The following is a 144,179-nucleotide window of genomic DNA, read 5'->3' as shown; positions in this document are numbered from 1 at the left end:
CTTGTGCAAGCACCAACCCTAAATGAATGTTTCTCCTGTAAGTTCAGTCCTGCCTGACTTGTAGTCTAAAACATTTCAAAATTATGATTGTTGGACAACTGCAACAACTCACAGTGAAGAAACAGCTGAGTAAAGCAAGTCTATAACAATCATGTCAACGTACCTTAACTGTCTAGTAAAGGAGGTGGTTACAATGAGATATTGAAGGAAAACTATCTACTTCAAACTTAAATAAGTAGAGAGTTGAAAAGAAAATCAGGTGAAGTGAATCTCCTTCATTGACAGAAAGATTAGCCTGGAAATAAACTCCGAAGTATTAATTTATTCCTTCCTTCCGAAAGGATCCACTTTAAAAACCTATATCCTACTCTAAAAGTAATGAAGAGGAAAATCCACTTCACTCTTCTGCCATTAAGGAAACGGTTAATGGGTTCAGCAAAAGGTGGCAGCCTGAGTCCTGAGGAGTTCCGTTTACTTTGTTAGTGACTGACATGACCCTCTCAATTTGTTGGATGAATTGTTTTTTTGGAGATAAAATACTTTTCTTTCCACTCTTTCAAATGTTGCTTCAGGAGTACAGATTACCCAAAAAATGTGCTGGATGCATCAGAAATTGCAGCCCCAGGAAAACAGCCCTTGATAGAGCAGATTTTCTCTCTTACTGTTAAGTTTCCCACGCTTCTCAGCCAGATTCTGCTGGCCACGGCTCAGAGCCTGACTCTCGCTGTGAAAGTACGGGAAGCTGGTTCATCTTTACAGCTGACAGACCCTGGGTGTTTGAGCTGCAAGCACTGCAGTGGACATCGGAGGACAGAGACGTGATGCAGGACAGCCCTCCATAGTGGCGGGTGCTGTAAATTCTCTAATCTCCGGGCACGTTGGCCACTCCACAACCTGTAACACGTTCATCTCCGTAATGCCTATGTGAGGAAAGGAAAAACCTCACTGTCCAGATGGGGAACAAACACAAGGTCACAATCGAGAAGGCAGAAAAGGAATATGACCTTGTGGCTTCCGAGTCTCAGACCATATCCCGCTCCCTCTTTTGCACATCACTTTGCTCCTCCTCCTCCATCCACAAAAAAAGACAATGCAACTCAAAGGCTTCTGTTCAGCAGGTTTTGTCTGCAGGAGTCTTTCTGCTATGGCAACCAGAGGTAATACACAATATACTGTGTTATCTGTTTATTCAGCTCACACTGGCTCTGGAATCTGTTATAACCTCATGGAAGAAACATGTCTTTTTAGGGCACTTACAGACATACGTGCAGCAGGCACAGAGAAATGCTTGGGTGCCTACCAGCCAGGAGATCGGGGGGTGTGATCAGGGGTTCTCCCTCTCTTTCTAAGCCAGGAACTCATGCTTAGTTTTAGGTCTTCACTTTTCTACTTGCAAATTACAACTCTGCCTATTCAGTGGAACCTTGTGAAATTTATTACTTAGCTAATAACTTGCAAATTATTCTGGGCATTTCTAATGTTATCTGTATAAGGCAGAACTGCCTGGAGGCCTTATTGTGAATTAGGATCCCATTGTGTACAGAAAACACAAGACCCTATAAATGGCAGTACAATGGAACAAACACTGGCACATCTGCAGATGCAGCAGGGGATACCATTTTAACCTCACTTTTGTCTTAACTCTCCGACACTGCATTCAAAATATTCTGCAAAATCCCATTTCCTGTCCCGACCCCATGGCAAGGGGAACACGGAAACCAGGGAGAGCAGGAAATTCCACTCAAACTCCAGCTGCAATCATTTCTGTGAACAGGAGGGACAAAATGGGCAGAGATTGCAGTAGATAAATCTCATGTGCCCAAAGAGGCAACCAGTGAACAATTAGGTCTGGGATAGGGTGCCGGTCACACACGGAAGTAGCAGTAGACAGCCCTAATCCTTGCCTTATAGACTGTACATCAGTATTAATTAAGAATTGACTTTACATAAAAAAGACTAATACTGCTAAAGGTGTCTGGTTGAATTTCTAATTCCCAATGAGAGCTGTATAGAACTTCACCCCAGCTTTTAGGAGGTGGGAGGAGAGACTGGAATTCATTCAAAGGCTTTTTTAATCATTACTGTAGATCTTACTGTTATAGTTACCAGAATGAAGTTAAGAACGCAACCCACATACACTTCTTGAACAAAGAAAAGGAAGTATCACGATTTTGCTTAACGTCTTCGCTGGGCCTCTCTTGGACCATGAAGCTGTCCTGAAATACTTAGCCTTCTTCAAAAGCAGGAAAAGTAAGCCCAAGAGCTTGAAATCAGCGCCAGCAGCAGAAGAGGTGTATCTTCTGATCTCATCAGAAGCCTGATTTAACTTGGTGGATTGCTCTCTGATATTTTAAACCTAGACTTACAAATATTTAACTTTTGGTGAGCATGCTTGTGCAAGGCAGAAAGAAAATTGCTTAACCCTTGAAGGGATGCCTCCATACGAGTTTGCCATATTTTAAATAGGTCCCTTATTTAAGTCAACACATGGGAACCGGTGCAAACAAAACACATAGGCAGGTCTGAGAAGGAGGAACCACCCTGACTACACTGGAGATGACAGAGACCCTCTTCCCAACTCTTCCAAGGCTGCTCCTTTGCAAACTGAAGGTAATGGAATCACCACCACTACATGGTCTATTTGTCTGGAGGAAAGCAACCTTTTCCATTTGGTTGGGGATGTTGCCAGGTCTTTCTCTGCCCTTTCCATTTGCCATCTTCCCAAGGGACCTTCCAAAACAATACAAAAAAAGGAGTCAACATCCCTCTGACAACTTGTCTCCTGCTACTATGCCAATAAAAATGATCTTCCTTACACCACACTTCTCTGAACCTGACATCTGTCCTAAATCTCAAGTCATACATACCATTCTTCCATTAACGTGAGTCATCTTACAGACGTCCTTCTGCTACTCTTAGAGCCATGTCAGAAAGAATCATTGACTTATTGTCAGCAGATTCAGCCTACCATGTTAATGGTGTCTGCAGAGCCCTCTTCTCTGATCCTCTTGTTCTTACATCCCCAAAAATGCTGGAAAATACTTGCTGAGCTATAGGATGTCAGAAGCAAGGAAAGAATTGCCTGTCCTGTTCTGCTTCTCTGCCTGGAGTATAAAGGGTAATTTGCCAAATTATGGAGTTCTCTACCTTGAAGCAGAGCAGATAAATAGCTGCTTCTCAGGAACACACAAAGCTCCAAGCTGCCTATATGAAAGAGATGGTGCTAGTGATGCTCTTGAGAATTTCAGGGAACATAACTGACTTCCTCTACAGAAATTATGGGTGTTATATAAAGGAATCTTGCCTGATCTATTTTGCACAGGACACTGTGCACTACCTGGTTCCAGATGCTTAAGGGTAAAATACTGCAAGTGTCCACTGTCAGAGTGGACACTTGCAGAAGAATAGAAAAGACAATGAATGTCTTATGCCTTGAATCATGTGCTATTTACATTCCTTCCGTTTTTAAAGCAGAGACCAAATGGGGAAGAGGCTTCCTTTAAGGGGCAGGGGCCACAGCAAGTCCTGCTAGTTGTTTTCATTATTCCACCAACTCGGTGTCCTGAAAGATTTATTAACTCGTTCTCTTTATTGGTCTTCTATTTCTATTTTTAAGTCTCTGATGTTGCCTCTATTCTCATGCACTTCACAATGGCCTTTCTGCAAAGTCAGTGGAGATTAGTCTCAGCCTTCATCTTTTCCGCAAATGGGAAACCTAAATGTTTGCAGAGCGCAGGGGTGTCTGTGGTTGTGGTAAGATCCAGGAAGTCAAGCCACTGAGCCAAATCTTTGCCTGCTGTAAATCAACATTGTGACTTTTCCTAATTTCTGATGGGAATAAGGAAATCCTTACAAATTCAGACTGAAGGTTCATTTTCAGCAGGGAGCTAATTCTTTGAGGGAGGTGCACAAAACCTTCCAAAGTCTGATTTTCCTCTTAGACTAGTTCTCCTCTGAAATCTTTAATGCTTAGAGACTGCTTTGAATTTTATGGTTTGAGACTTAACACCTTAATGATCTGACTGGGATTTCCTTTCTTTAACTGCAATGGAGCAAGGTCTCCAGAAAAAATGGCTTCCCGGTGCAGCAGGCAAGGAGATGCACACGTAGGGTACTGCTCATGTAGATATCGCCCTTAGCCCCAGGGCAAAGCCAAGCCAGGCCACAGGCAGAGGGGCCTCTTTTCAGTGAGTGCCCCTTTTTCTCCCAATTCACAGTGTGTGACGGCATCAGGTGCCAGCCCTAGATTTAGTGCTCCCTCCAGCTAATCCAAGTTTTGAGTTTGTATTACACTCTCTCCTACAGCCTGTTTTCTCTGAAGAGCACCTCTAAGTTGTGCTACATGGAAGCGACTTCCCTGCTGGTGAAAGCCAGAGTAGAAATTGTGGTGTGCTGTGACCACAGAAGGGAGACTGCATGGATTCCTGGTTTGCAGAACCTCATAGGTCCTCATCTCTCTCAATTTTCCCTGCTGAGCTACGCTCATTTCCACTTTCTTTTGCTGCAGGTAATTGCTCTGGAGACACAAAATGCAACTTCTGTAAGAGCTGGAAGTTACTCAGGAAAACATTTATGCCCGCAATTCTTTTCATCCAGAGCAATCTAAACATGCTTTCTTCCCTCCCAACATCAGTGTTTTCTTTGCAGAGTGCATGGGGTAATGGGTGTAATTTCTTGGGGCAATGGAGTGCACTCACATAGTGAACACACACTGTAAATGCACCCAGTAATCCCAGTGCATTGATGGAGGGGGCTGCAGGACGCCCTCTGCCAGCTCCAGCTCTGTCTTGACATGCACAGCATGAAAATCAGCTACCTGGGATCTCAGGGCAGCACTCAGATGTGGCAAAAGAAGATCTCCCTACTTGAGAAAAGCTGAAGATGGGTTGCAGGAAGGAGGTCAGCTCTGTGACAGCTGGGGAAGGACAAAAAAGAATAATATTCCTAGCACTTCTCTGCTCACTACAGCTCACCTTTGCTTAGCACGCAACAATCCCTTACAGTCCCATCCCATATGCAAGAGCATTTGGTTGGGGCAATCACTGTGTTTAATTGCACGTGCACGCGCACACACACACACACACGGGGCTCAGTGCTTTGGGACATGCCCACACCCCGTCATCAGCCAGGTGGGGGAATAACATGTCAGTGAGGTTCAGATGAACCAGTTCATTCCATCCCACCATGACGGTGGACAGCAGGCTGCCATGAAACAGTCCCATCTCTTAGACAGACAACCACCTTGGCTATAATTAAAGCTAATTATTCAAAGGCACCCTGTTCACGTAGCACTGCTCAGAAGCTCCCTGCATGAGCATGTAGGCAGCAGGGCTGTTTTTCTTCATAAAAACTTATGAGGAACGCTGCGCAGATTAACAGCTTTAATGACAAAAATTACCGCTTACAACACTGACTTCAAATCAAAGAACAATATCTGCAGACAGATATTTTCATGGTTTTCATAACAATTCATTATAGGTGGCACCAAGGGATTACATTTTTATTTCCCTTGTGTCATTTCTCTCAGACTCAGGTTCATTTCTCTTAATGAGGCAGCGGAAGATAAAGGGCAGTGAAGGCTCCTCCAATGCCTCTGCAGAGTGTGAGGAGTTTAGGGGCAGAGTGATAACTGATCCTCTAAAGGAAGAGGGAGGGGTTCGAAGGGGAGGGAGAGAGGGAGAGTGATGGGGTGGGATGCTCTCTGCCATAATGAACTAAAATTAAGACATAAATTCTCCTACCTTTGTTCCGACCAGATCTAACAGAAGGGATTCAGCTTTTTAATGAAGAATGGATCAGTAGCAAAATTATTAGCTAATTAATTGTAAAGGGAAGGGAAAGAAAAAGGAAAAAAAAAAACCTTTGTCTGAAAGGACAGGACCGAAAGTTCTTCTCATAGGCTCTCAGAATAGGAAGGAAGACCCTGAACCTGGAAGCTTTTACTCAGACAGCGAGGCCCCTCTTCACACGTAGTTTGGGATGGCAAGGCAAAGGTCCAAGCAAGAAGGAATAAGAACTACGCAGAGCTCAAAATGGGATCCAGAATTCCCCTGGTAGTACCAGGCTTGTTAGGGCTGAGAAGAGGTTCCCAGAGGAACTGGATGGAAACTCTCCTGTGAAACAGTTGTCTGTTGGAAAATAACGTGGAGACAGCACAAAAGGGTTCCTGGGAGTGGGGGACTCCTGGCACAGCCTCAGGAGACCAGGCAGCTGTTTTGTTTCTAAAACCAAAAACATCAACCCAAATGCTTCAAAGTCTTCTGAGAAAAAAACAAACTGAGAACTGGCATTTCCAATCCATGGAAAGCCTTCTCATTCCTGAGTTTTGTTCCAGCATTTGTTCCAACAATTTTGGTTTCCCATGAGTGGGGCAATCTGCATTTCAGCAAGCTCTGCCCATCACTTAGGGCCTCAGGGCTCCTGGTATTTGTGGCTCAAAGAAACAAAAAAGGGGAATTCAGGGTTTCCTCTATTTGGGGGACCACATTGTCAGAAAAGATTCTATTTGGAGCTTCCCAAAGTGGAACAAAACTGAAATTGGGGCTATCAAAAAACCTCCAATAAAGGGAATTGCTTTCTTTGGGTTAATTCTAATTCAGATCCTTCTTCTGTCCGCTGTAAGTAGTGCTTTCCTGAAAACCAGCATTTTTAGCCTTGCTAGAGTTGGGCAAAAGCCTGGGAGCCTGGATGGGTAAATGTATCTGACAAGTCAGAGAGACAGGAGACAAAGGGGCTAGACAGGGGAAAGGAGAAACCGAGGATAAATGAGATACAGTTAGTGGCATTCATGTGTGTTTGGCCGTGGTAAAGGCAATCTTGAGAAAGAAGTATTTCTATCACAGCCCCTCTCCCTCTACTTATTCATGGCTCCCAACTTTTCACCCTCTAAATGAAAAAGGAACAGCCATCATCTTGGGGTGGGTAGGCTAGACTGAAATAGAACCTCACGTTATGGAGTAAATATCTATGGAGTATTTAACTCATACTCTTTCTGCCTCCTTCAAATGATGAGGAATCCCTCCTGCCTTGGCAGGGCCCCGAGTCACACTAAAAGGTGTTTCACACCTGCCTTCCTGCTCTGCACCGGCACCAGGGAGCACAGGCTTGCAGATTGAGAGACGTGGGGCTAAGGACTTCCAAGGTCCCTTCCTGTCCTGTCTACAATGAGTCAGGCTCCAAGAAAGTACAAAGCTGACCTTCCAAAAACATTTAAAAATTAATATATATATGTATTTTATATATATATATCTCAAGAGGGTAATTCTTTGCCTTCTGCTTCCCATATTTTTCAGTCTTTTCACTTGAAATCAACAGGGCTTGAATCGTGTCTCTCGTTTAATGAAGGCTGAGCTTCTTGTGGACTCACATGACAGCAGGAGGTGCTGCTCGCTGAAAAGCCCAGAATGGTGGGAGACTTTGATAATATCACGAGAGTTGGTAACACGGGCAGAAGACTTTGAATAAAGCGGTCTGACCTCCTTGGCCCAAGTGCTTTCACAGCCAAGCAAAACAATTTCTCTGGATTCTAATGAATAGACTTCTGTCATTGTTCATCATAATAATGCCCCGATCCTGGCAAGATTACCTAGATGCTACCATAATCCTGCTAATAAGTGATGATTATAAAACACACGCTTGAGGAAAAGGAAAGGTAGGATTTGGATCTTTTGCCCCAGTCTCTTCCCAAAGGAAAGCAGGATAATAAGTGACTTCTGACTGTGATATATGACAAAGAGCCTTACCACATCAGAGTCTGCTACAGCAAAATTCAGCCAGCTCACTCAGTTTTGTCCATAAAAATACTGCTCTATTCAGTGTGAGAGGCCTGATCAATGGGGGGGGGACCATACTGAAGACATCTAGCAAGATTTTTTTTTTCTTTCTGGGGGAAACAGCTGGAGACAGAAAAAAATTTAAATGTTTATTGTCAAACAAGTATTTTTTCAAGCAGCAAAACTTCCTCATAGTACTATGGAAATATATGGACTCTCCTATTATGTGTGACTTCCTACCCATTTTCAGCTAGTGACTTCTGTTTTCTGCCAGAGTCCAGTACCAAATATTTTACCCACAGGCAAAACCAAGTTGCTTAAGACAGCAAAGTGTGACTGAGAAAAATTTAAAAAAATGTGGGCTAATTCTGACATTTTTTTGTTGGAATGGAGCATGTGTAATGTCCCTCTTGTCCCACTCCAACTAAGCTGCTGTCTCTTGACTACGGAAGGTACTGCAGCCTACTTAGCACAGGGCAAGTGGTCAGAGTGTGTGTTTAAAGCATGAGCATGGGTTTCTTTGCTTCAGAAATTGGTCCGTCATAGCCGATGGGAGATGCGGCAGAGCAGAGTTTCTCATGCTTCCTTTACTTCTTGTTTAAGCGTAACTACTGTTTCCAATGCTAACATAAAAGGACTGCTTCGTTCAGAAGCACGAACAATGCATTAGGCAGGTAAAATTCTTGTTGCATTCTGTAGCCTTAAAGGCAGGGGATGAGATATTGGTATATGCAATGAATAAAGCAGAGTTAAGACCATCTGACGGGGAGACCTCCGTGGGTACAGCGTAACGAGATCTGGGCAAATTCCAGCACAGGAAACATTTAGGTACTCATGCAAGAAATGTGTTTCTACTGCACACGTTATTATTCATTCTTGCTAACAATACATGTGTCACCTCATTGGCACACCAGAAGTAGCTGGTGTGCAAGCCTGCATGAATTCAGAAAGCCCAATATATATTCTGAAAAAAAACATCGCTTTTACAATAAAGTTATCAGCAGCTCAGCTACCACCTGAGCTAAAAAAACCTTCGTCTTAAGATGAGAGCCTTTCTCTTCCCACTGGATTAGATTTCAGTGGGAGCTAGGCCAGGAAATTGCTTTTATTTATATTCTCCACCCCTGGCAAAGTCAATGGCCTCATTAATTCGCTGATGGGCCAGCACCACGATGGAAACTAGAGATGCAGCAGGGAAGATTGCCAGAGGAATTGCCGCTTTTCTTCTCTCCCCAGCCTTCACCTTGCTTCCACCCTAATCTCACCTTCAGATCCCTCCTGCCAGCCCTCAGAGCTCTTGCCACCATCTCCTCCTTTCCACCTGGAACTCCACCCTGTTTGGAGATAGAAGGAAGAACGTAGCCCCGAATTCCATAGACACGTCGCATCTGCCGGGATGAATTGGAAAAGGCTGAAACTAGCACATTGCCTCTGGGATCAGGCCCAAATAAACCTTCACTTTTTTAAACATGCAATAAAATTGTAACACAGTCTGTAGAAAATTAATTGTGACACTGACTACAGAACATTGTCTCCCTTTCAGACCACAGCTTAGATTCTTGCTGAAGCCCTGTTGGAGGGGCTTTTACCTCTCACTTCTTTTCAACACATTTTTTCATGTTACACTGGTTTTGACCAAGGGCTTTAATACTATGACTGGTTTTGCTTTGACTTTTATTTTCCATATAATCTGTCTTGCAGTAGAGGGACCATTAACCAGTCAAACAATGTTCAATCCCAATAATATTATTGCTTAAAGGGAGCACGGCAAGAATTTCTACTAACTAGTGGGCAGTAAATTTACTCTTCTAATAGATTTATCCTTTATTAGGTATTTATTTCAGGAGGTTAAACCATAATTAGATTGCATTAGGAAGCTGAAAAAGAAAGGAATGGAGATTCCAGCCTGGGAATTTGTTTTATTTGCTCCTTGGATGTCCAAGGAAATTCTCAGCACAATCTGTATTCCTCCAGATAGGGGGTTGCACAACTAAACAGCTCCAATGTTTCTGCCAGGAGTTTGCATTTGTCTTTCCTGTACAAAAGTTATTGCCAAGCTGTAATCTTTCCCTGAAATACAGTGTGTGGAGCCAACGCTGAACCCAATTTACTGTGGCAGATGAATATAGCCAAGGTGGTGGTCTGAATGTTTGGCCTAAAGGCACAATCCAATTTTCAACTGTTTCAAAGCTATTATGTCAAAGGCTGTTTGCATAAACATAACAATAGCAGAGATCCCGGGCAGAGGGAGGCAGGAGAGGGAAAGCCTGCCCTCTCGTGTCTTCTGCCTGCAGCTGCTCGGCACCAGATTTACAGCCACACCGAATTTGGTGCGTGGTTACGATGAAGAGTCAGAACTGTCAGAGAGGAGCAGGTGCGTGCATGCATTGCTGTACCCAGAGCCCACCTCTGTGTCCATGCGTGCAGGCGTGAGTGCGTGCATGCGCAGAAATAGGTGCCCCTTGGCTACGTGGACGCGTACGCCAACGCGCACACACCATTTTCGCTGCAGGCACACACATGCACACGCACAGACATTTTTTCACATGCACACGTGTCTACACTGCCGAGATGCTGATTAAAAAAAAAAAAAGAAAAAAAAAAGTAGATTCTGCCAATGATGGAAACGGGAGAATGTTAATGACTTTTTAAACTTTTCTCAAGCTTGAGAAACAGATGTGATTATTCAATTCATTACAAGAAAAATGTCTTGCAGCAGCATGCATGTGATGAGCTGACTGATGATGTGGGAACCTATGAGAAAGCTGTTTCCCTTATTAGAACTGGAGGATTGTCAAGTCGATGTTCTATTTCTCTTTCCCGTTATGTACACACATACATGCTTTTTTAAATAATAGAAATCTGGACTCAACCTTTAAACCCATAAGGAACAAAAGCAAAATAGCAGACCCAAAGAGTCCGTAACCTGCATGGTTTTACGCATGGACTGGAACTTTCCCCAGACCTGCCATGTTCAGACAGTGTTTGGACTCGGGCCAAATATATCGACTGGACCCAGTACCGAGGTTCATCTCTAATTTAAAAGATGGGAAGAGGATACACTTATCAGTTTTCTGGAGGGTAGCTGAAGCAGGAAAATCATTAAATGACAGAAGCTGCCAAAAATAAACATCCTCTGCTTAAAAAAAATCTCCTTATATAGAACCGTCAATGCACAGGGCTTATTAAGACATCTGGCAAATTATTTTTTCTGATGGAGAGAATTCTCAAGGCCTCAAACCTAGAACAATAGAGGATTTCACAGCAAAACAGATTTGCAGCATTAACGTCACACATCCCACGGCCATTTCTAAGAGCCTGAGTTCACTGGGGTCCAGCAGTTAAGATGGGGTTGAAGCCGGTATCAAGGGACACAACCCCACAACCACCGGAGAACAAAGTCCTTCTCATCCAGTATCTGATCTCCAGTCAAAGCCAGCATTAGACAACACTAAAGAATATGATAGCGTGAAGCTAGATGTGTGTGACAGATACTGAATAACCGGGTTCCAAAATTGAAATTCTTTCTAAACTTCGATGTCTAGAGTCTTACACCAAGAAACATAAGATTTTACATTGTTCCAAATTTCCATTTTTGCATTGACTACTGTTAGAAGGACACATGTTATCTAGAGCTGTGAACGGACGTCTCTATCACCTTTTTACAACATGGCCTAGAAGTCAACTCTATTTTTGGCAGGTTAACAAAGTATATCTCACAGAAGTGAACTCTTTACTATCAAAATAACGGCAACTTATCATTATTATAACTCTTTCGAACAGCCCAGTGATCATACAAATACAACAAAAAACTACACAAAACCATCTATCCAGTCAAAAATAATAGATAGTGACTGCAGAACATGAAGGGCCTGCCAGGGTTAGAGTGGGTGTTAGAGCACGGTACGTAATCAGCTAACAGAAGGCAGACCGTGCCCTAGGAAGCCAGTTGCCTCAAAAAGATGAATCCGATCAAAGCAAAGCAACAGACAGACAAGTAAGTGTTATGTTACAAATAAGAAAATAGTTTTTTTTCTCTGTAAGTAAAAGCACATAATATATTTCCTTCCAGAACCGAGGTAGGTTTCATAAATCCTGTCTTGCGCTTAAGAGGCACACAGGCTTACTGAGATCAACAAAATACCGGTACAATACAGCAAGGTGTCCCCAGGGTTTTCCTTGGCTGTGAAATGGGACAACGACAACTGAGATAATTACATTTTTCCTAGGACATCGTGATCATTAATTAGTTACGGAAGGAGCGCAGCATACAGAAATTAAGAAGCAGATATTTTTATGTGATTGAAAAATATTTTTATATCTATGTAAACACTGCGTGACATTCAGAAGTGAGAGCAACGACTTTTTCAGCGGTGCCCTGAAGAGTCTCCTCAAAGAGAGCTTCTCAGCCCGCCTACACGGCCCTCCTAACACCTTCCACACGCATGTAAACTCACCGACTACAGCTGCTGTGCCCCGCGTATGTAAAACCAAGCATGAGCGCAGGCCTTTGGGAGCTAGGGGTGGTAAGAATCATAGGACAGGCGCCAAAAAGGAAAACGTGACACTGCTTTTGCCCAACTCAGTAGCAAAACTAAGTCTCCCAACTCCCAGCCTGGTGCTTCACCCACAAAAGCATCTGCTTTTTTTGGGAAGGGCTGCTGGAGCAGAAGGAACTGGGATACACTGAAGCAGCAGCGGGAACGGCTGAAAGAGACAGCTGAGAAATGGTTTAATGAAGACCAGCTTTGTTAGATATTTTTCTGCATCTTGTTATTTTAAAGATGTATTCCTGTTTACATTGTTTCAGTTGCTGCTTCGTCCTTGGCTTTCCTGGGCCCACTGTTAGATCCTCTTGCGGAGATCAGGATGTTTGGAATTGCTGTTTTGCTGCTGTGACTCGGATGTTAGAAACCGCTTACACATAAACAAAGCCTACAACCTTCGGAGGCACTCCCCCGAAGAGAGAGGGCTGTGACAGCCCGAGAAAGACATCCAAAGCAGGCTCTCAGCTCCACCACGACGCACTGGGTGCACGGACTTCAAACAGGGCATGTGCGTATCCCCAGAGCCGCTCTCTGAATGGATGTGAGGGTTTTTTGCAGACAGAAGTTTCGGTGCTTTGCTGAGTAAGGAAAGCTCATGTGTAAGCATTTTGCTGAATTGCAGATCGACTCGATGCAAAGAAACAAGAAGAGACTGACCTCAGGAGGGAAAATGCAAGAAGTTGTATGTTGTAAGGCTGACACGTTGTATTAGAGTCCCACATGACTGAGACCCTACAGACAGGCTCCCGCTCTCACGCAAGTCCCTGGGATGGTAGTTCAGCTCAGGGGGACAACTCCAGCAAAGGCAGAACCGAAAGGATGTGGGTAAAGCCACAGACCCAGGATTGGTTCTGTGTCATCAATAGTTCTGCTAGAATTTGCTTCACACTCGCTGCCAAGTCACTTCACTCTACATTTTTAACACCCCTCTGTTTTTAAGGGCCCGATTCCTAGCTTTCTGAAGCATGTCTAGACTGGAGGAACCAAGAATATCCTTGAGCTCCTTTATCCATGTGGGCCCGGCTCCAATCTCACTCCCATGCCCTGATTTTCAAGAGCCTGGGTCAAGCAGGAGTTAAGACACAAAGCGACAGGCTCCTGACCTAAACAGTGGAGGAAGGAGCCCCCCAAAAGAGCGGCCAGCACCAGGAGGTCAGTTTAACAGTCACAGAAACTCTGGAATGAAGAAACGGGGAAATTAGTAGAAACTCGAGAATCCTGCAATTCTGATTTAAACCACTGTAAAATGAGGATAACATCTGCCAATGAGGTGCAGACACTACAGCATCCTGTGTGAAGCCAGCAAAGTCCTAGCTTTGTCTCACGCTGGTATTGCAAAGCTTCCTTACCATTTGTGCAATGTTTGGAGAGCCTCGGCTGAAAGATGATATTGGACAGCAAAGCAGCATTGTTCATTAGTGTTAGAATTAAGTCTGCGTGCTGACAGCAAAGTAGATGGAATGAAAAATGTCAAAAGCTCAAAAAAACTGCAGACTTCAAGATGCATAAAGGGAACAGCCTGCTTTTCCCCTTCCCCCTTCTTCCCATCACGCTCAGATGTAATAACTTTCCCTAGTTCCGTGGCTCTCACATAGCTAATGCTGTGTTTGGTTGCTGGAGTCTTTACAGATGCAATGCATTAGCAAAGCCTGCCAGTCGGCATCCTGTTTTTCCAATCACTCTTCTGAAACTCCTCCACTTTTCTCAGAGGTTTTATCAGAAAGATGTTCCTCTGAAACATTTCAGCGAGGGGATCTGACAGCTCTTCAAACACCAGCTGAAATTCATTTGTTTTCCACTGCTTCCTGTTTTTACAAGTTCATTAGTGTTTCACCAAGATAGACTAAAGATTAGAAACTTTCACCAGCCATGCTGGATCCCTGACATATAAAGTCATGGGAGACTGTCTAAACCTCCACATTACATATACAAACACAAAAATACATGGCCTGCATGCATGTATGTGCATACTGTATATATAGGTCTAAACATACATACAAACGAGCATATAGCAAAAATGTGTTTGTGAGACCTGGGTATTTAAAAGTGCCTTAGACCGTCTCCGCGTATATCGAGGACTGCGTGTGTAGCCGTGACGTGCATACATACACACATCAACATGCGCACATAGGAAAAGCAAAGGCCCCATTGTGGGCAGCCTGACACTGAGCCATTTTTTTAAAATGGAATTTCTGAGGCCAACAAAGTAAATAAGCGCCTAAAGTATCTCAGCTGCGGTCCATAGGTCAGGGCTGCTCTCAGGACAAGCGGGAGGCAGAGAGCATGTACAGATACATTCCTGAGGACTCACGGGGGCTGAGTGTTGGAACTCAGTGAAGAAGGCACTGTGTGTGCTCAAGCATCCAGGCTTTTAGCATTATCTGTCTGGTACATTAATATGCTAATTGTAAGAGAAGAAATGTGGAACTAATTCCATGTATCGTTCATGTAAGAGCATCTAGGTAGCAGTGAGACAGGGTTGTATCAAAACAGACGTAATCACATTACTTTTGATGTATTTTAGACCAGGAGTACACAGTATGTTCTCCTATTTAAATAGGTTAACAGGCTGTTTAGTTACAATAGCAGCAAGAAAATTGAAATCTATTTCTTATTTTCACACAGAAGCTGCTTTCTCTTGTATCCTGAAATGCAGCCGGACAGCTTCTTATAAATTGCAGTTGTGAAGAAAACAGCAAAGAGCAAGAGAGACAATTTTCAGATTAGTAAATCTGTTTATTTCCAAAGTCATAAAACACCTTTATGTTGTTAATAATGATGATTTAACAGTTGGCACTTAAACTGTCCATCTTCTGTTCGGGTTGGTTTTTTTTCTGTTACTACTTTGTCAAAATCTCCTATAATTGATCAATTCAGAAATTATGAGAAAAAAAAAGGCAAAGGAAAGCGTGTCTGCTTTGGTCTAATGATTTTAAACAAGCCTGATGTGTCAGCCAACAGAAAGTGCTGTTGATATAATCATGAAAGGCATTGCGTAACTTACTGTACTTTTATATTAAACTAAATTTGTATGATCTCGAAGCTGGAGCTTTCTAGTTAATTGCTACGAAAATGTCAAATAACGTCACATTTTTTAAGTGGTTTCTGGAGCTGGTGGTGATTTACAACCAAATGTTTATGATTGATAGACTCAAAAAGCCTTCTTTTTGTTTGCTTTTGTTGCAGATCAGCTTCTGTGATTTCAGGGCTCCATCACGTGAATAAGACCAGCCTCGCTTTAAAAATGGTTCCCTGGTTGACCGAAATATCAAATTCCTTTAAAATTGTCCTGGGCCCTTAACACCACAGAGCCATTATTAACTTATTGCCAGAGACTATAAAACAGAATATTATTGCTTGGTTACACATTGTATTTGTTATTTTGTCTTCTGTTTTTAAGGGAAGTAAAGCAACTGCTCCAAATCTGCTCACTTTGGAACCATCTGCCATTTCATGCTATTATTAAAAGTATTAATTACTTTCAATGACTAATGAATACTCTATTATTATTTAGTTCAAACTTCACTACAGTGTTTGGTGTCTCTTCATGTTTTCTCTGAAGTCTTTTGGCCTGCCAAACAGAGCTGGAAACATAATCAGGTGTTTTCATGCTATTTTCATTACTGCTCTCTCCCTGGCTGAACCAGCGCTGCTGCAAGAGGATTTTATTTGATGTGTTTCACCTTCACCTTCAAGGTTTTGCTGAGACCACCACAAAAGAACGCTAGAGGGAAAAGTATTAAGTAAACTAGCAGAGGTTTCCTAGGCTGTGGGAAGGAGAAGGCCTACTGTCAGTTCAAACAACGGGCAAAGGTGCAGATCATCACCAAGTTTACGATAGAAGATAACCACCTCCATCATGCATCAGTGTGAAGTATTTTTCACCCTGACGTCACTGAAAATTTTATCCTAACAGCATGGCCACATAGCAAACAGTCTGTAAGATCTTTGGGACAACACAAGCCATGCAAAGGTATTGATGTTTTTGTTGGTGATCTGCTCTGTGAGAAAAATGCAAGTGTCCAGGCTGCAAAGGAAATAGCAAACATAACCCTCCTACCTGTTGTCTTTGTTTAGTTCCAGCCAAACCACTTCATTATTCATGACCTACATAATACAAGTAGGATGTTAGATTTTATAGAGACAACAGGTGGAGAAGAAAGCAATACCAGAGGAAGACAAGTTCACTCTTTACCCCTTCTTGGCTTTTTAGGAAGTTCCTTACAGAAACAGTGGGTTCCCCATTAACACAAAGGATAGGATGTGCTGCCTTTTGCAGAATATACCAGCATGGTTACTAAGAGAAAAAAAAATAGCCCTCAGCATTGAAGTAGGAGATCAAAATCTGTTCTCAAGTCAGGTTGTTATGACAAAACTCTACCTGTCGGTTTCATCTGTTCATTAGCTGTTGTAAATGAGCAATGTATCGTATTTACCTGAAGATAATCTTTGTCAGTCTCCCAGGCTCTTAAGAAGTGTCACCTTGGGGCTGGTATCCTTAAATCTGAGTAAAACCAATAGAAACATGGGGGAAGGAAAATGGTAGAACTAGAAATGATAGCAAAGTTAGCATGTTTGGAAATGATTTCTACTGTTTCCCTTTGAAAATCCCCAGATATTTAATGTGGAGTGTTATGAGTGTATAAATTACCTTTTGGAAGGAGTAAGTTTTAATGATGTGCTTGACAGAGGGGAAGCACAGGGGCACAGGAGAAGCCATCTGGGAGCAGAGCACAGCATGTCTTCAAAGAAAAAAAGCCAAGAGCTGAGAGTAGGAAAATTCATCAGGCAACTTGGCCAAGGCAGCGGAAGGCAGTGGAAAGAGATGAGAGAATGGAGACAAGCTTCAGTAGATCTTCCTTCCTCATTGTTTTTCTGTTGCTACTGACCCCTCCACCTCTCTCTCCAAGCCGCCAAGGCAAGGTGAGACCGTCTGGTGTCTGCAGCCCAATTTCCCCCCCCCTCTCTCAACACCATCTGGGAATCCACGCTCCTAATGGTGTTTCCAGATGTTTGTGTCATTCTGGGGTTTGTGTCATTCTGGATCTGCTCTTTCAGTTCTGATCTCCGTGTCTCTGCCATGGCATTGCACGTGCATCAAAACTTCACAGCGCACAGCAGAAAGCACAAGAATCTTATCTAGATAAAGGCATGCTGCAGGTAGGGATGACTGAGCCTCCATTACTGGTGTTCACACAAGTAGAACTATCTCACATACAGCCACAGATGTGCTAAACTATCTATCTATGGAGCATATCTCCCCATTTCCTGACAGCCTTGAATACTGGTCAACTTTCAATGCACACCTCAATTATCACTACTGGGATGAACATTGCTCAGAACAGTTTTCCAATAAATAGAGATAAATCATCATGTGAGATACCAGGAGAAAAAACTACAACTGCCATGCTGTAGTCAGCAAAGTTATACCACATAACGGTACTGCAGGGATCCTCCCTGAGTTTGTGCTTGCACTGCTTAAGCCAGAGCTTCTCCAAGACAGACCATGGCCCTGACATGGTTATAATTAAAATTTACTGGGTTTAAAAACAGAACGATTACAGATTTGTTTCCTCAGACTTATAAAAATTTTCTGCAAGTGTCATTCAGGTGCTTGTTCCCATCAAGACCTTAACAGGCTCGCTTTGCTCAGCAGCCATTTGGTGCCTTCACCCTTCCTTTTTTCAAGGCACTGCCAAACTACTTTGGCAAGAGGTTTGCAGTGGACACTGCCTACGAGGCAGGGGTTTTTTGAACCATAGGAGACTGCCCTAGGAACACTGAAATATATCACTGTCTGTTTTACTAAAAGAGAATACTGTATCATCTACTTTATTCTGGCCTTTTAAAAGAGGAAAAAATACAATCTGGTTCTCTGCAGCTACTCTAAGCGAGTGTCAAAACACGGTAGCCATTTCACATTGCCATTCCTGAACCACAAGTACTTTTTCTGTAGTTTAAATTAATCCACTTGTAAAGTGGATCAACCCAAGTTGCACAAAGGTGGTTTAGCACAGAGGAACATCTGCTCTGAGAGTTAACACAGAACAGTTACAGTGCCTAAAAACATACCCCTAAACTTATTCTGTACTAACTTCCTGCTCAGATAAGCCCTAAGAGTTGAACTTTTTCTCCTGATTTTCCCTGTGAAGTTATGTGAAAGCCAGGGTGGTGGGAGCATGTGCCTTGGAGAACAGGGGTCAGAACTAGAGAATCTGTTCAATTGTTTTCTCACTGAAACGAGAAAAAAAAAGTTCCCTTAAACTCTCAGCCAAGGAGGAAAGTAACTTGGCAAACAGACTTCTTCTGAGTTCTTTTACTGGAAAGATTTATATTTTGTTCACCACAAATATACAGAGCAGACGTATACCACACTGTGTATTTGCCTGTGCTCCTTGTAGCAGAAGTTTTTGGCAGTCTTTTCTAGGCTAAGGTTCAGAAAAATCACACTACTGGGGGCAACCTGGCCATTGTAAAAGCCAAACCCAGCTTTTAATTAGATCAGTTATAGATGCAGGCAGTTGTGACTTTATGCCAGAAGGTACTACTGATCACCAAATCTAGTCTCCTGCACAAGACAGGCCATAGGGCTTCTCTAAATTAAATTCCACATGAAGTCCAATAGCCGCAGTTGAATGCAAGTATCTTTTAAAAAGATCTCCAATTACAACAGAAAAGTTTCAAGTAATGGAGAACATATCACAACACCGGAATACCATACGTCCAGGATTTCTTGGACAACCTCCCTGCATGTGTGCTGTTTACACCCCATACAGTAAGTCAGGAACTTTCGGAAAGCTCCGAGCCTGTTGCTCCCCTGCAGGAGCTACTGCAGCCCATGCCTCTTAAGAGGTCAACCTGCCTTTGGATGAGCAGCCCTACCTAGAAGCCCTAGACAAATGCAGCTACTCCTCAGATCAAAAAGAATTAGGGTAACATCCCTTCCTCTGCTCTGCAGAGGACCCTCAGCAGTACAAAGGAGAACAAAAGTGTGAAGTATCCTAATCACAGCCCTAGTGCTTCTAAAAGGAAATTATCCTATCTGTTAAAAGCATCTTAGAGGCACCTTGAGGAGAGGAAAGTAAAAGCAGAAAGAAAAAGAAAACCCTCACCATGGTAAAAGCGTTCAGACAAAGCCCCTAACCTCTGTCCTTCTGTTTTTTTAAGCTGTGTCACTCACAAAGGGTCTCCTCTGCATTGGGCAGATAAGGCCCTACAGCTGCCCCATCCCCACTCAGCTGTGAGCAGATTGTCTACCCAAAGGTATAGTGTTAACCCTTTCTCTGCTGACCTATTAGGCTAATTTATTCTTTTGGGTTTGGGGCACATAGAAGCTGCCATGAAGACTTGCAAGGAGTCAGCTGAAAGCAGGATGAAAATCACTGTTTCTTGAGGCTATGCGGCTGGTGGCAATAAATTTTGCGAGTTAAGGTGCATTTGTGCGTGCTGTGGATTACTGAAAGGAGGGAACTTCAACTGCATGACCATGATTTAATTTGTTTTGCACTAAGTCATGCCAAATTTTAGTGCCTCCCCTGAGACTTCATGTTCTGCCTTGAGAGGAAGGACCTAACTATTGTTGAACTTCACCTGCTTCACATAGTTACTCAAAAGTTTGACGGGGTAACAATCACCAGGCTTTCCAAAATGCCTAGTGATTATGAGGAATTTTATTCTGAGGGCTCAGACCACCTAGTGAGTTTTCAAGCAGAGTCCAGCATCCACTTTCTGAAATGCAGGCATTTTTCAAGAATTTCCAGCTGGATGAGGAAGTCACTTTGGATGTTTCTCCCTAAGTGTCTGTCTTCAAGATATTTAGTTCAAGGAGGAGTGGTTCCCAGTCACTTGGTATTGGCATAAAGCTACCCTCTGTGGGAATCATTCTCAGCTTTTGGTGAGGGCAGAATGAAGGCAGTTTGATTTTGAAAAGGTGCATTTGCTGAACATATACATTGGCTCCTGTGATAAAGTAATAGCAACACAATTGTACAACCCCTTTTCCCTTCATATTCTGGCTGCACCCAGCCCAGCAAAGCCTTGTTAGTACTGGATTTTTAGAGTAACCAACTACTGATGGTTACAATGCTGCAAGTGTTTTAGCTTGCATAAAACAGCAGCGTACCTAATTTAATTACAAAAACCAGATAATTGCATGGCCCTACCATACACAATGACTATGCCTTGGCCTAATGCACTAAGAATGTCTCTTAAAACCATTGCTAGGTAGAAATCACATTATATACATTAGGGTGAAAATGTATTAGGAATAGGATAGGAGAGCACGTATTTTTTTCTCTCCTTTTATCCTGTGTTTAGAAACAGAATTTTACAGGCCAACCAGCCAGCTGGTGCAACATCCATTATTTACTCCTGTTGGACTGGGAATCTCCACAAGACCCAGCCCCAGTGACCTGACACTGGCAGCATAGAGAGTGGAGGCAAGGAAGATGCTCCCCAATGTCCCCAGCAGGCTGTTCCTGCTGTCTCAGCCAGATGAAGAGCACTGCATGCTGCTTTGTTCGGAAACTAAGAAAAAAGAAAGTCTATTTATTTATCCAGCAGCATCTTAGAAGATGCATTCCCTGCTCAGCGAGCCTGATTTTCCATTGCTGTCCTGTAAAATATAGGTTCTTACACCCATGTTGCACCTTTTTTGTGGTTTAAATGCTGTTATAGTGCATATAGTTATATAAAGCCATAGTGCATATAGGGTTTTTTATATATATATATATATGGGTATATATAGTTTTACATATACATATGGCTATATATATAGTTTTATATATATATATATGAGGCTATATATAGTTATATACAGCCATAGTACAGAAACTGCACCTTGATGTATAGCAATTGTGTGAGTTGCAAGAGAGCACCTCTGGCCACAGGAGCTCAAGAACCCAAACATGCTGCCCAAATTCTTCCTCTGACTTCTTGTTCCAAGCTGACCCCATCCATACAAGGTCCAAACTACTGCTAGTTACAACCACACTTAGGTTTTTTCGTTTCTGAAATGCAGAGTTTTTATTTAGCAGGAGGGTTAGCCTGAGAAGAAAGAGAAATTCAGCTTCTGGTCACAACCCTTTCCTCCACCCTGTGGTCCTCAGACCTGGGTGGGTCCTAAGGGATCCTCAAAAGTTAGCAACCAAAATTTCACTGTCCATATGCTAAATTCAAAATGTAGTTGTTTGCGCTTCCGAAAATATTGGGAAGTTCACGATTACAAAAACATTTACAATTATTTGCTGCTTTTCGGCAAAGACAGTAAGAAGTAGAAAGCATAAGCCACAGACATATACCTCCAACATATAACCTGTTAACAAACACGTTATACATCCAATGAGCTCCACAGTAAATATTCTCTTTTTTTTTTTTTTACCCTATATATTTTGCCTCCCAGCCCCCACCCCACAAAGGTTTTCTTGCAGGATGTGTCACTTGTGACCAGCTTTGGGTGTTTAAAACATTTATAGGGGGAGAAAGACAGATTGATGCCTTTAGTGCAGCCTGCACTCATCAGGTCTAAAGACAGGTCAGGGAGATGACAGGAATACTAAGCTTAAGGTGACGGGCTTGGCGCCATGCTACATTTAAGCCGAGACTGAGAGTCCAGAATTCCTGGACATCATAAAGAATCTATTATCATTGTGGTCACTTTCAGCAACGCTGGTTTCATTACCATCTGTCTTCATCCACCAATGCTTAGGGAATAAATATTAAATATGGAACTTTTCCTGGATTCAAGTCACAGAAGGCAGAAGGCGAAGCTGTTCTCTAGTAATATGATCTTGGACCACCTTCGAGTACGTGGAGGAAGATAAAGAAATCAGATAAGATCATTAGCTCTGTCGAGTTGAAAATAAGGGTTCAGTTTTCAGTTGAGCAATAATTCTCTTTTCAAGGTGGGCAATATTTAAGCAATCATCCCTAGAAAATTGGTCATTACCACTGGCTAATAACCGATTTGTTAGTTAATAGCCCAAGGTGAAACCAAGGGCACTAAATGCTCTGGCAAACCACCACTGACTACAGTATTAACAGATTTCAAGGGCATCATTGCTATTATAAACCATGTTCATTGATTTATAACAACACTAATATGTTTTATAAAAGAGCGGTGCAGTGTTCTGGAAAAATTAATCATTTCTTGCTAACCCACAGCTGACTGTCCACTGCTCTCTGTCCTGCAGTGAACTGGATACCATCACGTTTTGTTCTGTTTAGACTGAGGAGCACAAGAAATGGACTGGGGGAAGCTGGGGAAAGGAAGGAGTCTTTTGCAGAGTAAGGAGCTTATATCCGTGGCAATGGATCTCATTGCCAGCTTATCTCCTGGCAATGAGATAGATGGCTGTCCAGTCTCCACCATCCACAATTGTGTGTTTTTTCCGTGGTCTTCCTGGTACCACATTCACACCCATTTCTTCCAGACTACCCCAAGATCCATTTAGAGATGGGGTCTGCTTCTGAAAGCTTTCACAGTTATCCCCAAAAAACAAGACAGATAAGATGCTCAGACACACGTTCATGCCACAAATTACTGCGTTCCGCTGAACTACAAGCTCAGCACGCACAAGTTCACAGCCAACATAGTCTGTGACATAATTTGATCCCACTTGACCTCAGGGAAAGGCACTGACACTAAACTGCACTACTTCGCTGCTGGAGCATGCTAGAAGTGCATGTGTGGATGTTACTGGAGCTCAGCTGATGGGTTATACCTTGTTAAGTCACCGTTACTCCGGCACATCACTGAAGCCAGAGATTCTGAGAGTGAAGGCGGTAGCTATCACAAAGCTAATTAGATCAGAGCAAAGCCCAAGCACGCCCACCAGCAACACGGGGCTAAAAGGCTGGAAAAAACTGCAGCTTCCACTTATCTGTGTTGCAGTTCCCCTCAGCAGTACCCTTCCCTATTTCACCCCAGAGGACCGTGAGTGACATATAGTACATATTATTTACTATCCCTGTCATCAGCTGAAAGGAACTACAGACCTGTGCAAACATCCTGCCTGGGGACAATCCACTAAGCCTGTGTGCACTTGACTCTTGTGCGCAAGGTGAGGAATTCCAAGAAAAACACTTTGCAGGATTTTTACCTCTGGATTAGTGTTACCGCCTGGCATGCTGGTAATTCCAAGTGCTGTTGCAGGCCTGGTTGAGGCTTGATGGGATTCACTCAGAAAGAACAGCATTAAAAAAACCAGAAAACTTTCTGTTAATCCTTCCCTTTTGGCAAAAAGCAGGATTTTCCTAATTGCTGTAATGCTTGAACTGAAATTAATCAGCTAACATAAGAAAACTTCAGGCAGGGCTATTCCTCATTAAGAAAGCTACTGAGAGTTCATTCAACCCTTCTGTCAGTAAATCTGTTCTTTCTGCCAACAATGCCCATCAAGCCTGAAGGAGCCTCCATGTTTTCAAGGGCAGGACATGGCAGTTCATGCAAGCTTTCCCAAGCTGTAGCATGAAAGCCTCAAAGAGAAAAACTTGCAGGAGAATAAGTTCAGCTTCCAGATGGCCAGGAAAATTCCTGTGATCTCTAGTCAAGTGGCAGTCTTTAAGTAGTTAAACTACTTGAAGCTTCGTTAGAACCAAAGCTGAAATGCCTAGCTCCTCAGGTCACTTAGATACTCTTCATCTAATATTTCAGTGGGAATTTGGTGCCTAAATACCGTTGAGTTCTGGAGCAAAATCTTCAAGCGGAGAAGGACTTTACAGTCCCTGCCTGTTGTTTCCCAAAGCAAATTTGAATCTGAACCAAGCTCTGCCAAAAGAGACAGATAGATGAGCTAGAGCTACTATATGTACATACCTGCCTGTATATAGATTAATCATAATAAGGATCCGGTGTGGACATTTCAACCCAGTAATTTTAATGGAAATGAGGCTCTAAATCTGTATTATCGCACCAAGAAAAATGGAGCTATTTTCACATCTCAGTTGCCTAATGGACTAGACACCCATTTTCCTTTGTCTTGGGGAATGAGCTGTAAGTGACAGGCTCTCCCCTGGTTGTTAAGGATGCTTTCTTCTATTGCCTGGCCCACGACAGCCTGCTAGGTACAGCTGCTAGAAGAAGTATCACTTTACCCCCCAAAGCAGTTTGTGCCCACGTTGGTGCATGCGTGTGCAGTCTGTCCGCACAAACGCGCACCTCGGAGGCCAACCCCTTCTGCTTCTGAAACGAAAACATCTGGAAAGGTCTGGAAACTTCTGAAACGAAAACATCTAAATGCAGACGCAAACATTTACATCATGCAATAGTTAAGGACCCCGTGACTTTCTCAGAGGTGAGTTTTTTCACACAGAAAACCTGTTGATCTCATAGTAAGGACCGAGCAGAAACCGAGTCAGAGTTTTGGGATCTGCCCCAGTTTCACCAGCCATTGGAAATGTGTTTCCATGTATTACACAGGCTCGGTTTATGATACGTTCTGAAGCTGGCCCTGCCCAACAGACCCAATAAAGATTGTCGACTGCAATAAAACTTCTTTGACAAGTTAGGAAGAACAATTGGAAACATAAATTCATGCTGTGGATCCAGCACCTCGGCAAACATTTACTGCTTTTTTTTTTTCTTTCCCACAGAATGTTTTTTAAAAAAAAAAGAAAGAAAGAAAAATGACAAAGAATTAGCTGTACGTTTGTGGTTTATTGGTTTTCCTAGAATTTATTGCGATGCCAGAAATTAATTTATGAATAATAGCAAGCATGGGATCACAACGAACTTCATGCGAAGAAAAAAAACACCTAAAGAATGTTCTAGTTGGCAAGAAAAAGCCCCTGCGTCAATTTGAATGCCAAAAAAGGAGGGTAAATCTCACATACCAGCTTTGGAAATCATTAGGGGTTTGTAAATTATGAGACAATGTTACATTGTCTTCCCAAACATTTTTTCCCATTTACTTCTCTGTGTGCCTAAGCTCACAGTGTCCTGGAATTTTATTGCTTTATGGCCACCGATATGCAGAGATTTAGGAAAATGTCACTTTTTTTTTTTTTCCAACAGTTGTTCTTTCTTTTCCTTTGAATGGAGATTGCTATGTATTACTCATTCCCGTGTCTCTTTGACAAGGATCATTACTTATGTTTATCATAAAAAGATGCTCTGTATTACTGTCATATGGTTTCAGGATTTGTTATTATAATATTGCAGAGTCCGGAAATGGCACAAAACAAAGGCCAGTTTTATTTGGCATATTTGGGATAGTCTTTCACTGCCAAGCTCCTCCTTAGTTGCTTCAATACAAGCATCTCTAAGTCTAAAATAGAAGAACTCATTTTGCATAGGGAAACAAAATTGGGCCAATTCTCAACTAGGAAAAACAGGTAAAAATTCACAGAAAGCACATACGGGAGGTTACATTTGATAATAGCACAGTTCACATTAGCACTATATGGCCAAATACATCTAGCTCTCCAGGACTTATAGCTAGTTAAATCCCACAGGTGCCAGGAGGCACGTTTCTCCAGCATGAAGCCCCACCTTAGGACTGGTATCCTTAGCAGAGCTCAGCAGAGAGCCAAGCAGCTGGAGGGCACTGCTCTAACCAGTCAGAAGAACATAGAGATAAATTAGCAACACCACAGGGAACGGGACTGGAAGTCATGTGCACGAGAGGACTTTGCAGCTACATGGACTATCCTCCATCCCCCAACCACAAGTACGCCATCCACTACGAAACCCTAAAGGAAGAGGGGATATAGTCTCCTTAACTTTTCCTTCAACCTAGCAAATTCCTCCCAGGGAAAAATTCTCCCATCAACGTGTAGTTAGAGAAGGACTGGAAGCTGCCAGTCTGTTGAAGAACATTGTACTCGAGAAACATTTGGGAAAGATACAAGAATTTGCCAAGTGCTGATGTCTAAATTCTAAGGAAATGGTGAAGGAAAGGCTGGCTGGCAAGACAGATTCCACCATTTGTTCCTTCATTGCAATGAATCGACTCCAATTTCACCCAGTCAGGACTCAATACTGGCACAGACACTGGACTGACACGAGACCTTTTTGTACAGCAGATTATCTATCCATTACATGAATGTAATAACGCTTACCTGCCTCACAGGCATGTTATGACTGTTAGTCAGCCATGGAGATCTTCACTATCCCAGATCAATGTTATAATCCATTTGTTAAAATGGAGCCTTCTCAAGCATTTCCAGGTGTGGGCACAGGTTAGTAAATGCAATACGAACATCACTTTAAAGACAGTCATGGTCCTAATCACTAGGAAAAACTCTAGTAGTAACATCTCGACCACTTAGATGTCAATATAATAAACACTTACAGCTCTTGGAGAAAATGTAAAATGTTCAGAACATAAAAATGTGACAAGGAAAATCAACATTTTGAAGCTGTGTTTCATTCTGAATTTGGAAGAAAACCAAAACCCTCCAAACTTTCTGTTGAAATACTCTTCATTTATGCTGCACAAAAATGTTTTCTGTCAGAAAGGTTAAAATGTTTTCACACTGTATTTTCTTTTAATTTCATTCACATATTATAAGAAATTATATTGAAATTGAAATGAAACATTTTGACCCTCTTGGAATTAAAGGTTCTTTTCTTATCAAAGTGAAGCATTTCAGTCTTATCAAAATGAAGCATTTCAAATGCTTCAAATGAAAATTCAAATTCAAATGAAGTCTTATCAAAGTGAATTTTGAAGTGTCTTCCCATGAAAATGCTGATGAAACTGGTACATTTGTGAAAATATTTCAGTTTTGTTAAATGGACATTTTCCATTGAACTAATTCTAGTGTACTTGCCACAAATAAATATTTTGCAAAGCAAAACAGACATTTTGGAGTTCTTCTGTTTTTATAAAAGTACCCAGTGCCTCTGATAATGCTTCATTTGAGACATGCCTGATTATATTCAGAAAAAGAACAAAATTTCTACTAGACAGTAAAACAGAAAAGTAGTGAGATTTTGCAGAAATCTATCAGCAACCTCCAAACAACAGCCATGCAAAACCCATCTTGCCAGATGCCCTTACTGCAAAGCCAGTTTAAAGAGGGCACCCGTCCACAAGAGATTCTAGATTTCTTCTGCAAAATCTTCCAAATATGGCCAGATATTGACTTTGCATGCACAAGACCAGATGAAAAACCAGCTAGATTTCAAGCTCCACAAGGGCTGTGCTAGAGAGATTTCAGCTCATGAATCAAAATTAGGTTTCACAGGCTTGTAGTCACTGAATCCTGCAGCAGCTCTGCGGATGGCTGCTCTGAAAGCCAGGGGTGCTAATGAACAGAGAGCACAGTTAAGACTTCCTGCATTGGAAGTAAATGACAGAGGTGGTTTATCTTATTGTTTCCAATGGGTGCATTTGACAGGAGTTCAACTGGAGCAGAGAAGGAAAAGAAAAAAAGAAAAATGTTAGGTCTGGACCAAAATAATAATGACTGAGAATCACAGTGCTTTCCTTTCAAGTATCTCCAAAGAAACTGTCATCTTAAACAGGGATACGTCTTATCAGAAATGGTATGACAGCTATATAGGTGGCTGTAGTTATAGATGCTAGCTATAGGGTCACTGGAGTATAAAAAACACATTGAGAGCATGTTTTCATTATACATTTGCTTTTGTCTTCCTTTGTCAGGTTAGTGTTGCATTTGCTCTGTTGTGTAGTAGCCCTGACTTTTATTGATTTGTGTTTTTATCCTGTAAACGCTCCTGGTCAGGGGCTGTCATCGTTGCTTGGCATGACTACATTCTGTATAGTACTTAGCATGAAATATATCAATAAAAATGGTGAAGCCCCCAGAGGATACAGCCGTGGAGTGCTGAGCATGTCCCTGACACATCTCACCTCAGGATCCACAAAATAAGGACTTGTTACGGAATTCAAAAAGAACATTTTTCTGCGTACTCCTTTCTGAATGTCTCTGCTCATCTGCAGCGTGGACAGGCACGGGCATTTGGGAAGAGGGAGTCAGACCCCACGTAATTATATCAGCTTTTTTTTAATCTTCAACACTAAGAAGTTTTTTAAAGAGACAGAGACAGAGACAGAGATAGACAGAGATAGCATTCTCCTGGAGAAACTGGCTGCTCATGGCCTGGACAGGTGTACTCTTCGCTGGGTAAAAAACTGGCTGGATGGCCGTGCCCAGAGAGTGGTGGTAAATGGAGTTAAATCCAGTTGGTGTCCGGTCACAAGTGGTGTCCCCCAGGGCTCGGTGCTGGGGCCGGTTCTCTTTAATATCTTTATCAATGATCTGGATGAAGGAATCGAATGCACCCTCAGTAAGTTCGCAGATGACACTAAGCTGGGCGGGCGTGTTGATCTGCTTGAGGGTAGGTTGGCTCTGCAGAGGGATCTGGACAGGCTGGACCGATGGGCTGAGACCAATGGTATGAGGTTCAACAAGGCCAAGTGCCGGGTCCTGCACTTGGGACCCAACAATCCCATGCAGCGCTACAGGACTGGGGCAGAGTGGCTCGAAAGCTGCCCGGCAGAAAAGGACCTGGGGGTGTTGGTGGACAGCCGGCTGAATATGAGCCAGCAGTGTGCCCAGGTGGCCAAGAAGGCCAACAGCATCCTAGCCTGTATCAGGAATAGTGTGGTGAGCCGGACTAGGGAAGTGATCATCCCCCTGTACTCGGCACTGGTGAGGCCCCACCTCGAGTACTGCGTTCAGTTTTGGGCCCCTCGCTACAAGAGGGACACTGAGGTGTTGGAGCATGTCCAGAGAAGGGCTACAAAGCTGGTGAGGGGTCTGGAGGACAAACTTTATGAAGAACGACTGAGGGAGCTGGGGTTGTTTAGCCTGGAGAAGAGGAGGCTGAGGGGAGACCTTATCACCCTCTACAACTACCTGAAAGGAGGTTGTAGAGAGCTGGGGGCTGACCTCTTCTCCCTGGTGACAAGTGATAGGACGAGAGGAAACGGGTTCAAGTTATGTCAGGGGAGGTTTAGATTGGATATTAGGAAACATTTTTTCACTGAAAGGGTTATTAAACATTGGAATAGGCTGCCCAGGGAGGTGGTGGATTCACCATCCCTGGAGGTGTTTAAAAAAAAGGGTAGATGGGGCACTTAGGGACATGGTTTAGAAGTGGCTCTTGTCAGGGTAGGCTAAAGGTTGGACTCGATGATCTTAAAGGTCCCTTCCAACCTCAGCAATTCTATGATTCTATGATTCTATAGAGATAGATAGAGATAGAGATAGAGATAGAGATAGAGATAGAGATGATAGAGATAGAGATAGGGATGAGATAGAGATGATTGATAGAGAGAGATAGAGACACAGAAACAGAGAGGTTTCTAAAATCCCAGGACCCCAGAGATTAATTTTTAAGAAAAAAGACCCATTAGCACAAGACTGCTACTAACATAATGGAAGCCAGCAATGATCTGTTCGGGGCTTCCCTTATGAAACCTCCTTAGAGAAACTTTTCATCTTTACTACTTCCTCATGACCCAGTTCAGGATTTTCACTGTTATTCTCTGGGGGCCTTTACGCCACTGCTGCTTGTCTAATTCAGGTCCTGAGTCAGCAAGATACTTACATCTCTGCCTGGTAGCCCCACTAGCTGTACTGGGATTACTCCCATGTTTAAAAGTAATATCTTGCCAAATTGAAATAACATGCCCTACTTAAAATCACATAAACCAGAATCTACTGGGCCCAGACCCCAAAACCATCAGGTGTCTCTATGTAACTACTACCTGAGAGAACTCATATGATCAGCCAGAACCCAAGAATCTTGTATCACTAGCTGGATGCAAGAAATGAAATGTATATATTTAAGTCTATCGCTTTTCACTTTCAGGTCCTTGGGGTACAGAAGATGACAACATTTCTCTGCCAAAAAGAAGAAAAGGTCTTAACTGCTTTTAATTTAAGAGATTTCCATCCACTTATTTGTTAGAGTGATGGAAGGGTAATGGAGCAATCCTGTTTTACCCAGATGAATTTCCCATGACAAATGATATTGGCTCATCATCTGTGGTCATGATTGAATTCCAGTATTTTCCTTGCTCTAAAGCATGGATAGGGCTGTAAAGCGCTCTTGTTTTCCTTGGGACATTTGTTTCCAATTTTGCAAACACTGAGAATGTGGTTATTTTTGTAGTGCTGTTATGAAAGACTGGCATTTTCTTCTTCATGTTGGAGTTAATTATAAATCATTGGAGTTGCACTGCCCACAACAAAGTTCTCAGACCCAGAAACTGAATCATTGCTGATCACTGCTCTCCCACCCCTGCTCTCTCTCTCACTGTCAGTTACTCTTTGAGGAAGGGAGGGGGCGTTATTTTAAGATGTTTTTATTGGCTTCGGAATATAAAGTGTCAGTTCCAAGGTTTTTTTGTTCCCAGAGCAAGATAAACTCCTTTGGGCCATACATCATGGGGCTTTCGCATAACTTGACAGGACCTCACATTTAAATGCCTTTGCAATACCATATCTGATGACTTATGGGAGGACTGTAGTTTTTCAGGGGATGTATCATCAAAAGCCCCTTTCAGTAGCATTGGGTTAAGTCCCAGGTTTGCTTCTTTAACACTTTCAATAGCAACTTTTCTTCCTTAAAAAAAAACGAGGGGAAAAACCCGTACACACAAGCACACTCATACACACACACGTACAAGTAATATCATAAGGGGCTGACTGTGTATGGTTCTAGGTTGGGGGTTGGTTTGTTTGGGGTGGGGGCTTATTGTTGTGTTGTTGCTTAAAATGGACAGGTTAGCTCTTTTGGGAATTTTACTGCCGGTTTAGGCTCAAGCAAGTTCTTTAAAGAAGATTAAGTCTGAAAATTCAGGTCAGAGGATCACATCAAGTTCTGTTAAAGGAAATTTGTTAAAGCTCCCCTCCCACTAACCTACTTAGTGTCAGGTCTGATTTTAAAGTAGGGCACTTATAAGTGTAAAGAGTTTAATCAGGTTTCCTTTTTTTATTAGAAAAGACGAAAATCCAGCTTCTCTTTAAAATAAACTGCTCTATTTTTATTTGAGTCCTGGTAAAGGCATTTGTGTTTGTTCCTAAGCGTGAATGCATTTACAGGAGCTGGTTGCTGCAGACTTGTGAAAGGGGATTGTCTCTGGAAACAAAATAATCATATTTAACCTAATTGGGCCCTTGTTTAGCAAAGCACTTAAGCACAAGTATAAATCTAATCTTACTCAAGACAAGACTTACACAAGCACTTCAACCTGAAGTGCTTAATTTCCAGTGGAGTCAATGGAGCATTCTAAAATCATGACTCAGGTCCCAGAATCATCAGACTGGCATGACACTGGGGGAAAAAAAAGCATACCTAGATGTTATTTTTCCCTATCATTATGGTGGCTAGGAAGTTTCTTAAAAATAAAGCTCCTTCCTTCAATCTTAAGAGCACGCTTAACTTCAAGATTATTTTTTTCCTGAATTAGAGATCTGAAGCACTATGTCAATGCGTTGCAGTACAATCTCCCCTCAAAGGCAGATCTTTCTGAGGCCTGAGAAATATACATGTCATCAGAAGATGAATGCGGTGGCATAAAGAGATGTTTGCAGAAGACTTCACTGGAGGTGGGGTCAGAGACCAGAACCATTACATGGAGGTTACTGTTTAGCACAATCCCCAATGGTGACAGTGAAAAAAACACAACCTCTCGTGTTTAGACTGATGTGGATAGTGGCTGGGAATAATTTACAAATCCTGTCACTACCTCCTTTGAAATAAAAGGGAATCGATGTTGAATGCAAATACCAGTGCAAAATGCACAGCTATAAACGGTGCGTTAAGTTCCCTTTTATTTAAATGAACAGCTTTGTGTTTGTAGAGAGGAAAGACTGAAAAGACACATCTATTTTGCAGTTTCAGGTATACCGGTACTAAAAAATACCTTCTGGGAAATGAGCCTGTCAGCTTGCATATATTGTATATTCAGTGTTAAATTACTTCCTGGCATAATATGTGGAATTCTATTGCTGGCCATACAGCTGCATGCTCATTTACACCAGTGGGCACACTGGCCTTAATTCTACTATTCAGCAGGCTCAGTTATTCCTATTTAAAAAGCTCAAACTCATGACAATAAACCCGTGGTTGCCGTAGTTATGTCTTTTACTCACTTTTCCATAAGCCTAAGACATTTACTGTTTCAGGCGACACCAATACGCTATGTGCATATGGGGTAAATCAGCTTGATTCCAGTGAAGACAAAACGGCAATGGCAAGTCCCTCTAGCTGAGAATCTGGCCCATAGTGCCTGCTAACTTCTCTATAGAGGCTAATGGGGAAAATGCCTGTCATTTTGCGGCTTCTTTCTTTCCACAAACACATTTAAGACAAGTTTGGTCAATTATCCCCATGTCTCCTATATCCATTTAGTGTAATTCCTATTAAGTGCAGTTCCACCTACAGCACTAATGGGAGAAATACTGATCAACCACAGGTCCCTCTTTGCTATATTTAGCTAACGTAAACGCTTGTGATTCCAGTGCATTGCCAGGGGAATGAGATCGTTATAGACTATAGCATTTCCATTTGACTTCCCAGGAGGATAGACCAGCATGGGTGAAATCCAGAAACCTACTTCAACAGAAGTACAAATAATAATAGGTGTAAGTGACTGTAGGCTCTGCAGTCACAACATCCTGGAAGCCAGGCAGCTGAGCTGAAATAACACTAAATCAGGCATCAAGAAAGCTCAGTTCAACTTCTGTCACTATCCTGTTGTGTGACCCTGCGCAAGCCACTTCATCACTTTTAGGCTTTCTACCTTATTTCTTCCCCTCTTTGTTTTCTCTCTTTGCAGCAAGAACCACCGCCAGCCTGGAGCGTGCTTTCACTGCATAGTCTTAGTTCTCATCTTAGCTTCACCTCAGCTTTGCCTGGGAGGAAGTGGGTTCCAGGTTGCTTGTCTGCTGCCCCTGCACACGGTGGCCTAGCAGAGAGGCTATGGAGGTTCTCCGGTAAATGGGGTGCTGTTTGCCCTCACGGACACGTACTGCCCTATCTGCAGGCTCTGCCTGTGCACCCGGGAAAATATGGTCCTCTCACACAGTGCTCTGGGTCCTCAGTCTTTTGGTAGCCACTAGTGCCTGGTATTCCCTGCGGTTCTCTGGGCTGAGACACCTTGGGATTACTTCTCTGATGCTGGCAGGAGAACTATGGTGGCAAACTGAGAGACTGGTTCTGAGGAAGAATCAACTCACAAATGAGTTTTCTCCTCCCTCGAATGAGCTCTGGCGTGGCCAAAAGCACAGCTTGTGTTTTGACCCTTACATGTTTGAGCAGACACGGGTTCAAGTCGCAGACAAGAACCTGCCTGAAGGCTCTGCAGTGCAGAGACGTATGATATGGCTGCACCCCACACTCCCACCACAATCAAAAGCAAACTGCTTTTGCATTAAGTCTGCCAAGTGGCAGGGTTCTGTCGCAAGTGCAAATAAATAAGAATACTAACTCAAACAACAGTCAGTTAAATGTGTGCTTACAGCTAGGGATATTTAAAAAGCTTTGTGGAGGTCAGCAGTCAGGCACATATGCACATCCGGCTCCAAAAATGGGGTTTTATTGGGCAGGAAAAGGATGTAACAGATAAGCATGTAAAATCAAGCCAGCGGGCAGGAGTGAAGGAGATAAGGAATCAGACCTCTAGAAGGAATGCAATGAAACTGTGCTTTCAAAATTTGTTCCCGTATCTACAGACCAGTGGATGCCCTGGGCAGTCTGTTCACACGCAGACACCAGGAACCTGCATGCTCGTTCTACTGCAGAGCCCAGACCAGGGGAACAGACGTGTGTGACAACAAAAAATATCAACGTAGGTGCATTTTCTGTTTCCTTCCCACAGTGAGCACAGGTAGTGTGATCCTCAGGAATCATGTACATACACAGTCACACAACCTTAGGTATATATTCTCCTTCACTCTTACCCTCCCACATAGCAATTAGCCCTGCTAATACATGCTCATACACTCCTGGACATCTTCATAACATTTCCTAATTCACAGACAGTGAGTATGGGGCTAGACCAGAAATCATCAGATGGAGGAAGCTGGACAACTTTGGACAATGTGTTGCTGCTGCTTGATCTCTCTCAAGTTAGATCTTCTGCCAAGCAACTAAAGAACAGGATCATTAACAGGCAGCGTAGAGGGTGGGCAAGACAACCATGGAATCATAAACAACTTGTAAGAGGAGCAAAGCAGTTAACGAAGCTCAGTTCCCTCCAGTCTTTGTGTTCCACATCTGCTAAGCCCTTGCTATGATGCTCTCCCTCCTGTCCCACACAGTAACTTCCACAGTTGCCTCCTCCATCCCCTGATAGTTGAGCATGAGGCAGCATGAGCTGTGGGTGTTTCATGGCTCCATTTGTGCCCAGAGGTTGGCCATTACATATGATGGCTGGCCAGCTGCCTCTCTGAATGAGTAAGATGAGCTATAACTGCATTTCTCAGTGGGGGCACTAATTTGGGTCTTTCTTCTCTACTCAGCTGCTGATTTTCACGAAGCTCTAGGAATTTAGTATCTATGAATTCAAACATGCTTGAAATTGGCCAACTGGCTCCAAAACTCTTGGGGAGGGGAGGGTAGACAAGCAGAATGGCTGTACGAGCACCATTTCCCCAGGAAATCAGTCTCAGATGAGGGCTGGAAATGACCTCGAGAGATCATCTAGACTATCTGCCTGCCCCAAGGCAGGAGCAGCTCTGCCTACATCAGTCTTGACAGATGTTTGTCTGCCTTGTATCAGGCATTGAACACTGGCTTGGGAACATGCCCAGGAGACGAGAAAACTGGCTATCTTCAAACTACCTGGCAAGCTCCTCCATGAGTTTGATGCCACATTTCTCAGCACCTGGAAACCTGAGAACATCTGCTTTCTACACGGGGAGAGCAGAGCTGTTACATCAACTCCTAGCATCCATATTTTAATCTTATGCGGCTGACTACACTGATATCAGCACAGCTTAGGAAGAGTATAAGTGACTTCACACCCCCTGCAAACATCCCCCAGTTCCTGCCCATGTGGGTGTTCTTCCTTACACCAACTGCCAGTGAACCCTAATGCATTCTAGCAAGGGGGTTCATTGTAGGGGAATGTCCCTTCTCCTCCCCACACTGCTAGGGTGGCTGTAGTCTAATGCATCTTCTTGCTCCATTTCATCCGCACACTCTGGCCCCAAATCAGTTCCACACACCACAAGGCTAATTCCTGTAATGGCCATAAAAGTGTCTCTTAAGACGCTCCACCTTTCTCCTGCCAGAACAGTAGGAGATGAGAGTTATAGCTGAAGGAAAGGAGGTTTGGCTGGGCTGTCCCCGGGCTGATGTCGGGTTTTCAGCACACCCAAGACAGACCACACACGAGGCAGCTCTGACCTGCCAGACGAAGTGGCATCAGGATTAATGTGAGGAGGAGCTTCAAATCCTCCTTTTCCAGATTACTGATTTGCCTTTTATATTTTCTATTCTTTTGCGCCCTGAATTACAGCTCAGTCCATTTCAGTGCTTGACAATTAAAAAGAGAGGAGTTCAGCCAGGACAGAGTAGTGACCTCTCTTTTTTCACGGGCTGCTGTGCGACTGCAGGTCCAAATCCAAATCACATGCTGGGTTAGTTAGGAATCCATTTCAATCCCAAAGTCCTCATTATACACATGGGTCACTCTGTCGTCAAAAAGTGACCTGCATAACATGAGTAACTCAGTGCGTGTCAGAAATATTCCTGACCTTATTAAAGAATCTCCGTGCTCGGAAAAGAGGTTTTCACTCATCAATCACCGTTTTATTCACGCACGGTAACAGCCTCATTAAATCATATGAGAGTTGCAGGAGATTTTATATGCTAATTTAATACCAATGTAACCAATTACACAAACTTCACATAATATTTTTAAATAATCAAGTGGGCATTCAATTAGCATGCAGCAACCATTTATTAAAATCTCAATTAATTCCTTGTTTAAGACTTGTGCAGTGATCAAACTGTGAAAATCCTAAATAAACCCACCAGGAGAAGCCATGGCCCCGAGACAGCAGCACTGCCCAACACATTAGCAGCAGAGATGCCACCGTTCTGCAGGAGCTCTCTGACACTGCCTCTGCCCCAACACAATGAACGCTCGGCATGCCCCTGGCACTGAATGTCATGCCCCATTTGATGGAGAATCAAGTAGCAGCCTCAAAGAGTACAAAAGCTTTGGCTCAGATTCCACTTCAGCTGTCTCAGATCAGACTCGTAGGGTCTAGACACACAGCCGCAAGCAGTTTAGTAAGTTGCCAATGATCAGCACAGCCACAGTAATCAACTGTGTTGGCATCAGCGATGAAGTAAGACGTGCCTCACAAGCAGAGTCAGCTGATAGGCAGTAACTTGTTACCACGGTCAGTCAGTTGCTTGACCAGGCGCTTTGAAGCGTGTCTCTGAGGAGTACTCCAGCCCTGGGCTGGAAGTTCCTGGGGCCATTTACGGCATTCCTGCCTCTTGCACTGTGCCCCTGTTGGAAGCCTCTGCCCTCAAGCAGGAGCAAAAAGAATGAGGTTTGGCCTTTGTAAAGATCTGATTTGCATCTGGGAGGGCCGCTGCCAGCCTGTGTCTGAGCAGGCATGAATCCCTCAGACCCAACCGCTCGCAGGGCTGTGTGGCCATGGGAAACTCCATTTGTCTGTGCCAGTGATCAAGCACCACAAATGCACAGTCTCTAAACGTTACAAAGATTCCTGTGGTACCTCAACAACAGCTGGTCATCTTTGTCATCACTGTCATCGTAATGCTTTCAGCTCCTACACAAAGGGCATCGCAAACATTCAACAACCTTCCAAGAGCACAAAACCGCATGTTTGTCCTCTCAGCTGAGATGAGGTATTTATGCATTTCCTTATGAAAGACAATTACGTGCGCTTCCAGCCTAGCAGTTGAAAAATCTGCTTTATATACACAAAATGTTTCCGTGCACTCAGAGCTCCTTTCTCACCTGTGAAAACAGAGCATGGGTCGCATGTGCAAACAGTTGTACTTACAAGTGGCACAGCTGTGTTCTGAGAAGCCGGGTGGAAAATTTAGCCCATAGCAATTTTGCATTTTTCACAGGGTTTATTATGAGCTCTCTGACAGTTTTAACCTATGCTCTCTTGGGATCGTGTCACAGTTGGTTTTCATTTAATGGTGTTAATCAAGAAGTAACTGTGAAACTGATGTTTGTCACTGCTGCAGCTAGAAGACCGTTCACCTGGCAGCAAAAAGAAGCTCATATTTGGAGGAAAAGGAAAAAACTATTACCCAAAGGGTTTGCCCTTTTTTCATGTTGGGGCCTCCTCCTTTCTCCCACAGCAAATCCTTTGGCAGTATTAAGTGCAATAAAAGAAAGCAGCATACAGAGGAAATGATTGCTCCATTGAGCCTTCCAGAGAAGCAAACCGTGATCTTTTCTGCTCAGCTTCTTAAATGCTTTAGTGCAATTGTTCCACTAGATGTCAGGGCCGAGCACGGAGCGACGAGACAAGACCCAGCTCCGTGTTCAGCTGCTCTTGTAAAACAACTGCTATTCTTTGTCACCACACCACTTGCAGGCTGGCCCGTGTGGCCTTGAGGGTCAGTTTGGAAGGCAAATTGTTCTGCGTGCTGCTGCAGAAAGGCGCAGGAAACAGGAGGGGGCCCTTCACAGTTGGTGTCCTGCCTTCCTTAATCTGCAGAGGAGATTTGCATGCTTGATTGGCTTAGTGGAGGAAAACAGAGTTAAAAGTGAGACTGGAACGTGCCGATGTATTATTCCATTCCATGATATGCAACCTGCGAATGTTTCCAAGGGTCCCTCAGAGGTTACTAAGGGTGAAGCTCTGCAGCAGCTTAATGCAGACCTAGAGGAGGAGGGAGGAAAAGCTCCTAGGAAAAGCATACTTGGCATGGTGGAGCATAAGGATGGTTCATCCTACTCACTCTGCCATACAGAGCAGCCTGTGACCTGTCAGGTATGGGAAGGTAAGTGTTGTGTATCAGATCTCCAGATGGGGAATGGACAGAACGCTCAGCTGTGGTGCAGAAAAATACCCCTGACAGGGATTCTAGGGTGCATAAACTTCACCTCCCCTCTCCTGACCCTGAGCTGCCATTCACATCCTCAGCTTCTTGCCATGACCACCAAGGTGTGAAGCTGAGAACCTACATGACAAGACACTGGCCTGCCTGTGGGAGAGCATAGTGGGGGATTCAGTCATGTGAATCCAGAGCGCAAGGCATGAGACTTTGGGAGATCTGCACTGGGGAGTGGTGGCTCAGGGAGTCAGAGGTGTAGGGAAGAAAGGTTGTCTGTGTGTCAGACCCTGAGCGCTGAAGCTCCAAGGTGTGGGACAGGATATCTAAAGAATGAACTGCAAGAAAGATACATACCACTTTCGCTAGAGCTGCCTGCACCCATCTCATGGTGCCTTTAACATCATGTTAGCCTTTAACAGCTTCCCCTGGCTGGACTGGGAGTTACTGGCCTCCCAGCTGGAATCAGTGAAGAGCTCACACAAGTTCGTTTCTCCTGCTAATGAGAGGGCACACTGGGCCCCCATTTTCATCAGAGATACTTGCCTACAATGTCTTGGATCAGGCCTGGGGGTAGGTGTGTCTGCTTGAATACATGAGCTTCTCTTTAAGAGAAAGGCAGAGCCACCCTGACTGGTTAGGCTTGCTTTTCTCTGGATTTCTGACAAATGCTTTGTATTCAAAAGGTCAGGCTAGCAATGGCACCTCCTGCCCTGGAGCAAAGAGTCATTCCTCACTGTTTCGCTCTGCTCACGCCTGGCTGCCCAAGCTTGCTCCATCTCCCTGCATCTGACATCCAAACTCCTCTCAGTGCAGGGGAGATGTAGCCAAGTCCTGGCATCAGCTGTCAGCTCAAATAGGGAGGAACAGCACAGTGACATCAAAAATGTGTTGATAGGTATCAGCCCTTTACCCAAGTCCTGCCTGTAACTCCCATGCAAGGGAGTGAGTTTTTCCCTTTCAGCAAGGGCCTTATTCTTTTGCTGCAGCAGTAGTCTCTCAGTCCTCGTTTTGGAGGGCAAACAGGAAGGCTGTATTACTTTCCTTTACAAATCTCATAGTAAACAACTGCAGTTCTTGCAAAAGATACTTGTCATCTTTTGCATACTTTTTATGACAGAAGCAAGCAAAGATGTAGTACTTAGAATGTGGGTATACTCCTAAAAAGAGACACTCCCTCCCCTGCAGCAGTCTCTTCTCATGGGCTGCATTTCATGCCAGGAAGCACCCACCATGATTTAATTCTTTTCACTTCCAAGAGAAAATAATTTACCCCAGTGACCAGTTTTGATGATTCTTCCATTAGTAGGTGTGAATGCGCGTCTAGCAACCTTCTTCTCTGTGTACTGGCAACCCTGGGGAGTCTGCGATGACTCTCAACAGAAGGAAATGTATTGTCAGCTGCCAGACCAGAGAGCAGAAGTATCCCAGACGATAAAGATAGGTATTTAAACAAACAAGCAAATACAAGTGTGTTTGCAAATGTACTGGGTAAGTAAAACAGGAAAGTCCTAGGGTCAGATGTATTCCTCCTGCTGACGGTCTCGTACCCTCTTTGTCAAGGTCTAACCTAGTAGATATTGAACTCTTGTGCACAGTCTATTTCCTTCTTGGCATAGGAAAAGGTGCTTTTTGGGCTCCCTCCTGCATGACCCAGTTCAACTCACTGACGTGGCAGAAAACGAATGCTATAAAACAAGAAGAATCATTAATTTCTGCTAAGTTGCACTCTGAACCAATAGCGAGTGTGGAGGGAATGCACAACTAGAAGCTGTGCCAGTCCCAGCATAGACCAGCTTAGGCTATTGTGAAACCATGCCCCAAGTGATCCTTACTTTTCCAAAAGACCTGTCTCCAGACAGAGAGAGGAAGGCAAGACTAGACCTCTTGGCATTGTGCTGATTTAGATCAGTTCAAGGGAACTGTGAAACCACTCTTCAAGTATAACTACTTTTCTGTGGTATTCAGAATCCTTCCTAAAGATCAGGGGTGGTTGGTTAAAGAGGTATACACACGCACAAGCCAACCACACTGGGAGCTGGGAAGCGCGCTGTGTCCAAGCAGAGCTTTTAGCACAAGGAAGGCCTTCTCTATGAACCACAATTATTCTAGACAAAGAAATGAAGGGGGTTAACCCAGACTTCAAGGAAGAGGAACAAAGCTGTTCACCCTTTCTCCAGAGGATTAAAGCTGATTGCTTAACAGGAATCCAACTTTGGCAGTTTATTTTTCAAAATAGTTGGCAGCTAGAGTTCTTACACAACAGGGTTTGAGACACAGACTTGTTGAAAGAGGGAACCTTGCACCAAACTCTTCAAATGAAACCTTCAGTATCTTTCAGCATTGGCAAGATTTAACACAAAACATCTTATGCCTTTTAACAGTATTTTTTTAAACATTTTTTGTAAAAATAAATTAAAAAATCTCCTGGTCTCTACAACAGTACTTACTATACAGGTGTTGAGGAAACAAAATAAGAATAATGCTTTCATCAGCATTCTGGTTAAAAATTTGAAAAATAATATTTGTGGAGGTGTATAAGAAACAAAAAGAATCTGTTCAAACTTGTCAAAGTCTTCAAAAGTTATATTTTTTCCATGGAAATATTTTTATGAGATGATATAATATAATGTACAGTAAGCCTTTCAGAATTTGGGGTCAGATTCTACTCTCACCTGTACCAGCATAAATAAGGAGTAACAGCTGTTACATAGGTATGTATGAAAAACCACCTGGCCATCATCCTTTCATTAATTACAGACATTTTGTCTGCTACTGAAACAAAACAGTGTAAGTATCACTGTTGTCACCAATTAATCTTATTTAATATTATAATTAGGCTGTGATTTTTTTCACATTATTATTTTATGTTTCATTGTAGGTTTATAATCAGTGAGATCTTATTTATAGTTTCCAATAACTTATGCTAAAATTTAACCCAGTACTTACAGATTTCAGCTGTAATATCCATCTGAATACCAAAGACAGTTATAAGGGCCAATACTATTACAGTGTATAGAAAATGAATCTGGAATGATGAGATCCTTCAGATAAATTACCACACGGCATTTTAAAATTACCATCATTTTTCTTTTTTTTGATCATCTTAATTGTTTTGTCATTTCCATTGGGTAAAAAGGGATATAGAAAATTTGGCTTGTGGGATTACATGAATTTGCCCCAGAAAACCTCTAGAAACTCAGAGTTTATTAATCCTCTCACCTTTTCTCATCACAGTAACTCTATCACTGCAAACATCTAGGGCCACTCTAATTCTTATTAGTGATATACCTGTAAAACAAGAGATAGCAATGGCACTCCCACATAACCACTATTTGAAAGGTTAATCTAAATTCCTTTCGTTTTCACTAACACATTAACTTTCTAAATCTAGAAGATAAATAAATAAGAACAGGGTGTAGGAGCATACAAAACAGTGCTATATTGCTAGCAATTGGCAATACAAAATTGACCTGATCTGCCTCTCAGAGACTAAAATTTAGCCACTGGCAGAAGTCCTATGCAGACATTTTATTACAGGCAAAACTATCACTCTTGTCTGTTATCAAAGATAATAGTGTCGTATGTAGTGTCAGATAACAGTCACTTTTGTAAAATAGAAAAGATGCATAAGTTTCTCTTCAAAGAATTCAAGTTATGGTCATGGTGATGATGGATGAAATCAGCACTTTTCTATCATTCCTAGGAATTTTCATGGAGTTACATTACACAGAAGTACTCCACCATGTGTCTGGCTCAGTGAAGAGTAAACATTCCCATTTCTTCTATTCGTCTCAGACTCTGAGGTCCATGTGAGATCAGACCATCCTACTGCTTCGCCTGGCTCGGGCTTGCCAGAGTTGACTAAAGGCTGTGGGCTTTGAATAAGCTGAGTACATGTGCATAATACATGCTTTTTGTAAAAAGATGCACTGTGAGCATCATCTTAACTCATTAGTAGTAACCTCACTAGGTTTTGGTAAAGCCAATCTGTGAAACTTACAAATGTACAGGATTGAAAAATCATAATTATTGACATTCTTCATCAGTAACAGTAACTGAACAACAAACTCAGCAGGCCTCCCTTAAATGGTTTAATGGCTTATTATACCTCCAGGCTGCCAATCTATCCCTTTCCCTCCATACTTCGGTCACTTTTATGTTTGTAGTCCACATAATAATGCATTGCATATTTTTTTCTTTTTACAGTGTCTTTCTTTTAACAAGCTACAGAGCCAGCAGGAACATGCTGTAAATGAGATACGGCATCGCAGTGTGGCCATCCTAGGAATATATACTCAATAAATACGCAAATCAGTTCAAGTACATCTCTCCTCAGGTGGGAAAAGGTGTAGGAATATGGTCAAGCATCACTTTAAATTATCTTCTCAGTGGAAAACAGTAACACTGTAACAAACCAAAGAAAAGGGGAAGAAAGTAACTAAAATTAACTTTTTTTTTTTCTTAAAAAGGGGAATTTCTTATGCCTTTGGTCACAATCAGCGTACAAGAACCTCCCCTTCAAAATACCACAGACTGGGGCTGATTCAGAGTGAATTACATACACAACAAGCACAACGAACATGTCCTATCTTCACAAAGCATGTAAAGCCAGAACAGCCGCACGGACCTCGGGACTGCCCAGCGTGACTGAAGTAAGTCTCTCGCTCAGTGGGACTGCAGGGGAGCAAATACTGGAAACTTTTGATGATGTCCATTTTTCCATTAACAGGTCATATTCTTATATCTCCTGTTGGCTACAGCCATAAATGAATGGCAGCATTTGTGCCCCAGAATTTAATGGACACCTCAGATGAACTTAGAAGAAAACCAGTAATATGATTCCGACAGCAGAATACTTGCTAATACTGCTATAGAGTCAGCGGGGCTGATCCTGCTTTCAGTTACATCACTGTAAATCCAGAGAAACCTCCATTCAGATAAATGGAATTATTTGCTTAGGGTAAATGAGCCAGCTTTTGACAAATCATCCACCAAGCTGCCACTTTATTCTCCTTGATATTTAAATAAATACATAATAAGTAGGCAACATCAACGCATGGGAACTGAGGGCAGTGTGTCAGACAACTGAGTCAGTCTCCTCCTTGCCATACAGAGAGAGACGGAAGCCACTGGCGGGGACCAAGCTGCAAGGAGACACGCCAGGTCGTTGTGGCTCTGCTCCTAATCTGCTGTATAATTTTAGATGCAGTTTTTCCCATCCCTGTGCCTCCATCTCCCCTTTTATCATGCCCAGGTAGACTGTCAATTATTTGGCATAACAACATTAGGGACTCAGTTTTGACTCTGACTCGCCAAACTTTAATCTAATAAGAATCTAAGAAATAAGGCCCCATTTTAAAGGCGAGACAGGGTTGTATTCCTGAAAATCTCTCAGCTGTGACACACACTTTGGAGCACATCATTTTCAGCAATTAACACCACAGATACACCAAGTCTCTAAGCCAGCATAAACCAGCACCGCTGCTAAAGGAAATGGCCCTTCCTTCCCCTCACCCCCAGACCACATTCCTCCTCGCTCCCTCTGCTACTCCCTGCCTTGCGCCAACACAAGTGTTCTTGTGGCCCTGCAATGAACCAGATCAGGGAACTCATCCAGGTTGAAACTAACCTGGGGAAAAGGAAATTGTTTAGTTTTAACCTGGCAAAGTTCCCTGGCCTGGTTCACTGCACAACCATGTGTGTGCTGGTGCCAGCATGGGGAAAGGAGCAGCCCTGGGCCAGGAAGGAGGAGGCAGAGGAATGGGAATGGTGGACCTCCCTCTGAAAGAGGTTGTTGCAGTGCTGGCTTATGCCAGCTTCAAGTGTTTGTAGAAATGTGGCACATATTTAAAATCTCTTTCTTCAAGGAATATTTGTCTTCAGAGGATTAATGCTTCCCAGGATAGTCCAGCTTGGGCCATCTGTGGAGCATTGCTTCTCCCTCTCTCCTCCCAGCCCAATATACTGGCATGGAATTAAAGCCCTGGGAAACATGAAAGCGACAGGCCTGGGGATTTTGTGACAAATGCAAAAATGCTCATATTTGTCAAACCATTAGCAAAGGGGCACAGCTGTTGTGAGGGTCTTGACCCCATGCCAAGTACGCTCAAGCCTGCTGAAGGTTGCATGCCCGAATCATACTCACTCTTGCAACTCCCATCGAGATCCCTTCTGCATATCTGACAGGTGCCCAGACGAGCGCAGTTGACTCCAAGATGTTCAGAGGAAGATTACTGCAAATTACCTGAGCCACAGATATGTGCTAAAATGCAGTACTCTTTGCATGTGGCTACAGCACTTCCAAGGACAGTCAGGCTCCGGTGCTGTAGCTGCATTTGCCCAACATGGAGCCTGAGTGCAGAAGTCCTAAAAGATGTGAGCCAGCTCCTGCAGGTCAAAGTAAGGTGGCTTTGTGCTGCATGGCTAGAGGCTGCTGTGCTGGAAAGCCTAACATGGGAACAGTGGAGGAACTCTGGATAGCAACAGCCCAGACCATGCCTGGGCTCAGCAGTGACCCTGGAACTGGAGGCAGTAGCTGTAGTCCCAAATTTGGAAGAAGGCAACATGAAGCCACAGCCTTCACTTCTCAGGGCTGGGAATGAGGGAAGAAGGGAAAAAAGAGCAACCTTAAAAGTGTGGAGCAAGAAAAGAGAAGGCAGAAGTTGGTAAATCCAGGGGTAAGGAGCAGATACAACAGGTACCTCTGTAACAGCGTTCAGGGTACCATGTATTTGGTAGCTTGTTTCACTAACCCCCTTTACCCTAGGAGAGCTAGGTAAAACACAAAGCAGACAGCTAGGGTTTGTGTCTGATAGTCTGGGCTGAGTCTACTAGAGACAAGGGCAAGGCTGTTAGGAATCAGCCAGGGTTTCTGGCTTTGCACTGGGCTGATTGGTGCTCAGCTCTCACAGCACAGAGCTCCAGACACTCTGTTAATAGCTAAGCCCAAAGCACTTCATTTTGACTAATCGTCCAAAGTTCAGGGCTGATCCCAAAGTCCTTGGTCAGCAAATCTGGCTAGAAATGTCACGCGATTTGGCCTCCACCAGATTCCCAGAAATCTGTGGGCTGGAAATGCCATGAGGATTAGGCAAAAATTAAACCTTTCTCTTAGTTTATCTAGATATTTGTCCCTGCTCAGCAGAGCAAATATGTTTACTTTCCATATTTGCCCATCAGTTTAAGGCTTTTTTGTTACTGATGCCAATTTTTGGCTACTTTAAAGCCTGACAAATCTTTCCTCTCTTCTGTACCATGTTATATTTGCTGGGAGCAATCCCTTTCCACCCTCATTCTTTGAAGAGCAACATTCACTGTGTGCATTTAGGAGGAGTGGCTCCAAGGCTACAGCAAACCACACAGAGCAATGTTTGAGAATGAAGCTGCCCGCTAAAAATAATCAGTTCTAATTCTGGCTGGTTTCCATGTCAGTCTCTGATGTTTGGTCAGACTGTGCCACTTTCACTCATTCTCAAAAGATGTAAATTTTTCTTATCTCTAGGATTTGTACTTCCGTAGTACTCTGTTGGGTGGGATGAGCATTAAACACTTTGTTTGCACAGTGTGCATAGAGTGAGAGACACTTTCACAAGTTCTACTCTAACCAGCCCTGGTGACACAGACAGGGGAGTGAAGCAGAAACTGAGGAAGGTTATGTTATGACTTAAGCCAGGGAGAGATGTCCTCTTCTCCATGTAGTTGTGATGGTGTGAGACCCTGTCCCCAGCTGTGCGACCCTGACCTGCCTACAAGAGTTTACCACCTTTCCCTCTTTAGACATGCTGATGGAGCAGGCTCATGTGAGTGTGCTGTAGTTTGCTTCCTGCAGAATCATTTGGATCAGTTCATCCATCCATCCACCTGGTGTTGCTTGAATTCAGGATCACTCATGGGATGTTTCATTGGCAGAATGGCTGGGGCAGTAACCTCTGGCAAGGTAGATGACGATGATCTCCTGGGAAAAGCAACATCTTCTACCAGCACAGCTGGATTTGTCCCCAGCTGTGTAAACTTTGACTAGCTAAATCCAGCTAGTCTAAAATAGATTTTCAAATCAATCCCAGGCCCCTCAGCTCAAGTTGAGTGAAGTACCGTCTATGTCACCCAGCCCTTCAGCTGCTGGGAAGAGCTCCAGCAGCTAAAAACTACTGAACATGCAACAGGGGAGGAGGGGGTATCAGGCCTTGTAAAGCTTCCAGTCTCAGTGCTCCCTTCTCCAAACAGAACTAACACCTCTCTTGGAGCAACTTGAGTAAAAAGCATTAAAACTCTTGCAGTGCTTTAAGAGAGCTGACATGATCAAGAAATGGTGAGTAAAGTTGATAAATACAGATGCCCACGCACAGATCAAAGACAAAGCAGAACTCTCAAGCAGCATAAACAAGTAATGTTATTAAACTCTCCCTCGGCCTCTCCAGCAGTGGCTCCTTTAAGATGTCTGCATAAGTAAACTACTCTTTACAGCTACAGGTAAGCAAGTTTATAAAATAATGAGCATGTCAAATGAATGCCAGATTTTCCCCCCATATACAGTAACTAATGTCTTTGCAGTTGTTGGTCAATGTGTTGTGATACGCAGTTCAAACAGTAGAGCCAAGAAAGAGAAATATTTCACGGAGATACTACTAGCTACACATACATGTACATGCCCACATTCACACACAGACACAGATCCTGCTCTGGGACTGGATGAGCAAATGAACACTTTTGAAGGACATTTTACAAAAAAAAAAAAAAAAAAAAAGAAGAAAAATTCAGAACAGAGAAAACACAGGGAAATAAAACAGTACGGGCAGGTTTCCCCAGCTGTGAGCTAGCCTCTTCTCACTAATTAAAGGAGGAAGTGGATGAAAAGAAAGGAAAGGAAAATAATTTAGGAAATATCCCAAGTCTGAAGTTTAAGAGTTATATTCAGAGGGAGGGTTATAAACCCCTTGTGAGGCAGAAGAGTTAGTTCTGTAGCCTGCCAATCAAGACAGCCAAAAGCCAGGTAGAGTGAAAATTGTTGCTGTGATCATTATCAGGAGGAGAGGAGAACCTGTGCCTCCTCTGTCTTGTGAATACACACCAGTCAGTCTTGATGGAGTCACCAGGAAGACGTCCATTCTTTTCAAGGGAAGCTGAATCAGACTAACACTGAAAAAAATACATGCAGAGACTGGAAGGAACATGAACCACCCCAAGTAAAACTCATCTGGAATACACGCAGGGACAGCTGAAATTCCAGAGCCTTTTGTTGGAAAATGTCTACTGAAGGAGTAGGGGGCATTTAATGGGAGCTGGCTTTTTCATGGCATTATTCACCCATTATTATGCTAAGGATGATTTCCTTTTATTCAGAAAATGAGAAAGGATCTAAGAAAAGTGTTGATGAGAAGAAAAAAAAACGTAATTGAAATATTTTCCACTGGAAATAAAGGAACTGAGCCATTTGCCTGCTGGCAGTGTGTTCACTCATCCCACTCTAACTAACCCTCCACATCCCACCTGATGCCTCTTCCCCTCTACTGGAGACTGACCTCCCAGAGTTGCAGCGCAACGCAAACCCCTGCGTGAGATCACAGGGAGAACAACCCAGCCTTCCCAGTTTGCCCCAGCTCTGCAGGTATTTTGGCACAATTTCACTGACACAGGCCTTTTCACTTGTAGGGGAACTCAGAACTGGAAAAACTTGAGATATTTGAGGTCAGAACCAAGCATGTCAGCGAAGCTGAGCTGAAAGGAATCTTGCACAATGTCTGTGTACTCCATGCCAGGAAGCAGTTAGTCCTAATACCCCTCCAGTTCATTAGCATCAAATAGACTTAGAAGGAAAAAAAAAAAAAAAGGAAAAGAAATAAGCTGGCTGCCCTTATTCCTACAGATCAATTGGCTTCTGTAGATACATATCCCCTCTCCTCCCTGTAATGGTGTATCCCCCTTGCACCTAAACACCATTGCCTCTGGCAAGGGTGTCTTTCACATGAGGGATTACACTGCCTAATTGCTGTGAGCTATGGAAACCTAGAATTCTGCTGGGTCTGCAGAGCTCCTTTAACATTCATCCCATCATCCTCTCAAGTGCAGCTGGCGTGTTTCTCAAGAGCCAGACTGGGCTGATCCCATTCTCTGGAAAAGGACACACATTGTTGCTCAGCAATGGGTGTGCTGGGAAGAAATTCTAGCTGTGGCAAGATTTCAGCAGGCAGTTGCAGTCCGCAGTAAAACTGAATTCAGTTGGCAAGAGCCAAGCCTTCTGTGGGTTCCTAGTGACTATTTAGACAATTACGGTCCCCAGTGCTGACTGCACCTAAGCACTTGCCCATTTTCACAGGACATTTCATCTCTTTCTTTGCCTTGAGGTCTCTGAGTGGGCATTACGGCCACATTCAGCGTGGACTCTTTTCTTTCTGATTCAAAAAACTATACTGAACCTCAAGTGATACCAACCTGTACGGCAGGCTGGCTGTGTTCAGCTCTGTGCACGTGCAGATGCTGAAATAAATGGTAAGAGTTCTTGCCAGGAGATCAAGACATCCCCGCTATGGGACGTCTTCTCTGGTGTGATATACTGGAAAACTGCATTTTAAGTGCCAGGCTGGCATACAGTCATATACTAGCTTGTTATAATCACTCTCTATATGAAATGCAAGCAGTGACATAGTAAAAAGCAGCATTTGCTAAATTACTGTCAAACACTATGAAGTCCTGACTCACTTTCCCATACAAGAACTTACTATCTCTTCTATCAGTCCTCAGGTTTCCTCTCTATCCACTCTACACGCTTGGTGAGACGTAACAAAAAGTTCATAATCATGTGCTTAAAGACTTTGGCCAAATTTTTAGCCAATTTAAGTCGCTGTATGTAATATCCACTAGCCACATGTATACAGCATGCTGCCTGGTCAAGGACTCCACTGACTGAGTAAGGTTCTCACCCAGCAATACACGTAACATTTTAAAAGATTTTTTTGTTTGTTATAACTTTCAGCGTCACAATATTCTTACTGAACACAAACGGTATTTTCAAATTCCACCAAGCTTAAAAAGCATTTCAACCACCTTGTTTTGTTCATACAAGTTTATGGAAACTCCATCACTAATTAGTATCTTCTTGCAGCTTCAGACAATGTAGAAATGCATCCCAGCTATTTCCTACCCGAATTACTCCTTCAGACCCTTTTGTATGCTGAACTGGCTCTCCCAACATAACTCTAAGCATGTAAAGTTAAGTGGTTAAACAATTATGAGAGGTTCAAGTTGGGTTTAGTGAAAACTACAACCTGTAGAAATCTACAGAAATCAAGCTTTTCACAGCTTTTGAAAAGTGGTATGGATAGGGGAATTTTGGTTATTGTTTGAGCCCAAGCCTGACAAGAAAAAGGGAAAGTTTGTTGTTTAGTTAAACTCTGCACTGCAGCCTGTGTCTGGGTTGCCTAAGCAAAAGAGGGTAACCAAAAAGTCCTTGTACTGCCCAAAGCTGTGAATTCTCTCCAGCACCAGATGGGACTTAATTCAGTCCATGGAGTGGTGAGAAGATTCCAGTGCTGTTCTTTGCAGGAAAAATGAAACCCTTTCAACTGGCTAGTTACAGCCTCTGGGCACTTATGATTTTGTTTTCTTTATTACTTTGCTGTGAGTGAGCAGAATTTTCCTTCACCAAGTCACTTGCATTTTTTACGTGACACACATTAAAGCCAAGCTGACCAATACACAAAACCCCTGGGAGCTCTCTGGGCTAGTTGCAGACACCATGGTGATATGAAGACTGTTGCAGCAGCTCAGTTATTCCTTCCTGACACTTCATATCCATGGCACCCATCTGTGCTTGGAGTCAAGCAGTTTCTCCCTGAGCCTTCATACCAAGATCAGAGTTTTAGGAAATGAAACCAAGTATAATAATAATTCTATTCATTAAGGCTAAGGCTTGTAATGGTACTTAGCCATGAAAAGATGCAGCCAGTGGGATTTTCAAATTGCCTAAGTAGATTACACATCTAATTCCCATTGACAGCCAATGGGAATTAGGTCCCAAACTCCCTTAGGCACTATCATAAATCCTATTAGGTGTCTGTCTGCATCTTTGTATGCTTAAATACCTTTGTAAACCTGGGCAAGGGTGTGCTCCCGTGCTCCTTAGGTTGCTTTTCAAGGTTTTGGTAATAGAATGAAGTCAGATCTTGTAGCTTATTTTGCAGATCTCAAGATCGGGGAGTATGAACTACAAATCAGGTGGTTCTTTGCTACCTTTGGAACCTCTGATGTTAGAGCAGCAGACCTGCTGAGGTGTGTTCAGAGGTTACTCACTAGAGTTGACTCATTGCTGCTACAGCAACTCTTCTGTAATTCAGCTGCCCATCCCCTTAGCACTGCTAGAACAGGCCAGGGAGCCCAGAGCAGAGCCAGAAAGCTCAAGCCTTGTGGCATCAAACCTAAACACTCACAAGCGCTTCCTTTTTATTTTATGCTACCATAAACATACATACAGGAGATTACAATGAAGATGCAGTTCACTTGAATTTTGCCGTGGCCACAGCTAGTCTGTGGGCTTCTGGCTGAAGGACATGTGGAATATGTGCAGAGTACTAATCAGACTAAGCCGACTGCCTGGAAGCACAACGGTGCAATTTTTAAGACCACTGCCATGTTTTTTCCAAGTCTTTGAGAATGCATCCTTTACTGAATGGCTTTGTCACAATATGAAACTAAGCAGACCAAAGTGAAAGCAAACATTCCCCTCCTCTGAAAGGCACCAGTGTGATCACAACAATACCAGTTGAACCCTACTCTAAGCTAGAGTAGTGCTGGTGCCTATTTAGAAAATAATTAACTGAACTTTACATGACATTCAGATGTTTCTTGGCTCAAATACCAGTCTGTTCCTCTGCTGAATTCTAGGGATTCTGCAAACAATGAAAAATATTTGCTTAATGGTAGACTTGCATACTATGTTCTTGTTGTGCTGAGTCACCGTATCTGTGAAGACAAATGCTGAAAAGAATGTTAGATAAACAACTATGCTAGACCGACTTTTGAGTGTGATGAAGATTTGTCATAAATATGAAGCAAAGATGGAGTGTTTTTATGAAAGCGTGTGGGTTCGAAGGCAGTTTTTTCAGTTCCCCAAGGCGATTCTTCAAAGCATGTGGAATTTTTATTTTGTTGGGATAAAATTGCTAGAAATGTTAAACAGTCTTTGTCTCTGATTATATCAAGAAATGAAAAGTAAGCCTGAGAGTGGACTTAAGATTGCTAGGCTATGTCCCCCTGCATTTTGATTTGCATTGCTGGCTATGGATTGAGATCAAAGAACTACACATAATGCTTCAGAAGAGTCAAGTTCTGGACACCTACTGCTGAAACAAGAGTTAAATCCAGTACCCTGTTCATTTGCACTCATACCATATGAATAAAACTCTGCTAAACAGTCTTCTATAGCTCTCAGCTCTAAGGCTGGAACGGTGCAGACTTGATGGTTGATGCTTGATTCTTCTTTGCTCTTGCTTGATTGATAGTGCCTGATAACTCTTGTCTTGAGAGCAGGCTCAAACTTATGTCAGGGTGACAGCGTAAACGGATGTGCTATACTTTCCCCTGAAAATCAGAATAAGGAGAAGCTTGTTGCTTGGCAGCCCAAAGAATGTTCCAAGACCAAATTGCCAGCTTGTAAAGAGAAAGAGAAAGGCAGACTGATTATGAGAAAAAGCTTGGTTGAAACAATGGGAGTAAAAAAGAAATAAAGAAAAAAAAACGTACAGCTTAGTCTCCAGGATATTTTTTCTTTTATTGATGGGTGGAAGGGCAGATGTCTGTGTGCATGTCCACATACGCGTGTGTACACAGTGCTGGAACTGGAATTTCATATATCTGAGGGAAACTGAATTCTGAATTGTCATGGAAAAGTGGACATTCAATTTATTCTAGAGAACGACAATTTCTAAAAAGCACCACAACAGATCTATGAAAACAGACAGACACAGCAGAGAACTACATGGCTGACAAAAGAAGCAAAGGTTTCAAATTTGGCCATAGCAACTAAGTGGACTTATGAAACACTTGCACCTAATATCCATGTTCTTAAAAGCATCTGTTGCCAGCCACTGTTGCCTGTTTTTCGCAAACAACAGTTGCAGTGTTTCAGTTTCACAAAGATGTTTTTGTTACGAAATAAATATGTGTGCAGGTGCATCCTAAAACAAATGGCTTAGATGCCATTAGTGGGGCTGGCTTTCATTTATGGAGCAGAAAATAAAAACCACCCAAAATAGATCTTTCATTAAGAAGGATTTATTCATGATCATAACTGTGGCCATCCTGAAATCAAGAAGATGGCAAATAAAAAGTACACAGATTGTGCAAAGGATAATGTAATCTCAGAAGAAGAGAGATGGCACCTAGTAAATATTGGCATGGAAAGATAAACTCTGAGCAGCAGCTGCACACTAGACACTTCCTCACTCAAAATGGATGACTGTCTGAATGACTTAGAGCTTGCAAGCTTCTTACTTAATGGAGCTTTGACTGGGACTCTCTGGGCTAAACCATTTAACACAATCCTTTTAGTATTAAATAGCTCCTACTGCCAGTATCAAAAATATCTCCAAACACAAAAGCATTCTTCATATGTGCTAAATACAAACTGCAATTGAAGAAGCTGAGATGTTGAATGTCTTCTCACAAGCATTTGAGAAATTCTTTTGAATGGCTTGTGCAGGATGTGTTTGTGCTCCAGAACAGCTCAGAATGGCTCAGTAATTCTAACCAGCTAGTCAAGGACCCAAGCAGGTTTGCAGGGAAATACACGTCGCTTATAGCAGGCACTCAGTGGCAAAGAGCTAAATAGTTTTTGAAAGATCTGATTACTGAACGGTTCCTTTTTATTGGCCATGTGCTTTCTCCATGGACGGATTCATTGGATGTGCAACAATAATTGAGTTTCATCCCACGGGTGAAGTCCATTTGGCGACTTAAGTGCAGTCACTTGTCAGGATGGATTTTTTCACAAATGTACATTTTTCAAGTTTGCATGTCTTTTGTCAATACCTTGGCTCTCCAAGGGACAGCATGTCAACTTCCTACATTCTTACATTTGACTGGTACTGAAAATCCGTCTGCTGTGGTTCTCTGAAGTCTGTTTGATGGGGAAGGCTTTTTGACAACTCCTGCCTCTCCAGAGCTCTTGCCTCTTTGTTTTTGTTGTGAATGTTTTTGGGTTTTTTTCTCTTCCCAGTAACAGAATCTTTTATTCGGGCTAGCAGCATTTATACTCTCTTCTGTTCCTTTCTTCCAAAACAGCGAGCAGTTCCCAAACTAATGAACTCTACTGAACAAGCACCTCAAAGCTTAAGGGCAGCTAATATCTTCTCTCTCAACTCAGCCCTCAACCTTCATCCTCATGTAAGCATTACATTCATGACACAGGGGGAGACTGCAAATAAAAGCCAGACCAATGGGAACAAGAGAGGAATTGAAACTATTGCAAATTAAGAAAGCAGTAGAACAACTGGTATAAAATTAACCAGGCCGCTGCATTATGGTCTTCTGCAACATACTTGTTTTACTGGATGGTACTGCGTGCAAGGCAAAATTTTAGATCTGTCTGGCAATTATTCCAGAAGAAGGAGACAGGCAGCTGGAAATGAGCATCACTTTGTTCCCAAAGCTGTCCTCAATCTCAGATAAAGAGCAGATGGTAGCTCTCACTTTCTTTGTCAGAATCTAAAAATTGAAGGTCCCAGACCCAGTAACTTCAATACTGAATGAACTGTCAAGAACCTCACAGAAGAACTTTGGAACTGGAGATTATCAATGTGTTTAATTCACTGTCTTTTACCTGATGGTGGCCAGTACCAAATAATCCTGAGAAAGAAGCTGCAGTAAATGACTGCGGATAAGGTTACTCAATGCTGCAAGAAAATGTCCACTTAAATCCCAGTGGATCAAATCTGGTTCTTGCAGACAGCACAAAAAATACATGCTCTTCATTTATGGTATTTTTTTCCATCTGACATTCACTTAAATTGACAACAAACTGCATCAATTTCACCTCTGAGATTGATTTTGCTCTTTCAACTTTCCTTTTAATTCATTAAAACCTCAGTAGCTTTTATGCTGGTGATGGTGCTTTCAGCTTGCTTTTGTAAAATACAACAGCAGCTTTTAAAGCCTTATTTTTGCAAAACAACGTGAACCAAAACAACCACATTCCTTGCAAGCAACTGAAATAATAGAAAAGAAGGATGAGGGAGGCATGGAAGTAAAAGTTGCCGCAGAACCGTTTCCTCCCCCTAACAGAAGTTACTAAGGTGGGAGCCCTACATTACAGGACTTGCATCCGCACTGTTTTCCTGTTGATGCATATACATTATTATGTGAAATGAAAGAGAGAAAAGAAACTCATTAAACAGCTTTTTTTATTATTTTATTTGAACATAGAAAAATCAGCGGCACTTTCTTCCATTCTTTTCTTTGGAACATAATGTAATTAAAAATTATTGGGGGGAGTGGGGGGAAGCAGCATTTTAAAGCATTGTCTCACACTTTGAGGTAGAAAGCCAGTTCCTCTGACTAAAACTGACTGGATAATTCCAGGCTGGAGAGTCCCAGCCTGCCAGTCTGTGAAAATGTCTCCATCTACTGTGTTTCGATCCAAGTCCAGCTAAACATTATGAAAAAGGAATTTGAAGACCATCTTGTGAAATGTTGCCATGGCAGTTTTAATTTCCAGCCAAATAAAAATGAGACTAATTTTTGGCTGTTCAAACACTGCTTTCATATCTCCCTATTTTTTGTTTGTTAGTTTGTATCCATGAAAATATGTATGTATGACCTTTAAGAGATAAAGTTGCAGTGATTTCATTGACCATGTTTTACTGTCTTACCAAACAGCAGTTGCCCTGGACCATAGCTTGAAGATTATTTTGATTTGCTATTTCTTACACCCGTTTAGGGGGCCATTTAGTAATGTTGAGAGGGAAGCATGACTACAACTGTCCTGTCATTGTTCATAGCTGATGAAAAGCCATAGTAGGCTTTATCTGATGCGACATACAAGGCATGTATGATACTAGTTAATACCTATGAGAGCAGCCAGGCCAGAGAGAAACAAGGCCTTCAGTGAGCAATAAATGAGATCTGTTTTCCTATAGTTTTGTGTCTTGTGGTTAGATTCGCCTGTTTGTAAGAATGAACAAACTCCCTCAGAAACGGCAACACTAGTAACAGTGCTCTCCAAGGGGATTCCTAGCTATTCAGCTGAATTCCTACTGCAGCCTTTCTACTCCTACTACATGCTTACAGCGGTATTCATATGGTGTATCTCTCCATACAGCTGTGCATTTTCACAAAACATAACTTCATATCCTTAAGCCTGCCACCCCTGTATCTAATGTGTTTGAAATTGGCCCAACAGTAATTGCAAGGGGACTGAGAGACACAAACACAGAGACAGCGAGATCTCATAAGCCTTGTATCCTTAGGAAACCAGGCAAACAAGACCTTTCTGGTTTGGGATCTGGCACAAAGCTGAGTGACTTGGACTACAGTCAAACTGACAACATAACAAATGGGAACACTTATGGACTGCAACCATACCCAAGAATTCTGACCTCACTGGTCTGGCATGTGCTTCTGGTTCAGCCCTGTTCTGCTACCAGTTTTCTAACTCTGGCCACTGTCACAGGAATTTTGGAACTTCAAACCCAGACTGCTAACCAAGACAAACCTGTCAAGGGCTAACTGTTACAAAAAGCAGAAGTGGCCTGTCCTTTTCTCCTCCTCCTGTATAGTTTAAATGCTAGAGATGGATTGTTGTCAGTGGACAAAAGAACTTACTGGAACAGCTGCATAATAGCAAATACCAGCAACAATCCAGGCTCTAGATTCTTAGAATATACTGGAGCTAAAGACTCCAGACTTAAAAGACTGAAAAATCTCGAGATGAGTTTCTGTGAGAGAGATAAAGATCATGCATCGTTCATCTAAGAGAATTCTACTCCGAGGATCAGTTCTCAAATACAAACTCCTAAATTTCCCTTGGAAAGTACTACAGCCACTTAAAGGAGGTGTCCAGGGGCATGACAGAGATAGCTGTGACATCAGGACATAATTCAGAGGGGAGTTCCCCATATTTTACACTTCTAACAGTGGGAACGTTTTAGAAACTATGGTTCCAAAGCCTCCCCAAGAAGTGTCAGATAGTGCCCCATCATCAGCCTGAAGGAAAACTCAGAACATCTAATATCAACCGTTAGTTGGCAATCCCCAAACCCCACATTTTCATCCTAATTTGGAGCCATGCACACACTGCCAATTGCTAATGTGGGAGAAAATAAGAAACCAAAAAACCCCCAAGTAGTTCTGTAAAAAGTGGAACTAATGAAGACGGCTTCCCTGGGGACCTTTGTCTCATAGTTGATTGGTTTAATAATTAAATGGTAATATTGGCAGTGGGAATTCACCCCTTTCTAGACATCAGGGAATCCACAACAAAGAGCAACATTGTGAATGCCCTAGACACAGGAAAAGCCAGAATTTACTGCTTACTGGACAATGGAGAACCCTGAGAAGAGAACCTTGACCTTAAACGCTTTCCTTTAAGGGCTGAGCTCAGCTTGCACTACTTTTTCAGGAGCAGTAACAATATGGTCTCTCCTACTCTGTCATTTTCAGAAAATCTGTAAGAATTTTGCATAGATTTGTAATTTTCTTTTAGAAGTAAGCACCTGTGTCTGGTCTAAATGAAATTGTTCAACTGTTTCAAAAGATTGTGAGGAGACAGAGCAAAATCCACAGTATGACCACAGTATGGAATCAACCTTCATTTCTTCAGGCTAAAAAATAAAGCAGCACTAGGGCTGAATACAGACTGATGTTAACATTCAATGCAGCCTCCCTGCAGGGCCTTCCTGCAAAAAAAAAAATGCTACTGTTATCTTGGCAGAAGAAGCTGTCTGAGGGGCAGAGTTGTCGTCCCAGCTTCTGAGATAAGTCACCACTTCTGCCCAGTACTCCCAGTCTTCCACAAGTGTAACATGGGCAGTTATAAGTTATAGTCTTGGCTCTGAAGCTTAAAATAGGATCATTTTCACTTAAAAAACTTTGAATAAATTTGCTACCTATTTTCCTTTATAATGAATCAGACAGGCCCTGGACATGCAAATGCTATTAGTAAATGGGTGGAACACCTCAGCGTAGGGGGAAAGAGGACAGTGTTAGGAGGGATGAAGTTGGAACCACACACATCACTGCCACGGTCTCCTTTTCACTCTCCCCACAGTTCCCACAGGGGGTATGCACTGCCAATATTCCCTGTTACTGCCTGCACCCCAAGACTCTTTCCTTCTGATACGAGTGTGATACAGACTCAGGTGCTGAGTGGTGGAAGCTTTATAGGCAGTTTTACAATCACGGAGGCGACTGGAGGATTTTGCCATTTTTACCAGAGGCAGAACCATTCTATGTCAGAGTAGGAAGACAGTTTCCGAAACAGCCCACCTAGTGACCTTCTGTTTGTAACATGATATGTTTGTGTGTATGGGATGTGTTACAGAAAGACAGATTTGGATTTGGAGAAGCTGCAATTGTTCAGAAAAGCCTGGAACACTAACCAGCCTACAAGCAGAGAACATAATTTCAATATTACTTCTGCCCTATTGACTAATTCTTAGAACAAACAGACTTTACGAAATTCAGACTTCAGCTGTGTAAGTGGGTAAAAAGTGGAGCTTTATGAAATCATGAAAACAAATACTGCTTTAAATGAAAAGTTTGTCTCAGCCTGTGCCACTGCCCCCCTCCCCTGCGACAATGTGATTTTCCTTGACATTCCTCTTTTTTTTTCTACATTTTAATTGTAAATTAATCACTGACTTGGACATCTCTCTACTGTGCATTAATATGGTTGATATTAACAACAATATTGCTCTCCAGGCATTTGGAATGTGCGAGACTTTTTGTGCACCAAATGGCCCATATTAACGTCTGGAATAGCCAGGTGCAAACTCTATTGCAGTGTTCAAATTAGTTCAATTTCTCTAACTGCTTCTCCTGTAATTGATGGCTCAAATTATAATAAAGTACAGTTCCTCTACATGATATATGTTACAACTACTACCTGTTATGCTGAATATTGCATTGCTTTGAAACTCCCTCTACCTACATTGATCAGATCTTTCTTGTAAAGGAACTACTTATGAACCAGAAAGTGTCTTCACATCATTCAGAAATTATACATATGCTCATGCACTTTATCAGTAGCTGACAGAATGGGGATGGCAAAATTACTGTCAGTCATGTTGCATTCAATCTCACATAAAGACCTGCTTTTTACTATACCTTAAAATTGACAATAAATGCCAGTCGTCTCTCCTTGCCCCATTACTGCATCCAGACATAGCTAGTGATGCTTAAAAGATACGCACCTTCATCTTAACTGCTTTTAAATTCCAGCTTCATTCTCTTTCTTTTGCATATACTGTTATTTTCCTATGCCCGCATCTAAAATATTCTCTTTACTATTCGCTTTTTCTGAAGTGTATGATTACAGTGCATTGTAATTTTTTTCACATAGGAACAAAGATTTGTAAAAAACAAACAACCAAATCAACCAAATGATGGCTTATTGATCCCCAACTGTTTCAGTCCAAATGTCATCCCTGATGGGAAAATAGGGAGGAACGGGTGGATTTGGCTTTGGGGATTGTGCACCTTTAGGTGTGGTTAAGAGTCCGGATCCTGGAAACTGCCCGTCATGAGTTGGCAGGTCAGTTCCAGCACTCAGAACTCTGGGAGCTGCTCGCAGCTACTCAAGAAAACCAGCACTAACAAGAACATCAGTTTCATTGCACCACAGCAGAATCTGGGGAACTTGCAGTTCATCAGAAATGTATTTAGAAATTTGATTTTGATCCAATATGGACTGAAGCCAAATTTAAAAATAACAACATTTCTAGCAAATCAGAAAAGTTGTGTTTCTGTAAGCTCCAATTATAATACTTTATATTATTTTTTCTTTAAACATAGGTTATAAATTTCTTCTCCTAGTCCTGAAAACCAGTGTCCTCAGTTTATTCACAGAAAAAAATGAAGGGCAGATATCAAAGAGCGAGAGTTTTCATCCAGATTGCTTTGCCAGGTGTTAGAATATGAAATTGAGGATCTCGCTCCTCCCAGTCCACAACGGAAAGGCACATGGTAATGTGCCCTGCATTTGTGGGGACAGCAATACTGGTGCTGAGTTCAGTTAAACACCAACCACAGTCAGTCACCATAGATGCTGTGCTGCAGAATAAAGTATCATCTCAGTGTTTACTAGCATTCAAAAATGCAAACTGTGTTAAGAACTTTTATGAAGGAAACTGAGAAAAAAAACCCATAAAACACGTCTAGGTTGTTCAGTGTCTTCACTACTGTATGCAGTTCTGGTTCTTCCCCTTCAGTTTGAAATACAGATGAATCAAAAAGGTATGGCGCAACTTCTGAACAAGGAGAAACTTAAGTATACTGCAAGTCTTAGGCACAGTGAAGAAAACAGTGTAGTAAGAAAACTACAGATTTCTAAATTCGCAACTGACAAGGAAAGGAGCAATAGGAAATTTTTATATACTAATTCTCATAATACTTGAACTAGTAATACTGTTAAGCAGATGATTTAAAACATACAAAAGGAACTATTTTTTCACACAACAGTTCTAACACAGAATTCATTGCCACAAGGTGTTGTGTAAACTAATCTAAAAGGATTCAAAAAGCAATCAGTTAAATTCATAAAACAAAAGTCCATCCAGTGCTCATAAATAGAAAGCTTTAGTACTAATACTCCAGAACCAGGTCCCTAAGCTACAGAAAACTGAAAATAGGAAAAATGTACCTGGGGACTGATCAATCCACATTCAGCACTTCTTACATTCTTTACATGAACATCTAATACTTACTACTGTTAGTTTGAGGATGCTGGATTTGATGATCCGTTCAGGATACTCTTGTATTCAAACAGATTTCGCCGAGATGTTCAGGAGACAGAGCCATGAAAGTACCTATGTAAAAAGATATAATGGGATGTCAGAAAATGGGCAGGTGAACAGCTGTTTAGTTTTCCAGAATAGTTCAGAGAACCACCAATTTTTAAAAGAGGTGACTGTTATTTGAGCAGTAAGTGAAGATGCAACTGGTCTTTCTCATGCCTGTTTTTGCTTGCTTGGATTAAACAATTAAAAGGCAAAAAGTTTACAGATATATGTTGCCTTTGGGTAAAAGTTTACAGATACATATATTCTTTAGGCAAAATATGTTCACTTATGACACAAGCACAAAACCAAGAAATATACATCAAGAATATATTGTTAACTAACTATAATACCCAGGGACTCTGTTCATGTTCTGTGACTTGCCAAGAAATAGCCAACAGACTTCTCTTGAGAAGAAAATCCCTCCATCATGACTGGTCCTTCAAAACTCACATTGAAAACAAGTTGATATAGAACAAAAGTAAATGTATGTGATGAAACTGTCTGACAATCCTGATTATAACACCACTGACTTCACTATTTTCATTATACCCAGGGAGCTGTGATGCCGCTTCAATACCCTGCATAGGCAATATTTGAAGATGGTCTTGCAATGCTTGTTGACAAATATGTTAAAACAGTGGATATTCTCCTGAGGCAGCTCTAATGTATGTGATTGTTCCTTGGCTTTTTGTCAATTGACTTATCAAGAAGTGCATGTGCTGTGCCACGATGGACTATGCTACCTTAGTGCACATGCTGCTCCTTTTCATCCGCTTTCCTGTGTCGCATTTCTTGCAGCAATCCAGGTCTCGGCCTGCAGGAGAATCCAGAAAGTCCACCCCAATTTCACTGTAGTCCGTCAGCATGGTCAGCAAACAGGTAGTCATAAAGACAGAATACTGCCCTTATCACTTAATTGCATTCCTTGCAATAAAACTAGAGTATTTTATGCCATATTCTAGTCAGACATAACTTTTGCACCTGTATTTTTTGCTTTAACCAACTATTTGCACAGACCTTTCTTCCTGCTGTGCCTTGCTGTGGGTCAAGAAGTTCACCACAGGCTTGATGCGTGTGAGGGCGGGTGCGGCAGAGCCGGCCTGTACCCGCACCCCAAGCCAAAGAGGGCACAAAGCTTCGGCCCCGCCACTATGTGACAGTATCTACGGAGCCCTCATGACAAGCCAAACCAGACCAGACCAAGCCAAGCCAAGCCAGGCCAGGCCAGGCCCGGCCCGCTCCCCCTCAGGGAAGGCCGCAGCACTACAACTCCCGGCAGGCCTTGCGCGCAGAGGCGGTGCCCCTCGGCGGAGACTAAAACTCCCAGCAGGCTGCGCGCCCGGCTGGCGCCCGGCTCCCAGCATGCCTTGCGGGGCGCCACGGCCTTCCCGCCCCGCCGGCGGGAAGACTACATCTCCCAGCAGGCCCCGTGGCCGTGACACTCTCCATTTCCGGGAGCGGCGCCGCGTCCCTCGCTGGGCAGAGGCGGCAGCGAGCCGGAGCGGGCCTGGCTCGGCGGCGCGGCAGCGGCTGCCCGGAGCGCGGCTAGCGGGGCCTCCTGGGGCCGGCGGCGGAGGAGGGCAGCGAGGCCGGGGAGGTCTCCAGGCGGTCGGCGCCATGCTCAATATGTGGAAAGTGCGGGAGCTGGTGGACAAGGCGTGAGTACGGCGGGGCGCGGCGGGCGGGGCGGGGCGGGCGGGGGGTCGCGAGGCGGCTCGGTCGTGGCCCCTCAGCCGGGCCCGTGCTCCCCTCCGGCCCCCCTCACAACATGGCCGCTGCCCCTCCCCCTGCTGAGGTGGCCGCCTCACCACCCTCTCCGTGCCCAGCTGACCCCTTCCCTGCTCGCCCTCCCGCCTTCCCGGGGTTCTGCCCGCTGTGCTCCCGTGCCCCTCCTCACGGCCCGGCTTTGGCCCCTCTGTCAGGCAGGGGCTGCTTTCCAGGTAGTCTGTGGCCTTTTCCATTATGGCTGGCTGCTTTCCCGCCCCTCTTGGGCTCGTGTGGGCCCTTCCAGCTCTTGGCGAGCTGCACTTCTTCTTTGGGTGCCCCCTTCTCTGCCAGGGTCCCCGGGGCTGTGGGCCTATTTTGGTACAGAAGCCTTTGAAATCTCTCTCTGCTGGGTTGGCTCCTGTCGTGGCCCCTACGCCCCTTAAGACGAAACAGACAGGTCAGTGGAAGAAGGAGGGGAGTGAAGAACCACCTGTACAACAGTAAATTTTCAGAGTGCTCCCAAAGTCACCACATGCTCTCTGAGTGTTTTCCTCCTACCGAAGGACAGGTCACTGTTGCGATTGCCATTGACTCACCACCCCTGGGTCTTCCAGAGGTGGAACATGGTAGGCTAGTGAAATGCTCCATCCCCCCCTTAAACATTTAAACAGCTCAGATATTTGCAAGTTTATTTCCTTGAGTAGAGCCTCCTCCCACTGCAGACTTGGCTGTGGTCTTGGTTATCATGATCACCGTGTTGCAGCTTGATAACATGACGTTATTGTTGCGTTTCTCAGCCACTCCTTTATTTTTGTCATGGGAAAAATTTGATATGGTGGAGAACTTAAGACAAGTTATGTTTTGTCTCCTTAAATAATAAATCTTTAGGGACAAACTTGGAATGCTTTTCCATGAATTGTGAACTACTTAGAGGAATAACTGGCTGAAGGTCTGTAGATTAGTATATACCAACTGAGGTTATGTGAATTTATAGTTGTGTCTAGCCTTAGAAGTCAAAGGGTGAATCTTTCAAAATCGAGATTCCATTTTGAACATTTTTTACTTTTGTTTCTCCAAACACTTCTTAAACTGACCTGCTTTTTATATATATGCTTAAAGACAATAAACTGAAGAGAAACAGCAACTTATTCATGATAATCAGGTGTTTTGCTTATGATGCTGCATACTGGACTGAGACTTTTCTAGGCCAAGAATCAATGACATTTAAAAACCACCGTGAATGAGACTTCTCCTGAGGAACTTTTTACGGTTCCTTGCATGCAAAGTCAGCCCTTGCTAAATTAGGTTTAATAATGTGAGAAATGCAGTATGTAGTAGGACAACCCAAATAGGCCTGTCTTGAGTTCCAGGACCTAAAAGGATGCTTTCAGGGAAATAATGTGGGTTTTTTTAAGTTTTCCTTATGTAGGTTTATTTGTGTAGGATTAGTGATCACTATAGCATTATAACACTGTCACTGTTTTTAAAATGTTTACTTTTAAGGATATTTTATAAGTTATTAAGCCAAACAGTACATCAAAATCTGGTTCAGAAAAGACACTTGATTTCCAAACCAGGTGCAAGAAGTCGACATTTCAAATAATCAAAAATGTCTTTTGAATAAACTCTAGTTTCTGGGAATAACATTATTCAAATAAAGCAGATTGTGTATTTAAAAAAAAAAGGGGGGGGGGATGGGGGGGAAGTGGAACCTACAGAGTAAATAGTATTTAGAGACATCAAAATCAATAGTCCCATTGTGCGTGGTGCAGATTTGTCATAATGTCTTCTGTCTTAATGCCATGACTTAAAAAATTCTCTGCAGAAGAGGCTAAGTGATATTATCTGCCTCATAAATAACTGCTGATGCTGTGGCAGGAACATACTGAACTTTAAGAAGAAAGTCTCTTTCTTTCCTTAAAAAAGGAATATGATTATATGGGCATTTTGAAAATGTGCAAATAGCTTGAGATTTTGCTAGTTCAAACTTTAGTAGCTTTTTAGTGGTTGTTAGCTCTACATCTTGGATCTATAGTCAGCTGATACTTATCATCTTAGAATTTCAACTTACTCATCTGGGTTTTTTTTATCCTTATTTGGGCTTCAGGTGGCTGAGAGGTTGGTTAGGTCAGAGATATTTCAAGGTGGAGGACCTGATTAAACAATTTTTAGACTTTTTGGTGTGTGAAAGTTCAGCAAACATTGATATATAGTTAAGCTACTATTAATTATTTTTTTCAATGTCTGCAGGCTACTTTAACAACAAAAAACCCAAGTAAAAATGGTAACCTATTAAAATTCTTCAAAGTTTTAGAACCAAAAAATAAGTCAACAACTGCAAAATACCCAGTAAAAATTCCAGTTTGTATTTAGTATTATTGAAGTATTTGGTATTTATGTTTTCTTCTGTGTGATAGAAGTTAAGCAGTTGAGTTCATTAGGTGAACTTTGCTTTGTAGTTCTCTTCACACTGTAATTGCCTCTACTATTTGTATTTTGGTATTTTCTAGAAACTCAAAAGTATGGATCTGCATCCTTTTGTGCATAAGACAGTTATTTTTGATACTAAATGGTGGTCCTATTATATATGAAATTTAGAAAGACTATGTGATAAAGTATCTTGTCACATCTTTGAACAGTTTAATACTCTGTGTGTCTTGTTCTCCCTTTTGTTAACCTCATTGTTCTTAGCTGCTAATATAACTCCCCCTCCTTAAATTTAAAGTGCTGTGATTAGTTGCAGTTGAACAGTAATACCTTGTTTCTAACTGGGCATTTTGTTTGGGGTTTAAACCAAATAACTAATAAAGCCTGTCTGTGCCTAGTAAAATTTGCTTTTCCTAAGCTTTATTCTTGCAGTTTCTAAATAAATGTCAAACTTCTTTCACTCTCCGGTTTCTTCCCAGGTACTGCAATGCGTGTGAGAGTTCTTCACGTGCGTGGAATTATGTTGAGTTTCTGGCTTGTTTAGAAGGTGCAGGTCTAAATTTTTTCATTTCTTCTGGAATAAATTCTATTTCACGCTATTTTATTATGTGAATAGATTAATTTCAGAAGGTAAACATCTAAAATAGATGTTATCGGTTTATTTATACGGGTTCTTTTTCCCCAGTAGGTCAAAACTGAATTGGAAAGTAAACTATATAAATGTAGCCCTCTGTGCTCAACTTGTTTGCGTTATAACAGTAAACTCAGTTTAAATGGCAGAGGTTTCTGATGGCTCAAGTCCAGGATGGTACAAAGTTAGTGAGTCAGGTGGCAGTTCTGAGTCACTCCTGAAGTAATGTAGTAGACTTTTGTTAGATTCTGTTTTGTCATAGACTTAAGTCTGTGGTAGAAATATGTAGCCTAAGCATTATATGCAAGAGGTGGCCAATTTTTCTGACCTAACAAGCTGCATACCCACAACTTAATGTGACAGAGTGCAGAGGCACACATAGCATGCTTTAGATAGCTGGTGGGAGTGTGAGCTCTGAGAACATTTGGCAGGTGGGAAGTGTGCTGGTCACCAGGTATCCCACTGCTCTGCTGCACAATGGGTTTTCTAGCTTTGTCTCTGGATGACCTGGTGACAGTTGTCCCGGGTGTTCTGCGGCTCCTGTAGCTGGGTGGTCAGGTTACCCTATGTGTGCTTTGAAATAGCCCCTGTGGTTGTCGTGGTGAAACTCGAGGTTAAGTGTTGCATTTGAACTGCTTGTGGGCTGCACGAGACTAAGGATCTGCAGGCTGGCCAGTACTGTGTAGAAGCAGCTTATATGAGAAAAGTTATATTTCTATCCATATAGGTGCGTCTGTACTTTGATAATCAAAACCTCAAAGTATCTCCCTACTGTGTGATAACACAACTGGCAAAAGGTATTGTAGTTGCTGAGATATAGTTCTGGAGTCCTGGCTATGGAAATCTAGAGTATTAGGCAACTTGGTAACTTCCTTTTTTAATCTTATTAGACAAGTACGTGTTGTGGTTTGTATTCCCTGTGAAATTTCTAGGGAAGTTCTACAAAGAAAACCCCGTAAGTTTTTCAGAAGAAAACGCAGGATATTAAGAATCACCGTTAAAACAATTTTTAGCTGGGCAGAAGCAGGAAGGTATTAGTTTGGCCTTGTGGCCAAGTTCAAAAGCCAGGCCATCACATCTCTCTCTAGTTCTGTTGAGTCATCTTTTCTTGAAGGAAATCTGCTGACTCTCGTTTTCCAGAAATGTTACTGTATGTTGTTAATCTAGCACAAGGTTCTTCTGCTTAAAGCAGAAGACAGCATTTGTGCATACATACTTAGCAAGGCTAGTTGAACTCATGTCAATAATTCCTCTCAATATAAGATGTCCCTGTAACTTAACATTTTTGCTAACTAGTTCCTGTCATGGACGTGCAGTAAGCAGGATGGAAGGCCTTTGGACCCATTGAGATTAGATTGCTGCCGGTGTCACAATGTGATGAGACTTTATGGCCACTTTCTTTAAAACTCTATTACCATTCTTAGCTTTTGTGGTCTTTGCATGACCAGAATGTGAGAGAGCTCATTTTAAGCACCTTCCACACATCAAAGGGTAAGAAACAGTCTAATTAAAAATTTGGTGAAGGTGACAGATCAGTATGTAGTAAGGTCGGTATAATCTATACGTTCATTTGAATTAGTTAAGGTGGGCAAGATAGTTGTCACTGAGTCTTTGAGCTTCTTGGATGTATACTTAGAAGAGGAGACGGCCTGTGAATTTCTTGCCAGTATGAGGAATATGACAGCTGCCATCCCCCTGTTTTTTCTGTCCCCTTTTCAGTTCAGGTTTTTGTCCACCTGGCTGAGTCCTAACTGCTTTGCTAGTACTGCTCTTAACCACACCTTTGTAGTGACCCAGCAGGAATGTATTTCCACTCCCTCGTGGTGTAGAGTGGGAGTTGAAGCTTTACAGAGCTATGTCTTCATACGTTTTGCAAGCTTGATGAATTGCTCGAGTGTGTAATATTTTAAGCTGTTGTTAAATGGAGAGTGAGTTGTCTTGTTTAGAACTGATTGTAATGCTTGCACGACTACTAAATGCTGGAAACATTTATAACACTTTAGAATTTATTTGTAGAGTTAGGCACTAGGGTCCTCTATTATTTGTTCTGATGTTTCATCTATGTAAGGAGGAAGGATTTTTACCGTTGGTGAAAAAGGAAGGAGCTGCTGTCATCAGCTCCAATACAACTAGGTAGGGGAGAAGTTCTTCTGGTTAATAAACGGCTTGTTTTCTTTAGTACTTCTAATTATACAAGCTGTAAAGAGAAGGGTAATTTATTGGTAGAGTGAATTACTGCTTCGATTGTCATTGCAATTCCTAGCTGGTGTAGCCTAAAGCATGGCATGCAAATTAGAGGTCGCACTTCAGCTGAGGAGTAGAGGTTTCTGTATTACCCCCCACTTCACAGATAAAGAAAGCTAAAAAGATAATTGTGTCAAGTAAACCAAGTTGCAGTGAGTTGATAACAGTTAAAACTCTGGATTTGTTGACCTCCAGTCTCATGTTGTCTGCTAGCTATTGTACTTACTGACATGGTAAATGCATACCAGTAATTTGCCCTACAATTATGTGGCTTACAGTTAACTTTCAGTTGCTTATCGCCATGTTGCTCATGTTTGACCAACATATAAGCAAGATCCCATATATACTCAGCTGGGGGTTTTAAATCCTCTTGCCTAACTACTTTTTTTTAATGTACCTGTAATTGTTCTTGTTTACGGGCAGTTTTCTTATGGTTCATGGATTTGTCCACCCAGACTACTGAGCTCTTCTGTAATGAAGTGCTCTTTGCTAGTTTAGTAATAGCAGGTATTATGGTAAACGATCCATCACATGATATATATGGGGAAAGGGTAAATAACTGTCTAACACTAGTCTATTGCTATCTGACCTTCTGTAAACTCCCTTGCTCCAGTTCCAGGATCATTTGGTTTTCTTTACATTTAAGATTTATTTTGGTTTGCATAAGCAAGATCTTCAGAGCAGTAAATGCTTCCATCATTTTATGTAAGGGACAGTTAACCCTCCCTGCATGAGTTATCTTCCGATTGCTGCTTAAGAGATGTCCTGCTGATAACTGCTTTAAGAACAGCATTTTGTATCATTATTACAAGCAAGATGATGATGATTATCTGCAGCCCTATAAGGACTTGTCCTCTGCCTGGTTACCAGAGAGTGAGAGAAAGAAGAAATAGTCTTGGGAATGCAAAGGAGGACTGTATTTGAACATGCCATTTGGCTTTGCAGCATTGCGTGCCTGTGTCTGCCAACTACTTGTCACAGCACTTACTTCTTAGGGCTCTCCTCCTTTGTTTAAAAAACTTTTCAAAAGTTGCTGGTTTTAATAAGGAATAAAAATGCTTGTAGTCTTTGAGCCATGTAATTTAGTATTGGCGATATACATCTTTGAAATTATTATACTCTGTTATCTCATCTACATAGATATGTCATTTTCCTGTTTGAATATTCAAGTGGTGGAGTAATCAAAAGTAGGCAAATATTACGTGCTGCAGTATATATTCAGAGTTAGCATAAGGTGATTGTGACCAAACGCACAAATTTCACTAAAACGCTCCTTCAAGTGGTGCTTTTGTTAGTGCTCTTTCAAATGTATTATTGCCATTTTACACCCTATGGAAGCTAAAAATAGTTTGTATTACATTGCATAAGGCTAGCTACGGTGTTGGCCTTATGTATTTTCAGGGAATCTGAACGATGTGTGTATATGCGACAACTTCTACATCCTGGAAGTATTTTTAAAACATTGCTTTGCATCGCCCTGCCAGAAATAAGACTAGGCTTCTGCTTGGGAAGTAAATGAAGCTGGTCAGAGATAAGAGCCTTACCTACATCACTGTGTGCAACTGTGGTCAGAGGGATCAAGGTGCTTAACTCAGTTCTCTGATAATTCCTCTTGGTTGTGTTGCCAGCTAGTATATTAAAAATATTAGCTGATTTGCATAATCATTTCATATACAAGGTATAATTACTTCCAAAGCATTGGGCAAATGTGGAACGCGCTACTGCTTTCTCTCCTCAGGCTTGCCTATTTCAAGGTGCAACTCTTAAGCATCGCAATGGTCCTAGAACTCAATCTTGAAATTCTGATCCGACTCTTGTATCGCATATCTGCCTCCATTCATTTCAAGTTTTAAAATGAATTTCTGTATTTATGTGAAAATGATAAGCCGTTGTGAAAACAGAAAGACAAGATGTTGGAGAAGTGAAGCATTGTTTCGTGGGATGAACAAAAATGTGTTAAGAGTTGTATGCTTCATTTTTGAACTCTTGGAATTTTTCTCATTTGTTTATTATGAAGTTTAGGATACAACTTGTCCATAAGTCATAATAGAAGAAATCCCATTTGAAGCTGGGAAACTCATCTCCAACATGCAGAACATGACCTGTTGTTTCAAGTATATTCCAAATGCTTTGCTTGCTTGTGCTTCATGTGAAACATCAACTTCCAAATTACCACTCTGTGTTCCAAACTAATATTAAGACAGTATTTTAAAAAGGATTGGGGGTGTGGGGGTGGAATTGAGACTTCTTGGTTTTGGAAAAAGTAGGCCAGCTACTGTCCTTAATTGCTTTTTTACTAAAACAAAGATGTACGATTGCATAAATTTCTGTTTAAAGTTGACTGGTTTACAGACTTTGTTTAAATGCTTTTCTCAAATTTTTTTATTCATCAGGCAAAACTGATAATAGGGCAAGAAAATGAAAAACTAAATTAGCAAATGTAACAGGTGAATAAAGTAGTCATTTTTGTGATTGATCTTTTACCAGCTCCTTATAGTGGGCCTTATATGGGCCCAAGTATAGACAAAGATTGACAGCTGCTGTCGTCTTTCAGTTTGGAGCATGAGCTTTTTTTACCTATTCCATTTGGAATAAGCAGCTGTAGTATAGCTAAAACTTTCTTTTAAGGATGCTCAGTAGTCTCTTTAGAAAGAGCATAACTCTCTCGTGACAAAACAGTCCCTCTATGCTGCCTCTCTGAAAAATAAGATCTGATTCTAGCAGGGGTGCACTTTATTTTTCTAAGGTACAAGTGTCTGTTAAGATAAGGTCATATGAAACGGTTAGAAGTTGGTAGTTCAGTTCTTTCCAGAAAGCTGTGTAGGCTGTGGCTCTCTAAGTATTTTTTTCAATAACAGTGTTAGAAAAAGTATTCATTACTTATTTATTCCCGCATCGTGTGGTGGTTTAGGTTGCTGTGCAGTGAACCACATAGAGGAACAGATCCAATTGGAAGCTTTCTCTCTTCCTTTGTCTCTCTCCCAAAAGGACTTTGTAAGTTATTTGTTTTTAAGTTAGATTAGTTCCCTAGACTCATTTGCCATACAACCGCACAAGTGTTTGTGTCACACATCTGAGGAAGCAGTGTTGGGATGGGAGGGGAGGGGAGAGGAGAGAGGTGGTTAAAGCTAGCGTACGCGGAGGACGCAGGAACACATGGCTGAGTCTCCCCTCACAGTTACCCTGAAGTTTCAAATGCCATCAGTGTTATCACAAACATGAAAACATAGCCTAAGCCATGAAATCTTAGGTTGAAGTTTCACAGTCGGTGTAAGCGTGGGCTGATGGTAAAAGAGGTTTCACAGCCTTCCGTCTGCCACAGACTGCACGCTTCCCTCTCCCTTTTGCTGGCACTAGCGTACTTTCTGCTTGATGAGAGAATCTGTCTCTCAGACTAACCAGTTGTTTTTGCCAATTTAATTCTCTGCTGGATCAGTTCCCTGGTATAGTTAACTCCATGGTCACACAAATATTTGTGCTGGCATAAAGAAAGGAGTGGTAGTTGGGTAAGAATAAGTGGCTGGGGGCAAAGGAGAGCAAGGTACGGGGTTAGTGCTTGAAGTATACCCTTAGCATGTGGTTTCACAAGCAGGTTGAGGAGCTCTAAGATTATTTTTCTGCTAAAAGAGACCGTCTCACTTTTACACCTGGCCATTCACTGTCTTTGCCTTCCTTATGCTGCTGCTGTGTATTATGCTTATGCTATCTTGCTGATATAGCTAAAAGAAAAACCCCAAGCTTTTAGGGTTCTTAACTGATTTGGCAGCGTGCTGCATAAGCAGCTGTTTATGGCACCACAAGCACTTGTGTTGATAGGGAAAAGGACAGGGTGATAGGCTGGGACCCTTTTTTGATGATGATACATTTTTACCTAACTTTGTTATTTGAAACTGCCCTGTCAGCGGTTTGTTAGCTGCAGAACTGCTCTAAAAGATCACAAATTTAAATTCTAAGTTTAAATTTCTTAAGGTTGTTCTACTGTATGTCCCTACTTCAAAGCTTCACAGCTAACCTTTCTATGTTTGTATCACTGTTGTGTTGGGGGATATGCATCAGTATTTCTGGTTCCACTCTCAGGTCCCAAATTTGGGGAAAAGGATATAGACTGAAACAGGTAGTTGTTTTGTATGGTGCTACTTTGAATGATTCAGGCTGGAGGTGATCTCTGGGTGCAACAGATCTTCACATGAGAGATGCTTTCAATTCAATTTAAAAGTGCAGCTAATTGTATTAGAAATACTGGTGGTGAATATATTTCAGTTGTTATAGAGTGGTATTCTATGTAGGTCATGTTAAAGAGATTGAATCTTTTTGGATGTGTTTGGTTTGCCATTAAAAATGAAACTAATGTGACAAAATAAGAATATACTTGTGTCTTTTAAGGAAACCACTACATAGCTGTTGTACTCTTCCCTCTCCTCATCCAAATAGTGTGTCTTACCCTAACCAGTTAAATATTGACTGCATGCTTAATAAATATTAACTCATTCATTTGGGATACAATTAGAAATATTAGTGTATATTCAACTTGTTTAATGATACTGGCCTGCATTTTTTTTAACCTATTTAATAATAATAATGAGACCTTTTGGGGGTTAGGGAGTATGTTTGTGTTTTTCTCTGCTCTGTTCTGACTCATAACAATAAATGTTTTTCTTGTTGGTTGCTTTCCCCATCCTGTCAAGCTGTTTAGAAGTGTCCTAATGTACGTTACAGACTGTTCAGTGTTCCCTCTCAAGGTGTAACTTTATATTTAGTAAACATACATCCCTATGTGATGCATGTTTTCTGTTCTATGAGACCTCTCAGTTGAAGGTTTCTCTAAATCCATCTCGAATGTAAAGAGAAGAAAAAGGCTTTTGATAACCTTAGGTAATTTTATTGGAGTTGCAGTGGGTGGATGCATCTTCTGAAAAATAAATTACATTCTTGGTAACTTACATCTGTGAATAGAGCGTATATTTTAATAATTGCTGTCACTTTTAATTATTCCCTGTTTTGATGATTATTTAATTATTTTAACTACTCTTCCATATGATCAGGCAAAGAGAGGTGGGAACCCCCCCCCGCTCTGTTCAGAGGTGTTTGTTGTATGAACGAGTTAACTTCTATCACAGGGGTTTATCTCTCCTTGCTACCAAACAGATGATTGCATTTCTTGAGACACCTTGAAAACTTAGTGCTAATAGACTTCTAATTGGAAAGTGGAGTCTCTTAGCCTTTAAACTGCCAGTGTCAGGTTTTTGTTAATTACACGGTAACTGTAACTTCTGTAGCTGCAGACATTAGATCATAAAAATCCAGTAATCTTACCATTAGTGAGTAAATAAATAAATAGTTCCTGTATTGAACCATAGTGAAATTGGCTTGTTGTAAATACACAGTGTAATTTGAAATTATCATCTCTATGTGGACAGGAACTAGAAACTGGGGCTCCGAGGCAAATGGAACAGCTCTTGTTACCTTTTTAGGACATAAGAGTTACTTGATCTCCTGGAGGAACCAGTTTAACAAATGATACCTATGAAAGGAGAGGAAACATCATTATCCCCCACAAATAAGCATGGCTTGGCATTTTGAAAGTTAATTTGTATGTAATTTGCCAGACTCATTCCAGAAAAGAATGCTTGCTTTGAGTAAAAATACGTGTTTGTGAACCTGTGGGTTTTTAGTTTGCCAAGCTACACTTTTTATTTAATGTGAGATACCAATCTGAAAACTTGTTAATATAACATTTATGTTGTAATACTTCACTTGTTCTGAATGGTGTGTTCTTACTGCTTGTGCCCATTTTTGGATACTCTGCTGTGAATAGCTGTAGAAGGACACTCTGCCTTTATCCAAGTTTATATCCATTTATTACCCAAGTTTACTTTGTCTAACTCCTTAATGCAGTAGTAGAAGGATTTCTAGGTTGTGACCTGCCTTCATAGAAAATTGAATGACAAAAGAGTAGTAGGTATTAAGCTAATTTAGTCTATTTAGGATTATGGTGACTGCTTTTTATTCTTAGATATACTTGTAGCAGGAAAGAAACATAATAATTCAAGGTTATTAAAGGATGAACAACTGAAGTAGGAAAAGATTAGATTTTTTAAAAACCTTTTTTTGTTAATTTACTGGCTGTAGTATAGTCTGAAAACTAATTTTGACGTTCCTAGGAACCTTGAATTGATTTAAATCCTATGCAAGTATTTTTTCCCCAGTGCGTTCTTGGAACAGTAGTGTTTGTTTTCCTCGTGCACTTTTTTCCTTTTTCTTGTACGAATTATTCTGGTGGGTTTAGTGAGAAACTTCAGTTTTGTCATTGTAAAGAACCACCTGAAATCAAAGACTTGTTTAGGGCAAACAAGACTAAAACATCATATCCCAGTAATATCCTTGTGTACTCAAAGACACGATAAATAGTACTAAAACTTGATAGGGAAAGAAACAGTGGGCACAAATTAAAACACATCAGATTAACTCTGGGCAGAAGGAAACACTCTTTTACTGTGAGGATGGTCAAACACTGGAGCAGGCTGCCCGGAAATGCTGGGGGGGCTCCATCCTTGGTGATACTTAGAACCTGTCTAGAGCATGGTCCTGGGCAACCTGCTGCTGAGCCTGCTTGAGCAGGGTGGGTGGGCTGGGGCATCACAAGAGCTCCCTCCCAGCCGCAGCCGGTCTCCGGTCTGACTCAGCTCTCTGCAACGGTAACAGCTCTTTATAGAATACTAAAATGAAGATCAACCAGAATATATCAAATGAAAGTGGACTGAGAAGGTACGACAGCCCTGTATTGCCTAACACTCAATTTTTGCAGAAAAACCACTTCACTATTTCTGCCAGTGGAAATACCATGAGTGACACAAAGTGCATTGTGCAGCCCTTCCATGGTATTTCATTTTTGTTTCATGTACTATGAGCCTCATCTGTAATTCTTCTATCAGTTGAACTATTTTAATGTGCTTTTTCATTATATATGGTGTACTTATCCCATGTAATGAGATGTTATAGAAGAAATAGTGGGGAAACTTGTCAGCATAACTTTATTAGGATTATAGTAAATTAACTTGATCAGGAGATGCCAAGTAATTTAATGGGAGGAAGGCCTCCAGTTAGTGAAGGGAAAAATAGTTCTTATTGGTCTATTGTATGAGATATACATCTGTTACAAAGCATACCTGTCTTGGTTTAAGACAGATTTTTAGAAGACTGAAGAATAAGGTGGAACCTGCAATATATTTCTTTCAGAAAATTTTGAATAAATCTATTCTGCCAGTGTCCCATTTTAAAATGCTATGGTTAGCAGGAATCCATTATGGACCAAGCACAAAATAACATAGGCATGGCTGAAGAGATGGGCAACATGCTGAAGAAAACTTTTTCAAATCAAATTAACAAGCAAACTGTCAACCAGTCAGTCCCATTGAACTGAAAATTCAGAACTAAAGGTGTAAGGGCAGAGCAAGAACAGGAAGATAACTATCACTTGGTATCCTCCTACCCCATGTGAATGGCAGAGAGGCGATGTGGGCAGGAAATGTGGTAGCAATGGGTGACTTCATGTATCTTATGTAGGTTAGATACACATTGCGTCAGCATCTTACACTGGGAACAGTACGCATTTAGATGACCAGTGACTGGTTGACTGAAGAGCTAGTCGAGAAGACAGAATTGCTAAGCTGTGTCTTGATCCTGAGCCGTGAATTGATTCTGGTTTAGGATATTATTTTCAGAGCCATTCTGTAATAGTGAACATAAAGCACTTGGATTAAAAGTCTTTGTGAGCAACAAAAGCATAAAGAAAATATATTTTTGGGTGCATTTTTCAGAAAGGTTGCTTACATAAAAATGAGGAATTTAACATCTTATAAATTAAAGTACAATTAAGACTTTACAGTTGAATTTCTTGCTCTTACTTTTTAGCAAGGTGAGGTGCAGGGACAGGCTTAGTTTTTTAATAGCTTCCTTCCAAGGAAAAGGGAGATGTTCTTGGAGACACTGACACACAAGTTTAAAGGGCCTTGATTGTGTTCCTCTTATGGCCATGTGTAGTGGAGTCAAGAAATAAGGTTTTTGCACCCAGACGTACTCCATGTAGTATGGTCTTTTCTGGATTGGATTTTGGGATGGGATATGGAAGGAAACACTGCAGGGGTGTTAGAGTTATTGAGTGTTGTGGGTGTTGTAGCACTGCATGCAATAATGTAATAGTTCTTGCGTTCAGCTTCAAATAGTAAGAAAGCAGACTGTAAGCAATCAATCTTGAGAAGCGAAGCTGATCAGCTTCTCTTTAGTGACATCAGTATTCATTTTCTGATTTTATTCTAATTATTTTCATGAAATAAAAGGCCTGAAATCTGATGTTGAGGTGGTGTTTTTTTTGGTTTTTATTGCAAAGAGCAGCAACTGTAGAATTCATTATGTGTGTTTAGAAATAAGATCAGTAAATGATAATGCAGTTCATTTTAGAAAAACAAAGATGAAGATAGTAGTCTCAAGTGTCTGTCTCTCCTGAATACCTCCTGCATAGCAATTCCACTGAAAGACACTTGAATAAATGAAGGAAAACAACTGGTTATGAGCCTGCAATTTGGTAACAGTGTGTAAACTGTTGCCTCTTCTTCCTTTCTCCTACTCTGAAAAGTGCAGTGCAGCTTCTGCTGCAGTCTTAAGATGTTTTCCAGGACACAAGGCTGTATTAAAGCAGCAGTTGAAGGTTTTCTTGTTTAGTTGCTTCACCCGCTACTTGGACCGTACTTATAGATTCTGTTGTCGACAAGATACATGTCTCAGGCTTTTTTAGGTAATACGATGTTAATGCTTTGCTACATCACAGCTGAAATGTGGAGCTGTACAGGGTCATAGCTCTAGTTGGAGGCAGACGGAAGCCGCAAGCCCTTCAAAGCTGGCCTTGGGTGTTAGGGAGAGTGTGAGACTTTTTGGGTGTGTTTGACACGTATGGTTTACCTGCAGTTGGGATGTTGGTCTCTGACTCTGGTTCTGTGAGCCTGAAGGGGCAGGGAGAGGAGCTGGCAGGAGTTAGAGCCGTCAGACAGGCTGGAGGGAACAGGGGTAGCGCTTTCAGAGCAGGACCCCAGACAGATCTGGTAACCTTACCTGTACCTGGCCTGTGGGTCTGATCAGAGAAGAGCTTGTAATAGGTGCTTACTGTTGGCTTAGAGGAGTTTGCTGTACTCAGGTTCATTCTTCTCGAAAGGATTGCAGAAGATTGATATTGCAAAGTACAGGGGTGCATGTGATGTCGTAGTGCCAAAGTGATTATACAGTAGCAGAGAATGATCAGTTTGTGTGTTAAAAGCTTCAGCGCCTGCATTGTTTAAACTTTAATCAGCCCTCCCTAGTGGAACAGCTAGCATGTGTTTAGAGTAATGCTTAATTTGTAATAAATTTGGAATTAGGGCAATGTTTTAATGGTACTCAGCTTGCAGTGAAGGGATAGCTGAAACTACAAGGATCATTAAGCATGGTCCCATTAATATTGGGGATGTGTGTTTTTTGGCAATATTAAACTCCATATTATTACATGTACATTCTTCTGTCCACACTAAATAGTCTGTCAGTTGACAAATATTTGAAACAATTCTTCGAGTAAAGAAAGTTTGGGTTATTTAGAATTCAGTGTGGTAAGTAACACTGAATAGGTCTGCGCCATTCATAAGGGTAGTAACTACCAGGCAGTGTTCCTGCTTTCCAGAGTAAAATCTCTTACCTGTAAGTATTCAGCTAATATACTTCAAGCACCTATAGCACCAGGAGGTTTCCTTCACCAGTTATTGCATTACTGTAAACTTACAACTGTTACGTGTTCTTCATGGAATCAGAAAACCCTAGTATGAAGTTTTTTTGGTGAACACATTTTGCATGAGTAGTGAGCGAACAGTTACAAAGAGCTCAGAATTGCAGAAGCTTTAGAGGTGAGGAGGGCTTTTCAGTGGCATGGTAGCTTTTGGGGATCATGTTAAAGCACTAATGGCACAGCTCTTGTGACACTCTGAAAATGTAAGGTTTGTTTTGGGAGTAGGAGAAACATGCTTGTAAGTACAGAAGTGATTACACATCATTCTGGAGGGTTTGGGGTGTCATAGCTAGTGGTAGAGTATTCTTTTTACTGCGAGGTTGGGGTTTGGTTTGGATTTTTTTTTTTCCTCCCCATCTTCCTCCTCCATCCAGGGTCACTCTCAGATTTTTTAATTGTCAAAAATAGGAAGTCTGAGGTGCACAACTGAGTTGAAGTTACGCAACTTCAAAGCTTACCGTTGCCTCATGTTGAGTGTAACTACAACTTCCGTGTCCTCTGAAAACTTGTACCCCTTTTATTTCTTGTTTTGAAAGAAGGATAAGACCTTATTCTTCTTGTAAATCCTTCTCTCTCAACATTAAAATCTTGTGCCCCAATCCTTAAAGCTTACTGAGTAGGAGTACTTGCGAGTCTCTTTATCTGTTGAAGGTTTCTGTATGCACTTAAAATACTTGAAATATGGGCTTGAATATGGTGTCTTAATACTTTGTGCGTACAAAGAAGGAAGTAGCGCTAGATACCTTATTCAGAAGGCAGCTTATGCCACACATTATGAACAGCTGAAATGAGCTTTTTATTTTCAGGGAAAGTTGCTCTTGAAGTCACATGAATGCAACAAAGTACAAAGAAACAGTTGATTTGAGGGTGTAAGCTATTGTGAAGAGTGTTACAGTCTCTCTCTCCCAAAATAAAGTATTTAAATTTTAGTTTTATGGTGTAATTGTCTAGCAGTGTTTATTGGGATTGACTTTTTTATGCTGGTATTTTATTTGTATAAAAAGCACTCTACAGAAAGTGTGTTTTTAATTAGATTTCTCTTGCCCTCTTTTTTTTCTACTTGGTTAAACGTTTGTTTTCAGTATAAGTCATGTTACCTGATTGGATCACAAACATGGTAAAACTAAAGATGCAGCACTTGACGGAAAATATAGCGGCTCCTGCTGAGCCTTGAAGCAGGAAGCAGAATCTGACTGAATTCTGTTCAGAAATGTGGTTAACTCTAAAAAATATTTTTCAAAGTGTTGCAGTTTGTTTGTTACAGAAGAAAAAAATTCTGAAGTGTAAGCAGCAGAGTAGCAAAGTAAGTCTGGGGACTGAGCAAAAATAAATTAGTAATGTGATTATAACATACATATGGAAATCTCTGGTTCTGCAGCTACAAAAAGTTATACAAGTTTTGTAATTCCACTTCTTTTGACTATATGGCTGCTATTGTTGAAACATAGTGTATTGAAGTTTGAAAGCATTTAAATCCACAGGAATAGGAGCTATGAAAGATGTCTGTTAAGCCAGATGTAGGCTCACATGAGTGCAAGGAGACTGAAAATTTGCAAAGGGCAGTAACAGCGTCTCCTTTCTGTCTGAATGAAAACTTAGCATGTAACTGTCCCACCAAAGTGTCAAATGTTGCCTGAAAGGCAGCTTTTTTTTCCCACTTGTTTGCGAAATTGGTTTTCATGCTTAGGATTAATTGGATTTGTCATAAGAATGGTTTAGGTGTAATTGTGCTCCAATTTCAGCTAAAATTTGAGCTCAAAAATGTGACCTAAAAACAAATACTGAAAAACAATGGAAATGCTATTGTGATGTTCTTACAACATAAGTTGAAAGGAAGTATATTGACTCATTCTACCTGCTGGAGTATAGCATTTATTTTGGTAAGTCTCCTTTTAAAGAAGGTTTTTTGAATGAAGTGTAATGAGCAAAATGACAACACTTCCTAAACCTTTAAAAATGGAACTGTGGAAATGTAAAGTGAAGATAGTCTAATCACGGAAGATTAGAGGATGCTAACTGAAGAATGTTAGGGTAGGCGTTTGGAAGCAAAATATCCCCTAAAGAATGGGGAAGCGAAGAATGGGCTTGGGCTTTAGATGAAGAAATACTGTATGTAGAGGTAGTATTAACATGGCAAAGTCCTCAGTGAGTTTGAAAGTTATTTACCACCGCATGTTGCCACTCTACAGTTGTTGACAAATTAAGATATTTAAAGAACCATGTATCTGTTGGTGTAAACCACAGAGTTGGTTTTCTATAAGAATAAGAAAATATTGCTGCTTACATACTGCAGGGAATCTGCAGTAGGAGAGATTAAATCAGCTTTAAATCAACTTTAGGGAGGGGAAGTGTTCATTCCTTGCACAAGTATGTTTTAAAACTAACATGTAATTAGTCACCTCATGTTCCCAACATCTGTAAAAACTACTTCAGCTGTAGCATAGCAATTACAAAAACATTAAGAATATAGCAAGCTGCAATTGGGTAACTTCTGAAAGGGGAAACTTTGAAAGGGAAGACTTCAGCAATGTGCAGTGGTGGTTTCTGTAAGTGAGAGATCTCCAAGTTCTCTAACAGTCTTCAATTTAATTCTTAAAGTCACTGTCCTTTTTGAAAGTGTGTGTGCGTGGTGGATTTTGGGTTATCTTGTTTACTTGGTAGTCTTTTGTGATTAGAAGTTGTAAGGCACAGGAAATAGCTTTATAGTTCCTTCCTCCCACAAGTCGTAATTCATTTGTGGCCATCAGGATGTTTTTCTTGGCTTATCTCTTTCTGTGCAGTTTGCCTTGCACATCTGCCACATAAATTATGAAACTGTTAACTTGAAAAGCTGAAAATGTGTTTCAAATCCTACTGTACCATAATGAAGACTGTATCGTTGGTCAGGAAGAGCATAATTGCAACTTGCATAGAAGGTCTGTAATAATACCCAGTATTTGTGTACTAAATTGATTGGTGCCATATTTGTAGTGCTTCTGAGGAGTGGCTTAAAAATAAGTAACTTCAAATGGTCAAGTATCAGCTGATGTTGTGCCGTTACCTCTGTAACCTGAGGTATTTCACCAAGCATTTTGGCAGATGGGTACCCATCTGTTTCTTCATTGAATGTGGACTGCTGGCTTCGTATTTGATATCCATATGTTTCATCTGGAAGGCTCTAAATCGAAGCTGCGTGTTTTATAACAAAAGTGACATTACTGACAGGAGCAAAATGAAAATGCATTAAGTTTGTTACATGTTTTTTAGTTAGTTAGTCTTCACCAAGCAAGGAGAGAGATGCTGTCTGAGATTGAATATACGAGTTCACTGCGGGGAAGAGCAGCACCATCTTTCTTTGAAGGGAATTAATATCTTTTTCTCTGAATAATTGTTAGTCACATAGTTAGGTACATAAATTCCTGAATGTCCATTATAGTGTTTGGGAAAACAGGTGGATAAGCGTTGTCTTATCTTTCTGTCCTCTGTCTGTGAACCAGTCTGCATGTTGAGCTTTCTAAGGTAGTGACAGACTGTCGCAGCACAACGAAATCGTGCTGAAATGCATCTTTTGGTTTGACTTCCTTTTAAATCCTTTCAGTTTCTTGAAACACAGGTTTGGACCAGTGATCGGCTTTAATCCCTCAGAGCTTGAAGGAGAAGCAATGCTAACAGAAATAAGTGGAGTTAATATTTGATGCCCCCTGTTGTGAGGTGCTGCTTGTGTGGTGCTGGCCCCTGGTGGTTTGGGAGGTGGTGCTGTGCGGAGCGGGATCATTTCTTTTTTAGCTCACCAATTCAAGTGCTCTTTCAAAAGTATTTCATGCCCAGATGGATAAGTATTAAATGATTTTTTTAATTGGCAAAAACGTTTCTGGAAACTAATTAACAATTTAATAGATGCCAAGATTCCCACACCTGGGAGCGGGGGAGGTGTATCCTGTACTGAGACAGGTTGCATAGCTCTTTTTATTTTTATTTTGTGTATTCTCAGTAGTTGAAACTAACTTCTGCACACAGTTTAAAAAAGGATCAGTAAATATTAAAATAACTTTTTAGCCTTCTCAGAAAGCTTTCCATCTATTTCCACTCCTGCTTTACAGGAACCTTTTACTCTAGGTACTAAAAATAGTTTTGATGCATGACTCAGAGAAGATGAATGGTGGGGGATAAGACGGTGTGTTCCCTCCCCTCCAAAGGCTTCATCTTAAATGCCTGTGTGTCTGTGGGTGGGGGTCTTTTAGATTATTGTGGAAATGTTACTGGGGCCTGCCTTATCTCTTCTCCAGATGTTGAATGTTTACTTTGTGTTGCATAGTCATATGGTTTTATAGTGCATTCATTCTTTTTAAAAAAAAAAAAAAAAAAAAAAAACAAATATGGATGCAGTCTCAAATGTCTAAAAGCAAAGCTACATTATACACATTTTTTTGCCTTAAATTGTCAGCCCCTGTACTGATTTTTGGGAAATCTGAAAATAAATTGCTGCTGTTGTGTTTGGATAGTATTTCTAAAACACGGACCATGGATGAGATGAACAATAGCTAGTGGGTTCCTGTCTTGTTGTGGAAGACTGCTTGCTTCTCAGCTGAGAGGAGCAGACAACCCAACTGTTATGAGAAAATAAGCTGCTGGAAGACAAAGCCAGCACTTTAACTGTAGGAGCAGAGCATTAACTCAGCCTCCAGATGTACGTTACTGCTGCCTTTGTTCAGATGTTTAAGTTGAAGCTACCACCGTGCTGGTAACAAACCATCCGTGTGAGAAAGCACTCCTGTTCTCAGCCTTGTGCCTCTCCACAAGAATCATGGTGATGTTTAGATGGAGATGTGCAAGATGAATAAACGATCCGGCTGCGTATGTTCTTCCTTATTTCGTTAGAGTTGAAGCAAACTTTCCTTATGCTGTAATTCAATGGTTTCTTAACTATTTATTTTTCAGATTCCATTTATGGTCCTTTCTGGTTGGACAATGCAATCTCTTCATTTTTAAATCCAAGAAGCGCAGCATAGAGCTGTGCAAGTGTATTACTGGGTTTTGTCCATGTGGATGTTGAGGCTGTTACTGTAACAATCTCCTTTGCTGTGTCACCAAGTGAGGTGATGAGATTTCAGTCTGAGTCAGTATCATCTGTTACGGACTGAATTTAAAGCTTACTTTTGCTTTTATTCACAGGGAAAGTCATAGGAAATGTGGAGTGGAGAAGACTTTCTAAAAATAGAGAAGCTGCTAACAAAGTTACAGAAAGAATGCAATTAAAGCATTAGTATAGGAAACTGCCTATTGCAAGGGTAATGCTAAACACCTAGTTATTTCAAAGACAAAATTATGTTCTGTCTGTTTTGGCACCTTAAATAACAAAAGATTCAAATACTTGTTTCTTGCAAGACTTTGGTACCACACCGCGTAGTGCTGTACGGTCACAGAGCTCCTGTTGTCCTCTTTTCATCCAGACCCCTCCCCCTCTAAGAGTCCATAATTTTTTTCTTTAAGAAGTATTTCTTTAGTGTTGCTATTTGTTTGAATAGCATTAATCTTCAAACTGTATGTATGATACATACGTGTGTAACGCTTGGTGGTTTTTTGTTCTGCACTTAGACTTTAAACGGATATTTGCAGAATGGTGTCTCATTGGAAACTGTTAATGGTGGTAAAATGTAGAAAGTTTCTCATCTCAGCTGTTAGTATTTTAGTGTTCCCAGTTGTAAAATTAAAAAAAAGGAAAACAGAAGGTGCATAATCCAGTGATGTCCTTGGAGTAATAGTTAAAGGCATAATATTATGCACATAGGAGTCCCATGTATACATGATATTGTAATTGGTTTGAAATATACATTGAAAAAAAATTTTTAACGTGTAACCAGGTTTCTTGTTCCTGCTGCTCAGTCCCTCAGCACAGTGGGCAGCTTCCCAGAGGTTTGAGAAGTGTTTCTAATTAGGCTTACCCTGTCCAATCCAATACCTTTAGCATCACTATAAAGAAACTGTTGTAATGTACCCTCTCTGTGACTTCTGTTTATTTTAGTTTTCAGAAGATCCGACGTGGCATTTCACAAATCTTCTGTGGATCTAATGTCCAGAATTGTACTTGTGTCCTCGGTGACACCACCCACATCAATAGCAACTCTAATCCTAATGGTGCTTTTAATGGAGTGCTCTGACTCCTGCCCCAGGGCATATTCAAGGCTTTTAAATTTGTGCAGAAACATTGACTAAGATCTGTTAGGTTTTCCGATTCTTTAATATGTTTTAAAGTAAGTTCCCTTCTGGATGGATGGATAGATATTTATTACTCTTTCATTACCTTTAATGTATAAATACTTTCTTTTCTCATGGCACTTATTTTCTCTATTGTGGATTTCCTATACGCATGTTATTTAAAGGTTTCCGCATGTTTAAGCGTCTGCTGCTATTTGAGCATTAATACAAAATGTTAGGTTTACATGTTGTTTGAAGATCTGAAACTGTGAGATATGTGTCTCTATTCCTTTCCTGATGAATGCTTATCTTAGGAATACTTCCTTCAAAAGAACATTACTCCCAAAATCTAGCAGTGAACTGTAAGCTTCCTTTATGAGTTGTGATTTCATGCACTTCAATGTATTGTCAGGGTGATGAGGGAACCGAACGCCACTGACCATGGAAAAAGTCTGGAAGATACAGGAGATACTGGAGAGCGTGAAGTGGAAATACCTGACTATGTGGCGTTCTTTTGAGAAGACTGTGGGCATTGAACTGTTTACTCCTAAGAGCTCGGGGCTCTAACCGAAGTGTTCTATCAAGTGAACAAAGACAAAAGCTGTTGCACCTTTTTCTTTAGCAGGTTTGCTGGTAGTGTATGTAAATCATTATGGAATGTTGTTTGAGGATTAACCTTAGAGTTTGGTAATCAATTTTAGAGTACAATTTAGCTGAGAAAATACTCCTTCTGTTTCTGTTGCTGACTGTGTTCAGAGCCCTGTGTTTCCACATCCATGTTTCCAAAGTGTTCTTGGTTCAAGGGGTAGATATAGAGAGATTCAGGGGGTTTTTGAGTGTGGAACCAGCAGTGATTGATGTGGGAGAACTAGTTTAGGCAGAACAAAGCCGGTTGTAACATTACCAATGGGAAGCTATTACTAGAAGTTGTGTTTCTATAGTTACTATAGTTATATACTATATACTATAGTTACAGTTGTGTAATATTTCATAAGTGATGATAATCTCCTAATAGATAATTGAGCTGACTTCAGTTACAGATTATGAATCTGTAGAGAACACCTTGTGGTCCTTGCCAATGAAAAATCTTCGCTCTAAAACAAACATTTCAATTCATGATGCTGTGATTATTTAATTTTTTTAGTAGAATGTTGGGTGGAAATATGATGATTTTACTTTCCTGGCATAAAGTGATTGAAAAAAAATTTTTTTTCTTAGTCAGCAAGAGGAAATCTTTCTTTTTCAGTATTTATTTTGTGTCTATTTTATGGAAAAAGCACTGAAGAAGGGCTGATATATCACTGAGAGTAGAGCACCCCTCATCCTCACTTACATTGTCCTTCTGAGCATTAGTAGCTTGATTCATGTATTACTATGTAAGGTCAGAAGCCTGGCCAGAGTGGCCAAAATACATCTATTAGAGCCTTATACTGGAGTATCTTGACAGCAAACTGAAGTAGTTGTTTTCTACAGATACACTTATCACGCACTAGTGTTTGTGTGTATTTGTTTGCAGTGCGGGTTCTGTTCAGTATCCACTGATAAGGAAGGGGGAAGACAGGACACCTCTTAAAGTGTGCCTTTTTTGTATGCCACCTTGTGAAGTGTTCCTTCAGTCTGTAAGACCTTATTTTGAAGCAGGCTGTCCACAAGCTCTCTTTCGTTTCTCTGTTTTAAAGAATAGTGCTCAGAGGATGATCTCCGACCTGTAGGATTTTTTATTCTCTTATGCCTGGAAGCTAAAGTGCTTTTCAGACTATTGCAACTGTAAAGGTTGAAGTGGCAGATACTTGGTAAACTTTTTGGGTGGACCTTGGTATCTTCTCTGATCCCCTTAGGTTTATATGGGTAGGTACAGAACTTTGTGTCCACTCTTGCATGTCTGCTTGCTCTCCCTAACACCATGTAAACATTATTTTTACCTCAGATGTGTGATTTGAGGTATGTGCAATAATTCCTTTCACTCCTCACATCCCTCTGTCTCCCCCTCTTGCTTATTTTCTGGGTTTTTTTAGCACACTATAGGATATGGCACCTCGATCCAGATGACAGCTTTATCTCAAATTTATAAATCTCAAAATGTACCTTAGAACAAAATTGGAAGCTATTTACAATTAGTTGAATTCTTGGGAAGATTTTTCTTGGAAAAATGCAGACAAAATTGTGGACAGAGTAGTATTTTGGGGCGTATTTCATCCATAGTACATCTATTCAGTTTTAAAATATGTGAAAATACAGTTTATAAAATGCATGTAGAACTTCTAACTATTTTTAAGAGGAAGTGTGTCCTGCTGGCTGATGCACTTGGAGGTGATCAGATATTTGTAACTGTTACCCACCGGCTTTTCATGAGCAATGTCCATTTATTCATGTGGAAGATCTTAGTCTCAAGACTTGAGCTACCTCTTCAGCGTGCTCTAAGTTGTAGATGCAAACATTTAAAGTTGAGCATTCTCTTGCAAGAAATTAAAAGCTAAGGTTTTGCTCGCTGCCACCGTGCTCGCTGTTTCATAGAGATGTGACAGTGCCCTCTCTTGGCTTTTCTGAACAGTTTTGTTTTTTTAAAAAGAAACAATACTGCAATAATTTTTAAGGGGTACAATAAAGAGTAAAAATCATCTGTTGACACTAGTCTGAATTAATAGACTTAAAAGAAATGTAAGACACAAACAGAAAAGAATGCAACAGTTTGTAATGTTAATGTCAACCCATTTATTTGCTGTGCCTTTATTTTGGATGTAACTTTCAAAATACAGTTCTTGTGTTTAATGTCTTTGGCCACGTCAGAAAGTTTCTGTAAAATGTGCTTGTCACAAGATTCCAGTTGTGCGGGGTTTCAGTTCACGATTTGGGGTAAATCCAAGTGCAGTCTGGCAGATAGTAGCGTGTTTTAAACACTGACTTTCTGTCAGTCTTGGCTGTTGTGTGTCCATTTGTTTGCAAAGCGGACACTGTCCATGCAATCCAGCAGCATTCCCTGGAAGCTGCCCAGTATAAACTAATCGGAGAGCCCCCCCTGGTGTCTGAAAGTGGCCTCTGATATTAAATTTATATCAATCACAGGAAGTCTTGGCAATCAAACCAGTCACTTTTTCCCTTCACATCTGGACGTAAATTATTTTTTTGTTGCAGAGGTCACAGGAATCATGGGTAGGGCATGGAATGAGGGCCATAGAAAACATGGGAAAGGAAGAATAAAACTGTATTTCCACCTTTTTAGAAATGGTTATTTTTAAGTGACCTGGAATGATGCCAAACTATACAGCAGTTTTTTTGTGTGTGTTTTTTTTTTTACTTGAAGTTTACATTTGTTGCTGAATTAAATGGGGCTTAAAGATACTCTGTTTTGGAACTCTTTGCCATTAGATCTCATCTTGGCATTTATAAAAGAGCTTTCTCCTGGTTGCTGAGAACAGTAGCTTTTATGCAGGATGGTTTTAGAAATAGACTGTATCTCTCTACTTGGAGGGGTTTAACTGCACCTTATTCTTTCTTGTGGCATTACTTAATTTCCCTGTTTCCCTTCTGTTTCCCCCTTTCAACCCTGATGCCACTTTAGCCATGCCCTTTGAGTTCTTCCATAGGTAATGCCTTTTTTTCTGGTAACTTTGCATATTTATTTTTTTTTTTTTTACAGTAAGCTTGCATATTTTCATGCATTTTCCAGGCTTGATTTCTTTGCTTTAAGAAATGAAGGAAATGCTTCATTTTATGCTTCTCTCCCCCAACTCCCCATCACGTCTCTCAAACAAGCGCTTAAGGAGGGGTTATAAAAACAAACAGAACGTTTCCATCCAGCTCCCTCCTTCTCGGCTTTTGGACAAGGGGACCAGTGTGCTGAGAGCTGCGAAGCGCTGAACCCTGGAGCTTCGGGCTTGGGGGTTTTTATAATGTTCCATGCATATGGGAAGTAAAGATGGTATTAGTTTACATTTGTATGTATGGTTAAAAAAAAAAGTCAGAAACAGAAGCTTGAGGCGTGTTTAGCGTGAATGAATTTGTAAAACCGTAATTGCTGTTGTTTGTAACCACTGCTGTGTTCCTTCATGCTTTTTTTTCTTATATAGATAGATTCTGTTAGCTTGCTGATTATTTATTCAGTCATGTAGCTTACGCTTTCTTTAGACACAAAGTTGAATAAAAATCGTACATCAGAATCCACCAGCAGGAATTCTCATGCTGAGAATCCAGGATTAAGTCCAGGAATTTTATTCTGTTTTAACAGTTACTTTCTGTGTCCCCTTTCAGATTTAAGGAGATCTCATTCTTGTTTCTGCAGTTCGTAACTCCCAGTTCCAAGACCTCTGCTATCCTTATGCCAAATAAAATTGAACGGGTATTGCTTGAATGCTGTTTTGTGCCCACTCCTGCATGGACAGAGGGATGACTATTAAGTATTTGATTTTTCTTCTAGTCCTTTCAGGTTCAGAGGAGGTTTTTAGGCAGCAGACGCCTTCTCCACATTGTATTACAAGATCATTAAATCTCTCCTGCAGTTTAATCAATTTGACTTTACGGTGTGGTTTGTATGTTGAATACAGTCATCTTATAGGGGTTGTTTTGGCTTCTGAAACCAGTTGTATGATGTACTTTTAACAGTTAAGTAGACTTTCAAACTTTTGATACAATAGGTGTAAACAGGTAATTTCTAAGTTACTTCAAATACACTGCAAAGTCCGTAGGGAAAGCAGAGACCACTGGGTTTCCTTTCACTGATGGCTCATGAATGTTGTGTGTGATACTGCTCCGTAACTAGGCAGCTCTTTTTCGAACGTTCTCCATATGAATGATGACTTGCGCCTGCTCACTCGTCTTAAAATATGAGGAAAATCATTGTGTTATCAAATGCATCTGGATGCTTTAGGGGTGCTGAGGAGGTTGCTGGGCTTACAGCTGAATGGTACCAGTTTGAGATTATTTAAAAAAAAAAAATACCATATTGACTTTAACGTAACTGATATGGAAGAGTTGCTTCCTTCTTCTTCCAAGTTAGGTTTTTCTGTGAACTGTAGCAACAGCCTGGGCTCCTTATAGTATTTGCATTGCTTTAATCGTAATACAGAGTGCTCCGCCACTTTTCTTCTTTTGCCCTTTACCCTTAATTAAATAAATTCAAGCTAGGAAACAGACTTTCCTAGTGAATCTTTTCTCCCTTACTTCAGTCTTTTGTGTGATTTTTTTTTTTTTTAATTGAAACTTGTTTGATAAAGATATTCTTGAGTTTCTCTTGTAGTGCTCATAATTAAAAAAAATCTGCTTCTGTTTGACTTATAAAGCTTCTTGCAAATAACTCTACCCCATACAAACCTGCAAGCAAGCCGTATCTACTTGGGAAGGCTATCAGCTTTGAATCTAGTGGTTTGGTTTGGATTTTAATTTGACCAAAAGCCGTTGTTACTGGACTGAATCCAGCTGTAATGTAATCCCTGGTTTCTCATCTGTATTCTTGAAGACTAATAGAATAGTAAAACCTTCTTAAAGGTAACTTAAATGTGTTGTATAGTGTCCTCAGGGTAACTTCCGTACTAAAGCTGTTTTCTTTCCCACCCTGTAGAGGTATCTCATTAAGTGAGATGTGCACTAGTGTCATTATTAAGTTTTCATGTGTTTCTCAGTTTTGATGCTAATCTTCATGTGTGTTAATTTTTTTCCTTTGCAGCACCAATGTGGTTATGAATTATTCAGAAATAGAGTCTAAGGTTCGAGAAGCAACCAATGATGATCCATGGGGACCTTCGGGGCAACTCATGGGAGAGATTGCCAAGTAAGTGATAATTTGGCTCAGTGATGAAGAAAAGAAAGGTGCATTTTATACAGGAATGTGAAATTTGCTGCTAAATAAACTCTGCGGTATGCTGACTGATAATGCTGAAATGGTGCTGTAAATCAAGTCTTATTTTTTTTAATGCATAATCTTATAATGCATTGAAAACTGCCAAACAAAAAATGAAGTAAAAGTATTTTTTAAATTATTGATTTTTATTTATGTAGCCTCGATTCTTTCAATATATCTGACTTTTTTGGAGTGTTTATTTTCAAACTGCTTTCTTGTGCCTCTTACAAATAGCACAAAAACATGTCACATTCTTCCTTGAACTTTTTCCTGTTTAAAAGGGGTTTGGAAGGGGCATGTTTGACTAATTGCAGTGGTTATTAGGTATTCTCGTTAAACGTTATTTTTGCTAAAAATTAGTGAAGGTTCTTTTACCGCCTTGTATTTTTAGAATTACTTTTTTGTAGTACTGGTATGTAAATGACTTCTATGTGAGTAAGAAACAGCTTTTTTCCCTTGTAATGTCATCAAATGTGAATGGGCTTAGATCAAGCTTGCCATCTACTGTCAGCCCTGAGTCTTTACAAGCTATTGTGCAAACCACAGAGAGTAAAATCTCTTTACTCCTTTTGTTTAATTCTTTAGGGCTACGTTTATGTATGAACAGTTTCCAGAACTTATGAACATGCTTTGGACTCGAATGCTGAAAGACAATAAAAAGAACTGGAGGAGAGTTTATAAGGTGTGTATGTATATGAACTGGAAGCATTCAAGACTACGTTGGTCTGTGGAGAACGTAATGCTTGTTGCTATAATGTTCTGATGTAGTGTCTTGTTTAGATACAGCTATATCGTTTACTCCACTGGTAAACTAAATTTCCTAACTATGTGCTTTATAATTCTGTTACTGACATCAAAGATGTCTTTCAAATGCTGTATATGAAAAACCCAAAATCTCTGGTTTTAGAAGTGTGTCTAAGATGCTACTTAATGGCCATAATAGAGGAATTACATTGTGCTGATATTCAAGTATTGGAGTAGCATTCACATTTTAAATCTACCCAAAGGAGTTGTTACATTGCTCCATGAGAAGCAGATGATAAATTATTTTGTTATCAGGAAAATGTTTTTGAAGGAATTAAAGAATACCTGAAATAAAATGGAAACTAATCTTAATTTTCTGCCAATTCATAATTCTCGAAAAATTGTAGTTAGGCTTTGAGTGGACCAAATTTTCTTGCAGATCTTATCATACGAGGCTTTTATGTCTTCCTTGTGTTTTGGAAATAGAACTGAATCATTTGCATTTTTCTTGTCTTTGGCTAATTAGCATGGTACAGAAACTTTTTGCTTAAGATTATATCATGATGCACTTAGTGGTGTTCAATGTTCACTGAATTATGCAAATATAACCTAATTTTTAAGAATTGATGTATTAGACTAGCTTGTATTTTGTTTTTCTTGATGCAAGGATTGTAACAAGACAGAATTAATTCTAAGGCATGGTTTGTGCTTTTCACAGGTGCTTGATGTTTTGTATTCATAGTAATTGTTTTCCCTGAAGTACAATATAAATTAATATTTAATGCTATCACACATAACTACTTAATGTTATAAAGACTACTTGGAATTGCTTATCAGGTTTGGATAGGCTGAAATATAATGATAGTTTTAGCTGATACAGGCACTATTTTGGAGAAAGTGCATTAATTTTTTTCTAGATATCCTCAACATAAAAAAATTGCAATTAAAGTACTATTTAAACTTCATTTATTTTGTCACTTGCTTAAAATTTTACTGAAATGCAGTAAAATTTATCCATTGCATCCTGCACAAGGCTGCTTATACTTCTGTAGGAGTTACTCTTCAGCAAAAACCATTGGAATATTGTGAACAAAAGAGGCAAAAGAAAAGGCTTCATTTAACAGGGTTAACTTTTTCTCTTAAACTGCTACTGCTGTCTTTTAAAGTAAGCAGTAGCTGATGAGGGTAACAACTTCTGATTTAATAATAACAAATTAGAGTTTGACATACAGTTTTGATGTTCTAAAGAGCAAAAGGTGCATGTGGGGAAAACATGATTTTTCTGTGTGAACCCATGTAATAAGCATTTATTGAAAAAGGGAAAGTCTTATTACTTACTAATTTGGGGAGGGGGTAGGTTTGTTTTCCTATTGCCTTCTTTTTTTTAAAAAAAAAAAGAAGATAGAGCTTTTGTTCATGCAATCATAAGGTGCTTTGTATTTTTATAGTCTTTGCTGCTCCTAGCTTACCTCATAAGGAATGGATCAGAGCGTGTTGTTACAAGTGCCAGAGAACACATTTATGATTTGCGATCCCTGGAAAATTACCACTTTGTAGGTGAGCAATAGAAAAATCTTATAAGCAAATTAAAACAGTAGTTGGAGTTGTCAGTCACCTGAACCAGCTTAGAAGCTTCCCCAGTCTAATTAGAATGTGACTGTTGCCAGTTGTGTGAAGAGTGCAGAATCCAAGACGTGGGACCCTAGAGTATTAATTAGTGAAGACAAGAACTTGCAGAAACGACTGCCTAATAACAACAGAACCAACACAACATGAGTGTTCGGGTTTATATTAAAATATGCACTAGAGACTGGTCCCCTGTGGTGTCCGTAAAGGAATAGCTTTAATCATATGGGAAGAAAAGGTTAGAGCTCCAAAACACACACATCTGTTTGAAGCTGGGGTTTTTTTCCTCCCACCAAATAATATTTACAGTGCAAAGGCAGCAAGGCCAGTGTGTGTTTTGAATGTGAAAAAGGCTGGGAAAGGAGCACGTTTAGCTTGTATACATCCCAACTGAACGCAATTTTTCAAAAATTCAGTTTTGCAATGAGACTGAGTTCTTGCAGTTAAGCTTGCAAAAACTGTATTAAAAAGACTGAGGAAAAGGGGTTATATTTTGAAGGGTTAAAATTGTTCAAGTGGAGAATATAATTTCTGTCTCGGTCTTTGTTAATCTTTTCAATGTTTCGGCAGCATTTAGATGTTTCTAAATACAGCATTCAGTGCAAGCTTACCATTTATCTAAGGATGAAAACTTGTGTTGAAACAAAATATTTGGTCCCTTTTAAACAAATGTAGTGGACCTTAGTAGCCATAAGATCTTTCAGTGCTGTGTTCGTAATTAAAATTTTCTTATTAGTTTGATGTTCAGTATTGCTGCCTCTGATTTATTTTTCTTTTCCCCCCTCTTCTATCCATTGCCTCTATCCTGCGTTACCTATACAGATGAAAATGGCAAAGACCAAGGTATAAACATACGCCAGAAAGTAAAAGAAATGGTTGAATTTGCTCAAGATGATGATCGACTTAGGGAAGAGAGGAAGAAAGCAAAGAAGAACAAAGACAAATACATTGGGGTTTCTTCGGACAGTGTTGGAGGGTTCAGATACAGTAAGTACTAGGCTTTTTTGTCAAGGACTGACAGTCTCGACTTTTAACTCGGCTTAGATAATGCCGATAACTTAAGGAATTTCTAAGATACTCCTTTAGATGCTTTTTCTTTATATTTCTTTAACTGCCAGTGTTATTATTTTAAAAGAAATCTTGCACGTTTTCCCCCACATACAAATTTAAGTTACTTAAAATCTTTAAAATCCTTTTTTGGATAATTAACTAGAGACTTATACAAATTACATTAATGCATTGGCTTAGCCAAAACTTAGCTGTCTTGTTTTTATCCATAGGCAGTGTCATTTTTAAATGAATGCTGCTGGAGCAGAAGTAGATAAATAAATGCCCTTGTAACTCAGGGTCTCTTAGTCAATCTTTAATTAAAGGAAAAAAAAAAAGATACTTTCCACCCACCACAGCACAAAAATCGCTTCACCTACTCCTGCCAACCTCCTTTAGAACCATTGGTTAATTTGGGTTAGGGCTTTTAGGGCGGTAATACTGTTTGGGTCAAGCAACGTAGATATTATATGCCGTTAAACTTCTTGGTTTCCCAAGTAATACTGTTTGGACACTGGAAAGATGTCTGTGGATTATCTGTCTGGATTCTGACATCTGTCAGGTTTGACTTTAACTATATGCACTAAGTACCTTGTAAGTGATAGAGCTTGTATGTCAGGAGTTTACCAGTGCAGTTGTTACTGTCTCAGCTTGTGTGGTTTTTTAAAATCTTGTTTGATTAGTACTATAGGTCCCTTGTGCTTTTCAAAGGAGGATTCCCAGAGGTAATAGCAAACTTACTGTCTGTAGACACACTAAGCTTGCAGCTGGATGTTGGTTGCACAGCAGACGTGTGTGCAGCCTGGAAATCTGGTGCACCAGTGCTCATCCCTAACTCCTGCAGCTGTCAGTAAAGAGGTCATAGTTAACACCAGAAAGGAAGTTCTATGCTTTCTGTTTTTTTAAAAAAAAAGGGTTATATTTAAAATATGTGTATTTAAAAAAATGTGTGTGAAGGGTCACTTGGTTATCTGCTCCTTCATAAAAATCAGAAAACCCCCAGTCACATTTTCAAAAACCAAAATGCCAAAAATTAGAGCATGCGCCCATAATGAATCTCACAAAGTGCCAGTCCTATATCCAGCTTGGGTCTGGTACTTGCAATAAGACCTTCATTAGTATTTAAAAACATGCACACACACAAAACAAACAAACCCACACCAAAAAAAAATCTAAATACTTTGGACAGGTAGTCTGATGCACCCTTGCTTCTGGAAATAAGTTCACTCCCTTTGAGTTGACTGATGTTTTTCATGTGTGCAATGAGTTCTGTCAGGCTATTTGCATCTTCAGCATAGTGTGTTTGCAGGATCTTGGCCTTAGAGGATGTAATGCTATCAGCTTGTTTTTTAGAGAGGACCCAGTTTTCTCTGACAGCCCTGGCTGGATACAGGCACACCACCACTACTAGGTTTTGCTTGTCAAGCCCAAGTGCGCAGCTTCCACCTTGCTCCCCTGTCCCTGCCATAACGTGTAGCGGGGATCTGAGCTTGAACTGGCTTTTATGTCTGATGTATCCCAGCATGTCGTCCATGATCCAGCTGTCAGTCTTGAGGCGTTTATCTGTGTTTTCATTGGCCTGAGTACATCCTTGGCAGCTCTTATGAAGGGATGAGTCTGCAAGTCACAGTGGCACAAGGCTCTGGTTTGTTCGAATCAGTGACTTCTTTGAGAGAAGGCTTTGGTGTAAGATCTGAGTAGTAACTGTGCAGGACTTAAACTCCACCTGTCCTTCTCTGGTGCAAGTGTGTTCTTTACTTTTCTTCACTGTGAGTCTTAAACTAGAAGCTTCGCTCCCTTCTGTTTTTGACAGGTTTTGTCTCAGTGTTCTCCCTCTTCCTCATAGGCAGAGTAGTTGAAAATCTCTATATCCATGGCAGGATATGTCTTTTAGGCTTTTGCTACCTGCTTGGAATTCTGGTGATTCTCTTTTTGGGAAGTGCTTATGAGTCACTGCATTTCTGCTTTAAGTACGTGTTCCTCTGTTCTTTCGCTGAGCCTTATCTTTTGACTTGCTCTGTACAGAGTCGTGATCTATCCCTATATACTGGGTAGAAGCTTTCTCCGTATACTCCTTAGGTATCGTTCCAGTTTTTGAATTTAAAGGACTGTCTCCTTTGTCTTCTATTTCTTTTTTATGGTAAAGGCTTTTTAATTATCCTTTCATTTGAGTAAAGTAAAAAAAAAAAAAAAGTCTTTCTAGGAGCATAAACCAAACTTTTTCCTAGGTCAGACTTCTAATCTAAAAGGTTCTGGTTATTTAAATATAAAATGCTTGTATTTTCAGAGTTTTCCTTAGTTCTTTTTGTCCCGAAAATACCAAGCTCTTGGGGTTTTTAATTTATTTTAAAATTCCTATCACATAAGGAAGCCTTCTGATGGAATCTACATTAAAATGCTTGAGAGCCTGACATAAAATGAAATAAGGCGATCTTATTCTTCTGCAAAATTTAACAGTAGTACATTTCTTAGCAATTTCTTCTTTTCTAATTATAAAGATCTCACTGAGTATCTTGTTTTGTAACAGGTTCTCTACTTTGAAAAAGTTTGTCTATCCTTTGTGGTCTAAACAGATACCATTGGAGACTTGCCTATATCTCTTCAGTAAGAAAGTACTCTAGTATATGGCGTTATCAGAGAGATATAACTCAAATTTTGCACCTTGTAGTGCTGGAATCCATCATTTTGGTTTTATTAAAAATAGCTTAATTGAATACGTCTTGAATATTACCTGAGCTACAATATAATTTGTATGTAACTTGAAGTAATGAATTTTTCACCTTTCGTTCCTTTCTGCTACTCTGTTTTACTCAGCTTCAGTAAAAATTTAACTAGTGTTTCACATTTTTCAGTAGTACAAAAAAAAGCCTTGTTTTATGTGTGTGATGGCCCAAAATATAAAATGCTTGTCCAAAAGTGTTGTCTACAAACTGAGATATATAGAATAACCTAGTATAGCTATATTTTAGCAGAAGGTCTGATATAAGATCACAATACAAGTTCATAAAGTGTGCTGTGCTTCTGATAGTTAAGTCTTTGTTAAAATCTAAGTGTTGTCTTTTCGTTTAAATTAAACTCAGGCTGGCTGGGTGTGTATAAATAAACCCAGGCTTAAGGTTTGCTTTAAACTTTCTTAATGAGATTGTCCAGCAAATGTACTTATTCAAGTAAAACTCAGCTGTTTGCAAGCTAAGGTACCAGCATGGAGCTCTTCAATACTGGACTAGAAAAAAAAAATATATTTTTGATTTCTTGATAAAGATGTTCAGGGTACTCAATGGATGCTGAAAAGGTGAGTTGCTTTACTACAGCTTCTTTTTTCATCCTTTAAAGGTTTTTTTAATTACAAAGTGGGGAAAAGAAAGCAGACGTTACCATGCATTGTGCACTTGTATCTTTCAGTATTTTGGTACTATGCTTTTATGTGTTCATGAATTTCAGTGTATAAAAAAAGAAAACAAACAACAAATGCATGGATTTACTTCTGGGCATACAGCTTGGCCAAGAATGGAATATCATACATTAAGTGACTGTTACAAAACTGGCATGTCCCATTTCTGATCAGCTGCTTGTGCAGCATGGGTTGATTGTGCCTCTTGTGCTTCTCCAGCAGAGTCCAACAGCGGCCTGATGTGCTGCGCTCTGCGGTGCATTAAGATTATGTCATTGTCGTAAACAAAAGTCTTTGAATCTGCATTCCTGCCACTTAATGATTGGCATTACATGCTGTGCCTTGCTGTAATAGTGTTGATTCAGCACTGTGGGAGCTTTCAGTTTGCTTTGAAAACTTGTAAGGTTTATGTATGTAGGTCAGGGGGGCTTGAGTGTGATTCCAAAAAGACCACAGGCGTTTATTTTTTTCCTGTTATCTTTAGTATTTCTTCTTGTAATGCCTTACACAGGTGAGAGATATGATCCTGAGCCCAAGTCAAAATGGGATGAAGAATGGGATAAAAAAACAGCTTTTCCATTCAGTGATAAGTTAGGTGAGCTAAGCGACAAAATTGGAAGCACGATTGACGATACCATCAGCAAGTTCCGAAGGAAAGATAGAGAAGACTCTCCAGAAAGGTGCAGGTACTGGAGTTATTTTAATGTGAATTTATTCTGTGAAATTGCTATTATAAAGCTTATTGACATTGCTGATTATTAGTTAACAACACTCTGCCATTCTCTCTGGCTGTATGGTAGCATGTTTGGGTTCAATACCAGCTCCCTGCAGCCTCTTATGCAGCTCTTGCTGGCCTTGGGCAGTAACGTAGCTCTGTCAATACTTAACTGCTCTTGGCTGCCTTCCGTTCCTACCCCTAGCTTAGATAGGTGCTGGCACAGCAGTGAATTTGGCTGAAATTTCCTAAGCTTTTCCTTGTCTCAGCAATTCAGTGGTCATCTCTGCGCCAGTATACGTGAGGCTGCCATCTAATGCTACAGTTTCCCTGAATGCTGAAGTGCCAAAGAAGAAGGTGATGTAAAATTGCTTAGACCTACCTTGACATGGTGCTTCTTCCCTGAGCTGATCTCAGGAAGAACAAACTGCAGGTGACTTACTTCAATATTACAGGAAAAAAAAAGTCAATTTCAGTTGAACTTTCTCAAGAAACTTGTATTTTACATCTGGCCATTACATTTTTTTTGTCAGTAAGGAAGAGAACCTGCCCTGCTTTGCCTGCAGAAAGAACTTTACGTGCATCACACTTCAACAGGTGCATTGAATTTTATTATCTGGAGATCAAATTTGTACTTAACAGAATCTGAAATTGCTGTAGAGAAAGTACTCAAGTATATTGAAATAATTCCCTTTTGGGAAACAACTTAAAATTCAAACTTGTCCTGAGATTTGATTAATATTTTTAACAGGAATATCTTCAAATACATTCACATTCACACTTTTATCTATATTTGTCTATAAAAATACTGATGCACATGGACACATGTGTATATATATTAGAAAATTCAAGCAATTTTTCATGGAAACAAAAAATAATTATAATGGTAGCATTTCTGAGAAAAAGGCAGTATGGCCTTCTTGCTAGGGCATTAATAAATCATAAAACTGGTATTCTTGGCACACATCAGGGTTCCCTCTTAGAACTTACTATCAATAGACTACAAAGAGAAGAGATCAGAAGAAAAATAAACAATTTCAAATTTAACAATGGTATATTGCTGTGTGCTTTTCTGTACTTACCTTTCAAAAGCAACTTGTCACATGACGTCTGTAAAGCTCACTCCATTTATGTAGAGGATGTACAGTAAACATTTTTTTGTCTTATTTCCTTTGCTTTATTTCTGAATAGCTCCTGGACTCTTGCTTGTGCTGATACAAAGTCTTGCACCTTCCAGTGTTTTAGACAGTCCTTTCTGATCTTTATAAAAAGCAGCTTATTTTGAGGACTTCTCCACTGTACGTCTCTAACCCAAGTTAACTGATGTTTTTCTCTGGCTAGTATTACATTTTTCATCTTTGTATTGGTCTTGTAACTCTTGTCACTTTTTTTTCCTTCCGTTTTTTGGTAAATGTCAGGTATGGTACGTATGTAAAAATTTATGAAAGTAATAAACTCAAACTTGAAATAAATGGAGGGGTTTTTGGGACATGCATGAGCAAAACCAATTTGTAGTTGCAGGTTATCCTGCCCCAAAAAGGAATCCAGGTTGCAGCAGTATGGCTTCTCAAACATTGCTTTGGCTTCCAGCCTGAAGTTTCCTTTTGGCTTCCCTTGGCATGGTGGTCAGACAGCATGGAAGGTATTTTATCAGAGTATTGAAAAGAAGGGGTTTCTTTCTTCAGAAGGCATCAAAGGATCAAAGAAGATTGAACTCAAGGTTATAGAATGTCTGTCTATACTTAGATACTGTAAATACAAACCTTATAATTCATGTTATATTAACAGAATACTGTATTCTGTATGACGTTAAATATTGAAACTGAATAGAAAAATGAACTTTTAATGATCATGTGACTTAAGCTCACAACAACATAACATTGTCTTGTAAATTCTTCATGAATTCCGTACATTTCTGTGTTTCCACCTCAGTGTGTTTTGTTTGGGTTTTTTTAAACCAAAAAAGAAACCTCCAGAAACTTGCTAATTTATTTGTAGCATGCTGCTATATAAAAAACATTGAATTAAGTTGCCATTTCCCTTGGAAAAGTGACTACATGGTGCTACTCGCTCAGCTGGCAAATCTGCTGTTGTATGTTCTATTGTTTCTATCTAAATAGCTTTATAAATCATTACTACTCTAGTACTGTAAAGCCAATAAAGGTCTTGAAGCACAAAGAATAAATGTGGCTTGCACATCTTCACAGTGGTTAATGGAATTTGGATGATGCAATCTTCACCCCCAATGTACACACCAGAGGAACTCGGACAAACTTCTGGATGTCTGACTACTTGCAAAGCCAGTAGTTTGCATAGAAGAAAAAAAAATGGTTGAAGTAATTAAGTATTTAACTCGTGGTATAGCTGGCTTGAGTTTTCTGTAAACTTCAGTGAAACTGCAGTTCACACAACAAACGCTGGAGAAGCTTGGTCTGCTTTTTTTTTTCTTTAGAATAAAAATGTTAGTACCCCTGTGCAGGAATTGGATTCTTCTTTCCAGTAAAATATGTCCTTGGAAGTAAAGAAGACCAGAGACAATACCCCATGGCGTGGGGAAACCTCTGGTTTTCTTTCATAGTGCTTGTTAGGTCTTAGGTGAATAAACCAGCTGCTGCCCTGAGTCCAGCTTTGTATCTTGAAGTTTTATTTTCTAAATTACCTGCAGATATACTGAGGTTCTTCTGAAACGTTACAATTTTTTTGGTAAGGATTCTTAAACTCTGTCAGTCCTTGTTTCTTCAGCATTCAGAAAGGCTGATGCAGCTAACAATGGAAAGGAAGCATAACTTTTAGTACGTCCTGTAAAAGGATTCAACAGTCATGTTTAAAGGTAACTTCCATGTAAAGGATTACTTTTGTAGCAGGGTATAATTCAGATAGTCTCAAACTATCAGTAAACTATTTTATTGCCTTAAAGAATGTTGTTCAAAAAAATCCCGTACCACGAAAACCTAAAGGCAGAGAAAAAGGAATGTGTATCCATACTTTGATTTCTGGAAGTTGCAACCATGTACTTCCTTTGCAGAAGTTTGGGGTTTTTTAATTATTTGGTACAATGCCAGCTATAATTCTTATTTTTTAAGTTCATTCTGCAATTCTCAGATGAAGCACCACAATTTTACTATTCTGAGCACAGTAAACACATTTGAAGGGAACATTAATCTGTATTTTTTTTCTTTTTTTTTTGTGTTAATGTGACCATTAAAGAAAAATAAAACCCAGATCTCCTGAGAGTTTGGAAACAGTACAGGTTGCCATAGAAAACTGAGTATTATAGTATTTGTCCTGCTTTTTGGCATATATGTTTAATTTCTTTTCTCAAAAGCTTTTAGACGTTTATTTTGATGCAGATTACCAAAGACTCACTTTTTTCATTGTTACATTAGTGAGATAAATCTCTACCAGTTCTGTAGCAATAGCTCCGTTGATCAGACTTTGGTTGTCAGTCACTTCCTCAACCCGCAGAATGCGTATATGGACTAGGCAGACTCCGTAGTGATGACAAGAAATACACTGCAACAGGTTTTAAGAGACTGAGTCTTAGTTGTGGTTTTCCTGGTCTTGGATACCTTCAACATGCCTCTAAAAGGCAACATGATTCCACGCTCCTCCGAGGCTTTTAGGATGGATGTACCATGTGGACCTTGCTGATGTGCAGTTCAGTCTTTTCTAGGGGCTTGGGTTAAAATCCTGATGTCACAAATGAAAATGTGGTTAGCGGTCCCTTCTGCTGGGTCTGTGCGGGTCGGTAGGTGACTTGTCCACAGAGATCTGGGCCTGTTGTTGCAAGTCAGGGTCGAAGCGTCTTGGAAGGATGAGGTTAGGTGCTGCCATTTGAGCTCACTCGTCTGTGTAAGGCTGGCTCCAGCAAAGGCCAGGAGTTGCTAGCTTGGCCAGCAGCTGTGATCTTTTTCTTTCAAAAATAAAAAATTAAAAAAGGGAGTGAGCATTTATATTCACTGACGTTAATGAATTGAGCCATCCCTGGTGGTGAGTAGGTAATACGCATAGAGGAAATGACACATGCGATGTATTCCAAAAAGCCCACTATTGTTAGCAGAGAACAAAGGCTGCCCTCCAGAGTATATTGCAGTTACTGTCACATTCCCACTGACAAAGGGACGGCCTTTCTTAAATTTTGCAGTTTTAGTATTCTAATGCATTATTAAAATATAAAAACCTTCCACTTTTCAACTATGTTGCTAAGGGAATTACTATTTCAAAATACGTTTCAATATATTTAAGCTTTCTCTGCAGCAATTTACTGTTATGTACAAATCTTATCTTGATGATAACAGGCAACATGACTGTTGGCAAGGGGCAATTGGTTTGTTTGTGAAAGACTTAAAACATAAAAGTAGAAAATGTAGCAGATTAAATATTACGCAGTGACATCTAAAAAGTTTTTGCCTAAGATGGTGACGCTTTTGTTTTTTACATTTTAAGAATAAATGTGTGTTCTCCGGTAGAAAATGGATAGCATCATTGCATAATTCTGTAGGCGTTCTTTTTCCACAAATGTTTTGAAGAGTCTAAAAGCCTGTTTCTCTGGAAAGGGCAATGAGTTGAAATAGGAATGGGATTCTTGAATCTGAAAGGTGGTACCTGTATTTGGTTCACTGCTTTCTGTCTCCTGGCGTCAGCGCTGAGCAGTTCTGCCATCGGAACTTTCTCTTGCTGAAGCGTTACATAACGTGTGGGGGAGTTCCTGTCAGAAGGTAATTAAATGTACTGGATTTAAACACTGATTTCCTATTATCCTCTGCCGTGGACTTGCAGTTAACGTTTAACAAAATAACTTGCTTTTCTTTGTCACTTTTGTACAATAGGCGCAATGCTGCGTTACAGTAGCACGTTATGTAAGGGTAAAACATTTCCTTCCTCAAACGTAGGAAGAAGCAGTATTTTTATTATGAACTATCGCTACAAGGAACCACAGTAACCAGCACTCTTGTGGCTTAAGCCAAATGTCCACTTAAGTCCATCATGAATGGTATTCCATTGCTCTTGTTTTTCTAGTGACAGTGATGAGGAAAAATCAAGAAGAGGTAAATCTCCTAAAGCTGAATTTAAAGATGAAGAGGAGACCGTGACAACAAAACACATTCATATTACACAAGCTACAGAAACTACCACCACCAGACACAAACGCTCAGCAAATCCTTCAAAAACCATTGACTTGGGAGCAGCAGCACATTACACGGGGGATAAAGCGAGTCCGGAACAGAATGCGGCTGCTCATGCTGCACAGCCGACAGCAAAGGTGAGACAGCAGAGCACAGTGAAACGTGACTTTGGAAACAGTTTTCTTCCAACTTCTGAGACAATATCTACTTCAGGGTAGAATTTTTGTTATGCGGCCTTCAAGGGAACTATTTTATCAAAAACATTTAATTGAGGTTTTCGAAGGCGATGGAACGGTTTAGTTACAGGCTACCTTTTTGTGTGATTGCTTTGAGAGGTAGAATTTTTTAAATGTGGTCAATACCATGTTTTACTCTCTCCGGGAAAGCAAAGATAAAAAAAACCCTGCCCTGAAGTGTGAAGGATTCTCTGAACCTGCACACTTATTGACAAGTTGTCATGTTCTTCAGTTATCAGAAAAAGACCTGAGCCGCTAGCTGTTCACTACTTGATTTGAGATTTAGCCAGGTTCCAGTGATTGTTGGCTTCAAAAACAAATCTGCCATCTCCAAAACAAAGCACCCAAAAACCCCAGAAAACTTCTCAGTGTCACTTAAGATGAGTGATGACGTCATGGGATGAGATCTGTTGTGTGATTTCTTCTTCAGGCTTCTGTACCCTCCGGCAGCAAGTCGTCTAATGACCTGGTTGACCTGCTGTTTGATGGAGCCAGCCAGCCAGTCTCAACAGGTAGGCACGTTTTGCTTTTGTTTTCTTAATGCATATTTTGAACAATTTCTGAGGATAAGCTTCTTTGTTGTTACGCGGAGCGTAGTAGTAGATCAATTGAGAAATGAATACTCAAAAAATTTAGAGCTGCCTAGAACCTTTTTTAGCAAGGTACTGTATGTGCTATTGCACGGGACTAATAAATGTTAGCAGCACAAAGATTAACTGCCGGATCGGTCTGTCAGAAACTGTGGTTGTAATGCAGTTATTTATAATTAACTCTAAAAGCAAATGCAATCCATTCACATTCAAGCATTTCTCATAGTGCAGTTCAGAGGCTAGGCAGCTGGAGGTGGATGATCTTCATACGAGCTTTCATTTAAAGTATGTGGCAAACTTGTTTCTTTATCTTACTTTGTCTTGGCACTTGGTTGATCCCAACCCTAATACTAAAAAGAAATTACTTTTAAGTAAAATGATTCATTGTAAAACACTTCCCTTCACTCTCTGAACGCGCAGTTGAATTTTAAGTCCATTAACCTTCATACGGACTTACCCTTACGCTCTCAAAATGCAGTTTCTTTCTAGGAGCGTGTTAAATTTCAGTGCATTGCATACAGGATTGATAGAGTTCAGGGGTTTGGTGCTTTGCTTTTCAACACCTAAAGACTTGTTATTATGCTTACAGGTTCGTAATATCGACAGGTTTGATTGTGACTAGCGTGGAATAGAAAAAGGACTCTCGTGTACTTGTGCTGTAGTGGCACAGTTGGGAGAGAGTTAACAGTGGGCAGAATTTTTGTTTAAACATCACTTTGAATAGCAAATAAAGCATGAGCATGTGCCTCTTATAGATAGAAACCTGTCGTGTAACTTCCTTCCAGTATAAATAAGCAACTTCTCTTATTATATATGGGATTTTATGCAGATTGTTTGTAGAAGTGTATGTGTGTATCTTGGGGATGACAGATACTCAGCTCCAGTCTTTGTTTTAAAGACAATGTAAATCACAGAGTTTGTACCAAAAAAATGTCAGTTCAGAGTGGCTGGAGGCCCACATGTGGCAAAGTGGCTGCATTCATACGTATGTAAAGACTGTTCTTACTTTTATCTGAAGTTATGCCGCTTCTGGGTGTATTGTAGTGGAAACTCCTATGATATGTCACACTAGGTATTTTTATTATAATGTATGAGCAAAGTCAGAATTTTGAGCACTCTGTGTAACACAATTCCTTTCATCACTAGGCTACCAAAACGCTACCTCTGTAAGTATTTAATAGAGTATAAACTACATCAAACTCTGTTGGTAGGTCTTTAAAACTTTGTGCGCTTTTGGTTTTGAGAAAGTAGATAAAGTTTATATGTCTGTTTTGAAATATGTGTTAATTCCTAATGGTTAACAAATAAAATTAATCCCATGCATCTGTTCTTTTATGCACAAATGCCCCCAAATTTAAGGAACAACTTATTTTGCCTCATTTTCTATTTTATTAACTTCACGAGTTACTGCAGTTCTGTGGAATCTTAAGATCCCAGATCAGAACCACCACCCCAAATCAATACTGAAAATTCTCCTATCCTATTCTTGTGGGAAATATATTAGATCCTCTTTTGGTTTTATTTATATACGTATCTGTATGTTTTTGTTTTAATGTATGAAAACAAAATCACATTGAAAATAGACGTTTCCACTTCAAAGTGAGCCTCCCCACATTTCAAACAGAACTATGGCAGCTTCCATATTATGGTGTATTTGAGTCTTCCGTCAGTGTGGTTCTTTGCTGTAGTAAGCCTTTTTTCGTTTTGCCTTTTCTCGTCTTTTTCCAAAGCAGCATTTAGAAGTGGTGTTGAGAAGAGGCGTGTGACCAGCTGGTCCTGCTAAATAACCTCTTTGCTGACCTGGGAAGGCAGATGGAAAGGGTTCATTTGTGGTGACAGATCTCGCATGGGAATCTTTGAGGATGGCTCATGTTGAGAAGATTAGCACTGTCCTTCACGTGCAGGTCACTTGTTATGACCACTGTTCTGGCAGCACAGGGTGTGGGAACATTCCCAGTGTCAGGCAAGGCACAGGGAAAGGGTCAAATCCAGCCTTTGATCTGCCCTGTGAAGGAACCGGCAGGGAAGTTGTATGAATTCAGGGAACTCGGAATTTGCTTATCTGTGTATTTTCAGGTGCAGAGACGTGGAAGAAGGTTGGTGGGGCTTGAGGGGTTACACATTACTAAAGCAACACGATTTGTACGTGAGGGGGGACGGTTGGTTGCCATAAAGGAGCAATCTGAGAAGATGCAAAATCTGTGGTTAGACCTGCTGGAAGTAATTTTACCAGAGATGAGGTTTTTTAATCTTACCTGGCGATACCTTTCTTTAGAGAGTTACTGCATTCAGCTTAAGCTCTGCCACCTCTCTCTAGAACTCAGTTTCATTTGAAAACAGACAATAGAGGTGGAAGAAGAGTTGACTTAACTGAAAATGTTAAGGGGTTATTTTGGGTTTGAACCTAGTTCTGTTTTTAAAATTAAATTAATCCCTAGATACTTCATCAAACAGCTCAGGGATAATACACATAGCATGAGAGCATTGATTATTTTTTTTTTTTTTTTTGAGGATGTGGTCAAGAATATGTCATCTGTGTTGCTCATTCTGCATATAAACTCTCAAACCATTAGCCTGTTCTGAACTCTGTAAGGATACTCGTGATTGAAAAAAATGAATTGAAAATGTCTTTGCAGTAGGGAGAGTGAGTAAACATGATCAGAACAGTTTTTTTAGCTTGATATTTCACTGTCTCATCTTACCCTTTTTCATTCTCAGGTTGCAGTCAGGATAAAACTTGTTTATAAGCAATGTAAGATGCTTATTAAATCACTCCAGAATTTGTGTTGGAGAAATTTCTTAACTTTCTGTGAAATCTTCTCCCTCTTGAAAAAGCAGTAAAAGGATATCAGTAGTGCTATATTTCAGAAAATTCAAAGAGACCATCCTGGCATTCCCTTCTCGTGTTTTATATCATGTGCTACGCACTCAGCAAGAAAAGACATTTCCCCTTGGAAGAACAGTCGCCTTCCTGGCAAGGTCTACAGTAAAATAACATTAAAAAGAAATACAAGTACACATGTATTAGAAAGTGAATGGTTCCTTTTATTACTACTAGCCATTTATTAAAAAGGAGATGGTTCTAGTTTAATTAACCCAGTTGAGAGTAGCAGATGGGGCAGAATGTCTTGCAGCGATAAGACAATTCAGAAATGGCACCAGATGTTGGAAGCTGTCCCTGGTGGTGTTTGAGTGCAGCACAGATGTTCCAGTCCCACCTGGCTGGTTTCTAAGCACTGCAGGCTAAGCAGCTGTGATGTAACCTATATAATGTACGCGGAACACTAAAAGCAAAATAATTGAACTGCTGCAGCTTCTTCTAAGGGTGGGACTGCTTGGAGGTGAAATCTTTGAGGACAAACAAATAAGGTCGACTTCTTAGCAGTTTCAGGTCAGTGGAATACCTACTTAAAAGCAGTATCAAGGATAATTAGATAATTTTCTAAAAACTGTTTTGTTGTTGTTTTTTTTTAAAAAAAAGCAGTTTTCCAATACAGTTCTTAAATCTTCTCTTTTTATATCTTGGCTGCATTTTTTTAGTGAGAAATTGTTACTGTGCTGTATTGGGTACTTAATAATTTATATGCTGTATACAAATGTCTGGTTGGAAAACTTAATGTTCCCGCTGTAGAAAGGAAGCAGACTTATAAAAAAAATGAGCATAAATGGAAGCTCTGTCCTTGAAATCCCAGTTCAAGATCATTGCAAAATCATTCATGCTTTAAGTAACACAAAAACTAAATATAAGGCGACATGTAATTTTTCATAGTAAGCATAATAAATTAACTTTTATACAGTAAGAATGTTTGGGTTGTATATATTACGCTTCAAAAGTTTTAATTTTACAAACTGCCAAACTAGTAGCATCCCTCACTAGTTAAAAACTTGATAACCTTTTTATACTCTCCAAATTTATTTTTAGAGATAGCAAAAACTTGCTTCTGCATGTCAGTGGGAAATAATCCAGTTTATTGTTGCTCAGGCTTGTATAAGTATAGTATGGTGATGAACAGGAAAAACAGTGCTCACTTAGGGAGCAGAATCAATAAATCCATCTTGCCAAATACAGAACGGCTTTTCTTCATAAATCCCACATGCGGTTGTTGTGATGGATCCTTGCACAACCCTGTAACAGCATTTGGCTTCCTTCTGTTTCTAGGTGGATCAACTGACCCATTTGGAGGATTCGCTGATTTTAATTCAGCTGCTGCTTCAGCAAGTTTCCCATCATCGCAAGGTAGGATTAATTTACAGATTGAAATGCTGTTTAAGGGCAGAAAGAGGGGAAGAGATGCCACATGGCGTCGCTGAAAGTCACTTCCCTTTGTAGGGAAAACCGTGTCTGTGGAACTAGACCACAAGTGCTGTATTGGGTAAGGACGATGGCTGCTCTCTGGCACAGCACGCCTCCCACTGAACCCAAAACTCTTCATGAGCTTTATTTCAGAAAAATGTTAGTAGGAGTTACAAATATATCCCCATTCATCTAGTAATATAATATAAGCATATAATAAGACTTAAAACACAATTCCAAGCCTGATCTTGAAATGCACTGAAAAAAGATCTGACTTCGGGAGTGGAAAAGTAAAACCTGAAATAAACAAGTGTGGGTCTAAACGCTGGCGGAAGAGCGCTCACTAAACAATTCAAAAAAGAGCCTGCTGCATCCCGTTTTTGCAGTTGTGGGCAAGGAGCTATATTGATTGGAGTTCTACAGAGATGAATGCTTCAAGATGACAGTAGTTGTGTTTCAAAAATGACCAGAAAATTGGCGGTAGTGATAGGACCATTCACATTATTAATCATCATAGTCTTCCCAGTGTTTTAAGTGAGGTGGTTCAACTATTTTATTTGCAATAAAAAGGAGTCGTTTTTCTAATATTTCAATGCAAGTTTTTCAGATATATGTATTATAAATTAAAAAAAAAAACAGCTAGCTGCTGTGGTGCGATAAAAAGACTTGCATGAAGTGCTTGATAGTCTGGTTTGCTTTTGCTTGTGATAATGCTGTGAACTGGAAAGTTGTTAGAGGGGTTTTATGCTGCTGTTTGTAGTTTCCAGACATGTGCAGAGGCTCCAGATCAGTCTTACAAACTTTAATGTTATGGGCAGGACAATAAATTAAATGAGTAAGTTGAACAAAACCAAAAGATGGGATCATGTTAAAAGTAAAATAGCGGCCCACCTGTGCTCGAAAAATAAGAATCCCTAAAGATGTCCTCAGCTCCCACCGGTCTCCTGAGATTTAAATTAAAAGTCTGTAATTGTTTAGAGAGACGCAAATATGTTGGCTGTGTCAGATGGTATGATGAGGGGGGCCTGAGACAGGCTATTTCCAAAGCTTCCAGTGATGTCTGGGTTACTGTTGGAAGGGGAGGGGAATTTGGAACTTGGAGGGGAATTTACACAGCATCACAGAGTGGCAGTGCAACCTCGCTGATGGTTTTGGGGGTTTTTCATTTTTGAAGTTGCATATGCGCGTTTATGGGATGAAGTTGACCAACCCTTTATTTTAGCTTGGCTAAATAACGATTTGTTACCGTCTCTTTCCCTTTTAGGAGAAGCCTATTAAATAAAAGATATCTAGATCTTACTTAAGTCAGGCATGAACAAGTCCCTGCCAGTCACAAGAGCAAGATTTTAGTAACGCTTGTTGGGCCAGCACTCGGTTTTGCCCTTGCCTGGCTGCGTGGCGTGCAGTTTAGAGCTGTCGTGTGTCCGTGCGGCTGGCTCAGTGCCTCTGCAATCATTTTGTGTGCAAACACACAAGCTAGACATGGCTAGCATCTGAAAAACGTTTCCCTTAAAATTGGACTGAAAATAATAATAACAATATAAGCTGGGAAGCCACCTAAAGCCATCGGCTTCCTTTTGCTTGAGCATTTTTGGAAGCCTGTAGTGCTACAAACTGAGTGCTGCAAACAAAAGCGGAGCAGGGGGACCTGCTGGCCATCTTTTGTGCAGTAATTTGGGCAGTAGTTTGTAACTCGGGGTTCTCAGCCAGAGTGTAGGATTAAGTCCAAAATGAGAAAAGAATAGCAAAGAGGTTGATCAGCAAATCTGCCTGCGAGCCAGCTTTTAGTCAGCATGTTTATATCTCTTCCTTTGTATTGCTGTGTTAGGAGAGCTGTCCTGGGCATGGATTAGTTAATACACCTTTGATTTGCTTGGCAGGGAAGAACTGCTCTAATTTTTTTTTTTTACAGGCTTTCTTAGTCAAAACCAAGTTGTTTTGCAAACACAAAGCCGCCTACTATGCAAATAATTTCTGTGTTAATACAGTCTAAATTGATACAATCCTTTATCTGCATTAACATGATTAATCTATTCCAATCACCATTATGCAAGGGACAAGGAGTCCTGTGAAATGATTAATCATTCCTGAACAGCGTAAGCCCCTCTAGAAATCTTTTCCTTCTTGATTAATCATCTTTGAAGTTCTACTGAAGGGGCAGAACCTTATCCCTTTTACCCCCGCTTCCATTATTGGTGCTCAGCGCACAGGTCTGAACATAGGAGCACACTCAGCATTTACTTATCTATCAGGAATATTTAAAGTAGGTTTTAATTTTTAATATGTAATACTAATTGAAACATTCTAATATAGCCCCTCTTCGTGAGGGAGATCAAAGCAAATGTTCTATAAGGCCCTAAGCTAATGAGTATTAGTGCACTTCATGCACTGAAGTTGTTGGTAATACTTGGATTTTGTGAACAGATTTACTCTCCCGTCATTCTTTAAATTCTAATATATTGGTAAAGATAAAGATGACTAAAGGTTGAAGGTGTATGCTGATAAATATTTACATGGAGTGTAAAAGACTGCTGCAGTTCCCTTTTGAGTGGGTAGAATAGCGTTGTAGAAAACTGCTATGGATGGCTGTTATGGAAGTAGCCATTATAGGTTAGGAAGTGGAAACCAGCACCAGATTCACCTATCCCAGCTTCACGTGTTGGAGTCTTCATTCGCTCATCTAAAGAAATTCAAGGGATAATTTAACTGTTGCTTAGAACTCGAAGTTCGTTTCATATGGCAATGAGATGGCTTGTGACTTAGCTGAAGTACCAAAAGTCTGTCAGTGACATAATCAAAAAGCTAACCTGTGGCCCAGACTTGGAACACAATTCACTATGTAGCAATCAGAACTGTTTAAATGGTGTTGCTTTATTTTTAGCATCTCCTGTAGCTGTTTTTGTAAGCTTTTCTTCCCCCGTCACTCCTGCAAAGTAACCCTTTTGTTAATAGAAAAACACGTGTCTTTCAGGGAGGTAACATCTCCTCCCATGTGACTCCAAGGTTATGACATATTCTCAGTTCACTGGTTTGCGTCTCTGGACATCTGTGATCCTGAAATACGTACCGCAGCAGTTGGCCACAAACAACTTACAGTGTTGGGCTCTTCGCGGTGACATACAGAGAGAGCTCTAAGTTGCTGTGTTGCGATTTAAATGCTTGTCTACAAAAACCCTGGTATATTGAAATGAAACAAAGTTCAAATGATGAATTAAGGCTTCAGCAAAGCTGCTGCTGAGAGACTTGCTAGATCCAAGATTGAATTTCTGCTTCAAGCCAAGGCATTTAGTTCAGGAATCAAATGTAGAAAACTTCATGTGTTTTACATGAGCACTTCATGGGATGGGAAGAAATTATTCCTTATCACCTAAAATAATAATTCCCTGGCAACCCGCTTTCAAAGTTCTGGTTCTTATTCCCCCCAGCATTGTCTTATACAAAGAGCTACTAATTGTATATAACCAAATTTTGAAGTAGTTGTCTTTGTCATGATGGAATTTGCTTTATCAAGTGGCTCATTTCTGACAACTGTTCTCTCAGCAAATACCAGAGTGCCAAGATAAAAAGTTGATAAATATTATCAGAGCTCTAGGTGTTGTTTTGACTAGAGCCTCCAATCTACCTCTAAGTTAGCTTTCAGTCCTATTTCAACTAAAGAAAAGCTGTCCCTAGTTGTCTTGCGTCCACAGGTGACATGTTATCAAACATCCTTCTGCTTTCTGTGCATGGGTGTTTCATATTTCCTCTGCTACCTTGTTAGAATTGTTGGAATATTCATGAGAGGGAATGATGTCCAGATGGAGGTTCTACCTGCAGATGTTAATCTGGACGGACACAGATCAGCTCTCATTTGTTTCAGTTCATGGAATACGGCATTTGCTCAGTGCCTTTCTCTAAGTCTTCTCTCTGTCTTCCTTCCTCCTGTACTCTCGCCTTTCCTTCAGGTACAGCAACAAGTGGAAATGGAGACTTTGGTGACTGGAGTGCCTTCAACCAAGCTTCTCCTTGTCCCAGTGCTTCATCTGGAGAGCTCTTCAGCAGCATGGCCCAGCAGCCAGCCATAGAGCTCTTCAATAGCTCACAGCCGGCTTCTGGCCAGCCTCCAACTGCTTCAAATTCCAACGATCTTTTTGATTTGATGGGCCCCTCTCAGACAACCATGACCTCTTCACTAAGTATGAATTTCTCTATGATGAACTCCAACTCTGTGGGCGTCAATTTACCCATGTCAAGGTCACAGGTATGCTGCTACTTGTACATTTGCTAATGACCTTCCTCAGTTAATCTTTTGCCTTTTCCTTTATCACGACTTTGAAAATGAATCCACTCCCTTCCTGGAAGCCATACCTAGTCACTCAGATGTTGTGATCAGCATTTTGTAAGAAAGTTTTGTCCAAAAATGTTTGAGTAACCTCCTAAAAAGGAAAGGTGTTGAGTGTTCTTGAAAAGCCTCCTTTTATAAGCTAGTCTTCCCTGAGATGGTCTTCATTGTTCTATGAAGTGTTGCTGCTTTGTTGGAAAAGACGAAGTTGATGATATTTTAAATCTTAAAGCCATCCTCCACAGAATGTTAGAGGCTTCCAGCCTCAAGTAGATGGAGGTGAGGACTGGTCTGCTCTCCAAAACACAGAAGTGCCTCCTTCAGTGGAGGGTGTTTTCTGAAACCGTAACAGCTCAATTTGGTGTTAGGAGGAAAAAATCAGTATCTTTGAGTTCAAAACTTGACTGCAGATCATCATTCTCGTTCCACACATTGATACGGGATCTTGGTGCTAGCTTAGAAAATACTCTTTTAACCCATTCTGATGGCGTAACAGCATATGGCAAAACTGCTTTGGAAGAGCTGAAGTTAATGGCTAAAGATCTCATTGGCTTTTTATTGTCTTCTGTGGAAAAACTAATGCTTCTTGTTTAGTCCTGATTCCTATTGGTAAATTGCTTCAAGTGGATCCCAACAAACTTGTCTTTTTCAGCCTCTGCAAAGCGTGAATGCTATGATGCCGAAGCCTAGCCCTCTTTATAATGCAACCACAGAGATGGTCCAGAAGAACGCAAGCAAAACTCTACCCTCAACTTGGTCAGATCCCAGTGTAAATATCAGTTTGGACAATTTAGTACCTGGGATGCAGCCTTCCAAACCCCAGCAGCCATCACTTAATTCCATGATGCAGCAACAAAGTAAGTGATCGTTGCAGTGCTCTGCGTGTATGCTGAGCCCTGTGTGTGTGTAGTAGGTTGGCCTTGAGCTGGAGCATTCTGCCAATTACTGTTTTCCTACCTTGAGTTATAATTGTTTCTTAAACGTTGTGATGGTTCTGATGCAAGTGGTAGTGTCTAAATGGAGACTGACGTGCCAGGAGGCCGGTGTCTGCATGGGTTTACTGTAGAGTTTACACCATTGCCGTGTCTTGATTTCTGCCTTCCCAAGCTCTAGAACCTCTCTAGACTGTGCATAGCATAGCAGCGTGTATTGTGATACAATGCTGTTTAAAACTTAAAGTTTTCTGAGTATTCACGCAGATAATAGGGAAATGAGCGAAATGGCTACGTTTTTGGCCATCATATCTTTGTTCACAGCGGCTACCACATAAGTTTCTTAAAATACATGAGCACCTTCAGCATCGGATTCTGATTAACGATTTTTTCATCTTGTTCTCTTTTTTTTTTTTTTTTTTTTTTTCAGATATGCAACAACCCATGAATGTCATGACTCAAAACTTTGCAGCCGTGAACCTCAATCCTCAGCCTAACATGATGCCTGTCCGACCCCAGAGCAGCCCATTGATGGGAGCGCCCATTTCTGTGGGGATGGGGATGCCCAGTGTGATGTCAGGTACGATGGGAATGACCTCCATGGGACCCACGCCTCTGATGAACCAGGGAATGATGGGAATAAACATGAACATGGGAGTGCCAGCTACAGGAATGGGTTTGACGGGCACAATAGGAATGGGGGTACCCAATATCGCTATGACCTCTCTGACTCCTGGGACTGTACAACCCAAGCAAGATGCCTTTGCAAATTTTGCCAATTTTAGCAAATAAAGATTGTAAAATAAATAAATAAAATGAAATAAAATAAATGGGCAGACCGAATGAAGGATTTTTAGCTGCACAAATATAGCTGGGTGAGGAATGAAAAACACTGATCAATACCTTTTTTTTTTTCCTTTATCAGTTAAAAGTGTCTACATAAAGAACCAAAAGCTATTTTCTAAGCGTTGAAATAACTCGTGTTCAAATTCTGGAGAGGTGAAAGGTTCTTCTGGGGAATGTGTTAGATGATTTTGCAAAATAATTTGTATTAAGACCACCAAAAAAACCTTTCCTACGTAGAAGAACCAATTTTAACTTTGAGACTTGATGGAAGACTGGAAGGGGGTTGGGTAAAAATGTTTGAATCTAATTTTATACTTTTCTTTTTTTCTTGAAGAGCTTGACTTTCTTTTCCCCCTCTCCCTGATCGCTTTGTCATAGTTGGATCATTCCTTTTACTACCACTGAGTCCACAATTGGAGTCACACAAGTACTATGATCAGTTTTTTATAAGAATATATATTTTTGTCCAAAAATGGCTTACATACGTGATTATGGCTAATTCAAAGGGACCTGGAATGTATATATACTTTTGCTAATATTCCAGCCACACTGCTCTATTACCCAAATTTTTATTGTAAAAATCCTCTCTCGGCAATTTGGTGATCAACAGATTTTTGGGATCTTAATAGGCTTCTGTTGTCATAAGTGATACCCGGTGCAAGTCTGGGAGAAGCTCCATCCGAGGCTGCTGGAAGGTTTCCTTTCCGAAAACTCCAGAAAATGCACTTCCCTGCAGTTCGTTTCCAGTGGCACGTAGCATCCTTTGTACCACCAACATGCCTATGGAGCCACTGGTTTAGGGCAGCAGCAGCAGTCAAAAGGCAAAAATATTTATTTTTGTCATCATTACAAAAAAAATAACAAGGTTAATTACACTTAAGTTATATAAATCTATAACCCTACCTAATCCAACAGCATTGAATCTTAGCTTTTATACAACATTTGGTGATTCTTCTGTGTAAATATGGCATTAGCAGCTGTGGAATCCAATAGAGGAGTAAAAAAAAATTATATATATTAATAAAGGAAACCTGTAGCAGTCAAAGATTTTACTGATTTACTGAAAACAAAAGAATGAATTAAGGTTTTGGGGGGGTTGTTTTTCCTTCTGTAATTCTGCATTTAAGTTCACGTGAATCATGATTCTAGAATCTGGAATACAAAGACATTGTTATATTCACGAGCTGGGAAGATTGTTAAGAATAAGCACTATACTATAGGTATGAAATTTATTGCCTCCCTTTTCTTATGTTGGATTTCTTTTTTATTATTAAATTGATAAAACTTTGTTTCCATTGTATTCATAATGTTCTGTTATACATAACATTAAAATGTTCATTAAAATCAATGTTGGGCTGCTTTTCCTTTCATTCCATTTGACGTTTATGAGAGCATTTGGGAAAAAAAATAATTATAATTTGGGCAAAGTAATTTTTATAAATAATTTAAAATTGTTTAATGACTTCTTATCTGAAGCCTTTCCTATCTGGCTCTACGGTTAGGAATTAAAAATGAAGCAGGCAAGATATCCTGACCCGCTCCAGCCTTGCTAATGCTCCATCTACAACATTTCTAATTAGGCAGAAATTCATGTACTTCAGCTAAGTGGTAATGAAAAGTGATTCATTTGCTGAATAAGAGATGAGAGGGAGTGTAATTAGCTGACTGCGGTTTTTAATCTTTCAACAATTCAATGTGTTTAAATTAGTTTCAAAGAATAGGAGCTTTCAAGTGTTGTTACATCAAAGTAATCAAGGCAGGCTTTAACGGCTGAGTAGGAGAGATCGCTCTGGTTCCTCTTCTGAAACCTTTAAACTTATTTGGCATAATCATCTTCAAAACTTCCAGTTCTAACAGATGGGAAGATTCAGACTGGTTCAATATAAGCAAAATTGTGGTGGGAAGAAAACTAGTTCCTGGGGCGGTCGATGGGTGGCAAGGAAAGCGCAACCTGTCGTCGCTGTTGCCATCTTGGTCGTGCTGAAGGGGTGCAGGGCGGCTCGATTGTCCGCAGGAGGTTTGCTGACGAGTGGGGGGAGCCTGTTCCCAGTGCTGCCCTTTGACGGTAAGTTTAGCTGTTCAGATCGTCGCCTTTGAGTCGAAAGATCCTGTCCTTGTTTGGGTTGCGCACATCTCTTCAGAGGAACCAGTGATTTTAGCTCCTAATCAAGAGCTCAACCACACCGAAGCACATTTGTCAGGGGTTAGAATAACTCCGGTGGAGAACGTTTGGTCACTTTAGAGCGGGTCTTTGTGGTTGTCTCCGTTATATCTCAGTGACGGGTACACGGGCTTACGGTTCACTGCCCCTGCCATGCGTTGTTCCTCTTAACGGATCAGTATCCTAACTGGGAAGAAGGTTGTATGGAGTATGAAAAGGGTTTTTTCAGCCAGCCAGATCGTCTGCAGGTGGATGAGCAGGAAGTCCTTTCAACCAAAATAAACATCAGAAAAGGAAACCCAGAAAGATTCCTGCAGACCGTGGGCCAGGTGTATCCCCGTGCGTCTTCAGCCTGCAGCGCCGAGAGCCTGTTGCGTGGAAGTTTTATCCCCAGGTACAAGACATGGATCACAGGTAGCAGTGCTCAGCAGCATATGGTTTACATCTAGATAAAAACCAAATATAAAACAGGTTGTTTGCTTAAAGCAGTATTAAACTTGTTTAAGATGGCTATCGTAAAATGTTTCCATCTCTGATATTTCAGGTAGGAGCAAAGTAGCATATTAAAAACAGAAATTATCTTTCCGGGTGAAAAAACAAATGAGCTACTGTATGAATGATGACAGATCTACCGTTTATCAGCTGCTGCCTAAAATAACTTAAATCATGCTACTAACTCAGTGGAACTCCATTCTTCATCCTCAAAGCCAGGCCCGGCTGTAACGGGGATCTGTCGAGAGGCCTCCCTCTGCCTGGCTGCGAGCAGCACGCGGTGGGGTGGGCTGTGCTGTCCCGTCCTGTCCTACTGCTGTGCCATGCCGTGGTGTGCCATCCTGTCCTACTGCCGTCCCGTCCCATCCCATCCCGTCCTGCTGGTGTGGTGCGCCGTCCCGTGGCAAAAATCTGATTTCCTTGCTCTTCCCCCAGACTATCCACAAGTTGTACTCTACATGCCTTAAAATAATAAATAAAAGAGCTCATATCATCATGGTAGCACCCAAAGTGGGGCAGGTTTGAAAGCCCGGGCTGTAAGGCTTGTGCCTGCTGCCAGCGCAGCTGTGACTCCCAGCTGGAAAGCAGCCCGGGAGTTCGGCGCCTACAGGGACTAAATAGAGGGAATTAACTGTCTGGTCATAAGAGGTAAACTTTTACCACCTCTGCATTCTGTAGCTTCTAAACTTATTAAGAGTCCAGGTAAAATTAGTGAAATCCTTTGTAAAGGATGTCTGGAGGAGAAAGAATCCATCCCTGTGCGTGTATTTATGGAATCATTCAAAAAATGCATCTTGATGTGTACAAAGGAGCAATAAATTCCAGCACAGGTGCAAGTTCAGTGATAACTAGAGCATCCACCATGTTCTACAAAAGAAATGATACTCAAACCAGCCAAACAAGGGGTTTACAGCAGCATCTGTTTCAGCTCTGTCTGTCAGCTGAGAAGAGCCTGACGCAGCTCAAGGGAGGTGGGGAGGGATCTGTCAGGGGAGCGTTCCCGCGACGCAGGCCGGCGGCGTGTGCTCAAGGTGATACCAACTCTAACAGGGTAACAAATACCCAAAGACACTTTTATTCTCAGAGGCCTTTGCTCCAGGAGTCACTCTACAAAATTGCCTCCACGTTCCCGCGTGCGTGACTGTAAACACTTTTATAGGATATGACACTTTATAGTACCATCGCTTGGTTCTGATTAAAGCCTTTAATGGCAATGTGATTTATTTTTTTTAAACTTTCTTTTACTTCCCCGGCTAAGTTTTATTCCAAGCCATCACTGACTAAAATTCAGGATTGTTTCAGGCAAACCCAATGGGTTTGCGCACACATTGAAACTCTTTTGTTTTAAGTGAAATATTTCATTTGACTGCAAAGGAAACTCTTTTTTTTGGTTAGTACTGGCGAAGTGTCAGCGCAGTGACAGATCGCTGATTGTACAGCGCCAAGTACTTGCTGACAGATTTGACTGGCAAAAACTAAAAGTATGAATGAGAGAATTGGAAACTAAAGCCTGAATTACCTGTGTGCTTCCAATTATTCCAGGCAGGAGCTCTGCCCGCGGCACGGGAACGGTCTTTGTCCTCTTCTTCCTACACTGGGAATTGAGCGGCCCCGGGCTGCGCTGCCCGCTCCTCCCAGCCCGGGGGAGATGGACCCAACTGCCAGGAACAAAGACTCAGCGTGAACCTTTTTCCCCAAACCTCTTGGACTTGGGGCTGACTTTAATATTTTAAACATTTCAGTGGGAGGAGGGCTCCTCGGGGGGAGGGAGGGCGGGGGTTGTTCCGGCCATGCTGCCAAGACCTGCATTTTGGGAGCTGCTTTTAGGGCTTTGAGGAAAGAAGGAAGAAAGGAAAAAAACGGTAAGTTGCCAAGACCACTCGGTGAGCCTGGTTACTGTTGTGAGACTGAAAAGGGTGGCCTGTGGAATTTGTAAGTCAATCTGCAGCGCGTGGTCAATGATCCGGTTACAGGTTGAGCTGGCTGGGGTGCTGTGGAAGTTCGCTTCACCCTGTGAAACGACCTTTAAACATTGAGAGGCGTCTCATTTTCATTTTTTTCTGTGCTTCCGCATCCACTATTCAGATACGGAAGGAGAAGAGGTAAGAGAGAAATTCTGCCGAAAGTGGGAAATGAAGAGAGGTGCCTTTGCAGACCTTGGTGTTTCCCTGGACGGCTGCGGCTCGGGGCTTCTCTACCCGGCGCGATCCAGGTCTCTGCGTCGATGCAAGTTCCGCATGGGTACAGCGCAGCGCAGGCTCAGCTCGTCTCTCTTTTCAAAACCTTTTCTCCTCACAAATTTGCAGATTTTTCTGTTTAAAAGCATGCCATAAGGTACTGGTTCAGTAATTAACTGGTTCTTTAATAGAACTACAATTACTTTGTTTCATGATGGGGGGGGGGACACGGAAAGCACGCATTCCAAGACAGAGCTACTTTCGACATCTGGGAAGCTCCTAACAGCTGGCTATCTAATGCATATGCATCTGCTTAAGAGGCTGTAGGCCATTAATAAACCAATAGATATAAAACAGAAACAATCTTTGTCAGCTTCAAATGAGATTGGATGCAATGTGCTGTGAAGTGTCACTGTCACATTGAATGGCGCCGGGGAGGTTAACACTCGCTCCTCGGTACCAGCGGCCGCGTGGCGCAGGCGGCCGCGGGGGCGGGCTGGGCTTTGCGGGGGTGTCCTGCTGCCTCCTCATTTCTCCTGGTACCGGTTGTGGTTGAGGCACCGGCGACCTTTTATTTGCAACTCCCACTAGTCCTGGCTTTTTTCGTTGGCCAGGGAAGGACGTGGTTTTTCCTACGCAACTTTGAGAAACGCGGGAATCCATCACGTGAATAAATGACTGGGGAAAAGTTACAGGAAGGTGACAAAAACGCATGTATTTGACTGTGAGCTGGGGCTCTGCAAGGAGACTAAGAACACCCCGTGAGCCATGTTGTACAACAGGATTAGCGTGGGGTGAAATAAACACTCTTAAAAAACAGCAACGCTGACCTCATTTGACTGTATAAATGTCTCCGACCCCTCAAGAGTCGTAGCTGCGCTTGTTCCAAGGTGTGCAGCATCACACGTTGTCCCAACCCGCAGCAGCGCGCGGTGTCTTGTATTTATATTAGTCTGCACCTTTATTTCCTGTGGCAGCTCCCGTGAAACGTGACGTGGATTTATCGTTATTTTAGGCTCCTTCTGCACAGCTTTCCCCTCCAGCCCAGGTTAGTCCCGTATGTTCTTCCTCTCACTGGCTCGTCACACCGAACGGTAGCCTCTTGAAGCAGCGATAATTATTTTGATGAGAGCTGTTAACAAGGTAGAAAAACCGTGATTTCATCTTAAGCCCCAGTAGTGGTAGAAGTTACCGTCAGCTGCCGACTAACGGGCCTGCAGCTCCCCCGGGCCAGAGAAGGGGCAGCTTTTAGTGTTCTGGGCAACTGGAGCTGGGGGCTTGGACCTCCCCTGGACTCTGCTTTGGAGCCAGACAGCCCACGTACATTCACTTGCCCGGAAACGCTCTGTCGAGTGAGATTTGGCGTTGCTTTCCTGGCAACTGGGTTGTAAAGGGCAGTCTTGGTTTAGCAGCAAGCTCGCTGCAGCGCTGAGGATTTTGCCCCCTGCTTTACAGGGTTTTAGTCACGAGAAAATGGAAGGAAGACAAGTTGCAATGGGAAGAGGAGTGCTCTGTAACTACTGCGGGTATTTTCTAGCAGCTTCTCACAAGAGAAAACCATTGCGCTCTGTATCATCACATTGATACAATTTAAGCCAAAATCTGTGAAAAAGATTGACTTAATTCCTAGAAGAGTATTTTTCTTACCTTAATTACAAAGTTTTAAAACAGAAGGTTACTGAAAGCCCGTTTCAGAGTTGCAGCCGCGCTGGTGCCAAATTTAACTTCTCAGACTTCGGGTTTTACATCACGGGTTGGTGTAAACGGGAGGTGTAACCTGCTGCCCTGCAGCTTTTGCAGGGTACAACGTTCTGTGCGATTCCACCGCGTCGGCTGCCGGAGCTGCTGCCCGGCCGCGGCCCTGGCCAGGGGCGAGCGCTCGTCCACTTCGAGCAGAGCAGGCGGGTCAGCCATTAGCGTCCCACCTTCCCTCCCTCCCGCGCTCTGCCTTTCATCCCAGCATTAGCAGGACTCGGATGTTTCGGTTTTATCTTTTTTGAGACAGACAAAAGAGCAAGCCGTGAAGGAGGGCCGTCCTTTTAAATACTTTAACTTTTCAAGGTCGTTTGTGGAGCTTTTATCAATCAGGAAGCTAAATTCATACAAAAAGCATCTATAATGAACCAAGCATATCTTGAACCTTATCCCTTCAGCTGAATACGAATTATCTGGGAAGGTGCTTCAGCGGCCGCCTTCACCGCGTTCGGCATCGCTGTGAACGTTTCTGAAGTAAGCAGAGAAGCCACTACTGTTGTGGTCTGGCATCTATCAATTTCTTGTCTTTTTTTCTGTAATTGATTTATTAATTATAGCATCTTAATGATCTATTTAAAATAAATAAACCATTTACACCATTTCAAAGGTATTTTGTGATGTTCAGCTGATATTAAAATAGCAGCAGCCTTATGTGCTTTTTCAGCAAGTGACCTAATTAGTTAATAAAGTAATTGAATATTAAAAAGGATGTTGCAAGTGATTAAAATTTAAGAGCCTTCAGAACATTATTAAAGCTATAAATCATACATCACTGTTTTAATTTGCATAGCTACAGAATTACTAATGGTCCCACATGCATAAGCTACTTGGCAATTAGTCTTTTAACAAACTGTTGGTGATACTATGAGGTTACCAAAATCTTTCCCCATTTTTGATTTGCAAACAAAATGCAGGATGAGAGAACGCTAAGGGTTAAATTCCTAAAAGCCAAGTAATTCGGTTCATTCACGTATGCGTCTCTCTGCCCTTGCCTTTGTTCACCTCTTGTCCCTCGTCCTCCGGCCAAGGAACCACATCCTCCCAGTCCCACCGAGGTATAAAACGGAGAGGAGGAGGAAGCGGCTGCCTCCACCTTGAGCTTCCTAAATCTGGCCTCCAGGCGGTTTTCCAGCCCAGCCCCATGCGCATGAATCTCCCTGCCTGCTGCGGGACAGTCTCTCTGCTTGTCTCATATGTACAGCTGTCACCGTGCCACTTTCCTTCCCCATCACCTGGGCTCCGGGTCCATGTCGGCGCTGGGGGCGCTGAGCGGAGAGCACCGGTGACGGCAGGCAGCCGCACTTGCTCTTTGTCCCGTGGATGTTGTCTTTGGGCCGCAGGAAAGAGCCAAACCTTCTTGACTGTCACCTTCTACTCCCTACGCTGGGGCTCGCAGCACATGGGAAACCTTAAGTACCTGCAAACAAAAAAGGGTTGGAAAAGTGTCACCGGCCTGGAGGTACCCACTCTGCCTGTGCATCGGTGCAGCCCGATGGCCGGCGCAGTGGTGGCAACGAGGGTCAACTGCCCACAGCCCCCGTTCCACGCCTTGGGCTGGCTGCAGGCAGGAGGCGAGGCAGGATGCCAGTTTTAGACTTAATTAGAGACAAACTGCTTTGGCCAGATGAGCTGCTCCCAGTCTCCCCTCTCACCAGCAACCAGCGTCTCTGCAGCGACATTCCCAGCCTCGGGAATGCCGTCCAGCGGGGCACGGGCCAGCGCACAGGCAGAGAGCGGGTCTCTCTGGCTTTAGGACTTGCAGCCTGACAGGAGGAAGGAGGGTGCTGTGGGCAAAGGCAGCCGCATAGAGTGAATGACCTGCTGTGCCATGGACCCCCCGGCACCGGGCAGACAAACGGCCGGAGCAGCTGAAAGCTGGCGAGAGGGATAACGGCCAAGGCCACGTTCCCCCCCAACACGCTGCGCGTTGCATCGCTCCCTCCCCGCGCTGCACAGCCCCGCGGCTCCCTCTGCATCCCCACGCTCCGTTGTTCGCTCCCACTCCAGGGGCAGACGGGCTCGCAGCAAAGGAGGGTGCCTGCGCCGTTGCTGGTTTCCCACCTTTTCCTTTGAGGGAGGCCGGGTCTTCCCCCTCTCCGGCAGCTGGGACGGCAGCACCCAGCCCTGGCGGGGACGCGGGGACTGGCACCTGCCTGGCTCTTGCTCCCCAGCTCCTCCTTCCCTCCGGCACTGCAGGCGAGCTGCCGCGCAACCTGGTACCTTCATCTTGTGAGTCTTAAGTCCTTGTTTTTAATGGAGCAAAAAAGACATCACAGGACAGCATTTACACGCAAAACAAAGATGTCATTTCCACCCGGTCAGCAGAAGCCTTGACGTAGTTTTAGCTATTAAAGTGCGCCGGCTGCTACATTACCAGGAGAAATTCTTTTTTGTGCTGCAAAAAACTTTTCAGGAGGTTCCTTTGAAGCCTTTATTGAGGTCAGGGGCTGCAACCTCTCGCAATCTCTCCCTGTCAGCCCGCAGCACTTTCTGAAAGCCCTTACACTGGATATTGTGACAAACCCCAGCTCTTTATTCATTAGTTTACACTTGGTAATAGATGTCAGGCCAGGGTAGAGGACGGCTCTCGGCAAGCGATTCACACTCTGCTGCACTAACATTTGCCATGTGTTGAATAGTTGGGAGACAGTACAATCGTCTTTTAAGGATCCGTGTTCTTAATTAAAACAGCAAGCTGAGGACTGAGTGACTTCAGAGCATTTTGACCCAACAAGGACTGACAAGAACATAGCTGCCTTAAAATAAATTAATTAATACCCGCTACCTGACTGGTATAAATCTGTCAGCACGTGAGGAGGGTGGGCAAACCCAGATGCAAGGCAGTTTTGTGAACCGGGCTATGTACACGCAGACGTTACTGTGACACAAGCGCCACCCCGAGCCCCAAAGGCTGGAGGCTGAGGCCGAAGAGACTGGAGTTGGTACCAGCTCACGTCATTGGGCTGATTTTAGGGGACCTCAACTCCACCACCCAGTTCCACGTCAACATTTCAACATCACCCACCAGTGCTCACAACATCGATGTGAGAAGGGGCCGGGAGCCCACGCCCGGGGGGACACACCTGCCGGGGGGTGCCCGCAGGACGGGCATATTCTGCACAACTACAGATACTTCATTGTTAAACATCCGGTTTACAAAACGCTGCAAACACACACCATTTGAGAAGCAAACATAGCTGGTGCTTCTCACCAGATAACCCTTTCCTGACCCATGGTCAGTGATTGCCTCCTGTACCACACGCGACCCTAACAGCGCATCCCACATGGGACCCCTTCCCTGCGAGACGGTCCTCCAAAGGAAGACAAGTAAAAGACATTTCCTTGCTCTCAGATTTAAACACTTCCATTTTTATGGTGGTCGCAAGAGGGCAAGTTGGAGACCTGTCTCACACACCGACTTCTGCAGCTCAGGGCTGGGCTGCAGCACCAGCCAGCTCTGCTGAAAACCTCCAGCTGCAGCTGGGCTGCGAGGGCTTTCGGTGCGCCTGGGCACGTTTAGTAGGCCGTTTTTATCCACGAAGCTCAAACCCCTGACCAAGATCTCACTGTAGGCCAGGAAGCACTGTCATCTCACATACAAACAGGTTTCCAAGCCTGCCAAAATACTGATTCACCCCAAAGACAGCTCCAAGTGACACTGGAAGAGTTACTGGTGGAGTATCTTCCCATCGCATGACCTGCTAGAGCATCTGCACCAGAACCTTAACTTCCAAAAAACAATAGGACCGGCACGTTCCCACTGCTAGCCACCTTCACGAGGTATTACAGCAGCTAGCAGCAGCAGGAGAGGCAGAAATGTATTCCCTTGAGCGTTGTTTTGATCCTGTTTATCCCCGGGTGTGGAACTGCCTGCCAGCAAAGCCCTGGATGCAAGGAGGTCCTGCCAAGAGTCCCCCCCCTTTTTTCAGCTTCCCACTATTCTCAGTTTGGAGCCTCCAAGCAACTAAAAATAAGTTTCCCTCCAGTTGTTTCTTCCACCATTTTGACAGCTTTGGGATATTGGCTAACACTTGCTTTTCCCCAGCAGAACAGAAAGGAGCCCTTCCTCCCAGCAGAGGAGTGTGAGATCAGTGACTTTCTGCTCTCTGGTCCAGCCTTTCCCGTGCCCGCGGCAGAGACCAGGGCTGCCTCCAGCCTCCGCAGCCACAGCATCGTTTCGTGCTCTTTCCGCCGAGCGCGGCGCCGCATCCTGTTTGCCATCCTTCCTGCTGCCCTCTGCCATTAGCCCGATAGCATCAGTTTTTCCACTCAAACTCCCACATCCTTTTTCCTGATCAACACGTCGTACGATTGTTCCATTGACCACACTTTGGTGGGAAAAACTTACTGCGCTTCAGCCTCATCCCCCAGAAGGACGGAACAGAAAGGGGATGGGTTCCTTCTTCAAGCCCGCGCTGGTGCATTTACAGGGAGCTCAAAGTATATTACTTCACAGGATTTACTCCACAGCATCATCGTGCATAAGTGATGCACGGTTTCTGCCTGTAAATACGTGACAAGATATGGATACCCACGGAGCACTGTTTTACAGCTTGGGCAGCCTCTACTAGCAGTCGCTGTTTCCAGCCGTGTTCTGGTCCACCCACCACCAAGCAGCACCGACTCCTGCTTTCCTTCCACAGCCAACGTTTCCCCCAGCCAAGGTCACCATCCACGTGGGACAGCTATGGGACTCCTACTACTCTGATACCCAAACCCACGCACAACAGTTACCTGCGAGAGCCACGTTACTGCTCCTGAAGCTTGGTCTGGTGAAGGTCCCCTCTGCCAAGGGCTGCCTTCCAGCAAGGTCTTCAGATTTGTGTCTGCGTACTCTCTGTGACAAACCTGGTGATGTTTTGCCTACTTCGGTCTTCCCTTTGCAGGCTCTGGTGCAAGACCCAGAAATCGGTTTGCGGAGAATGCGCCTAAGCCAACATACAACAAATTTTTGGCCAGGTCCTGCCACCGCCTCCTGCCGTCAGCCCCTGGCCTGGAGGTGAGGGCTCTCTCCCAGTGACTTCAGCCTTGCCATCGCTCCAGGACATTTATTTTTATGGGGGAGCTTGATTCAGCCTACTGAGGTGGGAAGTGATGTTCTGCTGAGACGTAACACGTAACTATCCATGAGGGCCACAGCATTCGGGCCTGACCTTGGCAGCGCAAAGCGGCAGATGCCATGTTTGAAGAGCATCCAAACTCCTGGGCCTGAGCTACGTAACAGCTCGCATGCACCCCTCGGAAACACTCGGGATTTCTGGCTCTTCCACTCTCCCCTCCACCAGCTCCCAGAGACATGGGTGGATCTGGAGGACACGCAGGGAGGAGCACGGCCACCCCTTAACGCACCCCAACGCCAGGGAGGAGGAGGACAGCCCACCCCACCACCGGCTCCTGCGGCCCGGCAGGTTCCCAGAGCGGCGTTTTTAGGGAAAACCGGGTTTCCCTTCAACCTGCTGCCACCTCGTGGGCAGCGAGGGCAGCGAGCGCGGGGGATGCCGAGTTCTTCCCCCGTTAGGGAGAGGGAAGGGGCGAGCAGGCGGGTGTTCGGGAATTGCAATCGAGTGCTGTCCCCCAGCCCTCCAAACCGCACCCCTGAAGTCACCTCCACTTCATTTTCAACATCCCTTCTCCTGGAGGGAGCATCAGCAGGTTTTCCGCTCGTTGGAGCGGTCACAGGGCTTGGCACGTCCATCGCCGGAGGGAGGATCTGGCCAACAGACTCCCAGGTGAAGACAGAAAAACCTGAAGGCTGTAACACATGGGGGATCCTTTGAACAATCTTTTTGGAGCATTTAGTGCCCACGAAACACAGAAGGGAAAATCCAGAAAGAGAAATCCAGAGCCCCTGAAAATTTCTTGGGTCCTTTCCCAGAGAGCAGGACCAGCATGGAGAACAGGAGCGCACCTCGCTCCCCCTACGGTGCCCATCCGTCCCCGACCCAGGATGGGTTTCCCCGGAGGGAGCACCGGGGCTGGGCTGGGTCCTCCCTCTGTTTCGACCCATTCAGACTGGCAGTTGCAGGAACAGGGTCTGTGGGTTTTCGAGCTGTGTCCCAGAGGAGTCCAGATCATCAAAATTAAGTGGTAAAAGCCTCTGGGTAATTGGCACAGATATCCTTTACACCCACAGCCTGGATTTAAACTATAACTGGGATGTGAACTATTCACTCTCCCAAGTTACCCTTTAAAAAGGATCTGCATAAATAGGAGTATTGCAAAGCAATTTCTTTGCAGCTAGACCTGTGCGCCTCTTGTGGGGCCGTTACAGGAGATATGCCCAGGCCCAGCCTTACCTCTCTACCCACCGTTTCCCAAGCGTAAGGCAGCGATGCCGCTGGGCTGCACGGGGCGGGCGACCTCAAAGGCAGAATCGCCCCAGCCCTGGACACAGTTTCTAACGACACGAGCAGCAGCTGGAGGGGAAGCAACAGCAGAGCTGGTAACAGGGAAACCCAGGTGAGCAAACTGAACGTGACCCCAGCCTCAACCAGAGACCAGCAGAGGTGACTGGCACACAAAAGAGATCCGAGGGTGACGCTGGTGGCTATAATAAAAATACCTGCTTTAAAATTTGTCAAATACTGCAAAATGTGAAAGGAGAGATGAGGAAGAGAAGTGCCGAGACACTGGCAAGGGCAGGCGGCAGGCTGCAAGAGCAGCCATCAGGATCCAATTACCTTCTCCTATTGAAAGCTGCACCCACGGCCCAGGGTTGCGAAGACAACGGATTTTCTGAGACGTGATTATCCTGACAAAGCTTCACAAAAACTACACCTCCATTACGCAGAACCGAGGCAGACGGGCGTTATCAGAATATCCAAACCAACTGGTGCCATTACGTACTCTTCAGTTTATATCCACTGTCCAGTAACTCGGAAACCTAATGATACCTATTCTAAATATTCAAATACTCGTTCAGATTTCAAGCAGGCTATGGGCGTCACCCAGACTGACCCATAAACTGAACATGCGAATCAGCAACATACTGATCCGTATAATTAAAACTTCATTTTTTACGTACCCTTTGTCACCCAGATCATTGAAGGAGTTGAGGACTGCAAGGCTGTGCAAAACTAATAATCAAACCTAAGGAATTGTCCGTGTTATGAAAGATGACTGTACAGCCTCATAAATGCCAAGACAAGAGAGATCTCCAGGACTTGTAAGAAACTGTGGGGAATAAGCTAACTATTTGGGATAATAAATCATTCACAGCAAGAAGACAGGCATGAAATTGAGAAGAACTGTCCTGAGAATTCAGGTAGCATTTGATCAGGAAAAAAAAGTCCTCAATATTGCCAGGAAAGACCTTACTTCTTGTAGTTAGCAGGGATGTCGCCTTCACCCTATTTTTTCCTTTTAAAAAATCTCAACTCTCTTCTCCAAACGGGGACAAAGCAATGTCAGAAGGAGGAGGTAAACGCTTTACAGAACTCCAGGAGAGCAGCTAAAACCAGAGCTGGAATTTGTGACTCCTCCTTACCACTCCAGCTATCATTTTTCCTTAATTTGAGCAATACTCTCGTTGGATATGAGAAGAATGTCTGCTTAAAATACTCTCAGATGTATGTCACCTGCATGTAAAAAACCCCCACACCACAATCGCAGGAAGCTCACTGACAGAGTGGAGGTATTTGCTTACGAGCAGCTGGAGCAACGCAAGACATTACTGCACTCACGGTGGAGCAGACGCGGAGGGTTGGGTGACCTCTTCGCACCCACATCAGGAGCGAACCCGGCCATCTGACTTCACTCACGGCAGCACAGACAGGGCTCAAATGCTCCAATCTGCTACGGCAGCACGGGAAACTGAAGTTTCTAGTTCAGGTGGCACGGTGTTTCAACAGGCCTTTCCACCCTAGAAAAGTTACAGAGTTTATTTTTTAATATTTATGAGCAGTAAAACACAATGAGAAAAGCTCGGGTAAGGTTGTTTGTGGCAGTACAGAACTTGTTTCCCCAACAGCTTGGGAGTACAAGTCTTGCAGCTTAATCAAATGTTTTAACTCCAATTTAGGAAGTATTTGAGCACCGGCTTACCCTTAAGCACCTGCAGGAATATCAAAGAAAAACTCATGTCCTTTGCACTTGTAAATTAAATGGACAGCACTGCAATCTAAAAGAGCAAGAGTCTACTGCCACATTGACTGTAAATCGTCTTGTAAGACATCAGGGAAACATCAGACACATGGAAGGCAGGGCAGACTCCCAGTGTAAAACAACACTTTAAAATGCAAATGAAAGTCAATGGGTTGCAGACCTCTTCTGTGAATTCCCTGTCTGATCCTGCTCATTACAGGCATCCTCATATTGCCACTCGCGGCTTTAAACCGCAGATTTTGTTCTCTTTAAACAGTTCCCAGGTTGCAATGGGAATTACGCCTTTTAGCAAACATCTGAATTCCAGAGCACAGGTATGTTAACATCTCCAGCAAGCTGCATCCACACAGTTAGCATCTCTGATCCAAATACATAAGCTTCATTTACCATGGGAGTAAACAAGTTCCTGGAAGTCAGGCTCCCCACAGGCTATGCACACGCTCAACGAAATACTCGGATCCTCGCTCTGGGCCTCCCCGATTCCTGGAAAACCATCTCCTGATGGCATGGTGGAAAACCACACGCTAAGGCACCAGACCTTTGAGCGATCAGGACAGTAGTTCTTACATTCTTCAACATAAAGTTCACTTCCTTTCTGCACCTCTAAAAACAGGTATAATAATACTTATATTTTGTAGATCAATACACTTTTGAACACACAGATGACTGGTTTGCCCCCAAGCCGCGTGACTAGAGCATTCAAAACCTGGTGGTCTCCAGATCCAGGCATCTGTCCTAACCGCGGCAGTAACAGCTTCATCACTGACACAACCTATTGACAGAGCACAAAAGCCTATGCTTTCAAGCAAACTGTTATATAGATATATTTATTGCATTGCAGTCTTAGCACTTTTAAATATAAACATTTATATCTGGAAAGCAGAATATTGCAAATTCAGTATTATTCAATATGTTCATAGCAGCATCAGCTTCCTAAGAAACAAAATATTTAGGAAGACAGAGAAGGAATTACAAACGAGTTACACTCTCATTTATCACCATTTGACCAAAACACGGTATTGCAGCTGTGAAACAGATATTGAAGTCACCAAATCTGACCTTGAAGACATAGGTAATTTCAAGACTGAAGTGCGTCATTGTACCTGATATCCTGCACATTTTTGGTGTGCCGAGACATAAGGCTAACAGTCAAGTGCCTGAAGAGGGCAGATGATCTATGTATCTGCGTTACCTGACATACTATGGTTTTAATAACAATACTTAGCACTTGTATAGCAACCACCGCTTCCCCAAATCCTTGCAAGACAGGCAAGGATTGCTCTCAAGATGTATTACAGCTGTGGAGCAAAAGGGAGAGAGAGAGGGAAGTGACTTGCCAAGGCCATTCAGTGAGCAAGTGGCAGTGGAGAAATCGGAATTTGTCAGCACCTGCCTTCCAATCTCATGTCAGTCTGGTAGGTCATGCTGCTCCTCTGTGGTTCGTTAAGGAAGTTGTATAGATGACTAATTGGTTAACAAGTCCCAGTCCATGCGGCAACACTGGACACATGCATCGTTTGAAAAAAGGTCAAACACATCTGCTCCCCTCGTAATGCCCATTTTAGTTTTAAAGAAACCAAACACTCCTCTCACTTTCTCATCTCTGAATGATCTGTCATGCTGAAGATACAATGACGCAGCTGCACTTTGCTCTGAAGCAGTGGAAATCAGAAGCAATTGCTATAGGAGCAGGAGCAGCTTTCATTTCTTTCCTGAGGGAGAGCACTGATCTTTTGAGAGGAAAAAAGGATGGATATGTTTTTACACAAACTGATCAAACTACTTTTCATTCTAAATGAATACAAGACTGACTGGAAGTCTCAGGTGTACTAATTTTCTTCAGCTAAGTCATCCAAGTGTACACTATGAAGCTAGCAGCTAATAAAATAGTTATCCAGGAACATCAGAAGGCATTTTCCTTCCCTGACGGGCCTTCACTTCTACCAGCTAAGAGCAAGAGCACTTACAGTGACATCTGAAAGGACTTGTAAACATCACGAGACAAGCCATCTCTGATGTTCCTCCACTAAAGTAGTCCTTTCTCCTGCATCCCCAGGAAGCTAACAAGGATAACCAAGCCTCCTACCATCCCTGCCTTAAGAGGGGAAATTTGCTTACTTGTTTTTTATCCCACAGGGTTTTCTCTGCAAAATTTCAGAGGCAGGATCAAATGTGTCCGTTATTAGGGATGGAGCCTGGCAAAGACTCCGGGGACACAGTTCACGTGCTGCAAAAACCCACAACGTAACGAAGGCTGCACTCGAGGACTGCCTCTGCATACCGCCCTTTTCACCTATAGAGCACAACTGCCCAATGCTGGCCAAATTATGCCAAAGCGTCCAGGCTAGACAGGAACCTCCTATTTCAAGGAGCTATCACCAACTAAATTCCTCTCTCCTCCTTTTTCTTTGTTTGTTTTCCCACTTCCAGCATGCCATGAAAGCCTATAGTTGGGAAAATGCACAGAGCGGTACATGTTATACTTACAGTAGATTACACACATTTTTTTTTCCCAATCAAGACAAGTCTTCATCAAGTGCACTGACCCTGCAGTTCTCACCTGGAGGAGGACTGTCACACTGCCTTGCCTATCTCTTCCCAAGTGGCTTCATTTTTTTTTCTGCCCAGGCTGCTAATGGGTAAAAAATGATAGCAAAGGATGCTCTTAAATAGTAAGGTTTTTCTCCGCAACATTTCTACCATGTAACAATTGATGCCTTTTCCTGCTGATACACTGACAACACCTGACAGGAAAAGCTGTGATTTTTTAAAAATTGTTTTTTCTTTCCAAGCAAATTTTAACTGCTTTACTTACATCCAGCTGTTGCCAATTCCACCTTAGGTTATAAGTCAGAAGAGAAGACAAGACATGTAGCCTCCTGAAAATGGGCATTTCCTTCTAATGACACTGGCTCTTAAAAGCACTTTTTAGATAGGAAATGAACGTTACCAGCTACATGAACAGTGCAGTACGTTTTAAAAAAAATTGTAATAATGTTTATCTGAAGGTGAGACACAGGCATTGCTGGAAAAAAGTTTGACTTTTCGAAAAGTCATCGCTTTTGACAAAAGTTAAAATTTCTAAATGAAAACTTGAGGGCATTCTTATCTTCTGGTCCAAGTATAGCCCACCAGGATAATAATATTTTTGGTAAATTAAAAAAATGAAGTTCAGCTTGGACTCCACCCTCCTTTGCTAGACTTCTAGTTCATCAGCTAGAAGGATATTACTAAGATTTTAGGGCTCTCCCCTTGAGTTCCTATTGCAACTGGCCACCACTGTCTTCTTTTGTCCACTTAGTGAGACCTCACCACTACGTACACTGCAGCATCTTGAAAAAGAAAATACAGGACAGCACATCACAAACCCTTGTATTTATTGTCATCTTATGGGTGAGGATAACGCTGCCAAGAAAACTTTGCATAGAGCTAATGCCGTAGATGTTAGGACTGTAAATTGGAGGTGTTTCTAGAGAAGCTCTCATTGTGAGGTTAGACTGTTGATACTCAAGTCTGCAAACAGAGCCATTTCATCTCTTTCAGCTCTGTTTTTTGTGCGTGCTTAATTCGAGTTTCAGCCTGTTTAGGCCCACCCACCATCAAGCCTGCAAACGAGGTGAACTGCCTTTGAAATTACTATCTTGCTCCAGGAAGATCATCTTTCTTCACCAGAAGGAGGGAAGTATTTCTTTATCATCTCTTCTTCCAGTTGTGGCTTCATACATTTCCATTTGTGCATCTTGATAATATCCTTAGGAATAGATATATTTTGTTTGCAATACCTTAATTACAATAAGAATTCCAGAAATTCTGTAGTACCTTAGTTTTTGTGTCATTTCTAGTAAGCACTAGCCCTTTGTAATGTTACAGCAAAGCCTGTCTTAGGATTGCTATAGTACAAACTTTGAATTTTTAAGCCAATGTCAAGAAGCGAAAGCACGAACTCAAATAGTTCTGGGCTGCAGAAGATGAATACTTTAGCATTTACGTTTTACGCTTGGCAAAGCAGGCAGGAGAGCAAACACCTTTGTATTAATTCACTGCATTTTGCAGTTATGCTTTGAGACAGACACTGACATACAACTCAACAGCTTCTCAGGAAAAGAGTTTGCCTGGCTGAAGGAATCACTGCATCCTTGCTACTGCTGCTGCATTGCTTCTGCAAGGCTGCAGTAGCGTGCCTTCCAATTTTTATCCAGTTACTGAGCTTGCAATTTAAGAGCGTGGTTATATATCTGATCTGTTTAATCAAAGACAGGAAGCTTACCTGGAGATACACATTTTCAGAAACTCAAGAGTGTTTTCGCAGTTTGCTGTCTCTGCTGCCTTTCCATTTTCTTTCAAGATTCCGTATGGAATCATTGTTTCCACCTGTCTCATTTAGGTCAGTGCCAGTCAGCAACAGAAAGGGTAACCGTGGTCAGAATGTTGGACAGAATTCAACAAAAATTAGACATATTTTTTCTCTGCTTCTTTTTTCCTGGACACCTCTTCACCCATGGTGATTCATAGGTGCAAGTGGATTACTACAACAGCAAACTAGGGAAATCTAGCACTGTGGGAAAGAGTAAGTAAAAAAAAAAATTTTAAAAAAATAATTCCATTTACTCCAACCGATCCAAGATAAAAAATTCTTGGAATTATTGAAATGAAAATCAAGAATAGCCAAAGGCTATATGGATGCAAAATAGACACGGTAACATTCCCTAGGGAGGGGGAAAAAACCAAAACAGTGGGCAGCCAAGCCTATTCCTGCTGAGAGACCTTGCCCTGCTTCCAAATTATACAGAAGGGAAAGCTGCATCAGAAACAAGGAATCCAGAAACGGAAGGACAGGAAGCAGATGGAAAACAGTACTCACTGACTACTTCAGTAATCACCTGGTGAGGACATGCTAAGTACCTGTCTCTAGATCAGAAAAAATACTTCCAAGTCAGTTGAGAGAAAGAACTAAACCCACACTTTTTACAAGCTCCTTTTTTCCTTTGGTCTTACCTATTCTACTACCACAACGCTGTTTAAGAATTGTTCAATAAAAATGAAGCATTTGTGCAAAAGAATTTCCCCAAGGAGTAATCCCAGCTGTGACACCCGTAACTGTAAGGTAATGCTGCAGCTCTCAGCCTGATTCTCCCCACCAGTTTCCCTGCATCCCCACAGTACAGCAAGGTTTTATGCTGTGGTTCCATGAAAAACCCATTCAGACTATCTGCAAAGGTCCCTAAAATTATATCACTCTACAAATAAAATCGCCACTCTTAAAAAAAACCATGAAACTTGGCTCCCTACTAAACTGTGCTGGCAGTGACAAGATATATGATGATACCATGAGATACATCTGTGACATCACATTCCAAGACTATTACATTACATCGTTTCTGCAGCTGGCACCGTGAGACTTCACAAGTTTCATGTTTGTCTGCTATTTTAGAAATGATTCTAAAAAATTGTCAAATTATCACAACAATTCTTCAAAGGTAGTTCAGAAAACTGCTCCTTGCAGTAATTCGGTACCTCACCATAAACACATTTTAGGAATCACTGCTGAGCACCAGGCAGAACAATGTCCTCGAATATTGGACAGGTTGCAACCAGTATGTGGATCCTTTCCAGAGAGTTCTTTATATTTGGCCCAAAGTTTTTTCACTCTCACACAACGCTCTGTTTCTGAAGACTGTCTCCTGCTCCTACTCTTCATTCTTTAGCATAATGACTTCAGGTGTCTATGCTCACACCATCTTTGTGACACTGCAGCGATAGAAGAATGGCTAGGAGCAAGCAGCTTCTTGAACAAAGAACCTGGATTTTCTGCTGAGTTTGGAAAAGGAAAAACACAGAAAAAAAATAACCATAAACAATAAAAAAACCCAAAGCTCATTTGTTTCCAAGGGTTGTTTTCTTTTTTTTTTTTGGTAAAAAACAGATTTACATGAATACTTAAAGTGAGGTAGGAGACTTAATTTCAGAACATCACATTCAATTTTATTTAAAGAGCAACTTCATCTGAAGTATTAAACATGCAAGTGACAACAGACATACAGGGTCACTTGCTTAGTCACAATCATGATGCTTGAAAGAGACAAAAATCACAAATGCTATGCTTGAAAGAGACAAAATTCATAAAACAGCATTTTGATAGTGGGCTTTAAAAAGACATAATGTCAGAAAAAGTTGGGAAAAAGAAGACCTTTTGAAAGATCTGAAGTTGTAGAAGAGGTTGTATTTAGGAAGCAGCTTGGAAATAATGAGAGAGGTGGACAGGGAAGCAGGAAACAAATGAAGAACCACCAAATAAGCCATTAAATCTAAATTGGAAGAGAGAATTTTAACCAACTTCACAGATGAGACAACAAGAACAGAGAAGGAACATTTTAACAATGAGGTAGAGCAAAAAAAGTAGGCAAACTGTAGTTCTCAACCAGGTTTGTTGACTGAGGTGATGATTTTGGAAGAACAGGTCAGTGATGATATAAAAATCAAGGCACAAACCCAAGTCTAAGCACCAGCATTTTTCATAAAATGTAAAGAAAGAAACTCGTAGATATGAAGCAACAAACACCTGCAACATTTCAGAGAAAAATTTCTGATGAAAGGAAACACTGAGACTTCTAGAAGCAACTGAGAACTTGGTGAAGTGTCAGCTGACAAGGAAAGAGGGCAGTACAGCTACAAGAACAGTCATGGTAGTTATATCTTATTTAACACACAGGCAGTGTAAACTAGGGAGACAAAGAGAATTAAGAATATGAGGTAAAGAAAAGCAAGAATTCAATTAGATGTCATAGTACCTAGGCCTGAGTGGAGATTTGACACCCTTTGGTCAAGTATGAAGGAAAGAGGAGAGATCAAAACCTCTTTGGCATGAATGGAAAAGGCAGAGATAAGTCATCCCAAGCAACTGAAATAAAAACAAAACAGTCAGAAAGCAGACAGGAAAAAACAACCCACAACCAAAAATATAATGAAGAAAAATATTCACTTTCAAGAAATAAGCCCCTTGTTTCTAGCTTCACATGTTTCTAATAATTTGTGAGGGTTCTGGTCAGTTGGCAACCCCACAGAAAGCCAACCAGGAAAGGCTGAGAAAGCCACGACAACTAGGAGTGACTATAAGAACAATCTTCTTAAACCAGAGTTTAGGAGGAACTGCAGACCACATGAACACAAGCAAGAACAGCATAAAAGGAGAGGAAACAAGAACCACCTTTTTTTTTTTTTTCCACTCTTGATGAAACTCTTTCGCCTCAGCAGTACTTTCTATTCTGAGGCACTTCTGTCCCAGACTGAACTTGGGTTTGCAGCTCAGCGGCTGAGCTGATTAGCCGCCCAAGCCCCGTGTCATCTGAAATGCTGACATAAAAGTTTCAGGCTCCCCCAGAGGCATACAGCTGCTTTGTGTGTCCAGGAACTCCTGCTAAACGATTTCTGTAATTCACCCAAACACCAGACATACCCCTAACGACAAGCAAGCAGTATGCTGCATTTGCAGCAACAGAAATGTATGTCATTGAGAGTACAGTCACTCAGTTTGAGGACTTATGACCTCTATACGCAATACAAGACCTGCTATAAAGCACTAAAAAGTTGTTCTACTCATTGTCAGATCTACGCATTATCCTGGCAATTTCCCAACTTCATCTTAAACACATGGAGCTGCTGCAAAGCATAAGGTAATTGAGATGAACACAGGAATAGAAGTGTAAAATCTAGTGTCCTTTGACAACTAGGGGAACAGACTAGATAATATAACAGCTTCATTTACCCTCAAACTTCTGCATATATGTGTGTACGTAGCTCTTGGAAAGCAGTTTATACCTGCAGAAGCCTGGCCTGATCTACAGTAGCTTGACAACCTTACTAAAATAAAGCCACTGATGAGCTGAGTTTGACTTATATACTTCAAAACATTTTCAGGCACACCTCCAAAGCTCTGTTCAACTGGAATTAGATGATGCATCATTCATATGGATAGGAAAGACCCATGAAGTTTTCTGCTCCGTGAGAATTGCTGGAGACGCAGCACCTCTAGTTTCAACAGAGGGTACTTGAAAGGCGCTTAGATACAGTACAACTGTGCTCAGCACAAACACTTAAATCTGAGAAGAAAAACTACATCTTTGCAAACTTCACTATTACACTAAGTAGCGACTGGGTCAAATATAAAAGTACAATTTTCCATCTGCGTCCACAACATTCACAGATAAACTCCAAACACGGAGGTCCCTGGATCAGCTACGTTAGCTGCTCGCTGGTGACACAGGGCTGAAGCACAGCATTACAAATAGAAGCCTAAGCTCTGATACTGAAAACAAATTGAAGTCCTGCCACCATTTACAGAAAAAGAGCAGTTTTCAATTAAGAGGTTTTCTATCACACAGGACATTACAGACCTAACTATGAAGAAGAGGCTAACAGCCATCAGTAATATGTCACTCCACCTTTTTATAGACTATCTCAAAATGACTGTCAGAGTTATGTCTGGAAAAGCCAACATCCATGTAACAACAGTAGATAAACTGTTGGTTTCATTAGCAGCCTTTCTCTTGAGATTATTCAGAACATGCAAAATAGCATTTGCGATTTATTTCGGGTGGAGATCTAATCTTAAACTCCTTAAATGTGTGCTACAATTAGCTCCTATAACTGAGTACACCAAAATTCTCTTCCGACCCTCTCCACTTTGCATCTTTTTGAGCAGTAGGATCTGTGCTTACCTCCCTCATCTCACAGAAACAACTGTGCTGCTGACCTTGTCCTGAGACCCCCAACAGAGATCTAAGGAGGCTACTTTGGCATCAAGCTCAGGATGCTCCAGTTTGAATTATTTCCCCTACCTTGTTAACGGCAACGGGAAACCAGTCACAGTACCATCATACTTAATGAAAATGCTAAATAGCAACGAGAGCTGCAGCAGCAATTCATGCTATCAAATAAATACACTGACGAAGGCTCAGCCAAGTCAATGTGCTAAATGGACAAGCAAAACATTCTCTCCTCGAATGAAAATCTGGTTTATGTGACGTGTGAACACCTGTTGATAATCCACTTTGGGCCGCCTTTTTTTCCGTGACTGGCTTCTTGCACGGGTACCAGCAGCACTGGCACCCTCTGTGCGGGCAGTCCCGCTACCCACATCAGCTTCACCTCTGGCAGCCAGATGCAAACTGTCACCTGGCATCTTCTTTTCTCCAGCTCTGCCCAAGCGCTTCTGCCTCTCGTGCTCATCTTCTGCTCTCGCTCGTCCTGATCCAGCTTTCAATGCCAGTGTCTGAGAGTCATTTGTCAGGGCTAGCTCCTCTGAGACAGTCTTTGAGTCAGCGCCCTTCTTTCCTGAGGACTCCTGCAGTTTGAGTCTGTCAAACAGCTGTAAAAGAACATTTGTGTATATGACCACATTATAAAACAAGAGAAGTCGCTTGTTTGGCATTTCTACTTGATATTTGCATATACGATCCCAAATCAGAGCTCACAATATACAATTAGTGAGAAGCTTTACCAGCAATAAATACTATGTTTTCTTGCCAAAGTCAAGCCATGACATAAGATGAATGGATGTCTTGCATGCACGAGCGTCTTCATGTGAGCACCAAGGAATTAAATTCGGGCAGCAATACTGATGTGCAGTAGCATTTAACTTTGGTCAGGAACAACAGAAAGCTACAAAGTTCCTCCATCATCTCACTTTCCCCAACGCTCTTGTAATGTTGTCAGATAGCATTAGAGAGATTCCCATCCTTGTGTCCTCAGGCAGGATATGAATCCCTAAGATAAGGAGCCACCATCAGCAAAGAGTGTATACTGAAGAAATTATGGACCTTCTGTGTTCCCCAAAACAAACTGAAAAAGGCCATGTGGGTATTCTGGGAGGTGAGCAGACCAAAAACAATAGAAGAATAATAAAAGCTAGAGCAACAGATCCAAAGCACTGTATGAACTCATTAATCTAAGAACACATGGTGCTGAAACTGGAAAAGAAACTGCTTTTACTCAGGCAGCAGGGAAGCTTTTATGAAATACTGACAAATGAAAAGGATTCTCAGCTAGCCTGTCTCTTCCCAGCAACAGGATGGAAAGCCAATCCCTGTGTGAGTGGGCTAAAGGAACAATGACAACTTGATTATTTTTAACTAATCTTTAAAAAAGGAAGGGTGGGTTCTATCAGAAAACAGATTTAAATGGCTGGAATTTGAAAGCAAATTCCTCACAATGAAACTGTTTAAAAGTTTTTGTGGTGCTCCTCTGATGTTCAGAAGGCCCAGAGCTATGCCGTTCAACAGGCACAGCACTGTCACATTTTTTTCCTTCATTGTTTCAGAAGTTCATCTATCATCTCTCCAGTTCTCAACTTTGTAAACATCTTTTTTTGCAGCTGGATCCTAGAGAGCATGCTGCTTTGGAGCAACATGCAGAATCTTGGGCTTCGCGGTACCTAGACCACAAGTTCAAGTGACCAAACAGACATTTTGTTGGCTGGAGGCAAAGACTGTCATTCCATGAACATTCGTATCAGAGTTATGCCCTGGCAGGACAAATGTGGACCGGATCAGTCACGGGTGCAAAAAATGCACAGAACCAATAAATAAAAAAACAGAGTGAGCTTATAGAATACTGCACTATGCAGCGGCAGCAACTGTGATCTGACACTAGGACCTCTAAAGTGGAACTTCTGTAGCACTGAACGATGGCCAAAGTACTTTCAAAAAGGTCTGAAAACTGTTTTTCCCCCCCCCCCCAGTTCAAGTAATTTTAGAGTAATCTCTAATAAAAGGATGTAAAGTACTTCAAATGTAAATACAGCTTTCCAATCAATGCTCCCTTTTTACTACTTTGAAAAAGGAGATATTAAAAAAAAAAAAAAAAAGAAAACTGGAGATGGTTACCTACCCGGGTTAGTGTGAGCTGAGGTTCTGCGTAGAAAGCTTTGCCCATTACTGGTTTCCTGTATGTCTCATCCACATCTGTCAGGGCCTAGAAGAAGAAAAAAGAAACGGAAAGGTCAAAATTAAAAAGAAAACATGAGGAAGCTCTGGACCAGCTTTGTGTCATAGAATTATGAAATTATGCTCTGAGAGAGAATCCATCCCAGGAACGAGCCGTGCTTTGAAGCCGGCTTCTTAGCTGTACTGAGGTATAAATGCAACAGCAAAGCCTAGTATCCATCCTGCATTACTTGCAGAATCTTTAAAAGCCTTGCCTGCAAAATCCTTCCTCTTCCCCAGCCTGCATTTCCAAAATTTTCAGAGCTCCAGGCTCACAAATATTTAATAGCTACTTTTCCATCCACTGTCTTTAAGATCTTCAGGAGGCAGAATGCACAGAAAAGCTTTTGCCACTGATATCCCAGTGACGTGTTAGTGAAAGAAAACAGAGAAGTGGCTACCACTATAAGACGACTGTGTTTTGCAGGAAAGCTTTGGAAGCTTCTAATATTCCACCTTACTGCGTTCTTATACAAAACCTTTGAAGATGTTGTGAATGCTTCAAAGCTTTTCTCTCACACAAAATCTTCTCTAAGATGGCTGGGCACCTCTCAGACTTACCAGTTCAACACCAAGCACCACTTAAGTCTGAAAGCCAGCACTCAGTGCCAGAGCAAATTAGCTGTATGAACCACAATGCCACATTAATCTTCTCAAAATGTATTTTGCTTAAACCTGTTGCAAATTTCAAGGTTTCAATATAGCAGTCATAAGTCAAGGGCTGGAACAATAATTACCATATTCCAGAACTTGTCAAATGCAACCAAAAACCCTGTGCAGACTCCACGAAGCCCTTTGAAAGTGCGGATATGGACATTGATTTTTACACCATCTCGGACACAGCGATGAAGTTCCCCCAATGGGCTGCCTTCGTGGACTAAAACAGAAAGAAAACGTCACCAGTCTGCAACGAAATACAGATATAGATATATAGACAGATACATATATACGTAGAAAACTACTCTATGTAGAAATATGGCAGATCTTGGTACAACACTTGTCTTTACAGCAAAAGAAATGAGAAACCCCAGAGCACTGTAACGCACTGTGATTGTAGATAATAAACAACCAAAACTCTCCTTACAGCGGGGACAGCAAAGACTTCAGAAAATACGAATAGTTTGGGGGTTTGCTCTACATAACCCATCAGCCTTATGTGAAAATCTTTTTCCTACATTTCAGAAACATTCTAAGTAATGCTAATCTTAAATAAAAGCAGTTCAGAGGGAACAGAAAGCTCACAGAAGCAGTGTTTCGCAGAAAAGACAAATGCCTAGTTAAGGCTACCTCAGATTAGTTACAATCTGTTTTAATAAAGTATTGTATCAGATCCATTGCTTTTCTTTACAAGGAGATTTCTAAAGCAACAGATGACTCCAAGTTCTTCAACTAACTAAACTGGATTAGTTTAAGTTGATGAAAACTTATTGTTCCAGTTAAAACTTTCACCAGCCAGCTGAACATCCTTCAAAGGTGTACAATTCTTTATCCTTCAAAGATGTACAATTCTCTGGCAAAAATAAAATTACTAAAAGCAGCAGCCACCAATGAAACCACACTAAATTGCAGCACAATAATGCTTTTAGTCAGGGCAAACCCAAAGGAATTCAGTAAAACACACAGCTTACCTGGTACACACAAGCCTTATCTGCACACTACAAATCTTTGCAAGTGTACATTATCTAGAAGGGGAGATATTAATTTACTTTACAACTTCCACCCACGCCATAGTGAAGCCATTCCTGAGATAAATTACAGCTACCTGCTTCCTTGTGCAAACACAGCCCCAGGACTGCTGTGCAATTCCTACTGAGAGCCAGGGAAAAGTGTTGGTCTGAAATCTCACACAGTTCTTCATATTAATAAAAATATGAGAGTCACAGATGACCTCTCACATTGCGCTTTAGGAACTATGTATTCAAGGTTTGATCCGCACACTGGAAAATGCATCCTGTGAGTGTAAAATGTTACTGTATGACAGCTGATCTGCAGTCTTTGGCTGCATGGCAATTCTTAGCCACAGCAGGGAAATCTAAAGTAGTTTCCTCTGAATTAACCCAATCACATTTATTTTTTGAGATCTGCTGTCTTCTTTCCAGCCCTCTCCAGCTGGATAGATGAGGAAAATTGCTTTCACACAGAGCATAAGCTGTCTCAGTACCTCCCAGCTTTGCTTAGTGGGGTCATTTAACTAGTCTCTGTGCTTTCTTCAGCTGAACTGATAACAAACCTATGTTCTGAATTCTCAGGTCCATCATGGGAACCAGAGATGACACCATCACTACATCAGATTGATGCTTTTAATCAGATAATGCTATTTTTTCCTAACAAAACATGGAAATTTTCAGGATCATTTTAGATTTTTTTAAGATTTTTAGATGCGTATGTTCCTTTTATGTAGGAGCTTTATCTACAACTTCGTATAAAAATCCAAGTACAATCTTTATTTCCAACTACACCTTTGCTTGTCGGCACCCCATTAGGGCTGGTGGAAAACACTAGAGCTCTACCAAATCTAGACAATACATGCTCTTCCCACTTTCCTGCTGTAACGTTCCAGCTTCACCAGGGCAAACCTCCAACTTCACCTAATCAGAAGGACAGAACACATCATCCAAAAACCTTTCAACAATCTGGCATCCACTTCTCAGAAAAAATAAAACAGCAACACAAGAATTTGTCTTTGCAACATCTCTCTTCTGCAAGCATCAAAGCCTGTAATGACCAGGGTCTGCACGCAGCTAGATTTGCCTGTGGCTTTTGATGCTGCTAAGTATCAGTATTAAAAATTTTTCAATCCGTAGGGAAGAGAGTTACCTACTTGGTTTTGTACTCAAAATCCAATCCCTATTTGTATAAAATAAGCACATGCTTAATACCAGGATTCTGAAGAATGACTAGAAAACTACTGTAAGCCAGAGGGCGAGTACTCCAGGAGGGAGAAAATAAAGATCCAAACTCTGGTTCAGTTCAAGTCCTTGTCCTCAGGGTAGACTTTATTAAGAGGGAAGATTAAAAATAAACAAGAGCAAAGCAAGCCAAAGCAGTTGAAATAACTCGGAACACTATCAAATGCCTTTTTAACTGCTCCAGAGTCACTGATTGCGCATGAGTTCTCTGCCCCTTGGTAAATACTAAGGAATTTGAAATAGCTTCTCCTGGACTGATCCAAAACAGGCACTGCTAAAGTAGCTTCCTTCTTACTTTTATGGCTACATCTGAAATCATCCCTCATGACAGGCAAAATTTTAGCTCCATTTTACATTTCTAACCCACTGAATTTAAGGAACACATTATACTTTGTCACAGCTCCCTCTCACAGCATCACAACTGCAACGCGGCAAACCACGTATCAGTTATTTTCAGAGGCAGCTACTGCCTTAGAATCCAAGCTTCAAATGCTGGCCCACCTGCAGTGCAGACAGGCCCCCAACTTACAGGGAAAGCACAACAATCTTGGCTATAAATTATTCTCAAAACTCTCCAGACTGCTGAACAGCACTTTCTATATGTCAGTTGTGCCATTCTTCTTCGAAGTCCACACCGTCCAGCCTTAGATGTGTGGATATTAAATACGTGCTCTTAATGGAACCATGTCATCTATTTTCTAGACCACCACTAAAGTTAATTTTCACAGAGATTTTTTTTTTTTTTCGATTTCCATCACAGTAATCCAAATACAGTTACTTCACATTAAGATCCTGAATCAATATTTAAGGTCAGTTCTTTCGGAAAACCTACACCAACAGAACCTCTGCATTTGTGCAGAACGCTAATCCTGACATTCAGGATCACGCAGCACCTACAGCAATGAATACATTATGTTCTGGTGTCTAAGCAAGAAAAAAGTTCTGCTTTGGGCATTTAGAATTGAACATTTTGGGTTTTGCCTTTTTATAAACGCAACATTAATAGGAGAGACACTTTGATTGCAATAAGCACCCAGTATTTTTAATTCAATGCACTAAAATGACATCTTGTTTGATAGCAATGCCATTTGGCTCTTGGTGTAGGTGCACAAGCTGCACTCTTTAATGTTTAGGGGCTATAACCCTGACTGCATGCATACATTCAGACGAGAAACGTCTATCATCATCAGAGATACATCATAAAGCCACATCACAGCTGCCTCCCCTCCTGTTCTATCATCATGTTACTCAAATGTCAGTGCTGTATTTATGCCCCCAGGATACACAGTTAGTAACCAAGATATAGCGGTGCGTAACAGACTCATGCTGCAGTTATGATTGAACTATGAGCTGCCCGGGCTCAAATCTGATTCCTGGTTTAAAAATAGTACTTTTAAAAGCACACCGGTTTCTCATCCTTTTTTTTTTTTCTTAAAATCAAGAGGATGAACGTAACTAACCAAATAACAGACGAGGACAGCACCGTAATAAATTCACTGTAATCTCTGCGTAAGCAGTTCTGTGAAATGCGCCGTTCCTCATTTCCGCACACAATTTTCCCCACCTAGCACACAAGTACCGCTTTCCACCCAAACTCCATCATTTCCCCCCACGCCCCGCTGTCATCCAACCGCTTCCTTCAGCCGCCGCCCTCTTCAACCCTCCAAAAACTCCCCCAAACTCCACCCGCGCCCGGCCCGCACCCCTCCAACCTCACCTCAGCCACCACATCACCCCCACCCCAGCGCAGGGCCCGCCCGCGCCCTCCCGCCCTCCCCCTCCCTCACTCCGGCCGCCACCTCGCTCCCCCTCCCCACCCCAGCACCCCTCAACCTGCCGCCTCACCCCGCTTCCCGGCCTTCTGCCCCTCACGGCCTTCCACCCCCCTCAGCCCGCCCTCCCGCCCTTACGGGGCATCCTGGTGAGGACGTTCCGCGGCGCCCGCCGCCGCCGGGCCGTCGCGCCGCCCTCGGCCGCCTCCTGCTCGGGGCCCGCGTTGACCATGAGGCTGCGGAGGCGCTGGATGCGCTCGGGGTCGGCGGCGGGCGGGCCGCGGCGGGCGGCGGCGGGCGGGCCGCGGCGGGAGGTAGCGGAGCGGCGGCCGCGCGGTCGGAGCAGGCCGCGTTGGAAGCTCTCGTACTCGGCGAGGTTGTTGAAGCAGGGGGCGGCGGGGAAGGGCAGCGGCGTGCTGGCGGAGTACAGCGCCAGCAGCGGGTCGAAGCGGCTGGAGCTCACGTCCAGGCGGCTGGGGCTGGGGGAGCGCTCGGCGCCGGGACGGCGGCGGGGGCGCCGCTGCTCCGCGCCTCCCGCAGCCCCCTCGTCCTCCTCCATGCCGGGCTGCGGGCGGCGGCCCGGCCGGCCGCCGCTAGGGGACGCTGCTGCGCCAGCCGGCGGGCGCACAAGCTGAGCGGGTTCCGGGCGTGCGGGGAGGGGAGGGGAGACTGCGGAGCACCGCCCCGGCCGGGCCCTGAGGGGCGGAGCGGGCCGGGCGGCGGGTTACCGGTTTCCCTCCCCGCTGCATCTTCAGGAGTCCCTGGTGCAGCTCCACCGCGAGTCTCTGAACTGGGGCCTCCCTCTGCAGCCCGGCCCAGGGTCCCCCGGCCGTTCTGGGGGTGCTCCCCCGAG

At 41.9% G+C, this 144,179-nt stretch overlaps 2 protein-coding genes and 1 long non-coding RNA gene across 3 annotated transcripts; 1 reads left to right on the top strand and 2 right to left on the bottom strand.

Moving 5' to 3' along the window:
- The first annotated feature begins 61,725 nt into the window (after positions 1 to 61,725).
- On the top strand, positions 61,726 to 114,326 carry CLINT1 (clathrin interactor 1). Its single transcript, XM_074604556.1, has 12 exons — positions 61,726 to 61,947; positions 88,937 to 89,041; positions 89,696 to 89,792; positions 91,303 to 91,411; positions 92,303 to 92,467; positions 96,430 to 96,604; positions 101,653 to 101,896; positions 102,426 to 102,507; positions 106,745 to 106,822; positions 110,824 to 111,119; positions 111,853 to 112,057; positions 112,563 to 114,326. Exons 1-12 carry the CDS (start codon positions 61,907 to 61,909, stop codon positions 112,922 to 112,924), a joined length of 1,959 nt encoding a protein of 652 aa, XP_074460657.1. The 5' UTR covers positions 61,726 to 61,906; the 3' UTR covers positions 112,925 to 114,326.
- LOC141750063 (uncharacterized) lies at positions 113,286 to 127,387 on the bottom strand. Its single transcript, XR_012589551.1, has 2 exons — positions 119,456 to 127,387; positions 113,286 to 118,940 (listed from the first exon to the last, which is right to left on the bottom strand). It is a non-coding gene; the product is annotated as an uncharacterized LOC141750063 (long non-coding RNA).
- A 46-nt stretch (positions 127,388 to 127,433) lies between these two features.
- LSM11 (LSM11, U7 small nuclear RNA associated) lies at positions 127,434 to 143,917 on the bottom strand. The gene is made up of 6 exons (XM_074604557.1): positions 143,465 to 143,917; positions 139,383 to 139,522; positions 138,551 to 138,634; positions 136,698 to 137,030; positions 131,934 to 132,037; positions 127,434 to 131,417 (listed from the first exon to the last, which is right to left on the bottom strand). Exons 1-6 carry the CDS (start codon positions 143,883 to 143,885, stop codon positions 131,384 to 131,386), a joined length of 1,116 nt encoding a protein of 371 aa, XP_074460658.1. The 5' UTR covers positions 143,886 to 143,917; the 3' UTR covers positions 127,434 to 131,383.
- Positions 143,918 to 144,179: the final 262 nt, after the last annotated feature.

Source organism: Larus michahellis, chromosome 11 (assembly GCF_964199755.1).
Source record: "Larus michahellis chromosome 11, bLarMic1.1, whole genome shotgun sequence".
In the NCBI taxonomy this organism is placed as follows: Eukaryota; Metazoa; Chordata; class Aves; order Charadriiformes; family Laridae; genus Larus; species Larus michahellis.
This window is presented reverse-complemented; position numbering and strand designations above follow the sequence as displayed.

Excerpts from the sequence above, each read along its gene's own strand:
- CLINT1 (XM_074604556.1), top strand. The coding sequence starts at position 61,907 with ATGCTCAATATGTGGAAAGTGCGGGAGCTGGTGGACAAGGC. Across the intron at positions 106,823-110,823 it reads AAGTTTCCCATCATCGCAAG|GTACAGCAACAAGTGGAAAT; the intron begins GTAGGATTAATT and ends CCTTTCCTTCAG. Across the intron at positions 111,120-111,852 it reads TACCCATGTCAAGGTCACAG|CCTCTGCAAAGCGTGAATGC; the intron begins GTATGCTGCTAC and ends TGTCTTTTTCAG.
- LSM11 (XM_074604557.1), bottom strand. The coding sequence starts at position 143,885 with ATGGAGGAGGACGAGGGGGCTGCGGGAGGCGCGGAGCAGCGGCGCCCC. Across the intron at positions 139,523-143,464 it reads CGTCCTCACCAGGATGCCCC|TCCACGAAGGCAGCCCATTG; the intron begins GTAAGGGCGGGA and ends TTTCTGTTTTAG. Across the intron at positions 137,031-138,550 it reads CTCAGCTCACACTAACCCGG|CTGTTTGACAGACTCAAACT; the intron begins GTAGGTAACCAT and ends GTTCTTTTACAG.